Here is a 119,285-nt window from a genome sequence, read left to right as displayed (position 1 = left end):
TTCCTTCGGGTTCGAACAGCGTGAGGGAGCGCAATAATGACAGTATTTGAGCAGATTTCTTTTGGCCATAAAGCAATTGTTTACATCGCGAGACCTGATATCACGCGATACTTCCTGCCGCGGCTGCCGGCGGCCCGCCGTCTCAAAGTTGCAAGTGCGAATTTTCCGCTCACAGGCACCAGGGGGGTGCGAAACGACCACCATTCAACCCGAAATAAGTAATATAACCATTCCAATGACTCCGAAGCTGTTCAGTTAAGGTAAAAAAGTTACTTAGTTCACCTTTAATCGACCGGCTAAAGTTACAGGGCAGGCACGATATTTTTTTCCCAGGATGGTAGGGGAAGACTCATGAATATTTATTAGGGAAGTCACCCCTGATTGGTCTTAACCCCAGTGACGGGTAGGTTTAGGGGCGGGGTTATGCGTAGGTCATCAGACCCCCAGTGACGGTTAGGTTTAGGGGTGGGGTTAGGGGTAGGTCATCACACCAATCAGGGATGACTTCCCTAATGAATATTCATGAGTCTTCACCTACGGAAAAAATATCGCCAGGCGGGGGGGGGGGGGGGGGGGGAGTTGGGGGGCTGGGGCTGAAAATGTAGACGTGAAGGCAGACACTTTTTCCGATACAGTTCAGAAAATATTTCAGAATGCACAGAAACAGTTAAGGGTGTACGATATTCTTCTCAAATATATAAGAGATCCAAATTTGATTAGAAGGATATAGGTTTTTTTCCACCCTCTAATAATTTAACTGTTCCTTTCGTTCATCGAGGCTTCACACTCCATCCCAGTAGGTGGCGGAAATGAACCTCAAGCTGGTTTGCCAACCACCAAAAAACACAAAAGAAGAAGACACTTTGACGTGTGTGTCTGGATTATTTCGGCCGCGTCCGAAAAAGTATCTGCTGACTTGTTGTCTCGCTGTCCCCGGACAGGCTTCTGAGGCATCGTAACGGTTTAACAATCTGTTCTACAGCAAAATAGAGCGAGCTTTGGTGAAAACAAGGGGATTTTTTAATGACTACAATTGCAATTTCTCGCTAGAAACAAATGACATAAGTGGAAAACGTTGTTCAAAAATGCACAAACTGACGACCAGCCGCAACTTTTAGATGCCATCTTTATTTTTGAATGGAAAGCACAGGATTGTGGAATATCAAAAGGCAGCAAAAGATACATATGTGCTGCCTTAAAAATATGATCAGATAATGGTATCTCAGGAGACAGGAAGTGAAACTAGCATTGCATTCGGACGTGCCTTGATGTCTTCCGACCTTTTTAATCATTCAGCATTTAAAAGTTTTCAGACGCCGCAGCCCTCTTCTTCTTCTTGGTTTCTTCTTCAACGGCGACAGTGGCAACCAGCGTATTATGTACATTTCCGCCACCTTCCGCTCCGGAGTGTGGAACAGAGTTTTATATTCTATGTTTCAGCCCTGTCTCCCTAATAATACAATCAAAAAATGCTTTACTATTTATTTCACTTGATCATTTTATTAAAACCGTAAAATGTAATTTTTGAATTCCATTTTTCTTCATTTCTCCTGTCATATTGTTCGATCCTTTCTTGGTCACTTGATACATTCAAGAATCGCATGAAGTATAGTTTCTTCAATATGTCATGTTCACATAACAAATTTGGATGTTTCCCTATTATTTTGAGTGTGCTATTTAAATTGGAATGCCCTAACATTATTCTATTATACATAACCTCTTATTTCCTTGATTTACCTATCTCTTTTATTAATTAAGCTATGAATTTACCCTTTTTTCCATTATTCCAATTTACTTGCTATTCTTATATTGGTTTATTCCAGATTAAAGCCTTTATTTCTGACTTGCTGCTATATGGAGCTTGTATATTGTTTCTCTCTATTTTGTTCTCTATTCTTTCTCTGTATTTGTTAATTTATCAACATCCTCATTTCTCTTTACTCCTATGCTGGAACCCGAATAAAACTGACTATATCATTTTGAACAATTCCTGAATGTATTTGTAATATACTAAAGAGAATTTCTTGGCGGCTAGATTTAAAAGATCTCAAGCTCTTTAAAACTGAAACTGAGTCGGAACAAATTAAAACATTTCCAGGTTTATGTTGCTCTACCCACTGTAATCATTATTTAATGACTGAAATAAATAGTTAACTCAATTGTTGGGTTACTTTTAACCCAATGCATTGGGTTAAAAATAACCCACAGTTGGGAAGGTGCAACACCACCCCATAGTTGGGTTATTTTTAACCCAACATTATTAAGTGAGTGGTTCTAGCATGTCAAATTTTTTTTTTTTACTTTAAATAATAAACTATTGTTATAGATTTGCTTAAACTGATAGGCTACATGCCTTGCTTGATACTTGTTTATTTACATTTATGAATGTCATTGTATTTTGCTCATTATGTGAATAGAGAAAGAAAACATGCACTACGCTGAATATTCATGACCAAGAGAACGTCATGGAAACTTTGCATATTCAACCAATCAGCAGCGATTCCTGTTCTCAGGAGTAACCAAGGTAAAATATGCAGAAATGTAGGATCCGAGCCTGTACTTCTCACACCTCCCTAGTATACTGTTACTGTAGCCTACATGTGTTTTCATACTGTTTACATTCACTAAAGACATTACCGACTATGTTCATGTTCTCACATCGTTAGAATTCATAAAAATGTTACTGGCCAACTGGTGAATCCTATTGAGAGGACTATGCTGCTTTACAAAACAAACAGTTTTAAACCAGCAATGAGAGGACAGGTTTTACTAGTCAGATGACTTTATCAAACACACAGGCTGATGCAATGAATTCACTGCAAAGCATATTAATGCCACTTATCAATGGCAAAACTGAATGCAAGTTATATTTTTTGTGTGTCTGCAATGCTACTCCTAAAAGCCACTTTTCATGCTACCACTAAACAGTCAAATTAACTGAAAATAATTGTCAAAGCTCAACTGTATTTTTATATTATTGCAAAAATATTTATTCAAACAACTAACATCAAATGGAATGATGTGTCTACAGCACTGTTAATCATTTCCATCATTACTAAAATTTGGTATTCCAATTCCTCCATGAGAATATAATATTGTATTTGATGCAGCAGCTTTTTTGAGCATTTTGCTGGGATTTATTGAATTTTATAAGCAATTAAGGTTTAATAAAGATATCTTTCCCTGAAACATTTTGATATAAGTATTTCTGAAATAACCATTTTGAGAATATAAATTGGAAATTAAATTGGACTTATAATAACAAATACAGTGTTAATAATACATTTTGTGAAATTTAAATCCTACATATAATTTATCCAACTAACCTGTTCCTAAAGAGATATAAAACTCATCTCTCTGAAAATTGTGTATTTTGTAAAAAGGATGTTGAGACTGTATTACATTTTTTTTTCGAATGCATGTGTAAAAAAAAAAATGGATTGATTTTGAATGTTCATTTAATATGCTAAATTTATCTAAAATGTAGGCTATATAGAGAAAAGGGATGTTATTTTTTATTATGAAAAAAAAAATGTAATCATAATAAATTGATTAAATGTATTAATTTAACCCCCCTAGGGGGGCAGGGGTCGAAATTCGGCACAACCGTTTATATATGGGCACACCACCTGTTAGCAACCGGAACCATGAACACATTTAAAGAACTGAACTCCTCTTTTACTTCGATTATAGGCTACCCTTCTTGTTCTCAGTTTGCCTATTTATATAAGTTATGTAGGCATACATGGTATGATTCCTATTTATCTTGTTCATATTTTTGATATGTTTAATGTTCAACATAGCCTATAAAAAAAAACAAAAAAAACATTTTTGCCCGGTCAGTGCGTTATGTCAGCATGACATTCGGAACAAGTCGGAGCACATTTCTAACCAGTTCCTTCCTGGAAATCGGGTATCCATCAACTTCCAGTTACCAGTGAAAGTGCAGTTCTAACTCTCTGCCCATTCAAGATAGGAGCCTGGTCTTGGTCCGAAATAGCTGCCGGGAGGCGTTGCCAAGATGGCGGCCGAGTGGCACGACTTGCCTAAAAGGGTGGCGACACTGACTGACTGAGGTCAAATATACTGAAGTGCAGCAGCAGGTGTTTCATCAGCCGGAGTGCACTGAAGAAGAACTGCTTCTTCTCACAGACTCACAACTCTTCTGAGATACACCAAATCAAGCACACTTTACAGGTAGCTACACGTTGTATCTGACTGAATGATTTTTAAAGAATTGATTACACTTAATATGCTAAAAATGTGATTATAACATGTTGGCATTCTCCAGCTTGGTACATTTTTGTAATGTTAAACCACAGCTTTTCCTGTCATACCTGTAAAAGTTTTTTTTTTTCAGCCCTGGAATTATAAACTAAATAAATGAATGATAAATGAGAATAGCCTGTAGGCTATCTTGCAGTTCTGACGTTTTGTTTCCCAGAGGTGTCAAAAGTAGGCTATTTACATTCATTACTCAGGTAGAAGTATAGGATACTAGGGTTTAAAAAGACTTCTGTAGATGTTGAAGTATCAACTCAAGCTTTTTACTCAAGTAAAAGCTTTTTACTCAAAACTACTTAAAGTAAAAGTAATGTAAGGTAAAAACAATTTTTAAAATGTAAGGAGTAGAAAGTAACAGATAATTGCGTCAAAATGTAAGGAGTAGAAGTAAAAAGTCGTCTGAAAAATAATTACTCCAGTAAAGTATACCAAATTTCTACTTAAGTAAAGTAACGAAGTATACTTCGTTACTTGACACCTCTGTTGTTTCCACAACTGCAAGTTTTATCCTCACAACTGCCAGATCTAAACTCAATTGCGAGAAGTAATGTCATGATTGCGTTATTGCGAGACTGAGAAAACTGTGCAATTGTGAGAAAAAAAGCCAATATTGCGAGATTATAATTACGCAATTCCGACTTCTTTTCACACTTCCACAACGCTATGAGAGTTATAGGAGGCGAATGAAGAGACTCCCTTATACTTTTTTAAACATTGTATTTATTATAGTCTAAACTGGTACGTACATTGCTTGATACTTGTTTATTTTCATTATGAATGCCATTATATAGCCTAAATGTACATTTTGCTTATTATGTTAAATAAATAAAAAAAAAACACAAGAACACTTTTTTTAACACAAGAAACACAGAATGACAATGATATATTACATGCCAGGGAGCAAGAAAATATATAGCCTAGGCTACCTTTTGAAAAGATTCACAGTTTTTATATGAAGATTTATTAACTAGTTCGGGAGGAGCACGTTCAGATAATTAACACGAGTGGATAGCACTCAGCAATCAATGACAAGAGGGTATATATAGACTCAGCAGTCTTACCTCGATCCATTGACGTTTGCAGCATCCCCCCACCACCCCTTCTCCACACTTCTAGTTCTAAACACTTACATTATATGTTTTCACTCACATAACACTCAAAATTATATGTAGCCTAAGTTTGAACTCGTGAAAGCTTATTGGAAGAGTTAGAGATCATATACATATACAGTTTTAAATTTCTTTCTCAATGCCACACACTACCACTGATCTATATCAGTGCACATTACACTGAATAGTCATGGCATCTTTGCACATTCAACCAACTGGTGCATAGATACTACAGTGAGATGATTATGTTGATATAAACTACTAAACTATTTGTATACAGTTCAACCATAAGAGGACAGGTTTTACTTGCTCAGTTGGAAGTTTCCCTGCTTTGTACATTTTCACGTTTAACCACAGCAGTCTTTCCTGTCAAACCTATACAAGAAGCTTGTTTCCGCAAAGGAATAAACTTTTTTTTTTAATCTCACAGTTTTTGACTTTATGACATGGAATTGTGAGTTTATCATGCAATTCTGTGAATAAAAAGTCAGAATTGTGAGGTGTAAATTTGCAGTTAGATTTACCAAAACTGGTGCTGATACCACAAAAAGTACTAATGTCAGTACAACAGTAAAAAAAGAACAATAATCAGGGCCTAAATTTCATTTTGGAAAACTGTTTTGAGCTTTTAAGATTATGTTCAATCGTGTGTCTATCACAATCGTGTCAATTTGTCTAATACATTTATTTAAACTTCAAAACCATACAAAACACAAAAACATACCAAATAACAAACGGCAATTTCACATTACACCTTCTTACAAAAAAATCTGAGAAAGAAGTAATCCTCCTAACTAAAATGCAGTAAACAACAGATATCTAAACAAAATAGTTTGACCCTATCAACTATAATGTATGTAAATTAATAAGCACATAAAACAAGAACAACTCAACCAAGGAAATATAAGTAAAAAATAAATAAGCAAACTTAAGAACAATTCAAATTTCCTAACATTGGGGTTTACATCAACCGATATTCTGATATAAGTGAGAAGAAGTTAATAGCAGGGACTGTATTAATTTTCTTTAAGCATTTACAAAATAAAGAAAAGTAATTTTTTAATGCATTCACATTTGGAAGAGATTTTGTGAAACGACATTTGAGTATATAGAATTTAACAAACAGTATAATATTATTTATCAAATATTCAACTTTTTTTATCCTTCATTAAAAGTCCATATTTGATCCCATTCCAGGAAAATAAAATCCATTTGAATAGACATAGAAATCAGCCAGTTATGTATTTCCTTCCACAAATTATGTACAATCTCACACTCAAAAAAAAGATGCTCTGTTGATTCCGACAATGATTTACAAAAATAACAATTCTCCGTTTCAAATTTTAATATTTTTTGAATAAATTCTTGTGAAGGATAAATTTCATTTACCATTTTAAAATGGAAGTGGAAGGCAGAGAATTTCACGGGTAACTTTGAAACCCCAAAATCACATGTCAATAGGAAATCTATACCGCCTAATTTTTTAAACACAAACTTAGGTAAAGAGAACCACATGTCTTTACTACAATTCAAAAACGACTGGAGCCATTTTAGTTTAAGTACACCATCCATGGTCTTAAAATCAATTGCATTTATTCCTCCCTCCTCACATTTTTTAATCATGTCTGCTTTTCTAATATAATGGTGTTTATTTTTCCAAATAAAGTTAAAGATGAGAGTGTTTATTTCTTTTAGGTTTTTAATGGAAAGCGGTAATGAGTACGCTGGGTATATTAGTCTGGAGATAAGTTCAGTTTTTGTCAATAATGATCTTTCAAATAATGTTAGGTCTCTCTGACTGCAACCAATTATTTAATATTTTTCTGGATTTTTCAATAGGCTTCTGGATGTTCTTGTTACTGGTTCTAGAGTCTTTGGAAACCCATATACCTAAATAACGAACCTCCTTTTTCACTGGGATGTTATACAACATAGTTTCTGAACTGTCATGAATACTTAAAAGTTCGCATTTATTAAGATTAAGTGTTAGGCCTGAAGCCTGGGAGAATAATCTCATCCTCTGAAGAACGACAGGTATTTGACCCTTATTTTTTAAAAACAGTGTCGTGTCATCCGCTAATTGACTGATAAGTATTTGTTTTCCGTCTATAATAATGCCTTCAATTTCAGAGTTTTTTTAACCAGATGGACAATAACTCAGCAACTATAATAAACAACAGTGGAGATAAACTACACCCTTGTCTTATCCCTCTACCAATGTTGAATCTTGGGGTTGTACCCTCAGGGAGGGAAACACAGCTACTAATATCTGTATGTAACATTTTAATTATATCCAAAAAATATTCTCCAAATCCAAAGTATTCTAAATCGTGATAAATAAAAGAATGTTCAACCGAATCGAAAGCTTTTTGAAAGTCAAGAAATAAAATATAAGCATCATCTTCCACCAAATCATTGTAATCTATTAGATCTAAGGCCAATCTGATATTATTATGAATTAATCTACCTTTCATGAATCCTGATTGCGAGTTGCTTATGATTTTTGAGAGACCTACTTTTAATCTAAATGCCAATGCCATGGTAAGGAGTTTATAGTCTGTATTGAGAAGAGTGATAGGCCTTAAATTATTTAATATTTGTTTGTCTTTCTCCAGTTTGGGTATTAGTTTAATTAACCCCTGTTTCATCGTTGTCATCAATTCTTTTTTATCAATACTCTCTATAATTGCATCAAATAGTAATCCTTTTATTTCTTCCCAAAAATGTTTATAGAAATTAGCGGTTAATCCATCTGGACCAGGCGAACGATCAGATGCTAATTTTTAATAACTTCATCTAATTCCCCTAATTTTAAACCTTCTTCACATAACTTTTTAAAGTGATCATCAATTTTTGGGATCTTATCCTCTATTGTTAGAAAAAAAATTGAATCCTGTTCATTGTAAGAAGGAGAGTAAATGTTACTATAAAAGTTATAAATTTCTCTCGCTATTAATTTTAATTCTGTGCAGTCTTACCCATTAATTAATAGACAAGAAATTGCGTTTTTTTCTTGTCTTCGTTTTTCAAGCCTATTAAAAAAGGCTGAATTTTTTTCCCCAACCTCTATCCACTATGCCCGTGATCTAACAAATGTCCCTTGGGCTTTGTTAAGGTAAAACTGGCCTAATTGAGTCTGTATATTTGAAATTTCTATTTTATCCTATTCTGACCAATCCAATTTAGAGTAGTAATCGAGCAATGTTTTCACCAAATGGTTTTCCTTCTTTTTTTTCCAATTCTAGTCTTTTACTAAAAGCAATAGAGTGTTTTCTTATGGAAAATTAAAAAAATTCCCATTTTTGTGACAAAATGGTATCTTTGTTGATGTCTAAAATTAATTCTTTAATTTCACGACAGTAAACATCATTCTTTAGGAGGGATGAGTTAAACTTCCAATAATCCTTCCTACTCCTTGAAAGAGTCTTCAAGCTTATTACACAATGATCGCTGAGTGGGTTTACACAAATATTAGTAGATACTTTGAAATGCATTATGGGAGCAGAAACTAACCAGTAATCAATTCTTGATTTATTGTTTCCATTAGGTTTTAACCATGTAAATTGTCTTATGTTAGGGTTATTTGTTCTCCACATATACACAAGATAATTTTCGTTCATAAAATGACCAATAATGGGGTTTGGATGGCACTGAGTATATTTTGAGGGACACCGATCTATCCATTCATCTACAACAATATTAAAATCCTCACCTGCTCCTACAAGATCAGTAACATAGGTTGTTTTCAGCTCCTCTATAACATTTGTAATTTTGTAAAGCAAATTTTTGTTTCTAAGTTCGTTATTGTAACCATAAATATTGATCAAAATGAAAATGACTATTTTCAAAACACAAGCTGGCCAGTGACCTTCACTATCTGTCCTTTGTGCAACAACTTCACCATAAAACTTATAAAAACAAATAGCTACTCCTGCGGAGCGATTAGAACCATGACTAAATATCATCTTGTCTCCCCATTGCTGGCACCAAAATTTGACATCTGATTTATCAGAATGAGTTTCTTGAAAAAGGAAAATATTTTACCTTAGTCCCTTACAAAAAAGAAAGATCGCTTTTCTTTTGACAGAGTCTTTTAAACCCCTTGCATTAAACGATGAACAAGAAATGACACTTTGATGTGGCAACATTGAACACATAAAAAAAAAACATTTTTAGAAAAGTCTTTCCCCATAATGTCCCGTTTTCATACTCAGCCTGCTCCTTTAGGTGTCACCTCGATGCGCTTGCCATTGATGTATATGGACCTCGGAAACCTGCGGTTTTCCCCACAATCGTGTCAATTTGGCATTTTGTTGCAAGGTCCTGCCCATTTGAAAGATCGCCCAATCATGGAGGGATAAACATATTGATTGAAAATCCAACGTCTAATGGGCAATAAGATATTTTTTTCTGACGCAATAAGAGTGCTGCAGGGATGACTTTTCAAATTGTTTTTTAAAAAACTTTCCCTGACAGCTTGAGTTGGAATAGTTTGCAATATATAAACACAAGGCTGTAAAAGCGGACTACTGATCAGGCTAGTAGGCATTAGAGATGCACCGATTGATCGGCTGGTGACCGGAATTGGCCGATTTTTACTTGATCTGAAAAGAAAATCTGAAAAAGAATTAGTCTGAGTCTGACATATGCCGATTTTATGCCGGTCAAATGCACCCGGCATGGTTAACATCGCGCAACATCAGCATCACACATGCAAACAGAACGCATTAGGAAACCTTGTGAATCACGGCCGTTTCACACCGCAAGCGTGAGCGGCGCATGAGCAGCGCGTTTTTTTTTTTTAGTCGTAAATGTTTATTATTATGGCATGCCTAGAGGCTCAGAAATACGCCATATAATCGCGTTTAAAGCCAAAACCGTTTTTAAACCGTATTGGACGCGCAAAATACGTCAATGGCGACGTATTTGACGGCGTTTGAATGTGCATGGAAAGCGCCACTTTTTACGCCGTTCATCTCGCCATATGACACCGTAAAAAAACGCCTTTTTTATGCTTATAGTATAATGAGACACGCCCACTGATTTCCACAGCCAGTTAGTTTGAACTGTTCTCTCCCAATCAATGATGAACTGAGTCAGACCAGACGAATTCAGCACGGATCATTTATGGTAATCCAATTCGTATGCTCCCAAGGAATTATTGATTTTATGTAGGCTATTAAAATAATCCAAGCTAAATAATAAACTGAAATTAAATAAAATATTAAAGAACATTCAAATCAATAAAGCAAAATTAATAGGATTTTCACATTTTAAAAGGGTGTCACACAGGGCTTAATTTTAATCGATCGTTTCACTCAGGGGAAAAATGTCAAAAAGATCATTTAAGGCTGATCATTCTTAGTGGGCGTGTCTCATTATACTATAAGCAAAACGCCGTAAAATAGCGTGCGCTCTGTGCAACCAAAACGGCGTTTTTTACGGCGTCATATGGCAAGATGAACGGCGTAAAAAGCGCCGCTTTCCATGCACACTCAAACGCCGTCAAATACGGTGTCATTGACGTATTTCGCGCGTCTTTTACGGCGTTTGTAATTACAACGGCGTATTGTACGGCGTCCAATACGGTTTAAAACGCCGTATTTGACGGCGTTTGGCTTTAAAACGCGATTAATCTATGCCGTATTTCTGAGCCTCTTGGCTTGCCATATTTTATATCAATGAGTGCATTCACACTGCGAGCAGGAGCAGCTTGTGAGCAAGCAGGAGCGTCGCGTGAGCAGCAGTGAAGCGCGGGTTTCGGCGCCGAGTCTATTTTTGCTGCTGCTCACGCTCAATTAAAGTGAAAGCACACTTTTGATGGACAAAATAAGTACACAAAAAGTGCCCAAAATGCACAGAATTTTAATGTCTAGTGTGTTTTAACAAGAACTGGAGTATAATGTCAGAAAATAATATTTATAGAAAATTTACCCATTTAAACTTGTTATTATTCAGTTTGGGTAAAAGTATATGGTGTTTTATATATATATAAAAAAAAAGAGTTAACTAGTCAGAATATATACGCTTTCTTTTAGTTTAATCGTAATTAACTTTTAATTTCCCACACCAGGAGTAATTTATATAGTTAAATTTTAAAGCGATTTTCTGTTCAAAAAATGTTCTATGTTCTATGCAAAATGTTCTATTAAAGACAAGATAGAAAATAAATATTTGTGTGTGCTGTAAAGTGGTTAGAAAAAATGAAATCGGAATCGGTTAAAATCGTTATCGGCAGGTCAAACTCAATGAAAAATTGGAAATCAGAATTGGCCAATAAAATTGTAATCGGTGCATCTCTAGTAGGCATGTGACCATATCATGTTCTATATCACAATAAATGCTTTTTTTCATTGTGTACGGTATTACATTTTTCTCGATTGCTTAAATACATTTCTTAAAACTATGCCTCGTATTCTCAAAACTATAAACACAAATCCATAACATCTCACCCAATTCCCCAAACATCCTATTTTCAGGTCAAAATGAAGCTCTACACTCAAAACCATTCACTCTTGCTGAAAAACCAAACTTTGCCCTCAGACGGGACACACAAGCCCTCAAAATCACACACACTACAACATAGTCTACTGGTGCAATAAATTCAAAACAGCATTTCCAAAACTGGTAAGTTATCGTGGTTCCTGCCAGGGCTGGGCGATATCGCATTCACTACAAAGAGCCGTAGTTAACTGACAAGCTGAGCCATATCGCATTAATATCGTGGACGTATCACATGCAATAATTAATGCAATATGGCTCAGCTTGTCAGTTACAGTTTTTCTCGATTGTTTACACACATTTTCTGAAAGCATGCCTCATATTCTCAGAACTCTACACACAAACCCCAAAAAACACACACAATGGGCAAAACCCCTCAATTCTCCTGCAAAATGAAACTTTACATTCAAAACAATGTTATTTCTTCTCAAAATGGTATTTTGTTTTCAAATGACACACACAAACCATTATATTAATAGACATTTATCAGAACCAGTTGAACACTGATGTGCTCAATGTAAAACACTATGATGAATGCAAAACACTTCTTCTCCATTCATCATAATGACTTCCTGTTTTTTTTTTGTTTTTTTTACTCTCTCCTCTAATTTTTTTTTTTTTATATTTACTTACACTAAGATGTGTGTGACCAACATAGGACAGTAAAAGAGCACACACAAACCATATTCTAATATGGAATTCGAATTGTATTGGAATGGTAAAGAGTGTTGGGACATAACAGGAGGGCTTCCACTCAAGGATACAATATGATGGACATGTCTAAGAATGTTCCACATATGGTTGAAATGCCTAGAAAGATAACATTCTGGGAGTCAAGACTATAAAGGAGAAAGGATGCCCTCCCTTCACTGTCACACTCTGCAGCCACTCTGTGTGACTGCTGGCCTTTTCTTGCAAGAAAATACACCTCATCAAAGACTATTGGAAATGTTTGTCTCTTATTCAGTGATAGAATTTTGTTTGCCACCACACCTCCCTGAAGGTTCTCGAGGCGACGGTAGAGCGACTCAAATTTGGCCTTACTCGTAGCCGAGCCTCCCTCATAGTCATAACATTGATAAAGACATGGGCAACTAGAGTGGCTTGAATTTCATCTGACACTGCTTGTCTTCTTGCCCTTGCCCTTCCTCCTCCTCATTCTTATCCCTCTTCCTTCATGTCTTTCTGGATCCATTGTTCCAAAACGCAATAAACTGATTTGGGCCCTTTTATCTATCTATTGAAGGATCTGATTGATGTGTGTTAAATTTTGACTCTTAGTGTTTTCACCTGGGTAATTGTGTGCTAACTGAGCTGAAGCTGTGCTGACTTGAGTGAACAATTTTGAATGCTAGTGCTTTCTAAATGACAACATGTTCTAAGCAATGAGAAATGAGGGGATTTGTGTGTAGAGTTTGCAGTGACAGTTCAACAAATCTGACTCATGTGTCAAAACAGGGAATAGTGTTTATAGTTTAGTGAAATGGGTGTGCTTTTTGATAAATGGGATTATGGTTTTGAAATTTTAGTTCAAAAACCTGGTTATAGTGTTTAAGCAATCGAGAAAAACTGTATTGTTATAGTATACTGCTGTGTATATAAGTTGCAACAACTTCTTAACACAATTGCAATTTTTTTTCCAGCATCAGAATGTGTGGTATATGGGCCTTGTTTGGTAGTGATGAGTGCCTCGCTGCTCAGTGCACCAATGCCATGAAGATCGCCCATCGTGGTCCAGATGCTTTCCGCTTCGAGAATGTCAATGGATTCACCAACTGCTGCTTTGGGTTTCACCGCCTTGCTATTGTGGACCAGCTGTATGGCATGCAGCCTCTGCGTGTCAAGAAGTTTCCCTACCTCTGGTTGTGTTACAACGGTGAGATCTACAACCACATCAGGGTAAGTAACATTCTTTGGCCTATTTCACTTTCACTTTATTTCACGAAAAAAGCACCATATAAAATGATATTATTAAATAATATATATTATGATTGTCATTAAAAACTTTTCTTCTACTAACAAAAGTTATTTTTTACTTTGTACTGATTTTCTCTTTCTTTTTCCTCTTCCTCCTTCTCCCCCTCCGCCTTTTTCTGCCTTAAAAGTGTATGGGTTAAAAAATAAATCAGAGACCCTCAAATTGGCAGGATAAACCCAAATTTGTGTATCGCTACTCAGGCACACAGACACTCGTTCTACAGTAGGTGGTGCTATAAGGCAATTTGTGTTTTGAATCATAACTTTAGAACCTCAAGGACTAGAAACAAAATAGTTTTTTCCTCCTTTCTTTTTTTTTATCAAAGCATTGCAAAGTTATAAGATGAAGTGCCCCTATTATGCTGCGGACCCTGGCTAGTCTGAGACACAACCATCTGTGTGTGCACGCACATGCGTGTGTGTGTGTGTGTGTGCTATAGCCATGTAAGATTTTCAAGGTATAATAAGTTTCAGAAAGTTTCACGGTATACAATATTAAACAATATATAAAATAATAATAATAATAATAACATATAAATTGTCTATACTAATAATAAATATAGCTGCAAGCAATTATTGGGGCCAAGCAAGAAGCAAACATGAAGCTAGCATCAGACCATCAGTAAAATATAGCATTTTATATATACTTTATTGTAGTTAGTGGCAATTTCATGTTTTGTTCAGTTATAGCGCCACCAAGAGGTGCAATCCTATCAGTTTTTCCTCAGAATGTGCCCATACATAGGTGTGTTAAATTTGGTGAAAATGAAAATATCACAATTCGTTTTGGAGTTAAAGACATTTATATGTATGAGCACATGAAAAATGACCCCCATCGAACTTTGATTGCATTTATTTTTTACACTTACAAGGACAATTTTCAACTTTCTATGTTTCCAAATTTCCTACCGTGGTTTCATCTCAGTCGGACTAAGGGTTTCAAATATATTCGCAAAAGTTGTTTTAACACTAAATTAAGCGTTAAAAAAAAAACACAAAGCAAAACCCATCATGTTTGGTATCGCTGGACTCGGCAAGGATTCAGGAATCCTAGGAGAGGATGCTCGTGAAAATAAGTCAACCACAACCAAAGTTATAAGCATGTAAATATCCGAAACTTCTCAGACTCCTTCAGGGCACCGTGCCGATGACCCATACTGAGTTTCGTTATAATAATAAATGAAAACATGGACAAATACCTTAAATAACATTTAAATAAATGATTATTATTATGAGAAGTACATACAATATGTACAACAGTGATATATTTCTGACTGTAATAATTTTTTTACTTCAACTTGACTTTATTTGTAAGGAGAGATTGTATTCTCGAATATGGGTGAACATGTTCGATTGTTTCGTCCTTTTACAGCCATGTTGCGTTTTTTTTGTTTTTTTTTTGCAAATTGGCTATCTATCTTCAAGAACAACAATGCATTTATTTTTTCGATATCGATACCCATATTTATTTTGGTGGGGGATAGAGATTAGCGATAGCAGCCTCTGTCTCTAACACTTTCTCTGCTGGATATGTATGGGTGGAGCAAGTCGAGAGTTAGAGAGTGAGCAGTCAAGTGGAAAGCAGTTTTTTCATACCTTTGATGTGCAAGATCGCATAATTGTACCCGTTCATCATACCGCCTAGTATATCGGTACAACCCTAGTGTGCAACCGTGGCATCTGCCACATTTATTGTTCCAGTATGACTCTCCACATCATCTCTCCAATTCCTTCATGGTTTAACATGCATCTAATGATCTGTCTTTTTCCTTATAGCTGAAGGAGCATTTTGAGTTTGATTATCAGACCAAGGTGGATGGAGAGATCCTTCTGCACCTGTACGATCGCTTTGGAATCGAGAAGATGCCAACTCTGCTTGATGGAGTGTTCGCATTCATCCTGTTGGACACTGCTAACAAAAAGGTTTTCTTGGGGAGGGACACGTACGGTGTGAGACCACTGTTCAGACTGCTTACCGACGATGGCTTTCTAGCTGTCAGTTCTGAGGCCAAAGGTATAATGAATAATGTAAAGGACTTTCTCTGGTAGGGCTGCACGAATAATTGAAACTAAATGAAATCCCACTAATTCCGAGTTCACACTGCACGATTTTATTCCCGATTTTCACTCACTGACATATTTTGCGAAATCGCCATCAATTACCTGAAATCGGAGGCAAATTGTTACTCGTTCATGCGAGTGACAATCAAGCAGTGTGCATTATCAAAGAGGTGATCTGAGAGAATCGCAGACGCATCACTGACGCCTGTGAGATATTTGGCATGCTAAATATTTGGACCTGTTTGCAATTCAAAATCCTGCTGTGTGAATGTGTTCTGACTGGAAATTACATTGGCAATGACCTACAGCCAATAGAAGAGCAGGATACTGGGCAGCGGGAAGTTTGAGGAGGAGTTATAGACCAGAACATCAGCAAACAAAGGCTCCTCCGTCTATTTGATCCCAAGAAATGGAGGAAAGTTTATTTTTCTAATTGCTTAAAATGAACGACTAGAGGTCAATCAGAAAAACCTTTAGTCGAGAGCAGCCCTAATGTTTGTGCTGCACGTTTCACTGTTCTTTTACGTACCTCAAGCTCATCATCTGGTGTTTTCAGTGTCTCAGAGTGGCTTGGTTCACAGTAAATGCTGCTCCACTCAAACTCATCTTTACATCTGCTCTGAGTTTGGGTTGCATTTAGGAACGCAACATGTGGCAACCATCTTCCCAAACTTGTGATGAGAAGTGCTTCTAATCCAAAAGAGAAGGCTCCCTGAGGTTTTCTGCCAAAATAAAATATTCATGGTTTACTTATTATTATTATTATTATTATTTTATTTTATTTATTTAATCACATTTTCATTTAAAATCGTGCAGCCCTATCTCCTGAGGCAATACCTTGAGCACACCTTTATTCCAGAATTTAATTTTAACAACATCACATTTTCACTGTGATTTAATCCAAACAGGTTTGACAGAGATCACACACTCCATGTCCACCCCTGCAGAGATCACCCCCTTCCCCCCAGGACACTTTGAGGAGTTTGACTTGAAGCCCAATGGAAAAGTCAAGTCTGTTCAGATGGAGCGCTTCCACTGCTGCACAGATGAACCTAAACATGCCTCCTATAACAACCTTCAGGGCCTTGGCACAGGTAGATGCCATATAGTGACGTAAAAGTAGTCCAGATTACTTGTGCATTTCTATTTCACATGTTCTGAAGCCATTTGATAGCTTTGTGTGACCCTCTTTCCAAGTATCATCAAAAATCATCCCAATCGCCTCTTGTTCTGTATACTCGTCCTTTGCCATGTTTTTGTTCGTTTCTTTTATTTTCTTCTGCAATCCAAAACTCCCTAACCTGTGTCTCTCCATTCAAATCCTTCCTTCTCGCTTTCCCAGAGAGCTGCTGTAATTTGCTGATGGAAATTACTGTTATGAGCCATATGTTGCCTAAAAGCGCATGTTGTCTACTGTCAGGAGCAATTTGAATGATTTTGATGGTGCTAACAGTTGAAGAGTTACGGTAACGTGAATACAGCTTGGTTTGTGACAGCGCCAACACAACCAGTTTAATAGAGTTAAATATCTATGGAACGGATAAACGTAAGAGTTACTTCTAGAACCTCCCTGTAATATACATCTGCTTACACCACCATTTACTGTACCATCAATCAAAACTATAGAGAAATGAATCTCTCCCTTGTCATCAGGGTTTGAATTGGAGACGGTCAAGAGCAACATTAGGATCCTGTTTGAAAATGCTGTAAAGAAACGCTTGATGGCTCACAGAAGAATCGGCTGCCTCCTCTCAGGTGCCTGTGCTGCTCTTTCTGTTATTTGCTTTAAGTGGGTTTGTTACTCTGACTTTTTATTACATTCACCCTATCCATGATGGTTTATTTCCAGGTGGTCTCGATTCCAGTCTGGTTGCCGCAACACTCGTGAAACTGGCCAAAGAAGAAGAGCTTCAGTATCCCATTCAGACGTTTGCCATTGGTGCAGATGACAGCCCAGATCTTCTTGCTGCCCGCAAGGTGACACTGTACATTCAGTTTATCATATGCACTTTATGCTTCTATAGCCTGAACATGTGTTGCACTTTCTATGGATAGTGCATTTCTATACACTTTGTGTTGACTTAAAAGCATTAGATGCTAGTGTTGTCATGATTGTGGAATTTCTAACCTCGATAAAATACCTTAGAAATATCGAAGGTTTAATACCATTCTTGGATTCTACAGGGAAAAATTTAGTTTCTGAAGAAAATTGTGTACATTTTTCAATCTGGTGCATTTTAAGAGCAAAAGTAAAAGCATTAACCTTTTACTTTTAGCTTTTTAATCTTTGCAATGGCTTTATGCCTGTACTCTAACGTGGACTCAAACCCTCCTGTTTTATTACTGATGGTTCACACCTCAGATTTGAAAAAAGCTCAAGAAATGGTTTGTAAAGCTGTGGAAAAGTGGGAGTGTAGCGGGTGAGAAGAGGGGAAACAACAACCAATAATACACAGATCTACAAGATGCTCATTATACAAACAAATGAATATTAATGAGCAGAGAAAAAAAAAGAGTAGGGGGCATCATTATGTATTTTAAAAATATAACCCTATGACAACAAACTCATAGGGTTTGTACTGTATCATTAGAGACTACTATCAACTATTATTAACAAATCAAAATAGGGTTTTAGAAATATCAACAAATCAGCATTATAACTTTCTAGAGCTATTGGTCTCAATGAAAAATGAGGAAGAACATTAAAAATGTCTAATACATTTATGTGCACTACAATCTCAATGTAATTTTAAAGGCATAATTTTTTTGTCATTCTTCACATTTTTGGTCAACGTCATTGTCTTTTGTGTAATAATTCACTGTATCATTGTTCATCATCAGATGTACCGCTGTGTCAGTGTGCTTATTTGGACATTTCATTTGAAGAAGACACGATGAAATATGTGCCCATATTCAGTACTGGTTTATGTTTGGATAAAAGTTCCATGGTTAAAAGGGCCATGAAAGTCTAAAACACATTTTTTGAGATGCTTCCAGTAACATATATGAACCGGTTGCACATCAATGGTCTCATTTTTATTATAGAGGCAAAAGAGGATCATCGTTTTTTGGATAGTTTTGTTCTTCCAGTTCAAATATCAGTTGAATCACATGCCATATGTGGTTTTGAGTATTTAGTAGCAGATCATGTTGGTTTTAACTGGTGTTGTGTGGCAGGTGGCAGCCTACATTGGCAGCGAACACCATGAGGTGAACTTCACGCCTGAGGAGGGTATCCGCGCGGTGGACGAAGTCATCTTTCACTTGGAGAGTTTTGACATCACCACTGTGCGTGCCTCTGTTGGTGAGTACAGGAGCTCACACTAATTATAGGAGTAGTAGGAACTAGGGCTACTCACCAGTAATGATTTTGTTTTTTTCTAGTCGACTAATAGTTCATTTAATCAATTAGTTGACTGATTGCATTTTAAAGCTGCACTATGTAACATTTGTTTTCAAAAATGTACAAAATGTATATACTGAGCGAGTACATCATGAATCCATTTTCCAAACCGTGTTTTTGTCTTATCCTGAATAATAAATGTTTATATTTGGACTATTGTAGTCCAGTATCTGCGTGACATAGACATAGTATCTCATAGACATAAACGGAGAGAAGTCGCTCTAACTACAATGTTCTTCCACAAAATGCAGTTTTGTTTATTATCCGCTAGGCTAGAGTGCCAGAAGTTACATATTGCATCTTTAAATTTAATTACATCATTAAACTGTAATGATGATTTATATGGTATAAATCAATAATGATCCTTTAATTGCCTATATATAATAGTGTAATCAGCAATCGTGCACACACACTCGTGCTTGCCGTAGCACAACGATTAAGAATGAGTTATAAAAAACAGCAAGGAGACTGTCTGAACATTTTAATAATTTATTGATAAAATTGTGTTTTCGGATGCAGAGATTTATTTCAACAATGCTGACTCATCTCAGTAGTGGTTGTCTGTTGATTACATAATCTGAGAATATTTGCTTTCCATTTGAATTGGTTCATTTAAAAGTAGACATTTCAAGCTTTCTATAGATGCATTTCTCATGTCTGTGAGGTAAGTATACACTGAGTTTCGGTTTATTTCGACAAGCTGAGACTGAGATGGCAGAAAGAGCATCCTGTTTGTTTTCATTATTTTACAAAGTTTGACATTTTATTGTTATTGCGAGTGCACACAATTACAAATACAAATGAAGTATTACTCTTTTGAATAATGTATTATCTGTATGACCAAAAATATATTTATATTTTTTGCATCATTTGCTTCAGCAATATGAATTTCTTTACTCAGCTTATAGCCACTAGGTGGCAACAGTGCTTTACAGAAAAAGTGTGTTCAGTGATTTTGTTTTTGTTTTTTTCTATGCAGGAATGTATCTGATATCAAAGTACATCCGTGACAAGACAGACAGCGTTGTGATTTTCTCAGGTGAAGGTTCTGATGAGCTGACACAAGGATACATCTACTTTCATAAGGTACATGTCATTTATGTTCTTAAGTTTACATTTACTGTCAACTCCAAATGTATAGAAAAAAAGCTACTTAAAAATGCTCAAATAAAACGGGTTCTGAGATGTAGGGTGTAGCAACATTTGTGTAGTTTTATAATGTAATTCAATGACATTCAGACATTTCACTATGGTCACTATGTGAGACATTAGTGTCTTGTCATGCATTGTTAGCTGTATCTTCAGACTTGGATTCTGCTGAATTTGTGATTTTGAATTAGGCGCCGACCCCTAAAGCGGGCGCTGAGGAGAGTGTACGTCTGCTGAAAGAGCTTTATCTGTTTGATGTGCTGAGAGCGGACAGAACCACGGCTGCACACGGGTAAGACAAAATACCCCTTCCTTCTCTTCCCTTCCCACTGTAACTTGATTTCCAATGTTTGTGACGTCAAACCTTTTCCACTAGACTGGAGCTGAGAGTGCCTTTCCTGGACCACAGATTCACCGCATACTACCTCTCTCTGCCTGCAGAGATGAGAGCACCAAAGGTGAGTCCTGACGCCTCACAATTCAGTGATTTATCCTTCCTCATGTCAGTCTAAAATGTGTCTGTTCCCACATCAGTTACGGTGCCTGGTCTGAAGTGTAATATAAAAACCAAAACCCCAAATATGAGCAATAATGATAGTGATGCTTAATTTATTGGTATTGCTTTTGTTTTTCAAATATCATATTAGTGTTTTTTGTAATCCGACTGAATAACTTGTTTGATTGGAGCAGAATGGTGTGGAGAAGCATCTCCTGAGGGAATCGTTTAAAGGGATGAATCTTATCCCAGATGAGATTCTCTGGAGAAGGAAAGAGGCCTTCAGTGATGGTATGACATCCTTGAAGAAATCCTGGTATGCAAGCCTGCAGGAGCACATCGAGTCTGAGGTACTACACATGCACACACAGACTATGATGTCATGGACAGTACACGGTGTGTATCCTTTAATCTATCTTTTCTCCTTCAGGTGAACGACTCTCAGTTGGAGAAGGCTGATAAGCTGTTCCCTTTCAACCCCCCCAAAACCAAAGAAGGCTTCTACATAAGGCAGGTCTTTGAGAAGAAGTACCCCGGCCGCAGCGACTGGACGCCACATTACTGGATGCCCCGCTGGATCAAGGCCACCGACCCCTCAGCCAGAACCCTGTCCATCTACAAGCCTGATAAAGACCAGTAATCGCATCATTCTTCAGACCCTGGCTAAAGATTACATTCTTTACAGCACACACATCTGCCTATGGAGCTGGTTCAGAATGCATGATGCTACCTTCTTCTATTAAATTAGCTAAATTTAAGTTTTTTTAGGTGGTTTGATTAGTCTTTTCTAAAGAGAACTTAATTTATAATACTGCAGGCCAGTTCTTCACAGAAGTATCTTTTAAAAATGAAGCCCTGTCCACTGCCTTGCTTAAGTTCAGTGCATTTATGTACAATATACTTAGTGCCATTCTCATCCATTTTATTTTATTATATACATTTTATTTTATAATAATAAGCTTTATTTTATTAAACAGAATAAAATAAAAGATTTGGGAGCTGTTTTGGTTAAAAGACTCCACTACAAAAATATATACAGAAACCTATTCTTGTTACTGCTTTAAAACTCAGAACTTAACATTAGCCAACATTGTCAACAAAAGAGTTTTATACAAAGATTCAGAAAGCTTGAAGGGGATCCATAAGATTTTAAGATCAGGGGTGCATTTTCCAAAGCCAACTATGATCACAATTTCTGTCGTTACCAATAGAGCTCAATGAACTTGCAAAGAAAGTTGACTAACGTTAATTTTGGGAAATGCACCCCTGGGCTGGAAAAGTTGTTGGTTTGATTCTTACAGACCATGAACTACTTCCATTTTGCACTTGTGCTAAGCACTTATGTTCCTTCAGTGGGACTGTCCCTTTGAGTGTTTTTGTATGTGTAGAGTTAGTTATTTTAAAGATTAGCAATTGATTGGGTAGTTAAACTGCTTTTAACCAGTGAAATTAAAGGGATGATCCATTAAAAAAACCTGTTCTAAACCTGTTAAATGTTGGTAACCAAACTGTTTTGGTGACCAGTGACTTCCACTGATTGGACAAAAACAGACTTTTTTCAAAAAGAAGAAAGAAAGAAGTAAGTTCTGAAAGCACCCTCACATGAGGGCGAGTAAATGTCAATTTTCATTTTTGGGTAAAATATCCCTTTAAAATGTATTTCTAAAACAGTTTGTAAATTTCTCAAAGTGAAATGCCTCACACTGGTTAAAGTAAGATTAACCATTTAGCCTTATGGGGAGTTGATATTTTAAATGTTTTTATTTGGTGCACCAACACTATAATCTGGCAAAATTAATAATAATAATTTTGGATTTCATTAATGAGATGGATGTGTATGTAACATGAGTGTATAAAGCATCCTCAGACTCCTTCACTGACTAATCAAAGACTTTTCAGTTACTTTCTAGACCTTGATGTGTGCATAAGTTATTGATTTGAAAGATCTGGTCATGATGTTAATAAAACTTTTCTTCAATATATCTTGATGTGTTTTAATTAATGTCAGTAAATAAAAGGATGTATAAATAAGCTATAACTACATAAAAGAAAGTAGATCTCAAGGTCCAGAGTTGATGACCCCTGATGTAGATGATAGAGTTCAAATAAGGTAGATAACTTTAATAACATAAAACAAACAAAAAGCGGTATGAAGTGGTAGATTTTCCCCTACGCACCTGACTTAAGTTTTGCCCAGGTGTCCCAGACACCCAAAAGTTTTATACTCTACTAGGCGTACTTCAATACCTAGGCAGACGACGTCTCATCCTTTTTTTTAACACTAGCACTCGGGAATAATATCAAGAGTGCTTCACTACAACACTATCACTTGTGAATAGAAGTAAGATCTCTAGTGTCTAGTCTGCTACACAGCAAAAATCAAACAGACTCCAGCAATTGCCTTTGAATATGCTTTAATCGGCTGGAGTTCTCGTATCAAACAGAGAATCTCAGCTCAAGAATACAAGTTTAAAAAGGATAGAAATACAGAGCACAGCAAAATAACATGACATACTACTCATGATCATTGTCATTCATTTTTCTCGTATTTGATTAGTTAAATTTGTGCAAAACAGTATCCACCCACACCCTCTGTTATACTGGCAAAGCAAATTTAGATGTTAGAATCATCAAAATCATAGGGTTGGTGGTTCATTGTTAGTTCATCGTTGAATACTCAATATATCATGGGACTATTACATTTAAAATAACTGTCTAGCCAGGATATCTTCAGTTTCTGAAACCACAACCTTTCTAAAAAATACTTCTGATACATGATTATTTTTTAAATGTTAAATGTTAGGCCTGTAAAGAGAAAGAAATGTTAGTTTATGATTAGTTTTTAAAATTCCTACAAGGTACAACGCAACAGTGCATGGACAACACCAGACAAAGAACTGAGGGGCTTTTATGCTCAAGATAATGAACTGAATACAAACAGGTAATCAAATCAATAAGTAACCAATGAGACAAAGTGGTGGGAAAAGAGAACAAAAGGAAATCTAACATAACTAAGGCAGGTAAAACAGGAACTGAAACACAATTAAAATGCAGTGGCAACAAGTTTAGAAAATTGGTAGTTTTAAAAGAAATGTTTAAAACTGATTTAAACTTTTCCAGGTTAACAAAAATTTCAAACATGAATGATCAAAGTAAGAAACAGATTTTGCTAAAGAATAATACTGCATAAAGAAATACAACTGACTTTTCACTGGATTAAAATTAATTGGTTATTTTACTTTTTTCAAGACCATTTTTAAAGCACATCTCACTAAATACTGCATAAAGACACTCTTTAGCTTCACTGCTATTACTATTGTAAATGCTATAAAAATACATTCACACTAAGTAGACAACACTGATAGGTGATACTGATAATACTGCTGCTCTCTGAGAAATGTGGAAATTGTAATGTTTTTAGACAAAGGCATGCTTAGATTTTTCAAAACATACAACAAAAACAGTATCTCACATTTAGGCAAAATGTGACAGACAGAAAAATGTTCCTCATTTAGATAAAAGCTTCTGCTAATTGAATAAATGTGAAAGTAATCATCCCCCCCCCATTCAAAGTTATTGATTTGAAATCAGTAGTTTTCAGCTAATTTTTTTAAACTACTTTTGGAAAAATGAGAAGCTGGACAGATGATAATGGCAGAAAGTGACAGCTAGCAGGACGGCCTCCTCAGGTTCTTGTCGGCAAAGCAAGCTCGATAAACTCGCCATTCTAGAGAACAGACAGAACAAACAACAATGTAAGCACATTTCTGCAGTTTTAAGTCAATGCAGGTGCGTCCCAATTCGCGTACTTGTACACTATTGTATGACGTTTTTATGTAGGCTATAAATAGTGTGAATTTTCACACAGAAAATTCCAAAAAGAAAAAGTGCACTTTAAATACCAGGATGACGCACTGAATTAACGGAAAAAACGAAGTGTGGAATGTTGGACACTTCATGCTCTCAACTGTCGCAGTTTTAAAAACGTAGCGTAGCGGAGCGTACCTACCAGACTCCAATGTTGAATGACAAAATAACCATGTAAAATTCATACACTGCATGTATGAGTACATAGTGTGTAGCAGGGGCGGACTAGGCTCAGGGATTTCTAGAGGTCTCCCACCCCCAAAATATATACAATATGCCGGAAATCAAGCAAGCAAAACCTGGTATTAAGATGCGTTTTCAGAGAAATGTGTATCTAAATGCATGTGTGTTATTGTAAGCAAGCATATATTTCATACCTGAGTTTGGCCCTAAGCAGCCTGTAGGAAGTCCTCAACCTCCGTACGTTTAAAGACTCTTGCCTGAAGGTGAGAGAGGTCAATTCATGAATGACTTCAGGAAGCATAACTTTATCAACACATCTTAACATCTATATTTGATATTTGCTGACATAGAAGACAAATTTGCATTAACAATAAGTCATTTTGGAAACACTTTTTCCAAAACAACGTACAAATGAGGAACAAGTAAATCCACTCATACAGCTATATAAATGACAAATAACTGCAGGCACTGGTTGTGTTGGGTTATGTACTTTTCCACACTGCACATCTCCATTAACTCACCACATCAATAGGAGTCTTTCCATCATAACCGCGCATGGCCATATCAACCCCAGCTAACTTCCAAATCTTCAATCCCTCCAAGTCACCACTTGCAGCAAGACTGTAAAACACACACCAGAATATCTACATGAGCCATCATGAACCCTGAAGCTACTGTTATTAGTTTTATACGTTGATCTGTTCAGGAGGAGACCTCAACCTTATGTCGGCAAGCCGGCAGCTTTAAATTGACACTCCTGATCTGTTCTAAATGGGGAGGTGATTTATCATTGCTAGTGAGAGGTGATATGAGTGGAGTTTAATCTTGTTTCATAAAACAGTACTGACTCTAAATTCTGACCAGATGAACCATGTTCAAATTCATTGAATTTAGTCAACAGAATCAACTGACACTGCTTGTCAGTTGTAAACAGCAGACTGTTTAGTAGGCTACTACCACTACATTCCATAGAGTAAGATTTTTTTTATGAAATTTTATGCTATTATCAATAATACAATTATAAATGTATAGGTCTTTGGTGACATTCACTGATTAAGGTCTGACATGCCACAAGAAACAAGATGATGCCATGCTTAGATCCAAATGCCAATAATACTGTATCCTTGCTGTGTCAATGCAATGAAAGTCCCTGCATGACTGGTTAGACCAGAATAAATGTTACAGAAAGGGTGAGAAGAAATGTGTGTGTGTGAGAGAGAGAGACCGGCACAGCTCTGTTCCAGTATCCTGCAATTCAATAGGGGAGAGGTGAGCTCCACACTTCCTCAGCAGCTCCACAACATCCTTATGCCTACAGACAGAGAAAAGTGACATGTCTTAAAGGGATAGTTCACCAAAAATGAAAATTATGATTTACTCAACATCAATGGCCTTTTATTAACCCCCTGGAGCCGTGTGGATTACTTTTATGATGGATGAAGCGGATCTAACATGCATCCCATTTTCTAATGGGTAATGGATATTACAATGTTGATATGTTTGGTCTTGGGGAAAAAGATCTGCTACTGTTATTGCTGCTGCTGCAGAGCAAGTACAGGACTTTCTTCTATCAATACATAAACAACACTCAGCTGTGAGCAATTAAGTCATGCTGCTGCTGTACAATATAGCGTACATGAATAACAGATCTATACAGGTGGAGCTGGGCAAGTTGGAGGGTTTTTGAAGAGCGTGCTGCACTGCTAAGGCAAATGCTACCAAATAATTTGATCCGAGGAAATTGTATAATTTTACACGGTAATGCACCTATGATCATTGTTTAAAGCAAGAATGGTTTAAATGGCTCTATAAATTAGGTGGACAAACTAAAACAGTAATAACATAAAAACCGAAACCTCTTTAAAATGACTTTATTGGTGTCAGTTTGTGTAAAGGGAAGAAATATGTTTCATGATAAAAGACCTGTTATCCAACATGCCCACACACATCTGCACACCCAACATTAGTTGTGGTGAAAACAGAGAAAAAACTTTAAGGTACAGCAAAACATTCAGTTATATTCACATTTATAAGCTCCCTTATGCATATAATGCAAATAGGTGTCAAGCTAAACCATCTGACCTTACTGGCCTGTCTTACCTGAGGTTAATGGCATTGCGAAAGGGTGTATCACCAAAGCGATCTTTGGCATAGACTGTGGCCCCTTTACTCAGCAGATACTGCACCACTTTCAGATGTCCCTCACATGCGGCGATGTGAAGGGGAGTTCGGCCATCATAATCCGCCATGCTCAAGTCAGTGCCCTATAAACAACAACAACAAAAACAAAAAAAGAAAGCATCATTTATTAGGTCTCTTTTTCCCCTATGCTATTTGGTACAATCAAGTATTTTTACTACATTACTGTACTTAAGTATAATTTTAAAGTATCTGTTCTGCAGTTTGGGAAACATTTACTTTTTCCTCATAAAAACATGTCATTCCTCAGAAGAAACAGAAGAAATCATCACCAGCTCAGTCATTAGCATTTGTTGGGTCGTGAAATGCACAAAGAGTTACAAATGCAAGTCATTGTAAAGGCACTTGCTGTTACAGCAAACACCCAAATGCTTACCATTACTCTTATGGCCTCTAAAGCCTCAGTATCTCCATTCTTAGCAGCAGCACAGGCCAGAGCGGGCGTTAGCGCATTTCGTATGGCTTCAAGCTCCTAAGGACATCAATAATGTTATAGTGGATTACAACAGTCAATCACAACTTCTTCTGGTCCTGAATATGCTTGTTCATTAGATTAGAAGCAAAAGGTCTGGCCTGCTCACCTCTTTGCAGCCAATGCTGAGGGACCTGGCGATGACCTGAATAAAGCGACTGTCGCTGAGAGAGAGCTTTGCACCCTGCAGGTCAGCGTTCATCTCGCCACGCAGGTTGTGGCTCATCATCTTATGAACAAATAACATGTTTTGAATCCATAAAGTAACATTACTAACACTGTACGGTGTAAACTGTCCTGGGAGATGCATTGTCATTTTCTGTTTTATACTTAGATACTGTACTTTTCACATTCATTGTTTTTTACCTTCTTCTTCTCTTCTTTACTGATGTCTTGTTTTGCCAGCACATAGGAGAGCTTTGAAAGAGCAGCTTCTGGAGTCATATCAAACCCAGCAACCACACCCGCCTTAGTCAGAGCCTGAGAGGGAATATTAAAGAAGTACACACCATTATTAAGGGAATATTAAAGTAGTACACACTCCTGGAGTAAACCAACATGAAGCCTTTCTCAAGCAAACTCCCATACCTGGCCAGTGGCGTATGCTGGTGTGACTGTGCCCCTGAGGCACTGAGTGCAGTTGACAATGATGAGTCCTCTCTCAGTCGCTTTACGGATCTCATCCAGCAAGTCTTGGCGGTTATCAGGGGCATTACCACTGCCGTAGGTCTCCAAAATGACACCCTCCATGGGAGCCATCAAAAAGGCCTTGACCTGATGTGAAAATAGACCTCATCTGAACATCTAAAAACTTGTCGAGATATATATATATATAATACATTAAATAATTAATTCATATCTCTTCCATGATGACCATGTTTTCATGTACGGCAATTATTCTTAATAACATACTTTGACCTTTTTGGCAAGGATAATAATTCATATACATACACACAGTGCAAATTCATTAGATCAGCACCCAATGTAAGGTTTGTGCTGCAGCTATCCTAATTGAACAGTATTGGTGTTTATATAATATATTGGTGTTTATAAGAACCTTTTAGAATATATAGAGTTTGCTAAGCCATAATGATAATGAGAAAAACACAAATTTTGGCATTATGACTATAAATTTACATGAAGAGGCAAAAAAAAAAAAAAAATCAAAAAAAAAAACTGAGGCATATGTGTTCATAAAAACCAAGATCATAAAAAAGGAAGAGAAAAAAAAGGGAAAAGAGCCAGACTAATGTAGTAGATACCTGCTCCTTCTCCCACACTGCTCTTAATAGAGGTGGTGTAAATGCTAATGCTAATGACTTTTTTAGGACATGCTCTGTCTGCACATACAGAACAAATAACAGAAAATCAACAGCAACTGACTTAATAATCCACTACAGCAAATCTAAGACGTGTTCAAAGCAGAACTTCTGCATGTGAGTTAAACTTTCATTATCAGAAACATATTTTCATTTACTACAAATGTTTTGTCACTCAACATTAAAGATGTTTGATCAAAATATGTGGCATATTTCCACACAGCCTTACTGTATCAGTAGTAATCCCTGGGAAGAGTCGCAGGAGACCCACATTTTGGTTCATTTGTGTGTTGACGGTGAATTTGGCAGTTATGCTTGGTCGCAACACAGTGTCCCAGTTAACTAAAGAATAAGAAATTATAATTTTTACCAAAATACAAATACAGACATTAGTGCAATTACATCAGTAGTGGAGAAGTTAACATGAAATTGCAAGCAGTGGCAACAGTGTCTTGTGACACAGTCTGTTAAGCTACTTGAAATCTACTACAGATTGCGAGTTACATTTACTGTATATATACTGTATGTATGTAGATGTACAGTATTGCCTATACGCAGTAAACGTATCACAGCATTCAAGTAGCCTAATATTTCAGATTTTTACAGTCATGAATGTTGGAAGAACTGGAATTACTGTTGATGTCAACTTCAGCATTGGCTAATGGCGAAAGATTTGGTGAGGCAAATGCTTTAAAGCTTTCAGAGTCCACCTTGGTGACACGATTGCCTCTGTACAGCTTATTGTGAAAATAGAGGCAAACCTGTGTAGAAATAAAGAGATAAAATGTTATTTTCTTGTCCCTTACTCATTTCAAACAGTTTTCAATCATTTTATATGTCCTTTTATTGTGCTTTATTGTGTGTCAGCCTTCACTGGAACACCTTATCATGGACCATCAAAGCATGTGCTGACTTATTTGACAGGTGATGTACAGATTCAGTGCTACTAGCGGAAGATTTTTGTGCATGGTGGCGGGCAGACGTGACTAATCAAAAAATTATTTATTTTCATTATTGATTATTATTGATTATTTTTTATTATTAGTTGTTGCAGCCCTAGTTCGGATGCAGACATTCACACTCTCATTCACACCTACTGACAATATTAGCTTCTCCAATTCACCTAAAGATGCAGTATGTTTTTGGAGTGTTGGGAAACCAGATCACCCAGAGGAAACATGGGGAGAATTACATGCAAACTCATAACATTTATTTTATATTCAGTAACACTATACAGACATTTTAACATCTGCAACATACTGCTTGCTCATACTTCTTTTGCAATGGATATAAAAGCATCTCTTAAAAGAAACATATCTCACCTCTGGAATGACAAATTGTCCTGCAATCAACAGCGCCCCCAAGAGGTTGTCCCTCCCATCACTCCTCAGCTCAAAGATGGGCACCTGCCACACATAAAATGGTTAGTTAAAGCAGTGGTTCTCAATTCTAGTCCTCGGTACCCCTTGCTCGGCACATTTTGTATGTCTCTCTTATCTGACACACTCAGTTCAGTTCATGGGGTCTCTCCTAATAAGCTGATGATCTGGTTCAGGTGTGTTAAATAAGGGAGACATACAAAATGTGCAGAGCAGCGGGTCCCAAAGACTGAAATTGAGAACCAATGAGTTAAAGGAATAGTTCATTTAAAATACCTTTAAACCTTGTTACCTGTGAGCCAGTGAGGACGACAGGCTTTCCCAGATTCTCACACATGAATGATAAGGCAGAGGTGGTGTAAGCCATGGTGTCAGTGCCATGCAGAACAACAAAGCCATCATAATCCTCATAGTATTTCTGTGAACGAGACAAAAAATTCTCAGCACTGACTGTCTAAAGTGGAAAAAAAAATATAGATGGTTAAAAATGCACCTCAATGTCTTTTCCAATAGTGACCCAGTCATTTGGAGTCATGTTGCTGGAGTCAAGCAGGGGAGAGTACTCCAAAAATGTATACACAACCCTCTTGTCCAGTTTGGATCGTCTGAGGTAAGCAAAAGACAAAATGAGGCTTGATTTAAAGGAGAACTCCGGTCAATTTTAACATTGAGCTCATTTTTTTGTACATTTGGAGTGCTGTCAATACAGAGAACAACGACAAAAATCGGTGTTGCCTACACCGAGTTATTCTATTTTTAAAATTTGCACCCTGTTGACTTCAATGGGGCAAGTATTAAACCTGCTTTTAGCCTCTTAACATCCTTGATGTGTCATTACAAGTGCACAGGTCATGTGAGTGATTCCTTCAGAGTGAACACGAGTGAATCTGACTGCAGTAGATGTGAAAGAAATGTATAAAAATGATGTTATTTAAGCCAGCGCAAATACCTGTGTTTACATCCTGTTTTCGGGTGAAGTCCAAAGTAGTCGATTGATTGAGGTTTAGTACTTGCCCCATTGAAGTCAACAGGGTGCAAATTTTAAAAATAGAATAACTCGGTGTAGGCAACACCGATTTTTGTCGTTGTTCTCTGTATTGACAGCACTCCAAATGTACAAAAAAATGAGCTCAATGTTAAAATTGACCGGAGTTCTCCTTTAAGTCAGCATACACTGGGCATGTACCATAATGACAACCAGCTTAAAAAAACAATCAATATCTCGTTTAGTAGCGTTAAAAAAAAAGAAAGAAAGAAAGCTGCAAGCAGCGATGAAACCACCACCCGGTGGCCTTAGGAAAACAGTAAACAATGGGTGATATGCTTTTAAGGGGTAAATATATAAATAATATAGCAAAGTAATTTTGATGTGTCACACTTCCTGTTGCCAGCAGCTGTCGCAATGACTATAACTGAATTTTTTGAGAAGTTTTGGGCAGATTGGACATTGTAGCCTATGCCTGAGTTACAAATAAATAAAAAAATACTTAAAATATTTAACTAGTAAACTATCAGCATACCTATGTAGGTTTACTTCTAGTATAGTTGCAGTACAAACTAAAAACATAGATGTAAACTAGTTGTGTACTCAGTACTAAGTTTACAACTGTTACTGTTTACTAATCGCACTTAATCGCAAGTATACAGGGTTCCCACGGGTCCTTGAAATCCTTGAAAGTTTGTGAATCTGAAAAAAAAAATTGAAGGCCCTGGAAAGTTTTAGAAAATAAACGTACATAGATACAGGTCCTTGAAAGTGCTTGAATTTATTTTGTGCAAGAAGTTTTCTGGAAAAAAGATTCATATATTCCCTCCGGTCCACTAACGTGTTATTTCACCAACACTTCGTGGCCTATGAATACTAGCTTGCTTGATTTACGTTAGTTATGCACATTTGCATGTTACGTTAAGTGTTTCCTGCGTGAGGTACTTTGTGTTGTACGTTGCCATGACGTTCACGCACGCACGAAACTACTACGATGGAACCTCAACGTTTGTTGTTGAACACAACAAATGTGTCCCCACATTAAGTCCTTGAATTTGAGGGTATTGGACCTGGAAAATCCTTGAAAGGTTCTTGAATTTGAAGTTAACCAAGGTGTGGGAACCCTGAGTATACTTAAAAGTATAATTTTATATACTAAAAAGTGGGCAAATTTAGTCCCAAGCAATATTGAAATAGTACACTTCAAAGTTGTGCTTCAAAACTGCTAGAACATAGATATTAGTATACTTACGTACTACATAAAGTATACTTAATAAAATTAACTTTTTCATAAGGGATATAAGCTCACAAAAAGTAAGAATTGCCAGAGATAAACGTGTCACGTGTCTTACTTAGAGTCATCTCTGCATATTAACCTAGGAGGAAGCATTTTAGTGGTTCTCAACTGGTGGGACAACACCCAAAAATGTATCACAAGACTGTTCTGATAGGATCTCAGAAAGTAAGGAAAAAACAATATATGTTGTTCTTGATATCAAAGGTTTGTGTTGTGGCTAATACTAATACAAAATAGTGTTGTTTTTAGGATTGTACACTGCTCAACCGCTGTTCTTTAAGCATATACAATTTTTCAGCAAATTGTCAGTGCTTAGCCTACATTTGGATATTGAACAGTTCATGGTAACTTTACAGTTGTTTTTTTTTTTTTTTTACTTGTGCATGATAAATTGATTTTGCTTCTCTGTGGCATCACCAAACAATTTACCATAAAACTCTGGGTCCTGATCAAATTCAACTGAGAGCCACCTCCTTAAATAACAAACTTGATTACATGTTTGCATGGGAACTTACGGCAGCACCAGTGTTTTGTCCTCAGGCTTGTAGCATTCATACAGCTTTGTCTGTTGTGCGTAAGGCTCATCATGCAGAATGGGGAGTGTGCGTAGAGTTTTAACAAGAGCATTTGGTTCTGGAGACAGAGCTGCAAATAGTATAGAAGAAAAGCATGTAAGAAAGTTGCATCTGACAACAAATTCACATACAACAGTAGGCTGCATGATTGAAAACCCCTGGCACAGTTGCTGCATCATGTTTTATCTGTTTAATTGACCAATTCGTGAGCGCTTGGAAGAAGCTGTACCAAACGACTATAGCGTATAGGTGTCATCTATGGCTATCCATATCCATAAATAACATTGGGAAGTTTTATTATAATTCACAGCATGTTATTATATAAACGAGCCCTATCCATGAGTTCATCCATCAGATATTTTAAACAACCAACAAGGACTTTAAATGCATAACCGAGTGCAGTGCATGTTTTTAAGCCGTGCATCTCGCAGTAGCGGTGAATCTACGAATGGATGCAAATCATTTCTCAATCTCCGTAAGTAAACCCGTCATGATTATACAGTTAAGTATTAAGTATGGGTCTCACATTATATAATGTGGCAGACAACTAGTTGTCCGTTGCAGTTCCGTTCATTCAGCAGGGGGCATTCGCATTGATATACATAAACACTGCGTGGAATACATTGGGAGGAGGAGCACGTTCAAGTGTTCTACACAATCAGCTTGAAAGGAGGCCTATAAGCATAGCTGACTCACCTACGTTTCTCTACAGTTTTCCACATCCCTCCACCACCCCATCTCCTCACTCATAGCTAGTTCCTATTCCCTGCTAGAGGTACAGGGGAAGTACTCTTCAGGCCAAATTCCGAGCTCGGAGCTCTCGGACAGCATGCCAAATACGCATATTTTTTTACAGTATTTGATCATTTGTAAGTGTGAACTCGTGAAAAGCAGAACTCTGTTCATTATTTTGATATACTGACTGTTTGCATGTTCCTACAATATTCAGGGGGCCATGAAACTTTTCATTGATTGCACACTGCATAGAGAATAAAGGTCTAACCTAATATTCATCATAAGTCATCATCATTTATATAGCGCTTTTAACAATGTAGATTAATCATAACAGCAACTCACACTAACAGATAGAAAGTACACTCCTTTGTAGTGTATCTGAGTTCTTTGGACCCAGATAAGATTTTATTAAAGATAAAAAGTGAAGTTTCTGAGCTTCCTGAAGCTGTGTTATTGTGCATGTGCAGCATTTAATGGTTTTATAGTAGGCTTGCAATAAGTGTAGAGCTCTGCCTGACATGGTAAAATAAGGCACAAGCCTGATAGAAACAAACTAAACAGTCCCAAAATATTGTCTTTGACAAATAATATATTTTTCTGTTAGTCTTCACTGTTACATCAAGTAGCCTATTTAGGCCTGCTATCTTCCTGACTGACTTTCCCACTGTCAAAGAATCTAAGGTTACTAACAGACTTTCCCTTTCACAGGTTTACTCATGCTGCATATAGCCATCACATTTGGGAACAATAATACCAAAACTCTTTTTTTAGGACTAATTGGAAGACAGAGGAAAGGGTTTGCTCAAGCAGATAAAACCTAGGATAAGGTGAATATACTGAGGTCTGGGTCGCAGCAAGACTTCAACCAGACCTGGGGCAAAGTCCATAGAAAAAGCCTGCATGTCCCCCCCATCCTCTTAAGAGAGGACAAAGCCACGAAAGGACCATAAGGATCAGAAGCCTGTCTGAATTTGTGCAGGGCGGAAAGGTCTAAGCTGCAGAAAACAGGAAACCAGAGGATACCAGAGGATGACACCCAACGGAAATGCTTCACATGCATGCCTCCCATCGAAACAATCATGCTTCTAATGAACATATATGTAAAAACAAACTTTAACATTATAAATCAAGTTTATGTAATGATATATTCGTTTTTGCTTTCGTCAGCTGTTTTCAAAGTGATTGTTATTTTAATTCATTTTTTTGCCATAATTGACACAAAAACACGATAGTCTATATCCTATAGCCTACTATCACAGCTAGGCCTATTCAGTGTTTTCAACCACATGCAGTAACATAGACTATATTTTAGGTTTCATACATTTAAAAACACATGCGTACAAACAAACAAAACAAAACAAAAAAACATGTAGAGTTTTTAAAAAAACATACGATCTAGGCTAGGCTATATCGTAATTTGCATTTAATTTCGATATCCATATTCATACCCAGAGGTGGGTAGTAACGAAGTAGGCCTACATTTACTTAGTTACAATTACTTGAGTATTTTTGGGTAAATTTGTACTTTTTTAAAGAGTAGATTTAAATGTGGGTACTTTTACTTTAACTCGAGTAGGCTACATTTCTAATGCAAAACTGTACTTTTACTTCGTTACGTTGGTTGACGTTCCTCGATCTCGTTACTTTATTTTAATGCAATGTTGTTAAATGCGTTTATACCAAGCGCGCTGTATCTTTTTTCTGGGCATGTGCGATACTCAATTCACAAATGAGTTCTGTCCAACGCGATTCTGTTCAAAGACTTCATCAAACAAGTTGGCAGATCTGTCTAAATGGGTTCGCGAATCAGTTTGAATGATCTGTTCAGTTTCCTGCACGCAATGAATCGTCTGAAGCGCTTTCAAATCACACTCGACTCGGAAGATTTATGAACATCAAGAGCATTAGATGAAGTGGCCGTGAACCTACAGTAGGCTACAGTCAAGTGAAAGCAAACCTGAAAATGCATCATCTTTTTGCCAGCGATGAAAATCTTTATTAATTGAACATCTTCGTCTGTGAATGAATGCTTCCACACGATAGGCCTACATTCGATTTCATTTCATTCAGGTAATACATTTTACAACTAAAAAAATTATTACGCCACGATAGCACTAAGTAGACTATGACATTACCCGTTTTTTGGACATAGGCCTACATTAATTTATACATTAAATAAGCTAGCATTGTCCACAGCTTATGAAATGAACACCCGCCATCCCGCGGTAATGTGTGCAGTAATGTGAATGCAAAACTCTGCAGAGTCTCTTTATTTCGACATTGTCTAATAATCCAAATTTGAATAATTTACTATTATACAAACCAAAGGACAGCAGGCAATGATTTTCGGGCTACAGATGGCAGAAATAATGCTTGTCTCTTCTGTTTTTGTTGCAAAGATAGCCTATCTAATTATGAATAAAAATAAATAATATCATGTTAGGCTATAGGCCTATATGATCCGAAGTAGGCCTAACTAGTTGCTACTTAAGTAGTTTTTTCATTGGATAGCATACTTTCTTACTCAAGTAACTATTAAGATTATTACTTTACTTTTACTTTGAGTAAATATTTCTATAAGTAGGCCTACTTGTACTTTTACTTGAGTAGCCTACAGTTTTTGGATACTCTACCCACCATCATACCCGAAAATGAGATCTAGCCTAAATGCCATTTACGCAGTCCCACTACATTGCTTAAAAGAAACAAAAGGAAAGGTCAGTTATGATTAGACTGTCTGTCTGCATAACCAATTCTTTTAAAGTTAGGCAACCTTAAATCCTTAATTTGATCATCTTAAACGGTTCCTCAGTTGAAGTCTCAGAGCTCCTTAAGATTCCTTAAAAAAGGAGAAAATAGGCCTTTCTCTTGCATGCATGGTTTCATTAGTGAACTGTTCTCAGTATTTTTTTTATACAACAACGAACCACAATTTCTGTAATAAAATATTGGCCTACACACTATTCAGTTAACAAATTAAATTACGAAATTATGTTTTTACAAAAAGCGGCTATTAAACGCATAGGCTAATTTGGAATACAGTCGCATGAAAAGATAAATAGGCGGGCGTATGCAAAGTGACAGCCTCTGTGAAATAGGCTATAGGCTAATGTGAGAGTGTTGCTTGCTTTTGGCCTGGGGTTTTGTTTTTATTTTTCCATCGAACAGTTATGTCAATGTGAAAGTGTAACTTTTTAAAATGTTTTTTTTTTTTTTTTTTTGGCTACTGATTAGCCTATAAAACAATAAAGTAATTCAGAAACAGTGCTCATTTTGTTTTAGATGTACATCATCAGAATATGGCATGCATTTTATCATTTTATATAATTATAATAATTATATTATTAGCCTATTAAATAGGCTAAGTAAAAATCAATAATAGACAATGATTTTTTTTTTTTATATAAAGTCTAGCTTTTTTGGTTGCAATTTTATGTGCAATGTATCTATCACGAATCATCATAATTCTATGAAAAACTGCCAGTGCTGTTCAATATTAGTTGTGTGCATGAACCCTCGTAGCAGTGTGAAAGCGCAGCTGATGGTTTACCTCCGTCACGCATGACCATTCCTATGGTTCCGCCGGTGTTTATGACCAGGACCCTCGCCTCGTCATCGATTTTCAGATCAGGAGAGCCCGAACTGTCGCAAGAGACTCTCCTCCGACCCGATACCACGGCGCTTCGGCAGAGAGACTTCTGCGACTGAAACACATCAGATTGATTTAACCTGTTACTCGATGTCATTCTTGCTAAAGCCCAAAACTAACCAACAATTTATTTGAGAAACAGTGCGTTGATTTTAAACATAGGCTGATCGCAACTAACGTACGTGCTACTAAATGAACTTATAGCTTTTACACTTTTATCAACACAAAAGTGGTCAATAGGCTAGGCACTATAGCCTACTAAAGGTCTATCAGAACATGTGAGTTTTACAATGAGTAATAAAAGAAACCTTTGTCTTATCAAATCGAGTATAAAAATAAAAATAAAAATCTTACCAGGAAATTCAAATCCATGTCTTTTTTTTTGTAAGGCTATGTGAATTCACGTAGGATGACTGTTGAAGATGCTCGTGCAATATTAACAATTTACTCTTTTATTTGTTGCAGACATGAAGTGAAACTTTGTTTAAGCCAATGAGGGCGCTGGACAACTGTCATGTGACTGCGAAATAAATAAATAGGAAAAAAAAACTTTTCTGCGAATTGCATAAGGTAAAATTACTTAGTAACTGCTGTTGCAATAACACGACCTTTAAAAATTACATGGTCATCATAATTAATTTATTTTTCGTTCCATTTAAAGTTGCTCAGATAACCCAGCAGGCTGAGTTAGATATTTCATAATATCTCACATTTATAAACACAAAGTAGATGACGTTTAAACATGCTGAGCTGTGATCACACTAAAATATTAGCCAAAATATTTTATTTTGTATTATTTTAATATAATATATTATATTATATAATATACCGGTAATATTTTAATATAAAATTGCAAATTCATATTCTCAGGAAGATCTTCTCAACTGCAATAAGCAGTGAGCATGTCAAATAATAGCCAGCAAGCACTTAATCGACTACTAATCATGAATTAAAATCCTTAAAATGTTGGGTTTACTCAAATTTATATAGCCTATATACAAATTTATATAGCCTATAGCCTATACATTCTGAATGTATGTGCATGTGCATGTGCAATATGCATGCATAACTTTAAATCAATTAAACAAATTATTTAAATAAAGTCAGGACAACTCAATTTTATTAGGCTTTGGAAAAGCTCAAGAGCTGAAAAAGGCTCATAATTCATATTCTCAGAATGCTCTTCACAAATGGAATAAGCAGTGTATTGAAGGCTGTAGTATACTGATACTGTTACGGTTCTAAATCACAAGGGTGCTTTCACATCTGTAGTTCGGTTCATTTGGTCCGGACCAAGGGCGAAAAATTATAGCCTACTTTGTAGCATTTTTAAGGCGTTTTGGTTCCTTTTCACACCACACTGATCGCTCTGGTCCGAATCAGTTTATGAGTTGATAAAACGAACCAAAATGCAGTCACGTGACCAACATCCACATCACTCGGAACACATTTCCATGACTGCACTTTGTTTGGTCAGAATTAACGTGGGCGAAAATTCCAACAGAACTCCCGGAAGTAAACAAAGAGGTGGAAAATCCGGCAGACAACACGCTGCTGTTTACTATGGAGAGACGACTGCGTGGGCTGATTGTATCCTTGGTCATATTTAATTATATAGTTTGTCTACACCACTTTAGACAAACAATTATATTTGAGAATGAACCGAGGATGCGGCTCTAAAATAATGTTAATAATAATTTCTATCAGGCTCCGCACCTCCTCACAATTCCAAGTTTGTCCGCGAGCTGCAAACTGTCTACAAACATTTCTCCTCATCATATAATGCACAGCGCAGCGGAGGTAAGTGATTCAAACACAGCTTTATTTACAGGTGATTTCAGGTGCAGATGCTGTGAAGATCACTGTTGGTTGACAACAGGTAATCCAGATAATTTCAAGAGTAGGGTAATTACTCCGTCTCAGTTCGCTAATCTTTTCTCTTCTCTCTTTTAGGTATGATCGGGACAACTGGATCAAATCGCGGGCATGGAAGCTCCTGAGAGCACAGGATCTCAGGAATCGGATGGTAGATCTGAAGACAGCAGAACAATATCACAAAGGTTAGTTTGAGTCAGGTAAGTATACAAAATTATCAGGCGGCTCAGCGATATCAGGGTTTTCAGGATACGGGAAGAATGGTCAGTTCCTGTCGGAGGCTTGACAAAGACTGAAATCACAGTGTGAGTTTATTGAGTTGGCTGATGAGGTAATTGATGATGAACAGGTGTGTGGGATTAATATTCTGGAGAGAGTGATATTTGAGTGGTGGATTGAAACGATCTTGATTGATCTCTGAAAGTTACAAGCATTTTTTTTCTGTGCGTTTCAAAAAAAAAAAAGGAAAAAGGAAAAACCATTAACATGCAACACAAGTAGGCTACGCACTGAAATCAATTACTCATCATTAAAGTTATTTTGGCTTCATACTTTTGGCATAAAGTTATTAAATATTTGTCATACCTGACCAGAAGATGTTCAAATAAATGTCACATTAGACAAGGAAGTTGTAGGTTGTGTTTGACTTACGTATCTTATTTAGGTTAACCGCAATTCTCATGTATGGATTGCTCGATGAAGAATGAGAGATGGCCCAATGGTTAGTTGAAATTTAAAAGGCTGATTTTCGCGCTTCAGGGCAGTGACAAGTACATATGTCGTCCAGTGGTTGTCCAGACACCCTAGGCACAACCTTTAAGGGACACCAGGCAAAGTTTTCGTGTTAATTAATCATCTTCGTAAGTCGGTATATGGTTAAATGACTCATTACAGGGCGAATGAATACTCTCTCGCCCGCTCCTACTGCCTGTAGGAAGAATATCCCGCTTGCAAGTTCGGTGTATCCTATCCGCCGCCCGCATCCTTCAGTCTCACAAAGTCTCAGACATAGCGAGAAGCAGGATCAGTTTATGGCAAGCATCCCCAGCACAGAGGCAGGATAACGAAACCCGGCTATATCAATTGTTGCAAACTTAGACAATAAACATGTTGCACATATCATGATCGAGCTAGAAAAAACGTTCTGATGTTTTCTTAGACAAGCAAAGGTAAACCGTCATTCTACCAGATGAACTTATAGACCTTGCTAATATAACTTTAGACAAATATTAGCCTCCGATATATAGGCAAGGCAAGGCAAGTTTATTTATATAGCACATTTCATACACAATGGCAATTCAAAGTGCTTTACATAGAAGAAATTAAAATAATAAAAAGAAATAAGAATAATTAAAACAGTTTAGAAAAATAAAAAATAAAATACAGTACAGTACAAACAGTCGGACGATCATTGGCACAGTGCTCATTCAGTAAATGCATAGCTAAACAGATGTGTTTTGAGTCTGGATTTGAATGTGACTACTGTAGGAGCAAGTCTGATCTCGCGGCTGGCATAATGGCTAAAAGCAGACTCGCCATGCTTAGAGTCAACCCTTGGTATTTCTAGCTGATATGATCCTAGTGATCTGAGTGATCTGTTGGGTTTATATTCAGTGAGCATATCTGCAATGTATTGAGGTCCAATGCCATTGAATGATTTATATACTAGTAATAATACTTTAAAATCAATCCTAAATTTAACTGGGAGCCAGTGTAAAGACTTGAGGACTGGTGTGATATGTTCATATTTTCTGGTTCTGCTCATAATCCTGGCGGCAGCGTTCTGTATGAGCTGCAATTGTCTTATGGTCTTTTTGGGAAGGCCAGTGAGGAGTCCATTACAATAATCCACCCTGCTGGTGATGAACGCATGAACAAGTTTCTCTAAGTCTTGTCTGGAAACAAAGCATCTTATTCTTGCAATACTTTTCAGATGATAGAATGCTGATTTAGTTATTGCTTTGACATGACTACTGAAACTAAGGTCTGACTCTAGTGTCACACCAAGATTCCTGACTTGATTTTTAGTTGTTAGACCCCTAGAGTGAAGGTATGCATTCACCTTGAGAACTTCATCTTTGTTTCCAAACGCAATGACTTCAGTTTTGTCTTTGTTTAACTGAAGAAAGTTTTGACACATCCAACTGTTGACTTCATCAATGCATTGGCACAGGGAGTCAATGGGGCTGTAATCGTTAGGCGATAGGGCTAAGTAGAGCTGTGTGTCGTCTGCATAGCTGTGGTAAGAGATTTGGTTCTTTCTCATTATTTGGCTCATTGGGAGCATATACAGGTTGAACAGGAGTGGCGCAAGAATTGAGCCTTGAGGGACTCCGCATGTCATGGATGTCCACTCAGACTTATGGTCTCCTATACTCACATAATAACCTCTCCCATCTAAGTATGACCTGAACCAATTTAGGACTATCCCAGAAAGCCCCACCCAGTTTTCCAGCCTGTCAAAAAGTATGTTATGATCGACAGTGTCAAATGCAGCACTGAGGTCGAGTAGTACCAGCACTGATAATTTGCCTGAATCAGTATTTAAGCGAATATCGTTTATTATCTTTATGAGCGCTGTCTCTGTGCTGTGGTGTGGTCGGAAACCAGATTGAAAACTGTCAAAGTGTCCATTCGAGCATAGGAATTTGTTCAGCTGATTGAAGACAACTTTTTCAATGATCTTGCCAATGAAAGGAAGATTTGAGATCGGTTTATAGTTGCTTAATATGGTCTTATCCAGATTGCTCTTTTTCAGGAGGGGCTTGACAACTGCAGTTTTCAGGGAGTTTGGAAAACTCCCAGAGAGAAGTGAGGCATTTACCACTTCTAGGAGATCTGCTTCTAAACTGTTAAACACACTTTTGAAAAATGATGTGGGAAGTGTGTCAAGAGTGCAGGTTGATGTTTTAAGGTGCTGTACGGTTTCTTCCAAAATTTTGCCATCATTTTCTTTGAAATCAGACATAGTAACTACTTTCTCAGGCAGTTTGATCTGTCTGACCCCAGGGGAACTCAAGGATGTGCTGATCACCTTTCTGATATTATTGATTTTCTCAGAGAAGAAAGAAGCAAACTCACTGCACTTGCTGTCTGAGAGCATTTCACTGGGAATCTGGCTTGGGGGGTTTGTCAGTCTCTCTACAGTAGCAAAAAGAGTGCGTTAAATGAGTGTTGTTTAAATTACTGTTTATAATATTTGAGAAGAAAGTCTGTCTAGCTTTGCCTAGTTCCATATTAAAAGCATGAAGGCTGTCTTTGTAGATGTTATAATGGACTACAAGTTTAGTCTTCCGCCACATCTGCTCTGCTTTTCTGCATTGTCTTTTCATATTTTGCACAGCTGTTGAGTTTCTCCAAGGTGCTTTTTGTCTGCCATTCTTCTTCCTGACTTTAACAGGAGCAATATCATCAATTACACTTTTAACTTTTGAGTTAAAAGAATCAAGGAGAAAATCAACAGAGTCTGCAGATATGCTTGGTGTTAAAGATATAGCCTTCATAAATAGTACACTAGTGTTCTCATTTAAGCATCTCTTCTTGACAGACACAGATCTAGCTTCAGTGGCAGGAGAGATCAATATATCAAAGAAAATACAGAAATGATCAGACAGTGCTACATCCTTAATAACAATCGATGAAATGTTTAGACCCTTACTGATGAGTAAATCTAGAGTGTGTCCACGGTTGTGTGTGGGTCCATGTACATGCTGAGTCAGATCAAAAGTTTTTAAAACACTTTTGATTTCTTTAGCCATGTTGTTTTCTGCACTATCGATGTGGATGTTAAAATCTCCAGCAATGGCAAAACAGTCAAACTCGGATGTAATTTTTGATTATAGTTCTGTAAAATCCTCAGCAAAGGCTGGAGAGTATTTTGGAGGCCTGTAAATAATGATAAGTAAAATGCGTGGAGCACCTTTTAACACAATACCCAGATATTCGAAAGACAAGTAATTCCCAAATGATATTTGCTTACATTGATAGATATCTTTAAAAAGAGCAGCTAGACCCCCACCTCTCTTAACAGCTCTGCAGACACTCATAAAAGCAAAGTTAGGAGGGGCTGCTTCATTGAGGATTGTTGCACTAAAGCTGTCTTCTAGCCAGGTTTCATTCAGAAGCATAAAATCCAGGGCCCGGTTTCCTGATAACGCTCACTCTTAGCCTGCTAAGAAGACTCGAAAGATATATCTTACCAAATTTGTTTATTTTCCTAAGTGTGTTCCCCGAACTATACCTTAGAAAGCTGCTTAAGATATACCTTCTTAAGTGCGACGTGACCCGGCGCTGTCCGTGGCCATGGTGCTGAATTGTTTGAAATCGATGGCTCGACAATCAATTATTCTCTCATGCAGGGGCTGTTTATGTGAAAAAGCTGTCATCTTTATAAAAGAAGCACTTCAGAAATAGTTGAAATTGCAATTTATTATGATTATTGGATATTATAAAAAATAATCCAAACTATAATAGCCTATAATAGCCTAACCTACATATTTTAAAATTGTAACATATAGCCTATTGCTGCCACAATTACCTTTTCAAAAATTTACGTGCCGCCTTTTCTTTCCCATTTTTGTTCGCTGAGGTGGAGCTGCGATGAAATATTGTTCTTGTGTAAATACTTTCCAGCATTTCAGTAATACAAGTTTACATCTTGCATACGGTGCTCGGCAGTGATCAAAAAGGATTCAAACCGTGAATTTTGAATCTCTTGTAAACTCGGAGATTTGGATTCAGACGGCAATTAAATTACCACACGACCTGTTTGTCAAAAAACAGAAGGTACTAATTTGGCCAGGGATTTTTCTGCGGATTGGGTGAGAAAAACACTGATATTATGGATTCGGACGGCACTAAAATCACCGACTTACCCCTGTAAATGTTTAAAATACCGGACGAGCCCATGAGAAACAATATTAGCGTCCGAATAGGACTTAACTGACAGTAGCCTTCACTGGCCTTTAAAAGAGCGTTTTAATTCAATTAATAATATTGTATAATAATATAATTAAAAATCTAACAACAATCAGTGTAATGACAATTTTATTCTTTGCATGAAAACACTTGTTTTATACTGTATTATAATTTTATACTGTCTGGGTGTATTAAAACTTCAGAATTATATTCATTTAGACCTGCAACAACGCTAAGAGAGAGCTACGAATGGTCCAGACCAACCTTACGAAAGTGTGACTTACAGAAGATATACTTAGCGTACGAACGTTTCTGGAACCATCCCATAAGGTTAAGAGAGAGGTTAAGCAATAGGTTAAGAACTACTTAGAGATAAGAACGCTTTGGGAAACCGGGCCCAGGTTGTTTGTGGTTATTAAGTCGTTGACTAGAAGTGATTTATTTTTAAGTGAGCGAATGTTAAAGAGTGCTAACTTAACAGACTTACTTTTCCCCACATCAATATTAGTTTGACGTGTAATAGGCACCAGATTAGTTAGGTTTGCTGTACGGCTATTGAAGGCCTTAGACTTTCTATCTTGTAATAAAACAGCAATAGAGAAAGATACAGGCACACTGGGTTCCCGCTTGTTCTGTAAACATTTGAGAAAGTTACTGTTATCAAAACGGGGCCCGACACATATCACTGAGAGCTGGTATCAGTTGTTTTTGTTTCACCTCGAGCAGATGGAGGAGGGTGTGGGCCCTGGTGTTGTGGCAGAGGCCGAAGAGCTCTCACAGGAGGGGGAGGGCGAGCTGGGCCCGCAGGCTTTGGTGCGGGTGGTAATGGTGCCTGTCGTTTTTTGGTTGGTATCTGGGGGCTTGCAGCAAAAGAGTGGGATAGGCTGGTTCCAGCATACACCAGTTCTTCCATTTTCTGTGAGAAGCACAGGAGTGGAGTTGCTGGGGAGAGGGAGAGAGTGTCTAGTGAAAGGGGCTGTTGCTCTGGTGTTATCGGAGGCTGTAATATGCTGTCCTGGCTTCCCTGGCTGTTTTCCAGGAAGTCGTCCTTGGGTGGTGAATCTTCAAGCAGTTCTGATATGTCTGTCTGTGGTGAGCTCTGTGGGCAGGGCTCAGCTGAGATTGTGTCCGTGAGCAGAGGTTGTTGTGGTGGAGTGGTGTTATCATTGTCCTTGTGTGATATGTCAACCGCATGTCCATTTTGCTGCTGAAGTGAAGTCCCGTGGTCATTCATACTGTGTCCAGGTGTGTGTGTGCCGTTCAGATTGAGTGGATTGGCACTGTTCTCAAGATGTATAGGCGGTGGTAGGAGACCAGTGTTTGCAATCCTTGTCAGAGCTGTATCTGGGGTAGAGGATGCTACTGCGGCAATATGTGATGCTCGTGACAATCTGATGTCTCGAGTGCCTTTGGGTCTCGCTCCCTGTTTGTGACATCGATTAGTAAGTCGATCGGCTTGTTTCTCTACCTGTCGAGGAGCACTAGTTTCATGGGACTCACCGGTATGCTGAGGGTGTCCATGACGAAGCTCTGTTGTGTGCTCCGTCTGGTTTGGTGGTCCCGTTAGTAACTTTGTTTCAAGAACTGCAATCCTTTGTAAAAGTCTGTGGCAGTTAGTGCAGCAAGTAGATTCCAGAAGAGGCATTTTCTCTTATCCTTGTAGGCAGTTGTGTTTTCCTTTCCCGGAATGTAAGCTGGTCGGGTAAAAGACTTCTCAGTTTTTGTAGTAATCCTAACTTTGTCGTATGAGCACTGTGCTGATTTGCTGAAGTTAAAATTAGTTGATAAAAGGAAATAAAATAAAGGAAATAAAATATAAAAAAAATAGGAGATAAAATGTAAAAGCGATAGAGCAAAGCTCGGAGCAGTAAGCAAGAGCGTCCGAACAGTAGCTGAGCAGGGTTCAGTATATAAATATATATTTTTTTATGCTTATGCCCACTCTCCCAAAAAAACAAAACACGAAAACAGTAGTTCGCCTCGTTCATATCGTCCGTTCCCGGTAAAAATATTAGTATGCATGCATGACAACACAATAAAAAATAAAAAACTTGCCATCAGTTGAAAAGAAAATATTACTTTACTTACCTTGGTAGACATAACTGGTTTTGAAATAGCCGGTTCCTCTGATCAGCTGGGTTGCTCGTGGCGAGGGGGGAGGGACAACAGTTCGTTTTTACGACAGTGTGTTTGAAAGCATTTACTACCAGACACTAGGGGGAGCTTCGTAGAGAAAAAACACTCAGGCTTGCCTGGTGTCCCTTTAAGCCAGGTCTGGCCAGCTTCGGTCCTGGAGGGCCAATGTTCTACAGAGTTTAGCTTCAACCCTAATCAAACACACCTGAACAAGCTAATCAAGGTCCTCAGGATTACTAGAAAATTACAGGCAGGTGATTTTTTCAGGGTTGGAGCTAAACTCTGTAGGACAGTGGCCCTCCAGGACCGAAGTTGCCCATCCCTGCTTTAAGCAATGGCCCTGAATGGTGGTTCACTGTCAACATTGTGACAACGCTGTAACAACCTTCACCACACAACGTAGTTATAGCAACCTTTTGGCCATGTTGTTAAAACATGGTTAGAAGGTTGGGTACGTTGTGCCAACGTTCTGTGTTTGCTGGGTTGCCATATCTCGCCGCTCTCGCCGTCCAAGAAGCGCCGCCCTCGCCGGTGTGGTGAACAAGAGATCTTCAACCGGAGTCGATTGTTCACCACACCAGAACTCGCATTGAAAAAAAATGACTTCCGGCCACTTTGACGCTCTCGCTGGCGGCGGTGTGAATGCACAGTTAGTGTTCTCGGCCCAGATGGCGTTGCCAGACGAGCACGAAAACACATTGTTTCATAAACAAAGTTTGGGAGGAGCACGTTCAATAATCAATCCATTTCAATCAATCAATCAATTTGTCATCAAACAATTACCATGTCTACCCTATCAGCATGAGAGGAAGCATATATTCACTCTGTCAACTCACCTAACATTCCTTGACAGTTTTCAGCATCCCTCCACCACCCCGACTCCTCACTCTTGGCTTCTTCTTATTCTTATCCGAATACGAGCCCGGAGCCCTCTCCTCGGACAGCACACCAGATACGCATTTATTCTATCTGACTTATTTGTAAGTGTGAAGTAGGCTTTGAGTCAACGTGCCACATAAAGTTTGGACCAGGATTGTGATACCAACTCCGGCAGAGTTTGTGTGCTCTACTATAGGCAACACCATGGTAATGCATGTCGGTATTGGCACCTGTAGAATTTCCTTTTGTTGAAAGCCCAAATAAAAGTAAAAAGCTACTATAGATCCATGTCCGAAGCAGTTCGACTTACGAACGCATTTATTTACACACACACACACACACACACACACACACACACACACACACACACACACACACACACACACACACACACACACACACATATACATATACATACATATGTCACGGGGTGACTATGTTCAGTGGGGGTGGAACCATGATGTAGACAGCGAGTGTCCCTGGGGGAACGTTTTGGCATAAACATAGCCAGCGACAAGATGGCCGGACTTCCGATTTTTTGGTAAACAAACCAGTCACGAGTAACTCGTAACGAGAAACGGGAACAGGTGTTCGGGTTAATCGATTTACGCTTGTGATTGATGACTATGCTGTTTGGAGTACTTTAAATACCCCGGGAATCAGCAGGACGGGGGGATTTGGGAAGGAAGACGGCAGCGCGGCGGGCATTGATAATCCGTTTGGAGTAAGGATGTCGTGGAGCTGGTGAGTCTGCGAAGCTAAGTGTCTGGACCATTCTGAGCAGAGACGAGACGAAGACGTATCGACATATGGCTAGACGTGGAGCCTGTGAACCGGACCTGTAGTGATCTGTCCTGTGGACGCCAGGAGGCTGAGAACGCGCACCCCCATCAGTTAAGTGTCCTACTGTATATATTGATGTGACTGCTAAGCTACGCTAGGAAGTTATTATTCCTCCGAACGTTTTATCTACACCCGGCTTGTCTTCTCTTTGCTCTCTGGCTCTCCCGGCTTGTGATTAAAGCTGCCCCTGTGTGACGGTCTGCTGGGATTCTCTATGTCTAGCTGGTTACTTTATGACACGACCTGTAACCTGCACAGTGCCGCCCTGTACCAGCAGAGTCTAGAGAGCCGCCGCTGCATCAAGCCCACCTGCCCATTGCTGCTTCACCCCAGCGGAGTCCGTTCGGCCTTCCTATTACATCGAGCTATCTGTCCATTGTTGTCCTGCATCAGCGGAGCCCAACGAACCGTCTACCCCATTAAGCCAACTTGCCTGTTGTTATTTCACCCCCCGGGGAGTCCAGTAGCCCGTCTGCGGTACCACTTCGACCGCGGCCGCTGTCCCACCCCTGCGGAACCCAAAGCCCCATTCGACCAGAGGCCGACCGCCCTTATTGCTCCGCCTTCCTTCAACTCCCCACAGACTTTTTTTAAGCAAAGTTATTTAATAAAGAAAATCTCATTGTTTTAAACGACATTCTTTTGCCTTGGTATTTGTTGGGTGAGTTACGTGTTGTTCCTCTGGGAAGAAGGAAGAGTCAGTGGTGAATAGCGCCCCCTGCCTGTGACACATACATACACACATCCTACATACAGAGAGAGAGAGAGACAGACCACATACAGAGAGAGAGAGAGACAGACCACACACAAAGAACTTCTACGGAAGACTAGTATCTTAATTTGGACTTTTTTCTCAAAATGTTACGACTTTATTCTTGAAATGTTTATACTTTAATCTCGAAATATTTCTACTATAATCTCAAAATATTTCGAGATTAATCTTGAAATGCTAGATTTTATTTGTATTTTTTTACGGATTTTTTTAATGTTGTGGTTCAGCCGTTCAGGGCTTCCGTAAGTATCAACTAGTAGTAGTATAGAAGTAGTAATCTATGCTTAGATAGATAGATAGATAGATAGATAGATAGATAGATAGATAGATAGATAGATAGATAGATAGATAGATAGATAGATATGATTCTTGATTGAAAATTTCTTCTAGAATGATCATTTTTATCAAGCTTGTATATTTAAGTTCAGTAATTTCACTTAAATGACAATTAATAGGTAATTTTAATTTCATTTAAGTGAAATTACTGAACTTAAATATACAAGCTTGATAAAAATTATCATTCTAGAAGAAAATTTCAGATGGCACTTAGAGGCTTTTGCATCTGAACTCTTTATATATATATATATGGATTACATGGAGGAATTTAAGAAAGATAAGCATAGATTACTACTACTACTACTACTAGTTGACCTACTAGGCCTATAGTGTTTATAAATATAGAGTTAATTCAAGATTGGTAGTCAATTAAGTTTCGTACTAGCTACTATTTGACATGTTTACTGCTTATTCTAGTTGTGAAGAGCATCCTGAGAATATGAATAATGAGTCTTTTTCAGCTCTTGAGCTTTTCAAAGCCTAATAAAATTGAGTTGTCCTGACTTTATTTTAATATTTGTTTAATTGATTTAAAGGTATGTTATACATTCAATATGTCTGAATTATACATTCAGAAATATTTATATAATATTATTGAGTAAACCCAACATCTTAAGGATTTTTTAAATCAAAATTAGTCATTTATTTAAGATATGCCAAATAACTGGCAGAATAATTCTTTAGAGTGTTGTGAAACTGTTATCTGTCAAGTAAGCATATATCTATGATAACCCATGATTGGTAACAGTTTTGCAATTATTCACAAATAATGAATAATGAGTCTTTTTCAGCTCTTGAGCTTTCCAAAGCCTAATAAATTTGAGTTGTCCTGACTTTATTTAATTTTTTTAAATTGATTTAAATTTATGCATGCATATTGCACAGAATTATACATTCATAAATATATAAATATATATATACTGTATATATGAGTAAACCCAACATCTCAAGGAATTTTTTAATCAAAATTAGTCATTTAAGATATGCCAACTAACTGGCAGAATAATCTTTAGAGTGTTGTGAAACTGTTATCTGTCAAGTAAGCACACACATTTATGGCATCCCATGATTGGTAACTATATGTTTTGCAACATTCACAAATTATGATGACCATGTAAATTTAATGGTCATATATAACCTTGCAACATCAAGTGACAATCATTTTAGGAACTTAAAATTCACAGAAAAGTTGCCTAATCCAATGTAAAAATGTTTTTGTTTATTTGCCTGATACACCATATAGGCACATGCAGTGCAGTCTTGGTCCTGATACCCAGACACTGCACATTTAGATGTCTCCCTAAGTTAATTCTGTTCATGTGTATAATGAGCTGATGAGTTGAATCAGTATTAGCGAGGCGATAAACATATGTCATGGTGGTAGATCTGCTGTTTTGGGGGGTGTTTGTCATCCTTTCTGTCTGTGTCATTCATTGTGCAGATATATGCATATCTGCCAATATAGCAGCCGTTTTCTCTCTCAACAGCATGTGTATATCGCTTGTATTGTCTGTTTTTCCACTACCCTGTGCAACTGTGTAGAGTGAAAAGTTGCTTTACAAATGTATAGCAATACTCTTCAATTTCCCCAGGGGTTTAGTTTTAGCCTGCATGTACAAATAGCAGCAATAGAATAGGGGAATTCATCATCATATTCACCTGTAGCGCTTCTGTGAAGAGAGAAAAAACAGGATAAAATCCATAACTCTTATGGATTAAAAAATAATGATCCTTGATGAATTCGTCTGTTCTGACTCAGTTCATCATTGATTGGGAGAGAACAGTTCAAACTTACTGGCTGTGGAAATCGGTGGGCGTGTCTCATTATACTATAGCCTAAGCAAAACGGCGTAAAAATAACCAACCGTGCAACCTAAACGTTTTTTTTTTACGACGTCATATGGCGAGATGAACACCGTAAGAAGCGGCGCTTTCCATGCACACTAAAACGCTGTCGAATACGGCGTCGTTGACAGATTTCACGCGTTTTTTACGGCGTTTGTAATTACAACAGCGTATTTTGCGCCGTCAAATGCGGTTTAAAACGCCGTATTTGACGACGTTTGGCTGTAAACGCGATTAATCTATGGCATAATTCTGAACCACATGGCTTGCCATCTTATCGCCGTTCAAGAAGCGCCGCGCCGCCCTGGCCGGTGTGGTGAACAATCGAGTGCGGCAAAAGAGTTGATCTCTTCAACCAGACTCGATTTTCCCCACACCGGAGCTCGCCGCCGACTCGCATGACTTCCGGCCACTTTGACGATCTGTGTGAACGCACAGTCAGTGTTCTCGGCCCAGATGGCGTTGACGAGCCAATAATATCTGTCTGCAGAGCCGCAGAGCCACAGTTTTACCCCAGCAGTTTTACCCGCGCATGCGCAGTTTCAGATTTCCTGAACTTCTAATCAAACACTTAATGACCAAACACTTTATGAACAAACTACTAATCTATAAAACACAATCGGTCTTCCGACCTTTTACTATATGCGCGACAGCGCGAGGGAGAGAGCAATACAGCGCTCGTGTTGTTTGTTTATATACTGTCTATGGTTGTTTGAAGGCAGTGTGCGGGCTGCGCGCGCGCGTCCAGGGCGCGATATTTTTTTTCCCAGGATGGTAGGGGAATACTCATGATATTCATTAGGAAAGTCATCCCTGATTGGTCTTAACCCCAGTGACGGGTAGGTTTAGGGGCGGGGTTGGGGTAGGTCATCACATAGACCCCAGTGATGGGTAGGTTTAGGGGTGGGGTTAGGGGTAATGAATATTCATGAGTCTTCCCCTACCATCCTGGGAAAAAAATATCCTCTCTCTGCTTGTTCTTTTATGCGCCCTGACTTATTTGTTCCCTCGTTTTAATAAATCGTGGACACGTTCAACTAATTCCCTCCCTCATTTTGATTTAACGAATTACAACGTGGCCACAATATAGTAAAACGGGGGAACAAATTAGTATAACCTGCTGAGGTATTATTAATTCGTGGCCACGGAATTCACCAATTCACAAAAATATAGGTCTTTTTTAATATATTTGAATATCAATATAAACCAAAACTGCGCATGAGCGGGGTAAAAATGCTGGGGTGAAACTGTGGCTCTGCGGCTCTGCAGTCAGACCCTTCTCAGACGAGCACGAAAACACGTTAGGCTATGTTTCATAAACAAAGTTCGGGAGGAGCACGTTCAAATAATCAATCCAATCAACTTGTCATCAAACAATTACCATGTGAAGAGTTCAGATGCAAAAGCCTCTAAGTGCCATCTGAAATTTTCTTCTAGAATGATCATTTTTATCATGCTTGTATATTTAAGTTCAATAATTTCACTTAAATGGCAATGCAAATTGCCTATTAATTGTCATTTAAGTGAAATTACTTAACTTAAATATACAAGCTTTATAAAAATGATCATTAGAGGAAAATTTCAGATGGCACTTAGAGGCTTTTGCATCTGAATTCTTCATGTCTACCCTATCAGCATGAGAGGAAGCATATATTCACTCTGTCAACTCACCTAACATTCCTTGACAGTTTCGGGCATCCCTCCACCACCCCGACTCCTCACTCTTGGCTTCTTCTTATTCTTATCCGAATACGAGCCCGGAGCCCTCTCCTCGGACAGCACACCAGATACGCATTTAGGCCTATTCTGTCTGTATTATTTGTAAGTGTGAAGTAGGCTTTGAGTCAACGTGCCACATAAAGTTTGGACCAGGATTGTGGTACCAACTCCGGCGGAGTCTGTGTGCTCGTCTATAACGCCATTGTAATGCATGTTATTGGCACCTGTAGAATTTCCTTTTGTTGAAAGCCCAAATAAAAGTAAAAAGCTACGATAGATCCATGTCCGAAGCAGTTCGACGAACGCATTTATACACACACACACACACACACACACACACATATATACATACAGACAGACATACATACATACATACAGATAGAGAGAAAGAGAGAGAGAGAGAGAGAGAGAGAGAGAGAGAGAGAGAGAGAGAGAGAGAGAGAGAGAGAGAGACAGACCACATACAGAGAGAGAGAGAAAGAGACAGACCACATACAAAGAACTTCTACGGAAGACTAGGCAATATCTTAATTTTGACTTTTCTCAAAATGTTACGACTTTATTCTTGTAATGTTTCTTTACATTGTTTTTTTTTTTTAATGTTGTGGTTCAGCCGTTCAGGGCTTCCGTAAGTATCAACTAGTAGTAGTATAGTAGTAGTAATCTATGCATAGATAGATAGATAGATAGATAGATAGATAGATAGATAGATAGATAGATAGATAGATAGATAGATAGATAGATAGATAGATAGATAGATAGATAGATAGATAGATAGATAGATAGATAGATAGATAGATAGATAGATGTGTGTAGCCTATATGAAGAGTTCAGATGCAAAAGCCTCTAAGTGCCATCTGAAATTTTCTGATAATTTTTATCAAGCTTGTATATTTAAGTTCAGTAATTTCACTTAAATGAAATGAAAATTATGAAAATTGTCATTTAAGTGAAATTAAAAATACAAGCTTGATAAAAATTATCAGAAAATTTCAGATGGCACTTAGAGGCTTTTGCATCTGAACTCTTCATATATTCACACACACATATATATATATATATATATGTATATATATATATATATATATATGTATTATATATATATATATATATATATATATATTATATATATATATATATATATATATATATATATGTATATATATATGTATATGTATATATATATATATATATATGTATATATATATGTATGATGTATATATATATGTATGTATATATGTATATATATGTATGTATATATATGTGTATATATGTATATATATATGTGTGTATATATACATATGTAATATATATATATATATATATATATATAATATATATATATATGTATATATATATATGTATATATATATATATATATATATATATATATATATATATATATGTATGTATATATATATATATATATATATATATATATATATACATATACATAGGCCTACACACACACACACACACACACACACACATATATATAGGAATTTAAGAAAGATAAGCATAGATTACTACTACTACTACTACTAGTTGACCTACTAGGCCTATACTGTTTATAAATATAGAGTTAATTCATGATTGGTAGTCAATTAAGTTTCGTACTAGCTACTATTTGACATGTTTACTGCTTATTCTAGTTGTGAAGAGCATCCTGAGAATATGAATAATGAGTCTTTTTCAGCTCTTGAGCTTTCCAAAGCCTAATAAAATTGAGTTGTCCTGACTTTATTTTAAAGGGTTAGTTCACCCAAAAATGAAAATTCTGTCAGTAATTACTCACCCTCATATTGTTCCAACCCCGTAAGACCTTCGTTCATCTTCGGAACACAAATTAAGATATTTTTGATGAAATCTGAGCCATGTCTGAATCCTCCATAGGCTGCTATGTGACCGAAACTTGCTGGCCCAGAAAAGTTATTAAAGAGATCGTTAATATAGTCCAAGTGACTCCAGTGGCTCAATCTTAAGTATATCAAGCGACGAGAATACTTTTTGTGCGCAAAAACAAACAAAAATAACGACTATCCACTATTCATTTCCTTCTCTCTGGACCTCTAGTTGGTTCGCGTAGTGTTTTTGCGCAGCGCGTCTGTGTTACACGTCACCACGTAGGCTCACTATTGGCCGACGCCGGTCATGTGGGTGATGCATGATGACGTACAACACAGACGCGCAGCGCAAAAACACTACGAGGCCCAGAGAGAAGGAAATGAAAAGTGGAATAAAGTCGTTATTTTTGTTTGTTTTTGCGCACAAAAAGTATTCTCGTCGCTTGATATACTTAAGATTGAGCCACTGGAGTCACTTGGACTATATTAACGATCTCTTTAATAACTTTTCTGGGCCAGCAAGTTTCGGTCACATAGCAGCCTATGGAGGATTCAGACAGCTCTCAGATTTCATCAAAAATATCTTAATTTGTGTTCCGAAGATGAACGAAGGTCTTACGCGGTTGGAACAATATGAGGGTGAGTAATTACTTACAGAATTTTCATTTTTGGGTGAACTAACCCTTTAATATTTGTTTAATTGATTTAAAGCTATGTTATACGTTCAATATTTCTGAATTATACATTCAGAAATATTTATATAATATTATTGAGTAAACCCAACATCTTAAGGATTTTTTAAATCAAAATTAGTCATTTATTTAAGATATGCCAAATAACTGGCAGAATAATTCTTTAGAGTGTTGTGAAACTGTTATCTGTCAAGTAAGCATATATCTATGATAACCCATGATTGGTAACAGTTTTGCAATTATTCACAAATTATGATGACCATGTAATTTTAATGGTCAAATATAACCTTGCAACATCATGTGACAACAATTTTAGGAACTTCAAATTCACGGAAAAGTTGCCTTATCCAATGTAAAAATGTTTTTGTTTATTTGCCTGATACACCATATAGGCACATGCAGTGCAGTCTTGGTCCTGATACCCAGACACTGCACATTTAGATGTCTCCCTAAGTTAATCCCGTTCATGTGTATAATGAGCTGATGAATTGAATCAGTATTAGCGAGGCGATAAACATATGTCATGGTGGTAGATGTGCTGTTTTGGGGGGTGTTTGTCATCCTTTCTGTCTGTGTCATTCATTGTGCAGATATATACATATCTGCCGATGTAGCAGCCGTTTTCTCTCTCAACAGCATGTGTATATCGCTTGTATTGTCTGTTTTTCCACTACCCTGTGCAACTGTGTAGAGTGAAAAGTTGCTTTACAAATGTATAGCAATACTCTTCTTTCCACCTGTCATTTAACATTTTTCCAGCTTACTTGACAGTTTTGCAACACTATTATGCCAGTTAGTAGGCATATCTTAAATAAATTAGTAATTTTGATTAAAAAAAGCATTAAGATGTTGGGTTAACTCAAATTTATAAAAACACAAAACAAAACCCACGAGGGGGAAAACAGAACTAAGTAAATACAAAAACAATAACAGACTATGAACACTCTGGAAGATCTTGGGGAACAGGAAACAAAAGACAACGTACCGACACAGACTGCAAACAAGAGGGAACAAATAAAGGGAAACTAATCAGAAGGAACAAGTGGATGAACTCAAACAATAATAACTCAAAAAGACAGGACAGGCATGTGACATTTCCCCCTCCCTACGGAGCGGCTACCAGACGCTCCATAAGACCCGGACGGGACGGGAGGGACAGACCAGGGCGGGATGGGAGGGACAGGCCAGGGCGGGGAGGGACAGACCAGGATGGGACGGGAGGGACAGACCAGGACGGGACGGGAGGGACAGACCAGGGCGGGACAGACCAGGGCGGGACGGGAGGGACAGACCAGGGCGAGACGGGAGAAACAAAATGTTTGGGACACCAGAGTGGCCCACAGGGTTCGGGAGGCTAGGACGGAGCAGGCTGTGCAGACGGCCAGAGTGGAGACGACAGTTCATCTGGCGGCCAGGGCGGAGACTCTCCCTCGGGCGGCCAAGGCGGAGACATTCCTTCGGGCGGCCAGGGCGGAACAGACAGTCCATCGGGCGGCCAGGGCGGAGACGACCCCTCGGGCGACCGGGCGGAGACGACCCCTCGGGCGGCCAGGGCGGAGACGACCCCTCGGGCGGCCAGGGCGGAGACGACCCCTCGGGCGGCCAGGGCACAGAAACAGGCACCACCGGCTCAGGAACAGACACCACCGGCTCAGGAACAAGAACAGACACTACCGGCTCAGGAACAGACACCACCGGCTCAGGAACAGACACCACCAGCTCAGGAACAGACACCACCGGCTCAGAAGCCACAGGTTCGGCGTCGGTCATCATCTCCAAAAGCACAGGCTCGGCAGACGTGACGTGAACAGGCTTTGCGGCGGCCATCTTGTCCGAAGACACAGGCTCGGCAGGCGTGACGTGGACAGGCTCGGTGGTGGCCCTATTGTCCGAAGACCCAGGCCCAAATGAAATCCTCCACCGTCGCCTCAAAACCGACTTGATCAAAAGCTCTACAGGTCAGCCAGTCCATCGGTTCATCCAGCGCATAATTAAACAGATCCCTGCAAGCCTCCTCGCCCAGGTTCAGCCCTTCAGCAGCGCGACGGAACCTCTGACCGAACACCCTCACCTCCATCCCCTGCTGACGGAGGGAGACCAACTCCTGAAACCGGAGAATCTGCTCCCATTGCGGACAGGAGACTGGTTGCGCCTCTCTTCTCCGCTGAGTCCTCATAATGGTCGGTACGTTCTGTCACGGCAGACTACAAACAAAAGGTGTGAGGACTCAAAAGCTGGAGAAGTATTTATTAATAAAAACACAAAACAAAACCCACGAGGGGGAAAACTAGTGATGTTACGTCTGACACTGACGCTCCGAAGCTTGCTTCGAACTCGAACGGTCCTTGCAATGAACCACTGCTTCGGAGCTTGTATCATTACGTCACTAGTCACGTGAAAATGACTTCTGAAGCAAACACACTGGTTCACTCCTGTAGTGAACCACCTGACTGCTTTGACAGCCCAATCCAGTGTTGACAGGTTTGAAACCTGGCGGCTGTATTTTTAAAGGTAAAAAGGTAAAAAAAAACCATAAAAAACCATTACAGAAATTCTATTGGATTTAATGGTTTTCATGGGAATTTTATTGGTTGAAATGGGAATTATAGTGGTCTCTGTGGGTCTATGATATGTGTTGGGTTGTATTGGTGGGGGCATTAAATCCTAATGGAATATGTCCCAAACACACAGTTACAAAAAATAATTATGTAGTGGTTTAAATGGTAAAAGCCAATGGTTCCTATTTTAATATAAACCCATTAGAATTTCTGTGATGGTTTCCAACTTTTTTTAAGCTGGTCTGATCTTCTGTCCTTGTCTAAAGAAATAATTACACACACACACATCATGCTTAATGTTTTATTATCAAGGTGAACACATGAAATTCATCAGTATCTGTAAAATTCACCTACATAAATGAGAAGCACTAACACTGTTTCAGCTTTGATCGCCTCGGTGAACACGTAATAAACGGGGCGTTACTTGCATTTTATGGTTGTCAGCTTTGTTGCATTACATTTACTTCACCAGGAGATGGTGCTGCAATTTCTATCTGAATGAAGCTTCAAGTAATGAACCATTTTCGACACAATTGTATCAAAGCAATAATGCTTCGGAACGCTTCATTTGGCCATCACTAGGGAAAACAGAACTAAGTAAATACAAAAACAATAACATATGAACACTCTGGAAGATCTCGGGGAACAGGAAACAAAAGACAACGTACCGACACAGACTGCAAACAAGAGGGAACTAATAAAGGGAAACTAATCAGGAGGGAACAAGTGGATGAACTCAAACAATAATAACTCAAAAAGAGACAGCAAGCCAACATTGAATAAACATTGTTTTTCCATCTGAATCATCATTATGGTTGATATCGAAATTTCAATGTAAAATAAATGTTGAATCACCATTACCATATCGATGAAAACCTGATGTTATTAATGTTGATGGCAACAATATTGGAACAACATTGATCTATAGTTATCTTTATGATTGATTAAGCATTGATATTTGGTTTACCGGGCGATCGCTGAATGTGTTGAAAAGTCATTGATTTATAGTTGACCGGGAAACGACGCATTGTTGAAAAGTCATCGACATATAGTTAGCCCCATACTTCATATAGAAACAATTAAAATACCTCGTTAATTTTATAGACATAGCCTATTTATTATTATTAGCCTGTTTTTGCCTGAGATTTGCGGTGAGATTTACGCATGTGCTCGGGCGTATGCTATATATTCCTGCATGCACCCAGTATTTAAAGAGAAATTAATATAAATGTGCAATTAGTCGACCGGAAAAATCTTTTGTCTGGTAACTCTAATCAATACATTTACTATTTACTTAGTTATAGCCTAAGTATCCAGTTATTTAGCCTATATTGAATTTGAATTTGTTCCAAGTGTTTAAAATATGTGTTCTGTTTAACTTGAATGCTAATTTTTTGCATTGTGATTTTATTTTCTGTTTTAGATGCTCTACTTAGCAGATGGGGACAGCCGCCGTCACCCACAGGCTGTGCAAAAGTGGCTGCGCTATGCGCCAGACCGGGCAGGAGGGACTGTACGACAAAATATTTGGCATCAGAGGACATTGAAGTGTAAATAAAGAGTACAAATAATTAAATAAAAAGGCTTATAAAAATGAATTTGTTTTAGTGTGGTGTGTTCAGTGTTTTATACGAGATTTCAAATGTTCTATGACTACTGGCTGTAGATAAAGCAGGCTATTTAAATTATGGCATTACATTTAAAATTAACATTTAAAAACGATTAAAATTCCATTGAAATCACGTTGATCCTTAGTTTAGTTGAAATTTCAACATTGTTTCAATATTCCTGATAATTGAAATACCATTGAAATTCCGTTGATCTATGGACAGGATTTCAACGTTGTTTCAATATTAAAACAGGGTGCAAAATGATGTAGAATCAACATCTGAGTTCGATGTTGATTCAATGACTTATTGTTGAAAAAGGAATGTTGATTTAACATAGTTTCAATGACTGTTTGCTGTCTGGGGCACATCTCTCCTCAAGCCGCGTGTGCACAAATGGAAGGATAAATAAAGTTTACATTACCTCCACAGTGGTTGCACGCGTCTTCGTCCACGGAATGGCATTTTTCTTCAACCGGCCCCGCTGTGTTGTGTCTGTGTAGTCATCTTTTTCAAAGTATTCGCTGCAAATGCGGTAATCTTTAGCGCGTAGTACTCTTATGGGAGTTTGCACATCAAGCTGAAGTACAACTAGCCATAACTGCAGAATATCGAGGTCATGGAAAGGAAGACGATGAAAATGTAAATTCTTGTATTTTCGCATTCTGTTGTCACAATTCGGAACGGCACAAACACGAACCATTTCTTCTTCACTTGTGAACAACTCCGATCATCACTCTTCACACACTCGACGCTCCTCCCACCTGCAGACTGTTGTTTGCCTTTTTCCGGCTACAAAGGGGTTCCCATGGGACTTCAGCGCGATACAGCTAGCCGTCTAAAACACTATTTAGGTGAATTTAAACAATGGCTAAGTTGCTAAACGCATCTTGTTGTCATGTAAGGGCCCTGTTCATGTTGGAAAGACATTTTAATTGCATTTTGTGTCTGTTAACAGGCACAAAGACACCCTTTATGTATATGCCCCCATAACTGCCGTTATAGCTGAGTGGGAGCTCTGGACATTAGCTGTAGTATCTCCGTGTTGCAAGCACCGATCCGGTTCGTTTTTTTTTTTTTTTCTATAGACAGGACTCACATAGGTCTAATGATCAAGATTAACTTAAAAATTGGCCGGAGTTCTACTTTAAGTAAAAATATAATAAATATGTAATATAGTGCACATATTTAGCAAAATACTAGCTATTTTTTTCTAGTCAACTAAGGTGCTATGGTTTTCCTGAGGTAAATGTAAAGTTCTGGGACATAATTGTTCTCCTGCTGTTTTAGTGACCTCTTTCCGTGATTGAAAAACACTGATTGATCGATATTACATATGAGGCATAAATACCTTTCGGTAAGTTGTACTGTATCTTTAAATAAAAAGTGACAGATGATCGGTTTACTTGACCTGAGGCACTACAGCGATCTGTCGCTTCACATTTACAAGCGCCAAAACGGTATTTATTGTCTGAATTTCATAATAAAATGGACAGAACCTGAGAGCTGAGCATTTTTATCATATCAAAAGTAACCTGCTCTGTCTACTCTGACGGTGTCACCCCGGATTTTCACCAACTGTGGAACGGCTGCGGATCGGCACCGCTGCGTGTCGGATCCGTGCTCCGCTGTCCTACAATACCCACCAGGTCCGGTGTGGTGAATAATCCTGTCACTTTGGTGTGATGAGTCCGGGCTTAGGACCCAAGCAATCCGATTGGTTCAAAGCACGTTTTAGGGGTAATCGCTTTAGTGCCTGGTTACAAATCATACAAAATCATTTTATTATAGAAGACCTTTGTACATTTGTACTACACTATAACAAGTCATTAATGTATTTAATGTATTTTAAATTATACGTTTCATATACTAGTATTTAACCGAAGCTATAGATTGTGAAATGAAACATTTCTCGTTGTTAGTGTGTTTTTTTAGTTACAGTAGCTTAGATAATAGCATAGCATACAGCTAACGTTATCCGATGATCGTGCTATGAGCTTTACCTGAGCTTATACTGCACTGATACTGCCTTACCGTATTCACAGCAGTTCGTAATGCAATCATAATTGTCATTATTTTTTATCGTAATAATCAGCGCAATATGTTTACAAGTACACTTTTATTTATTAAAAGAGCCATAAAATAATGTTTATTTGTGTTTATTACTATTTTTCTTATTAACAGATTAGACATTTAAATAAATGACAGAATGCTAGCTATGTTTTAGATCAGGCATACTACTCGGGTCCTAAGCCCGGACTCATCACACCAAAGTGACCAGATTTTTCACCACACCTGATTTGTTGCGGAACGGCTGGGGCCATGACTAACAGCTGAAGTCACGAGGACCCACGAGATCTCGCGAATTCACGTATGATTGCGTGATATAAGTGCTGAATTGCTGCGGAGCTCTCCGGCATCCGGCAAAAATAGAAGCTCTGCGAATCTGCTCCGGAGGGCTGCGGATCGCCGGATTTGGAACGCAGCCATTCCGCAGCCGTTCCGCAGTCAGTGAAAATACACACATTGACTTTAATGGAAACCTATTGTCTCCGCCAGCGTTCCGGAGCGGATCCGCAGCCGTTCCGCAGTTGGTGGAAATTAGGAGTCAGTGTCCTCTTTGTTCTGCGGTTTTTCTCTGCGTGAGAAAATGGATGTTTGGCATGAGAGCGTGTGAAAAGTGTAAATTGCGTGAGTCTCAGGCTGAATGCGTGAGAATTGGCAACCCTGTAACTAGTGTACCTGTGTTTAGTCAATCATCGTTGTAAAGGAGTTTTGACTAATGTGCTGATTAGGTGATTGTGCTCGCCTCAGGGTGTCAATCAAAACACATCACAGGATTCAGAATCTTCTCATCTATACTTTACTAGTGTGTATATGTGTGGTCTGAAATAAACAAATGAACAACATTACAATTGTGTAATTAAAACAAAGTATTACAACAAATTATAATAAAGTAATTACAGTATTTATACATAATAATAATAATGTACATGTCATTCTACATTCAATACAATTATCAGGGTTTGTACTGCACTACCGAAATTAACCGCTAGATGTTTCATGATGTCTCTGAGAAAACGCTGAGTAATCATCATATATCGGCAGGGTTACGGAAATACGACAAATACTATAAACTTCACAGTAATTAAATTAATCACAAGCAAGGAATAAAGCCAGTAATAACTTAAATAACAAATTACTTTCTATATATGTTATATTTGTGGCAGTCAGTACGAGGTAAATGCAGTGGACACTAAATAGATAAACAACTCGATAATTTACATTAATCAAACTGTAACATGACAGATAACTATACTAAAGAGCACAAATAAGTAAATAGACTTACATTTTGTCATGAACGCACACACAGAAGGTAAACTCTGAAGATTAAGATACAGGAAGATGGAAGATACAAGGCGTGTTCTTCTCTTAACTCTGCTTGCTAACTGTTCGGGAAGTTTCTATCTCGCCACCTAACGTCCTTTGCCGAAGTCACCAATAAGTTTGTCGCTGATTGGTTAGATCTCCTTAACATTGCCGCCCCCGAATATGCAGGGGCATATTTGTTCCTGCATCTAAGTTACTTAGTGTCAGTTATCTCTGGTAAAGGAATGAGACAGGCAACAGGTCGCGTATATAACCTGCCTTTAACGTTGATTTCTACAGACCTTACATGTCCATCCGCCCCAGTGAATGTCCTGACTACTCTTCCAATTAACCAGAGGGCACGGGGTAGCTGAGGGTCAACCAACATTGCAACAGATCCGACCGTAATGGGTTTAGTTATTGCATGCCATTTCTGTCGTAACTGGAGGTTAGGCAAGTAGTGCCTCATAAAGCTTGACCAGAAATGATCAGTGAGGACTTGACTCTGTCTCCATCTACGTCGTCCGATGAGCTCAGTAGCGGGGTACATCACATGAGGTAGTGAGGTAGAGAGCTGTCTGGCTGCCCCATGAGTAGGAGATTTGGGGTGACTGGATCCAGGTCAGCTACATTGGAGGAGACATATCCTAGGGGCTTGCTATTGAGAATTCCCTCAATAAGCACAGTTTGAAGCACTTCTTCTGTCACTGTTTGTGAACCTACTACTGTACGAAGGGCATTTTTGAGGGATCGGATTTCTCTCTCCCAGATGCCACCAAAGTGGGGAGCACTAGGAGGGCTGAAGAGGAAGGTGATTTTTTGTTTGGCAAGATGTTGTTGAAGCTCTGGGCTACAGTTTATTAAAGCTTCTCTTAATTCTCTCTCTCCACCCTGGAAATTGGTGCCCTGGTCAGAAAGCAGTTCAGGTGGGGTGCCTCGACATGCAATAAATCTCCTCAGAGACATAAGGAAGGAATCTGTGTCTATGGATGTCAGGAGCTCAATGTGTACACATCGAGTGGTCAAACACTTGAATATTATACCCCATCTTTTTTTACAGCGTCGTCCTACTTTTATTTGGAAGGGACCAAAACAGTCCATCCCAGTGCTGTAGAAAGAAGGTTTGTGAAGTCTTAGACGGGCTAGGGGTAGATCAGCCATTTTAGGGACCTCAGCTTTGGCCTTCCACTTGCGACATTCTATGCAGTTGTGCTGGAATTTGCGAATTGCTTCACGACCTCTCAGTATCCACACATTTCTACTCATTTCAGCAAATACTCGTTCTGTTCCTGGGTGACAGAGCTTACTGTATGAGCAGTTTGGTTGCTGGATGGGGAGAATCCAGAACTATTGGGTGAATTGCCTGGAGTTCTAGACCTTCAGCACGACGTAGACGTCCTCCAACTCGTATAAGCTGACTGATTCCATCAAACTCTGGTGATACAGTGAGTAAGCGGCTCGTAGTGGATACAGGCTTACCAGCTTTCAATCGTTCATATTCCTCTGAAAAGCTGTCACACTGGATATTCTGGAAGATGAAGCATTCTGCCTTCACGTAGTCTTTAGCCGTAGCTGGACTGAGTTGGTTTGGGTCACTTTGACTGTGCTGGACTGTGGCTTCAACAAGGTCCTTCCATGTACTGTACTCACTGGGGTTCAAGGGGTTTGATACTCTGGTGACACCGCAGAATACACTCTTTCTCTTCTCCATTTCATCCTCAGGAGGATTAAGAACTGGCATAGCTGGCCACTCTGATTCAGTCTGTAGTAAGAATGGTGGGCCTTGACTCCATCTATTTGGTGACGCAAGTTCTTTTAGGCTGCGACCCCTTGTGAGGTCATCTGCAGGGCTTCGGAGAGAATCTACGTATCGCCATTCATGCTGATCAACAAGGTCTTGGATTTTCTGAAATCCTAGTCCCTACGAAGACTTTAAAGCTACAAGACTCTGATTTCAACCAGGAAAGGACTGTGGTGGAATCAGACCACAAGACCACTTGGCTTATTTCTATTGTAAGTTCGGTTTCTAGCAGCTTTGCCAATTGAGCACCAATAAATGCTGCACACAGCTCTAGTCTAGGGATAGTTTGTTTCTGTTTGGGGGCAACTTTGGATCTGGCCATCAAGAATGCAAGCTGAATTCGGCCTTCTTTGTCCTCACTTCTCAGGTATATCTCAAGATATGAATTTGTCGTGTAACACTGGGTTGGTCCATAGCTGCTGAGACATAGCACCGTGGAATGGTAACCTCAGAAAGACAAGGGAGCTCATTCTCCCACCCGTTCCAGGCTTTCAATAGGTCTGTTGACAACATGGGGTCATCCCAATCTCTTTGTTTGTTCCACAGCTGTTGGATCAGGATTTTTGCACGGGTGGTGAAAGGGAGAATATATCCCAGAGGATCATAGGTTTCTGTCACCTTATAAATGTGGCGCATTGAGGGTGTGGTTTCTGGTACCGGGCGATGTTTATATGTCATAGTTTAGGATGTCTGAGTCATAGTTCCATCTCAATCCAAGAGTGGATTCTTGTGGTTCAACTTTGTCATGTGACAGCCAAAGCTCAGTGTTCAGGTCTGAACGAGCCTCTTTAGGTAGATGATCAATGACATTTGGCATGTTGGCAGCCCATTGACGGATCTCAAAGCCACCACTGGCAAGAAGTTCTCGTAACCCATCCACTAATTGCTTGGTCTCATCTGGGAACATTACGCTCTTTAGGCAGTTGTCTACGTAAAAGTTCCTATCGACTGCTGATCTGAGGGAGTCATTTAGCTTGGTGTTTTCTAAAGCATGATGCTGTAAGGCAGGGGTGGGGAACGTTGATCCTGGAGGGCCATTGTCCTGCAGAGTTTAGCTCCAACCCTGGAAAAAACATTCGGCTGCCTGCAACTTCAGTAATCCTGAAGACATTGATTAGCTTCAGGTGGGTTTGATTAGGGTTGGAGCTAAACTCTGCAGGACAATGGCCCTCCAGGATCAACGTTCCCCACCCCTGCTGTAAGGCATAGATAGCACAGCAAGGGCTGCAAGTTGTGCCAAAGGGAAGCACTTGCCACTCATAAATGCTGGGGGGGTTATTTGTTTCAAGATCACGCCAGACAAAGCAGAGTAGGTTTCTGTCTTCAGGCAGTAGGCGGACCTGATGAAACATACCTTTTATGTCTCCACTCCACTTTATGCAACAGTATGCTCCCTGAAACTCAACAGAACCCCCAAAAGGGAAGGGCCTAGTGCAGGTCCGGCAAGGAGGTGGTTGTTGAGGTTATGCCCCTTGTATTCAAAAGAGCAGTTGAACACCACTCTGTTTTTGCCGTTATGATGAACCATGTGATGGAGAATAAACCATGATTCTTCCTCATCAATCACAGAGTCTGTTTTAAGTTTAACCACATAATTGCTTTCCTCCAGCCTTTTGATATCTTCTTTGTATGCTGATGCCTTTACAGGGTCTTTAGTTAACCGCTGCTCTGTGTTTCTCAGGTTGGGCATGACAGAGTCTTTGGAGGCATTGAGGTGAGGCATGTCAGCCTTGCTCAATAGGGGTGTGGCATAGCGCATCACTCCATCTACTATCACTCTGGTGGTTTTAACTTGTAGCAAGTCCATTGCTTTCTAATCTTGTTTAGATCGTGTGACTAGTCTTTTATTTTTGTGGGGAATGGCATCTCCTTGCCAAAGTCTCTCAACATTCCGGAAAAGTTCTTCCATTTGAGGAGTGACGGAGAGGTGCAGGCATTGCTGAGGCTGAAACTGTTGCTGTAGAAGGCGGGTTGGTCCTTGTAACACCCAACCCAGTCTAGTTCTAATTGCCGCTGGACCTCCAGGTGGGCCAAGGCGAACCGGCTCAATAGGGGTAATCAGATGAGGATGATCTGCACCTATTAGAAGGAGAGGATGCGCTTTGAGAATGGGCTGCAACGGGATGCCTTAGTGCCAGTATTTCTGCTGGAGCATTTTAGTGGGGTAAGAGTGCTCGGCCAAACGTACGTGCTCAGAGGTAAATGCGTTCTGGATCTGGTAGCTCTTTTCTGGCTGTGACATTGAGCGTACACTAAAGGAAACGGAGGCCCCATGAAGTTTCTTGACATCATGTCGAATTGTTCTTAATGCAAGGTCCTCAGTCTGTCCCTTAAGCCCTAGTTTCTGAGCTGCAGCTGGAAGTAGCATGGTTCTTTCAGATCCATCGTCAAGTACTGCATAGGTGTTTAGGGTTTGATTCTTGTGTTGTAAGACAACAGGAACCACTTTCAGCAGAACATGTTTGGAACTTTCAGGCCTGTCCAGGTACAGGGACTCATTTGTGGAACTCACTAGGCAGGTACCCTCTCTGTCTGAGACCGGTCGTTACCTTCGTGAAGGATTTAAATGTGTTTCCCATTACACAGACGGCAGGGTTTTCTCAGGGAGCAATTTTTTGCTAAATGTGACGTCCACATTTTCAGCAACGGTTGTTGTCTTTAATCCATTTTATCATCTCCTCTTTACTGAATTTCTGGAAGATGGGACACTGGCTTAGGAAATGCTCTGTACTGTCACAGTATGGGCACAACACTTTGCTTTGTTCAGGTCTCTGTGCTGTCTTGGTTGGCTTGAAGGATGACAGTACCTGTGTAGCTGTGTTAGGGGTTTGATCAGCTCCATGAAGAACAGTGGCAAATCTGGACTTAACTACAGAGCCTGATCTTTGCTGCGCCGTTTTACGTCTTTGCTCCTATCTTGAATTTCAGAAATTCAGAAAATCATCACAGTCTTGGCACAAGGATTCAAACTTGAGCCACTCAGCCAGGTCCAGTAAAGTGTAGACTACACCAGATTGATAAGGCATGTATCGTCTGAATGATGCTCGTAAATCTGGAGGGAGTTTAGTGAGCAGACGGACTACATGTGACCCACACTGTAACTCCACATTACCTTCAGGACCCAATGTCCTCAGGAGACCCACAAGAGCTTGGATTTGAAGGGCAAACCTATCGAAACTGGCCAAATCTCCAGGCTGAACATCAGGGGCATCCATGACTGCTGCTATCTTAGTTAGGGCCAACTGGTGAGGTCTTCCAAATCTGTCAGTAAGTGCAGTCATAGTGTCTGTGTATGGCCAATAGGGCTGCAACAAACGATTATTTTGATAATCGATTAATCTAACGATTATTAGAACGATTAATCGACTAATCGTCGATTATTTCGCCGACTGATCAGTAAGTTTGGAACGATTATTCAGCCTTTTCAATTAGTTAAAACACTGAGTTATACATATTCTAACTATAATATAAAAAAAGAAAATCACTTCAGCTTTTGAAATGGTTGGTTTAATGAACTTTGAGCCAACTAAACAAATGCAAAAAGCATTGGTTAAATATTCGGTTCTCTTTCAATAGAAAAAAATAAACAAAAAAAATGATCAGCTGCATTACAGACAAACTTAAACTGCAAACAATTATTATAAGAACACAATTTAAAAAAAAATAATTGACAGCTGAGCTGACAGAGACATTCTCATTCACCTTTTAATTTACAGTATAAAAAATCAACAGACATGATATTCTTCATAACATCTCTTTTTGTAAGTCTTCATGAATATGGAACAAAATACAGGCAAGTGATAAGACTGTAATAACTAATAGTTACAATAATAAAAACAGCCCTGACTCCTAAGCTCGATCAAGCTTTATTCTATGCAAAAATAATCATCACATTGCTGTAATTATATTATTATTGTTAATATTATTGCTATTATTAGTAGGCTAGTAGTTATTTACGTTAGCTCCAGCTGGAGAACATTCACCTCTCACCGGCTCATCTCGTGCCGGGTTTTTCCTCTTTAAGTGCTTTAACATGCATGTTGTGCTCCCGTGAAAAGCAAGTTACGCCTTGCATGTATTGCACACGACAGCATTCTTGGTTTGAAGTTTTGTGAAACTTTCACACACTTAAGTTAGCTAGTTCGGATTCGTTTGCACTCCGTCATAATTCGCACTGTTTTCTTCTACCGCAATAGCATTTGTAACGGCTGCATTACACTCTAGCGCTACAGCGCCGTAGCGGTCAAATCGCGATATTGCAGGCCCTTACATTAAGTCACGTGGGATCAAACGACTACTCGACAACAAAGATATTTGTCGACAATTTTTTATTGTCGACGTTGTCGACAATGTCGACTAATCGTTTCAGCCCTAATGGCCAAGGGGAATTGAGGAATGAGTCAGCAATTAGGCGTGCTTCTTCAAACTTCAAGTGGTCTATAGAAGGACTTAAAACTTAAAGAGCTCAGTCGCATCATTGGGAAGCAGATTGTCAAGGGCTAGCTTTAAACGAGCAAACTCGCTATGGTCACGACGTGTGAAACATGGAATTGTCGGTTGTGGGCCCCTGTAGGATGTCTCTGGACATATAGTGCTAAGAGGCCGCCCGTGGGAGAAGAATATGGCAGATTATGAACAGTGATAGGCCGTGGACTTGATTTAGCACCAGGCTTAAAGGGACTCCCTCTGGGTTGTACTTGAACTCTGCGTGGAGTAGGTTGTGGAGTGCGGGGAGCTGGAGTCGGTGCTTCTATCTGAGGTGGTCTATGTATGGTTCTGGGTAATGGCACTGGAGTCTGGTTTCATGGGCGTCGGAACCATTGTATATGGGTAGGACAGGACCCACCCACTTTTTAAGATCAATAATATTGGACCCACTCACTTTTACCGTCTCTAATTCAGCGCATTTGTCTGTTCGCTTTTCAGACCGCCGTCAGTCAAATACATTCCACTTGAGGAATTAAAATAAATAATTTTTTTAATTAAAATTAATAAATTAAACTCCATTTCCGCTGATACGCTACATTATATTTCTTAACGAGCCGCAACTGAAGAAAGTAACCGCCCGTTGTACCTTTCCAGTCAAATATTGCGTTGCAAACATCAATAATAACAGCTTTAAATTGTCATTGCTGGAAGATGACCATATTTGGGGGATAATCCACGGATAGCTGTGCATTTAATGCACGACGTGGAGGCAAAGAACTGCCTGACGTTAAGTGGAGTTTAGTTTACTTGTTTAATTAAAAGGCACCAGAATGAAATGGTATTTACTCCAGTAACATTTTTCTGGGGGAGGACCCACCCACTTTTTTTTCTCTTCCGACGCCAATGTCTGGTTTGTATGCTGTGGTGGTTGTGGAGTTATTGAAGCTGACTGCTGCTGTATAATTAAATCTCGCATATCTTTGTGAAGATTTTGTAACTGCAGAATTTCCTCTTTAACCCTTTCGCACGTAATCACACCGGTGTGATCAGTCTTGGCTGGTCCCTGGAGCGTATGATCACACACTGGTGTGATTAACACACACTGACCTCCTCGAGCTTTTATTTAGGCACTTCCGGTTACCGGCATTTTGAATATTTAGTTTCACCCGAAAGATTTAAATTCAACATTTAGATTTAGATTTAACATTTAGATTTAACATTTAGATTTAATATTTAGATTTAGATTTAACATTTAGATTTAACATTTAGATTTAATATTTAGATTTAACATTTAGATTTAGATTTAGAATTAACATTTAGGTTTAACATTTAGATTTAGATTTAACATTTAGATGGAAACTCCGATATTTTGAATTTGGACTGCAGTACCTATTTCGACCACTAGCTGTCATTCTTACAGTAGGCTAGCCGCTACAGCACCTTTAAATGATTTACAGATTAATTTGATGGGCTATAGCCAGGCCTATGTAAAACTAGAACACTTAAACATTTGTTTTTAATAAATCTTATCAATTTAGCATTTATTATGTTAATTTGTGAAAGATTATAATAATTTAGAAATTTTACAGTGATATTCTCTTTAGTTCAGGAAATTAAAGAAAATAAAACGCTCCGATTTTATCCACTTATTATTAGTTTATCTGAGATTTTATCTAGGCTATACTTATTATTAGTTATTTGTTGTAGATATTTACAAACGTGCAACATTGCAAGACCAAAATCTGTCCTCATAAAAAAGGCAATAATATATATATATATATATATATATATATATATATAATTCCATGGATCGCAAAAGCGGGGGTGCGCTTAACTTTACAGTTGAGGTCTGTTAGGCTACAAAAATGACATACAAAAATACATAAAGGCTAGCTTGTATGCACGAATAATCATTAAAAAAAAATAGGTTGCAAACATCAAATAATAATGAAAGTACTGGGGTAAAAGTTTAAGTCCGGATAAAGCCTACGTTGTCTTGTTAATCTTGTTTATTTTCATTTAAAAGCAACGGAATTTAGATTACATTCAGGGGTGCGTTCTCCGATAACGTTGTCTCTTAGCGCGCTACGAAGACTCTTAAGGTTTAACTTAACTGAAGGTATTTCCCGAACCATACCTTAAAGTCCCCGTGAACCGGAAGTTGCAAACGACTTTTCTCCAGTGTTATGACGTATTTCCAAGTGAAACGGAATATTGAACAGAGGGCAGGGTTTTACTCTAGCGCTCCTCCTCTCCATCTCTGCTCATAGCAGACGAACGGTTTGAGGGGAGTGGTTACGCGTTGCCCAAACCAATTCCTCAAACCTACGTCATCGGAGAAGGTCCTCCAATGCAGAGGGGAGGGGCATTTTCAGATTTTGATTAAAGATTACCATGGTAAAAAAATTTTTTTTTAAATATTTTCTTGCACGGATTAATTGTTCACCACAAGACTAGTAATATGCGCTAACAAAGTAAATAGGGTCAATTTTGATTTCATGGGGACTTTAAGAAGCTGCTTAAGATATACCTTCTTACGTGCGACGTTACCCGGCGCTGTCCGTGGCGATGGTGCTGAATTGGTTGAAATCGATGGCTCGAGAATCAATTATTCTCTCGTGCAGGGGCTGTTTCACTGCATTAAGCTAGAAAGTGGTGTTCTTTATAAAATAATCACTTCAGAAATAGTTTAATTGCATTTATTAGGACTCATGGGATATTTTAAAAAATAATCCAAACTATACTAGCCTACTTGCCTACATATTTAAAAATTATAGGCTATCATATATTGCTGCCATAATAACCATTTTAATTTTTTATGTGCTTTCTTCTCTTTCCCATTTTTGTTCGCTGAGGTGGAGCTGCGATGAAATATTGTTCTTGAAATTACTTTCCAGCATTTCAGTAAATAAAAGTGTACGTCACGTACGGTGCTCGGCAGTGATCAAAAAGGATTTAAAGGATTTTGAATCTCTTTTTGTAAACTCAGACGGCAATTAAATTACCACACGACCTGTTTGTCAAAAACAGTAGGTACTAATTTGGACAGGGATTTTTACACAGGTTGGGTGAGAAAAAACACTGATATGGATTCGGACGGCACTAAAATAACCGACTTCCCTGTAAATGTTTAAAATACCGTACGAGCCCATGAGAAACAATATTAGCGTCCGAATAGGACTTAACAGTAGCCTATGCTTTCACTGGCCTAAAAGCGCTCTTTAATTAAAATACATTTATAAAATTGTATTATATAATAATACAATTAAAATTCTAACAACAATCATTGTAATGACAATTTTATTCTTTGCATGAAAACAATTGAATTAGCCTAACTGAACACTGTCTGGGTGTATTAAAACTTCAGAATTATATTCATATAGACCTGCAACAGTGATAAGGTAAAGCTAAGAGTGGTCCAGAGCAGACCAACCTTACGAACGTATGACTTACAGAAGGTATACTTAACTAAGAAGGTTTCGGAAACCACGTATTAACGAAAAGGTACTTCTTAAGGTAGGCTACAACTTAAGAACGACGTAGCGTTAAGGTAGTTTCGGAGAACGCATCCCAGTTTATTAGCAGCAAAGCATGGGCGGGAATCACGCGATGTTCGACTTTGATCACGCAGGGCCCCTCCGAGAATAATGTCCATGGTTGCACTCATAAGTTGCACTCTTTCTTTTACTGTCTATATGGTTGGTTGCACTGTTGCACATTTTCCACATTGCCGCCTACTTTCGTTTACTTTTAAGGCGAGGCTTATTTGCGTCATCTTGCGAATGTACCAATCCCCAGCTGCAGCGACAACAGAAAGGTTCGCGCTTTTGCGCATGCGTCCCCACTCCGTAGAAGCTCGTGAGACGTGCGCCGGTGGTGAGTAGCGACAGGAAGAGAGACGGACCATCCAACGCCGAGCCGGACAAAACTCATCTGAGGTCTAAAGAGCAAAATATGGCGGACGAGGGTGTCGGTCAGATGTCGATCAGTGGGTTTGATGATGATGGAGATGAAGATGCTTCTGCATTTTGTCTGTAGTGTTGCGTCAGATTATGCACTCTATACCATGCTGTATTTTATCTATGCATACTCCAGTGCACACTATACTATACTGCAGCTGTATATTATGTACTATAGCCTGGTAGGGATGTGTCCGAAGCCGAATACCATGTTCGGAAAGGACTGTAGAGCCTCTAAAGGGAATACGAAAAAATATATCTATTTCAGTGCTTTCTCTCGCAAATTATATAGTTGGGTAATAATACTGTATATAATTTGCAGGCATCTGGGAACCGCTATTAGAAAGCAGAGTAGGCCTATTGAAATCGCTTTTTACTTTCACTTTAACTTTAGAGATTCGCTATCACTACTCCGTGTAGGGAGCGGCAGTAAGATTAGATATTCATCAATGGCGCTTGGGATCTGACAATCATTCACCATTGTCCAGTCTGCCAAATCTCCTTACTTTCTTCATGTGTTGTGGTCTGGTCAGTCAGGGGTGTCCAAACTTTTCGCAGGGGGCCGGATTCAATTCTGTGTACACACGAGGGCGCCTAACTTGTATGTTCACCAAGGCTACATTTATTTAATCAAAAATACAGTAAAAACAGTAATATTGTGAAATTTTATTACAATTCTTTAAGTAATAGTTCAATTTAAAGTAAGAGTGATTTTTTTTTTATATTAAATGCTGTAAAAATACAGTAACAAACCGTTATATTGTGAATTTTTACAAATCAAACTAATACAAATGTGAATGTATTTTCAAATTAAATGTATTCATTTATTGTGGTTTATTTGAAATGTGACAATTTAAATAGAGTGGTGCAGGTATGACTTCACTTTGTAGGCCAATAACAGTTCGCATCACACTGGATTTAGGCTTCTGGCACACCCCTAGTATATACGATAGGTGCTTCTCAAGCGGAAGGCTGTGTCCTTCCTAGTCCAGTCCTTCAGAGGCTTGTAGGTTGTTGTCCTCCTCAGCATTAAACACTAGAATGAGACAGTCTAGTAAGTGAATGAGCAAGGATGCATCACACATGTTCCCACCGTTACAGCAGGGAAATACTATTAAAACTTCATTTTTGGAAATACTTTGAACAGAACATGCTTTATAATGAAGATAAATCTCTCATCTATACACTCATGATATATTTAGTCATAAAGTGACAAGATCTGTCAAGTCTAACAGGTTCAGTGTGGTACACGTGCAATAACCTGTTGCTTTTAAATATAAATGCTTTACAATTTTGTAAATAAAAACGTATATGTTGATTAATCAAAAATAATCGGACTAATCGAATAATAGTTTTAATCCTAGTGTCAGGGGTGGGTGGTGTCTGTTTTAGTTTGATAGCGATACTTTTGGTTACAAATTTAAAAATACCGATATCTTTTTTTTTCCTTAAATGTGTATGTGATTTTTTTTTAGAAGAACACATCTATATGACATAATGGCTGTTTCAAAAGTTAATATTAGCACTATTAAAAATGTTTGTAACAACAATAGGTATAAAAACAATATCGTGATTAAATAATTGATTATAAGTAACAATATAAACATGAATAAAGTTCAAATTAAATCAAACTAAAATACCAACAACATAAAACAAGCTCATTTGCACTTTCTTGAAATATATTCTTTTTCTTCTTAAAAAGGCCATAATAGCTGTTTAGGCCTAATGATTTTTGAAACCGAATCGATGGTAAATAAGTAGCTTGTGAATATCGATATATCGAGATATATATATATATACATATATACATATATATATATATATATATATATATATATATATATATATATATATATTAGTACTGCAAAATCGATGTGTCCATCCCTACCTAGTGCCCTAAGTGGCACACTAAAGCTACAGACGTTGGAGAACCAGTAAAGTCTGCTGTGAATCTGCTTTGAAACTGGTGAATGTTAAATCTGCTGTTGTTTGGTCCTGCAGAAGAACTGTACGTGTCTGAAAAACATGGCAGTGATGCGGATGGAGATGGATCGGAGCAGAAACCCTTTAAAACCCCACTCAAGGTGCTGTGAGTTTTCTCTGCAATGATATATGATGCCATTTTCTGTGTTTTGTTTCAGACTTTTCTCATATTTCCTACTTGTTTTCAGGCACTGTTGTTTGTGGGAAAAGAACCTTTTCCAGTTATCTATGTGGATTCGCAGAAGGAAGGAGAGGTGTGTAAATCTGCAGTTAACAACTAACTAACCGTAACAAAAATAATCATATAAATCTCATAAATATAATTATATAAACATAAATGAATATTGATTTAACAGTTTGGTTCATGACATACACATACACTCTGCCCAGCAACTACAGTCTGTTACTACTTCCAAACTGACAGTTTTACAGTTGTAACCAAGCCTTACTAATTAGCCGTTACTAATTCTAAAATGTCACCTCAGAACTAGTAACGAAGAAATGTTGAGTCGCTCCAGTGAAGCTCAATGTATTATTCTGAGTATTATAGAGAGAGAGAGAGAGAGAGAGAGAGAGAGAGAGAGATTGCCTGAGTGAGTATTCATTCTTCAGGTGGATATCCATAATATTATATTCATTCTAAAAACAATCAGTTTCAACATCCACTGAGGTTGTTAATTTGTCCTTTTAATGGTTGAGGGGATTTCCCATGACAGCTGAAACAACTTCCTTTGTTTAAATTCAGTCCCTTTCAATTTAGAAGTCTTTTGCAACTGACTTACTCATAAAGTCTTTGTTGCCATCTAATGGTGTAATAATGTAACTTTCACAGAAGTCCACATCACTACCACTAATGAGCAATTTCTCAATACCAAATACAGCATATCATTTATGTAAAAGTAATATTTATTGAACAACAATATTTAAATGAACAACAATGGACATTTTAAAAGACAATAGGAAATAAACACAAGTTTAACAATTGCAAAAGCAGTGCTCTAGGACAAGATTTAATTTAAATATAGCTTGAATCTAAAATTAGTAAAGTTAACAGCCCTTAACCCAATTTCATTTGCCCAGGAACAAGTAATATATTAATAAGAGCAAAGATTGCCCATTTCATACATCCAGAATTAATTATATCTCATGTTTAACCACTGTAAGAGCCAGCGGTAAATTCTTGAAAGACTGGCCAAAATTGAAAAAAAGTGTAGGGGTCTGAATACTTTCTGATTGCACTGTATATAGATAGTATTATACTATAGTATAGTCTATAGATAGTATTATGAAATATAAAATAAGGAAAGGTTATATTAGCTATAAAGTATCTGTTTTGATTATTTGACATTTTAACAAGATGAAGGAAACTACAATGAATCTTAAGTCTAACATTGTCACACATGCATTTTTGTTGTCATTTGCTGAATTCAAAGTTAGTGTATATTTAATTAATATTTAAATAACTTGGCTAAGTTTTGTAGGAATAGCAATTAACCTGTAGCATATTGGCTTAATAGTTTGACATTATGGTGTGTTTGTGTTGTCAGCGTTGGGCCGTCATCTCTAAGACTCAAATGAAGAGCACAAAGAAGCTCTTTAATCGAGACCAAATGAAGAGTGATAACAAAGACAAGAAGGAGGTACCTGGAACATTCTGTGATTATAGACCAGTAATTCCTGTTGTATGTATCATGGTTTTTTTTTTTACCTCTGCTTGTTTGATGTCATGATTGACAGACTGAAGATGCTGAACGCAGAGAGAAGAATCTGGAAGAAGCTAAAAAGATCATCATCAAGAATGACCCCAGCCTTCCTGAACCCAAAACTGTGAGTGTTTTCTGCATACTTACAGAATGTAATATTGATTATATAATGGCTCTGAGTTACAGTCTCTGGTGGTTTTAGGAGCAGTGATGAGTGTAATTAATAATCAGCTGGAAGTTTGCATCTCTGTAAACTTTAACTTTGAAACTTATTTTTTCCCCCTCAGAATTCCAAATTTACTTCTCAGAGGTTTGACTTTGACTTTTTTCCTTGGAATTCTGAGGTTATACACTGCCTGACTGTTTGGATTTTAATAGGCATATTAAATAGGTTAATAGGTTTAGTACGCGCATAGGTTTAGTTACCTATGATCACGCGCGTGAACTCGGCAATCGACTACTTTGGACTTCACCCGAAAACAGGATGTAAACACAGTTATTTGCGCTGGCTTAAATAACATCATTTTTATACATTTCTTTCACATCTACTGCAGTCAGATTCACTCGTGTTCACTCTGAAGGAATCACTCACATTTTCTGTGCACTTGTAATGACACATCAAGGATGTTAAGAGGCTAAAAGCAGGTTTAGTACTTGCCCCATTGAAGGCAACAGGGTGCAAATTTTAAAAATAGAATAACTTGGTGTAGGCAACACCGATTTTTGTCGTTGTTCTCTGTATTGACAGCACTCCAAATGTACAAAAAATTTAGCTCAATGTTAAAACTGACCGGAGTTCTCTAACAAGAGCACTGCAATAATTTCCCCACACATTGCGCTTATGTTGTCTGCGCATCACTTTATTCTTTCTTCTGTCCGCGACCGTGTACGCACACAGCTTTGAGGGAATATTGGTCTGAACGCAGCAGACAACAGGAACATTTAAAATAGTGGGTGCATTTTTATTACTCGCTTTTGTGTTCCCCTTGACAGACTAGGCTATAATCGATTATGGTTTATTACTGCATCGATGCAAATTCGCCCACGTCCGCATCGCGATGCATAGTAGAAACGATTAATTTCGACACCCCTAATTTTAACGTAGGCAGTGAAGTCAATATGGAAATAAAAGTCTGCCTTATAGAGATTTTCTGGTTTGTTTTCTGTCACTCTCAGGTGAAGATTAATAAACTGGAGCCGCTCAGAGAAAAGAGGGTGAAGGTGTTTGGTTGGGTCCATCGGTTACGTAGACAAGGTGAGCAGATTTGGTGTGTTTGTTCATTCAGAATCGATTCTGTCTTTCTCAGCTTTCTGATTGAATGGCTTCTGTCTGAATCTCTTTCTTTGAGAACTTTGCATATTTTTAAAGCTGAGCTTCAACAAAAATACACAGTATACATTCCATTTAAAATGTATTTGCTAATGTTTTCTCAGGAAAGAACCTTCTGTTTATTGTGCTACGTGATGGAACAGGCTTTCTGCAGTGTGTTCTTACGGACAAACTGGTACTGTGTGTGTGTTTGTCGATATTTTACACAATTATAAATGTGTAAATTAGTCCTATTTACTCTGTTAGTTATCAGTGCTTTTAGTTATTAGGATTAAGGCTAGACGATACCCTAAATTAAAGACAATAAAGCAAAAATTATATCAAAATTACATAAAATAAAATGATGTATTATATAGTGTACATTAGAGGTCAAAGTTTGGGTTCGAAAAGATTTTGTTTTAAAAGTCTCTTCTGGACATCAAGCATTCATTGAATACAGTAACATTTTTGAAATATTATTAGAATTTAAAATAGCTGTTTTCTTTGTGAATAACATTTGTAAAATGAAATCTTTTGTAACATTGTATGTCTTTACTGTCACTTTAGATCAATTTAATTCGTCCTTGATGAATAAACATTTTATTTAAAAAAAGGAAAAACTTTTGACCGGTAGTGTATTATAAATATTTTTTTTTTTTATAATTGTAACGATATTTGATGCATGTTTTAAATCATGCCAGCAACAAGAAAAATAATCTTAATTCATGCTATAGCAACATGTTAAAACATGCTAATGTGGTAAACATGATAGCAACATGATGATTGATGTTAGCAACTTGTCAATTCAAGTTAACAGCGGGTTATCAACATGTTAAAACTTGCTAGCAAAATGCTAAAACATGTTAGCAATTTTAAAAATCATGTTATAACATGTTAGCTACATGGTAAATCATACTAGCAACATGCTTGCAGTGTGTTAATTCATGTTAAAAATAAGCAATTCGTTAAATCATGCTAAAACATCATTTTGTTAACAATGTGTACAACATCAACATTAACAATGTGTTAAAATATTCTATCAACTTGCTTGAACATAGCATTTTATTGACTTAGAGGCTTTGTCAAGCCTACATCAACTTTGTTCACCTAATCATCTAGTTGGAATTTGTATTTGCTCTGAAATGGGTTTATATTCAGTTATCTACAACAGCTGTGTTTGATGATATTGAATGTAAGAAGTGAAATACAGTAAAAGTGTAGCTCAGATAGTTTCTGAGATGATGGATGTGTGTGTTGTATGCAGTGTCAGTGTTATAATGGACTGGTGTTGTCTACGGAGAGTACCGTCGCTCTGTACGGAACTGTGAAACCTGTTCCTGAGGGCAAACAGGTGAGAAATTACCCTGATTAATTCATGACCATCAGTGTTGGGGAAGCTACTCTGAAACTGTATCTCGACAAGCTACTCGTAATTTAAAGCAGTTAAGTTGCATTTAAGCTACCCTTCTGAAAAAGTAGTTCGCTACACTACAAGTTACAATCAAAAAGTAGCTAGCTACATTGAAACTACTTTTCTTTTTTTCTTCTTTTTTTACAATGACATTGTTACAAATAACTGAATAATTGTTAATGAAGAATGTTATAAGTAAAATATTTGGGGTTTAAAACAACATGTTGTAATGCAGTTATGATTTCAGAGAGTAGGGTAAATTCAGGTTGACTGGGACACTTTTTCCCAGTCATTTTAATGGCAAAAGTGTCCCCATCATTTGATTTTGTAACCTATCCGATCCACACGATAATAAAATATAGCCTATATCTCAAACTGACTGTCAAAGTGCAAAATTGCTACAAATGTAACATCAATGCAAGAACAAAATGTATGCAATTTAAATTGGAAACACAGGAGAAGGAAAATATGCAGGTTTAACTCGCAGCATATTCAATATTTATTGTGAACGCCAATGATGAGCAGCTCACAGTGCGCTTTGCTTGAAATCCTGCTGCAACCAGCCTTTGCCATGTGATAAGCGCTCTGCTATATCACGATTTTATTTTCTGTTCGATTGGTGATCTTTTAAGTTTATTTCAAAACTTTGGTGGGACAGATTAAACTGGCAGTTCATCATTGTAATTAAATCAGAAATAGAGCTGACATTTGATATAGAGTGCAATAAAACAGGAAAATTAATCAGTTTGTGATCTAGTTAGTAGAAGACTCTACTCTTACAGGCTTGCGACTCTTCAGAACGCAATGTAGCTTTTGGTTGTGCTAAACACGCTACTTGCTGGAAAAAGTAGTTAGCTACTGGAAAAGCTACACTGTTTTAAAAGCAGTGCCACTACTGTAACGCTACTTGCAGCTAGCTAATCCCCAACACTGTTTAACATTAATATGATTTTAATATAATATAATTAATATTAACTACCTTTTTTAACAGTTTATCAAGATGAAAGTTTGCTCAACCTTTAAGTCTTTCCCATACTTATTTGAATTCCAAAACAGAAAAAGAGTGTGTTTCTTTGGTCCTTCATGCATTTTCTTTTCTTGTTTTGAAAGGCTCCGGGCGGCCATGAGCTGCATTGTGATTTCTGGGAGCTGATCGGTCTGGCTCCGGCGGGAGGTGCTGATAACCTGCTTAACGAGGAGTCTGACGTGGACGTGCAGCTGAACAACAGGCACATGATGATCCGCGGGGAAAACATCTCCAAGATCCTGAGAGTCCGATCCACTGTCATGCAGTGTTTTCGGGATCATTTCTTCAGCCGTGGTTACTGCGAGGTCATTCCCGAAGCCATGCACATGCACACATTAAGCACAGGCTCCTTGATAGTTCACCCCAAAATGAAAATGATCCCAAAATTGACTTCCTTCTTTCAGCTGAACACAATCAGAGTTATATTAAATAATATCCTGGCTCTTCCCAGCTTCAAAATGGTTTCTGAAGCTCTAAAAAGTGCACCTTTTATTCATAAAAGTAATCCATACGACTCCAGTGTGTTAATAAATGCCTTCTGAAGCCAAGCGATGGGTTTCTGTAAGAAAAATATCTATATATAAAAATGTATAAACTATAATCTCTGGCTTCTGGCAACAGCCGCACACGCGTCTACGAGAGAGTCAAGTTCCAGCAGAAGGGTGACCTCTGACGCCAAGTCTTAAAAAGTCTTAAGACTGATTTTTTTTTTGAAGTCCTATATTTGGGGCACAGACCACAAAATTCCAGCTTAATTTGTTATAAATCTTTTTTAAGTACAGATTTAAGAGATGTTATTAAATGTGGAGGTGTGTTTGTTGTGGTCCTCAGATAACTCCGCCCACTCTGGTGCAGACGCAGGTGGAGGGCGGTTCCACCCTCTTCAGTCTCGATTACTTCGGTGAGAACGCGTACCTGACGCAGTCGTCCCAGCTCTACCTGGAGACCTGCATCCCTGCGCTGGGCGACACCTTCTGCATCGCCCAGTCGTACCGCGCCGAGCAGTCGCGCACCCGCAGGCACCTGTCCGAGTGAGTCTGGAGCCATTTACTGAAACAGACAGAAGTGGGGCAGTGTAATGGAGTTTGGGATGATTATGAATTTTTGTTTTAGAAAGAAACCTCTTCTGATCACCAAGGCTGCATTTTACTTGATCAAAAATACAGTAAAAGTTGTGAAATGTTATTACTATTTAAAATAGCTGTTTTCTATGTTAATATATGTTTAAAAAGTAATTAGAGATACACCGATTGGAATCAGACGGTTGTTCACATGATCGGCCCGGACTGGTGACCGTCTGGTCAGTCTCATCCGTTCTGTCGCCATCGGCACAGGCAATAATGTACGGAACAGTGCACATGACATGCATGAAAAAAACTCCCTCATTTTACTAAATCATATGCAAAACATTTGCTTGTTTGTATGATGAATAGTTTTACAACGCATATACTGTAGTAAACATGGACATTCAAATGCATGTGTGATGCACGAGAACAACATGAGAGCAAGTAAATGGACAAAGAATTACAATTTTTGGATGAACTAAATTTAAAGTTAGGCAATAGTCATTTTGACACACTTTGCGATTAGAACTGTGTTTGCATTGATCATCTGAAGTGCATACGGGCCGGATTGGCGCTCCTCAAAAGCATTTAAATCACCATATCGCATTTATTTTTAGCAGTATGATTATTCAAAGCATTTTAGATGGTTTATTCTTATCATTGCATTATTAGTCACCCCTTATTTATAATCACCCCTAATTAAGATTAGAATCACCCCTAATTTAGTCTATATAGTTGCAATCAAAATTATTCACCTCTTTCCAGTCACAGAGCACTTTATTTTGAGAAAATACTGTAACTTGGTGCAGTTTGTGGGGAAATTGTATTGTTTGATATTTTATTTTAGTCCCCATAAACCATAAAAACCAACACGTGTGTGTTCTCAGGTACACCCACATTGAGGCTGAGTGTCCCTTCATGACTTATGAAGACCTTCTGAACCGGTTGGAGGATCTGGTGTGTGACGTGGTCGACAGGGTTTTAAAGTCTCCTGCTGCGCAACTGCTCTACGACATCAACCCAGTACGACCCCGACCTCACACAACGCCATTATATGTGTCTGAGTATCAGTAAAATATTATACAGAGGTTCTGGATGTTACTCAGGCCTGGAAAATTCATGAAATTGATACATTTTAAAAAGCACTGTGAATATTCTTCTAAATATTTGTACAATATGGATCTTAAAATGTCAAAAGTATGGAGAGATTGGAATCTGTACATTACATCTATTTTTGATTTTTCCTCTTGCAGGGCTTCAAGCCTCCAAAACGTCCTTTCAAGAGGATGAACTACCCTGACGCCATTGTGTGGCTGAGAGAGCACAACATCAAGAAGGATGATGGGACATTTTATGAGTTTGGAGAGGTTTGTTATGATGAGTCTCATACATTGTTGCTCAACTATGAAGAAAAGATGGCTGAAACACTTGAATTCTAATGATATTTGACTTTGTGTGTCATTTCTACAGGATATCCCAGAAGCCCCTGAGCGTCTGATGACTGACACCATTAATGAGACCATCCTGCTGTGTCGATTCCCGGCTGAGATCAAATCCTTCTACATGCAGCGCTGCCCTGAGGACCGTCGCCTCACTGAATCGGTCAGGACCAGACTTATTAACCTGTCATAACCAGCGCAAAACTAAAAAATCCAGTTATAAATTAGTTTTTCCCATATTTAAGTTATCATAATTCAATAAGCTCAAACACTCAAAATTCATTATGTGAAAACCATTATAAAAATTGGACATTGCGTTACCATGGAAATTGTACTTTAAAACCTCTTAAAACTAAATTTTTGTTGTCTTAACTATATTTGGTTAGATGTACGGCTAAGATTTTCTTGCAAATCTATCAATTTTCAAGTCCAATCTATTTTTGTAAAATATGCGTTTTTGTGTAAAATATAAATGTTAAAGTGCCGCTCTTATGCTTTTTTTGCATGTTATTCCTTTTCATTCAGTGTGTAATAGTGCTGCAACTAATGATTATTTTAATTTAGAATCGTTTTTTTTTTTGATTAATCAGATAAAAGGCCCAATTTTTTTATTTATTGACAAAACACACTACTCCACATCCTGCCCAATGCTGTCCTTCAAACAAATGTGTCAGCTGAGTGCTATGAAAACATACATAGTGAATATATCTACCCTTACAAAAAATTAACCATGGTTTTACAATGAATAAAAAAGAATAATAATAAACAAATAAATAAATAAAACAGGGTTGCTGTAGTTATGCCACCATAAATTAATCGTGGTTTTGCTTCAAATCCATAGTTTAATTATGGTATTTGTGTGGTTAATCAAATGGTAATCAATAAACCAAAAAACATGGTTTTACTATAATAATGGTGAGGTTTAGAGAGACTGAATCCTTAAGCGAACTATTTCAGACACAGTTGATGCTGCAGTGGATATTATTTTATGACAAAATTTGTGTTTTATAGACCTTGAATGCATGTAAACCTTTTGTAGGAGACACAACTTTCCGTAAATGAGTCTGTTGGAGAGCAGTATTCAGCTGAATTGTGTTTGTTTATGGCTGATGTGTTTGTGTTTATGTCAGGTGGATGTGCTGATGCCCAACGTCGGGGAGATCGTGGGAGGCTCCATGCGTATCTGGGACTCTGAGGAACTCCTGGAAGGGTATAAGAGAGAGAAAATCGACCCCACACCCTACTATTGGTACACTGACCAGGTAACAGCCTTCTGCCAGCAGACCAGAGGCCTCAGCAAACTTGGAAAGATTAAAATGATCTAAAATAATACAAAATTAGTTAAAAATAGACAAAGCAAACATTAAAACGAGCAACTTCAGAACAAAAACAAGATATTTCTTATCATTTAGTTGTCAACATTAAAATATTTAGTAGAAATTCTGAGTGTGGAGGGGTGGTGGGGGGTGAGTAATTTTATTCATCAAGGAAGCATTGAACTAGTCAAGAGTGACTAGTCTTGATTGATTTCTGAAGGATCATGTGACACTGAAGACTGGAGTAATGATGCTAAAATTCAGCTTTGATCACAGGAAAAAATTACAGTTTACAATATATTCACATAGAAGACAGGTATTTTAAATTGTAATTATATTTCGCAATTTTTACAGTATTTTTCAGCAAATAAATGCAGCCTTGATGAACAGAAGAGACTTCTTTAAAAAAAAAAAAGCATAAAAAATCTTACCGACCACAAACTTTTATAAAGGTGTACATCTTAATATTTTTGTCATCTAAATAGTGGATTTTTTTGTTTCGAAATATCCATTGCTGGCAAGTAGATTAACAATGTTTCATGTAAAATCAAAATCTAGTCAATAATTGTAATGATATAATAACTAAGCCTGGTTTGCAGGAAGAATGTGAAATCATTTTCATTTACATGCAGCAGTATAATACATAATAATAAACAGCAATATTTGCCTGTATATACAATATTTTAATATATGAGTGACAGTTTTTGTCAGATTTATTTATTGAAATTGTTTGATCACAATAATGCAATTGAACTTGACAAAAATTCCACCAAAATCATCTTGAATATTCAATGTATCAGCCAGCCCTTTGTGATACCATATTGATTGAAATATTCACCTCTAAGTGTGTAACATTGTGTGTTGCAGAGAAAGTTCGGCACGTGTCCTCACGGTGGATACGGTCTGGGATTGGAGCGGTTCCTCACCTGGCTCCTGAACCGCCACCACATCCGTGACGTCTGCCTGTATCCGCGCTTCATTCAGCGCTGCCGGCCTTAAGCGCATCCACACACACACACTGCAAGAGACCAACTAGGAGATCCCATCACTCACACTTATTGCTGGAGACCATATATAAATAAATATATTTCTAATGTTTTAAGATCTAATCAAAAGATGGTTTGAAAGATGATTCAGTGGTGCATTATTTTACTGTCTGTGAAATTCATCTGCACTGCTGATTACTTAAATACACATTACTTTTTTTAATAGATAACAAATACAAAATGACAGTATATTAAGCAATAAAAGTAACATACCTTTTGATTTTCATTAACTTTCTTATTAGAGAAATCAGATATATATAGAGTTTTAAGACTTTAATAAAAAGGTTAAAGAAAGGCTTACTCTTACTAAATTTACTTTTTGTCTATAAAAATTCACATTTCTGATCAATCAATGGGTCCGTGTTATTCCATAACATAAAATGCTTGTCTTCATAATGATATTCAGATTCATATTCAAATTTCACATTACAGAAATAAAGGGTTGTGAGATTTTAATGTGGTATTAAGTGTTCTGATCTCATATTTGCTAGCAATAGACAGTTGAGGCAGTGAAACAATCCTTTTGATAATAATGTGGCCAAAAATTCTTACCTAAACATTCTGTCATCAAACAAGGATAGAGATTTTATGTTAATGAGAAACTGACAACAACAACAATAAACAATAAAAAATAAAAAAAACTTATAAGAATGAATTGTCAAGATTTGTTGATTTGGTGACATGAAAGAACACTTCAGGGAAGTAACACTTTAGGGATGTGTTGTGGTCGTGTCAATTAGGAAAGAAAATCCCCTCCTTTAGCCTCCTATACTGTATATATCATTACTAAAAGTAGTAATTGATATTATGGACATTAAATATGAAGGCCCTAACCTGCAACAAATACAGGAAATAATAAAGGGGAAAAAAGAACATACAAAAATAAATTTAGGACTAAGTGTGTGTGTGTGTGTGTGTGCGCGTGCTAAATGTCTCTCTGCATCAGAGAACCTTTCAATAAACAATTTTCTAGCTTTGCATAACAGAAACGGCTCTTGATCAAACATATCAGAGATGATTACAGTAAAAAATACATAATGATTCAGTGCAAAGTGATTTCACACAGGAGGAATGCTACCCTCATATCAGGCTGGAGAATGCTATAGAACCCTTGCCAGAGATTCACTTCCCTCTATAAACCATTGATTCCAGCCACAGCACAGGGTTGGTATCACAGCCGAATGGTATCACACAGGAGTGACTATGGGGGTGATCTCACACCGGAAGGTTGTCTCGACAGACGCTTCCAACCTAGGTTGGGAGCGCTCTTCGAGGGCAGACCGGTCTATGGCCGCTGGTCAGACCAGGAGAATCTCCTACACATAAATTGTCTAGAGATGCTCGCGGTCGTGAAAGTGCAACACTTCCTCCCATTCCTCCTAGGTCACCATGTTCTAGTCCGCATGGACAATACATCGGTAGTGGCCTATGTGAATCGCCAGGGCGGTGTGAGATCAAAGACGCTCTGCACCCTGGCGGAACGCCTCCTCGTGTGAGCTCAGCACTCTCTGCGCTCGCTGAGAGCCGCGCATGTGCCTGGCCACCTGAACGAGGGGCCCGACAGACTGTCCAGGGACAACGTTCCCCCTGGGGAGTGGTCTCTACACCCCCAAACAGTCCAGTCACTGTTGCGCCGTTTCGGCAAAGCGAAAGTCGACCTTTTTGCGTCAAAAGACAACACTCACTGCCCAGATTTCTTTACGAAGAACGAGGACGCGCTGGCCCAGCGGCCCGCTATATGCTTTTCCCACGGTCTCTCTGCTGCCTCAGGTCATCAGGAGAGTCAGGGAAGCACGCCACACATTGCTCCTCATAGCTCCATACTGGGAGAACCAAGCTTGGTTCCCGGAACCGATACAGCTGGCAGACACAGTCCCCTGGCCGATACCGGTGAGGAGAGACCTTCTCTCTCAAGCCCGCGGCTCGATCTGGCATCCCCATCCAGAGCGCTGGTCTCTGCATGCATGGAGCCTCAACAGTTACCGTTTATTGGCCAAAATGGGTTATGAACACGATCATACAATCTAGAGCCCCCTCTACGAGGCGGCTCTACACGTCAAAATGGTCTGTGTTTAGCAAATGGTGCACTGCCAAGGGGCTCGATCCACAGACATGTGGGGTATCGCAAGTATTGTGTTTCCTTCAAGAGCTGCTGGATGAGGGCAGGTCCCCCTCCACGCTCAAAGTCTATGTTGTGGCCATTTCAGCTTTCACTGTCTCAGAGCTGGGCCGCGCATTAGGAAGGAACGAGTTTGTCATCCGCTTCCTTAGAGGAGCCAGGAGGATGAACCCCCCGCGACCCCCCTCGGTTCCTATGTGGGATCTTTCACTTGTCTTGGAGGCCCTGAAAACGCATCCCTTTGAACTCTTGGAAACTGTGGATATGAAATACCTCACGCTCAAAACCGTTTTTCTGATAGCTCTGTCTTCAGTTAAACGTGTGGGAGACCTTCACGCGTTATCTATTAACGCCGCGTGCCTTGAGTTCGGACCTAACGACTTTAAAGTTATTCTCAGACCGAGGCATGGTTACGTTCCCAAAATATTGGGCACTCCCTTCAGAGCGCAGGTCATTTCCTTCTCGACCCTGCCAACTACCGGCAGCGAGGCCGATAGTAATCTCCTCTGCCCGGTCAGGGCGCTGAGAAACTACATCACGCGCTCCGCCGCTTTCAGGCGCTCGGAGCAGCTTTTTGTTTCGTTTGGAGGGCGCACCAAGGGTCTCGCCGCCTCGAAACACAGCCTGTCCAGATGGATAGTGGATGCTATCGCAACTGCTTATGCGTCTAAAGACCTGCAGTGCCCACTGGGCATTCAAGCTCACTCCACCAGAGGCATGGCCTCATCGTGGGCGTGGTCCAGCGGGATTTCCATTCATGACATTTGTGCAGCGGCAGGCTGGGCCTCCCCCTCTACATTTGTTAGGTTTTACAACCTGGAAGTTCCCGCCTTGCAGGCGAAAATTTTATCAGTCTAAGTCTCGCGTAGACCGGCCCACTATCAGTGCGCGGGCTACGTTGGTTGATTTAGCTCTACTGGTTGAGCTGCACTGTGCAGGGAATTGTCAGTTCGGACCGGCTGTGCCGCTCTGTGCTCCCTAGTAGGGGGTGGTTGTTGTTCGGTTCTGATTCAGATAAAAGCCCGCCCGCACTTACAATTGATTGGTTGGGTCCTTACATGCGCTTCGTGAGGCACACTAGCACACACGCAAGGTCTCTCGCTCCCTCTCTCTACACGTTCTTTCCCCGGTAGACGTAGAATCCACAGCTAGATCAATGAGAAGCCCTATTACAACGACCATCATTTGAAATGTCACACAGTTCTGAAATTATCGTACATTATAGGATTTTTTCCATTATTGATCGTACATCGTACATAGAGGTCAAAATTATCGTACAACACTGGTTCTCTCTAAAAGAGGGAACGAGTATTGCGTAACCCGCCGTGCTCGCGCCACGAGCTCACTCGCTTCAGCGACAGAAACCAGTGAAACAGCCTCTGAGCCTCGCTTATATACGCTAAGCCACGCCCCTTTTGGCGGGCTGTGACGCGTGAAGCGCGCCAAGCGCGCTCATTGGACGGCTCAGCGATAGGCTGCTGCAGTTGCCGCAGGCAGCCAATGGGTACGCGAGTCAGCCTGCCCTAGGTCTGCATGCTGCCGCACTGCGTTGACAAGATTATTAAAAATTAAGGATAATTTTTGGCTTCAGTATCTCGAGAAAGAAGACTTTCCCGCAGCGTAAGCTACTTACGCAATACTCGTTCCCTCTTCTAGAGAGAACAGAGGTTACGTTTAGTAACCGATTACATTTCATGACAACTCTCTCTGGGTCAGCAGCAGCGCCAACACAGGTTTGAATGTTGCGATATGATTTTGTCAAAAGTTTAATAGACAGACGAAATGGAAGAAGATCGCGTGGGTGTTTGAATCGAGATCACAGTCTTTTATAGATGCATCATGCAGCTCTGTAACGACACATTTCATCCTCTATTGAAACGAAAGTGGATAACTTGTCAACCTTATCTATAAGCAAGGGCAAAAATAAAGCAATTTAATTTGAAATTCTGTAAAAAAAAATGTTTTAAATTGCGATACCTAGGTGAATTGATTTTTTTTCTCCCAGTCTTAATGAATATGTTTCATGTTGCTATTTGAAATAATTGAAAGTGGGTTATTTTTTATGTCCATATATCCACTCAATGCTTTTATGTAGCTTACTTAATGCTTTTGTTCCAAGTGACTTTTAATGACAATAAACAGACTAATTGATAGCCTAAATTGATCGCATTATTTTCCGTAACATAAGTTTATAGTTTAATAGTAGCCTAGAATAGTCTGACTGAGGTCAGTGTAGCCTAGTTTTGCGTTCATTTGATTGAATGTTGTTTCTAAAATCGGATAGGCTAAGTTGAAAAATGGGTAATTTTAAAGCTTGTTAATTATTTCAATGTGTTTTTAACGAGAAACAAGCCACAAAAAAATTGGGCGGTTTTTTGTGCATTCTCGCGGTTTTTGACGAGGTTTTGGGCTGGAAAACCTTGCTGGCACCTGGCAACCCTGTCCAGCCATTACATTCAGACCCAGTGTTGCCAGATGTACCATAATTATCGTATTTGTACGATAATTTTGACCTCTGTACGATGTACGATCAATAATGGAAAAAATCCTATAATGTACGATAATTTCAGAACTGTGTGTCACTTCAAATGATGGTCATTGTAATAGGACTTCTCACTGATCTAGCCGTGGATTCTACGTCTACCGGGGGAAGAACGTGTAGAGAGAGGGAGCGAGAGACTTTGCGTGTGTGTGCTAGTGTGCCTTACGAAGCGCATGTAAGGACCCAACCAATCAATTGTAAGTGCGGGCGGGCTATATCTATACTCCCGAATCAGAACCGAACTCAATCATATTAACCATTTTTGTTCTGTCGCCCAATAAACAATAGGCGATAAGCCTATGCGCATTTTGTAATCTTTCTAATAGGCTATTTTGACGAAGACAGACAAATCCGTTTACAATTCATTTTCTTACATTTCTTTCCAGATGAAGTGATCTTTAACAGACATCTTGCAGACGTACGTGTGCTATCTAGTTGAATAACCTGTTATTATGAAGAATACGAGGTCATCCAGAAGATGATAAATTACATTTATTGAAGATTTAAGATAGGACAATCGATGATTACTAAAGAGATATCATGTGTTGCGTAATTGAAAATGAATTTGCATTAAAAGAAACACAAGTCTAGGAACAGTATGTATCTATGAACAGAATAGGCTATGACCAGGTTAAACTGGCAGGAGGCGTGGTTGGGACGGTTGAAACCTGTTTCAACCGTCCCGACCGCGCCTCCTGTCATTTAAACCTCTTTTGCCCTTAAACCATACAAACTATGCAAGTTGGGTGTCTGTCCACATCAGGGACATGACGTCTTTGCCCAGCACCATCAAGGATGGGTTGGAAAAGCATTCACACTGTGTTCTCTCAAAGACATACAACAAGTTCTCTGCAATCAGGGCTGGCGCTAGCTATAGGCAGAGCAGGCGATTGCCTAGGGCCTCAAGCTTTGAGGAGGGGCCTCTATAACCGTAACATCCCCTAGGCTATATAGTCCACTAGTCAAGACGGGCAGAAATACTCGCCTCATTGTTCATTGGATATTGTTGAATTGTCACTCATCTGCAGTTAAACCAATTAATGTTTCCGTTTCAAAGCGGGTGCCGGCTTCTTAATGGGGCATTCCACCCATTTGAACATTGTTTTTTATTTAAAGTGGGTCATATATGTAGTCGAAATGTAAAATAAATTTTGAATTTGGTGCCTTCGTGACCGAGGAAAGACAAAAAATAACTTCAGGACGCATTTGTATGAAAGACAACAACTCCCACAATGCACCACATTGCACAGCTCCGCAAGCCACTCCCAGAAAGCGCATATCTGCCTATAAAAGAAATCACTCTTCCGTCTACAAGGCTAGCTAGCTACCACCAGAGCTTGAAATTCATTTCACACAAAATGTCTAGTTAGTTGGGGAACTCATTAGTGCATTACTCCTCGTTTGTATTTCTTTCGAAAAGGTGAATTATTGCATGGTACCTGGATGTTCAGTCAGAACATATGCGGTGCAAAACTAGGATAGTTCACAACACAAACTTTCGTGTCCTCGTCTGATTCAGAGATTTCGTCCAGGAGAAATTGTCATCGTTGAAATTCTTTGCCGCAGACGGACTCTATCTCTGTGTTCGTAGCAGTTCGTAGTTGCATAGTGAGATCACCGGCGCCACCAGTCCGCCCTAACTCGAGCCAGTCCGGGCTCCTCGTCCGCGGCAGGCAGGTCTTCTGCCTCGGCTGCTCTTTGCTATAATGCGGCTTGTAAAGCTAGCCACAAACACCTGATTCAAGCATCAGACTTCTGAAATCCTCTTCTTCTATATCATATTGAGCACTCTCCTCCGCTATTGTCATAACTTTACATCTGTCTCCACAGCGCCTGTTAGCTTAGCTTCAAACAAGATGGAGGATATTGCTTTCAGTTTCAGAGAGTAAAGTCCCACCCACTGGTCTCTAATAGGTCTGTAGCGTGAGCGGGTCCCGCCCCCTGGGAAAGATGAGGAACGAGTGTCTGTAGTCTCAACAGAAATCCCCCCCTCTTACACTTCCTCCTACAATGATGCAAAATGCCGATTTTTGCGTCATTGTAGGAGGAAGTGTAAGAGATAAATAACGGATTTCTCCCGTCTCAGGGGAAAATGAGAGAGTGTTGCACGACCATTCAATAGTATGACTGGGTTTCTAACAATGCAAAGCTTAATGCAAATGGGTGGAGTGTCCCTTTAAGTATAACGAACGCATCCATCAGGTGCTGCAAAACAAAAGCCTAAATAGGCACGCAAAGAAGCACAGCTCGTAATACGGGTGTGTACGGTGACCGGGAGGGGACATGTTCGGTTCACTTATTTTTGTCGTGGCCACAACATATAAACTCGTGGGAACGTGATATTAAGTCGTGGGAACGTCATAATATCTCGTGGGAACGTCATATTAAGTCGTGGCCACAAGATCATTTTGTTGAGGTAACGACATCATTATGTCGTGGCCACGCGATGGAAAGTCGTGGCCTCAAGATCATATGTTGAGGGAACGATATATTTTTCTCGTGGCCACGAGATCATTTTGTTGAGGTAACGACATCATTATGTCGTGGCCACGCGTTGAGGGAGCCACAGCGGCCAATACTGTAACCGTACCATAGACTGGGCTACAGCAGAGATGGAGATGACAGAAGAAATAACATTTTACTTTAAATTAGGAATGTCATATAAAGATATAGTGCGGTCTTTGGCATTAAGACATGGGTACGTTATAAAGATAAGCGCATTCTTAGACTTTTTTTGTCGCACGCATATTTAGGGACCGTCTCAAAATTACATGCGACATTGGCATAAACGTTTCTAACTTCAATAGCATTTGAAGACAATTACTTACAGTCATAAAACCAATTGTACATTGTTCACCCAGGTCTCATGTATGATGCACACCTTTTAGATTTTTGATATTTATGACAATAAACTGCTGAATCATATGCAAATATTGTAGGCCTATTTCACATCTCTACTGTATGGGATCATACACAAAATATGACAATATTTAAAGCTCAATATCATTTGAAGACAATGACTCATAAAACCAACTGTATATTGTTCATATAGGTCTCATGTATGATGCACACCTTTAATATTTTTGATATTTATGACATAAACTGCTAAATCATATGCAAATATTGCTATGTATTTCACTACTGTATGGGATCATATACAGAATATGACAATATTTAAAGCTCAATAGCATTTGAAGACAGTGACTTACAGTCATAAAACCAACTGTACATTGTTCATATAGGTCTCATGTATGATGCACACCTTTAATATTTTTTATATGTATGACAGTAAACTGCTAAATCATATGCAAATAATGCTATGTATTTCACTACTGTGTGGGATCATATACAGAATATGACCACATTTAAAGCTCAATAGCATTTGAAGACAATGACTTACAGTCATAAAACCAACTGTAGCCTACATTGTTCATCTAGGTGTCAGGTATGTGGCAGTAGTGAAATAGGCCTACAATATTTGCATATGATTTAGCAGTTTATTGTCATAAATATCAAAAATCTAAAAGGTGTGCATCATACATGAGACCTGGGTGAACAGTGTACAGTTGGTTTTATGACTGTAAGTCAATGTCTTCAAATGCTATTGAAGTTAGAAATGTTTATGCCAATGTCGCATGTAATTTTGAGACGGTCCCTAAATATGCGTGCGACAAAGTCTAAGAATGCGCTTCATGTGTCTTTCACTTATAACGTACGCATGTCTTAATGCCAAAGACCGCACTATATCTTTATATGACATTCCTAATTTAAAGTAAAATGTTATTTCTTCTGTCATCTCCATCTCTGCTGTAGCCCAGTCTATGGTACGGTTACAGTATTGGCCGCTGTGGCTCCCTCAACGCGTGGCCACGACATAATGATGTCGTTACCTCAACAAAATGATCTCGTGGCCACGAGAAAAATATATCGTTCCCTCAACATATGATCTCGAGGCCACGACTTTGCATCGCGTGGCCACGACATAATGATGTCGTTACCTCAACAAAATGATCTCGTGGCCACGACTTAATATGACGTTCCCACGAGATATTATGACGTTCCCACGAGATATTATGACGTTCCCACGACTTAATATCACGTTCCCACGAGTTTATATGTTGTGGCCACAACAAAAATAAGTGAACCGAACATGTCCCCTCCCGGTCACCGTAGGTGTGTGAGTTGTCGTCATCTATTTTGGAGTGATTGCAATGTATTCTAAATATAAACTTGTAGTGTAGATCAGCGTCATTTCTGGAAAAATCATTCACCGCTTTATTACGAGTTTAAAACAGCGCGAGCGTCATTAACGTGCACAGACGCGACGCTTTGAATTTGCGCATACAATGAATAACATCACGTCGGGAGCTGACTAATGAAAAAGCTACAAAAGTAAAAGACAAGACGTTCGTATTCAAAGTCAAAAAGCCAACACACTACAACATTTTTAAATGTTTCAAACAAAGGATCTCATATCTATGGGTCTATCTCTTCTACATTCTGCTGCTGATTAGATTACCCTGACATAGCTTACTTACGCCAATAATATCAGTTTAGAATTTTTTTCTTTTTCTGCTCAGTAGCGATCGTGTCTTTCTCTTCCACTTGATTTGTGTATATCACAGTTAAGGCAACAATGCAATACATAATATAATATTACTGATATTAATAATACGACAATATCTGCAGTCAATATTGATTAAATGGGAGATATTCAGCAAGGATGTGTTAACTAAAAAGTGATAGTGAATTTTTTTTTTTTTTAAAAAACAACTTTTTAATAATCAAAAAATCCTGAAAAAAAAAGAATCACAGGTTATAAAATAAATATTAAGCACCATTTCTAACATTTGATAATAAATCAGAATAGTATAACGTTTTTTTTGAAGGATCACGACACTAATTTCAGCTTTGCACGTAAAATAGAAAGCCACAGTAAAATAGAAAGCCATTATTTTAAATTTTAATAATATTTCACTATATTATTTTTCTGTATTTTTGATCAAATAAATCCAGGCTTGATGAGCATAAGAGACTTCTTTCAAAAACATTAAAAATAGTAATGTGTCCAAACGTATGTACTGCATGTTTAAGTAAAAATATACTAAATTTAAAATAAAATGTTGTATAAATAAAAAGGTTAGGAATTATATTTGTTAAGTGTTTTTTATTGGGGGTGGGGGGCCTCCAACATGAATTTTGCCTAGGGCCTCCTAATGTCTAGAACCGGCCCTGTCTGCAATACCTTTCGACCAAGCTCATGAACAATAGAATAAGATTGTGAAAGGTTGCGGTGGTGCAGTTGGTCTCACAGAAAACCCAAATGCTTTCAGACGATGGATGATCTCTGGACCAGAGTTGGGAAGATTGCTGAAAGAATTTGAAGAGGACTTTCTATCATTATCAATGAAATATGCTTATAAACACAGAGATGTTCAAGTTCCTGCACAAGATAAAGTATTCAAATGAATGTTTATTTATGTTTTACTAAGCTTCAATACATGTTAAAGTATTAGCAATATGATCTTTATTGACCCTGTAATTGATAATTATGAGTCGTTACTGTTGCATTTGATTCCTTGATTCCCTGATTCCTTGGTCCATCCATAGTCCCTTGGAGAAGGAATACCTTGCTGTGAGAGTGTGCTGGTCGTCCAGATTCCAGTCTGATAAACTGCTCGTCTGATGTGCTGCTGTAGAGTATCTTGGGTGGGTGGCAGTTTCTCCATTTCCTACTCCTATAGCAGAAGAGTTCTTTCCTCTTCTGGACAATGGAGCTTGAAGGACTCGACTTGTCATTCAAGATGACAGTCAGTCTCTCAAGCTTTTGGAACTGCCATGAAGCAGCATCTAATTTTTGGAATGGATTTCTGGCAAGGGAAGCAAATACTTCAGTGACTTTATCATAGGCTTGCCAGGCCCGCCAAACTGACTTCTTACCCTTCCCAGTGAAAGCAGATGTTGTATCACACCCTGAATAGGCATGGAACATCAACAGTGCTTGAAACTTGTCCTTACCCTTTTACATCTGTACTTTTTGCCCATGCCAAAAGCCACCCAGATGTCAGTCAAAGATTGAATCACAAGTAAATCATGGAATAGACCTTCAAGAATCACAATGACATCAGTGTCCACAGTACGCACATGGACAGTTTTTGCTCCTTTCTCCAGGGCATGCTGTACAGGTGCTGGTCATAAAATTAGAATATCATCAAAAAGTTGATTTATTTCAAGAATTCAACTTAACAGTTGAAACTAATATATTATATAGACTCATTACATGCAAAGTGAGATATTTCAAGCCTTTATTTGTTATAATTTTGATGATTATAGCTTACATCTTATGAGACCCACAAAATCAAAATCCCAGAAAATTAGAATATTACATGAAATCACACAGTAATTACACAGTGATACCATGGTCATTGAACCAGGTTTTGGTTATTTTTGGCAAATTGGCAGTGTGGGCAGGTGCAAATCCTGCTGGAAAATGAAGCATGAAGTGCTCTGAAAATGTCCTGGTATAGACGGCTGTGTTGTAAAGCACAGTGGACCAAAGTCCTCTTTTCTGATGAGAGCAAATTTTGCATCTCATTTGGAAACCAAGGTCCCAGAGTCTGGAGGAAGAATGGAGAGGCACACAATCCAAGATGCTTGAAGTCCAGTGTGAAGTTTCCACAGTCTGTATTGGTTTGGGGAGCCATGTCATCGGCTGGTGTTGGTCCACTGTCCTGTCCACTCAACGCAGCCGTCTACCAGGACATTTCCAGAGCACTTCATGCTTCTTTCAGCAGACAAGCTTTATGGAGATGCTGACTTCATTTTCCAGCAGGATTTGCACCTGCCCACACTGCCAAAAGAACCAAAATCTGGTTCAATGACCATGGTATTACTGTGTAATTACTGTGAGATTTCATGTAATATATTAATTTTCTGATGTAAGCTGATGTAGATGTAAGCTATAATCATCTACAAGGAAGATGACTTGACTTGACTTGGTGCAAGTTAGGTGTGCTGCTTTCAGAAATGAGTCAGCCTTTCCAGAAGATGCTACTTCTGCTTCAGTGAATGCTGTTGTCCAACCAGAGCATCGTCCAACCAGAGCACTCTAAGAGGTCGCCAAGTGTATTCCTTAGTTGGACATTAAGCATAAAAGAATGAACGAATTCTGACCTGCAACACATCTACAATAAGCAACCAAAATAACTTAAAGTACATCTATGTACTGTCACACACAAATAGGATTCAATGTGATGTGATGCAGCCTAACATAAAACTAATGACCAAACTATGAACTCAGTAGATAGCTATATGAATGACCTAGTTGAATTGAAAAATAAAAGAGAAAACCAAGATCTCTTAACATTTAAGCATTTTTGCTGCCTTTTTTAATAATTCCGCCTATATACAGGGCTTTTTGATTTTTTTTTTTTTTGTCTTGGCACTCTGTTTTACACTTATAATTTGGAAGATCTACTGGTCTGAGCACAAATTAACAAAAGGAAGCTTATTCAGTGGTCTTAAAAGGCCATTAACCTAAAAGTTTTACTTGAGAGAGAAATTTTTTTTTTTCCATGAATATTGTTTTTTAAGTGATTTGACACTAAATGTCAATATTTCAGCTGGGCTTCCAGGCTGCAATCATTTAGGAGGTCCTAAAGAAGCTTCATTTAAAATTTGGTGCTTTTATATTTATTTAATATGTGCACTACCCAACTGGACTATACCTATTAAAGGTAATTTGAGCCAGTGGGGTCCTAACAGACACCTGTTCAAGGGGTGCCTCGATTTGTCATCCGGCACGCAGTGATCACCATTTTAATATCCTCAAAAAAACAACAACAACAACAAAATCAAGACAATCGCAAGCAAGTTGAAGCAAGTCTTAATGCTGCTGGGAACCAAACTATTCAGTAATTACGTCATGACAATGTTGCAAAATCGACCAATCAGCAGCGCCTGGTTCTTGGGCGGCACTGACTTACTGAGGTCAAATATACCTATGCTGAAATGTAGCAGCAGGTGTTTTATTTTTTATCAGCAGGACTGCACTGAAGAAGAGCTGGTTCTTCTCACAGACTTCCGAGATACAACAAATCAACCATATTTACAGGTAGCTACACGTTTTATCTAACTGATTGATTTATTAAGAATTGATTACACTTAATATGCTAAAAATGTGATTATAACATGTTGCCATTCTCCAGCTTGGTACATTTTTGTAATGTTAAACCACAGCTTTTCCTGTCATACCTGTAAAAGATTTTTTTTTTTCTGCCACGGAATTATAAATTATATAGGCCTAAATAAATGAATGATAATTGAGAATAGCCTATACACAATTCACAATTCAGACGCATTGTTTCCACAACTGCGAGTTTTATCACAATTGCCAGATCTAAACTCAATTGCGAGAAATAATATCAGAATTGCAAGGCTGAGAAAACGATGCAATTGTCAGAAAAAAAGCCCGTACTGCGAGATTAAATCACGCAATTCCGACTTCTTTTCATACTTCCACCACCACGCTATGAGAGTTATTAGAAGGCAAATGAAGAGGTATTATTGTTATAGCCAGTATAAGTTGCAAACACTTCTTAACACTGTAATATCCTCCCGAGACCCAGTCATAGCATATTGTCTATAGTGGACATTATGTTTCAGTGAATTTCTCTGAAACCGTAGGCTATGTGTCACAGTTTCAAGTTTTTCAGAGATACCAAATGTTTAGAGGTTTCAACATGACAACTCTGTCTCCTTGGTCTTTAAATATGACTGGCACTGACTGAATGATCAAATTTTGCACAAATTTTAATCAATATCTTAGGAAATTGGTACGAAACAGGACATCTATTTCAAATGTCCATTGTGGATATCAGGACTTACAACATGTAAATCAGTCAAGTGAATAGGGAAAGATATTATATATCAATATTCTTATGACATATTATATTCTAATGAAAACGATTTACTACTCCCATTATTAAACTTCTTTTTTCGTTATTAACACATTAATATGCAAATTAGATACATTGCATAGAATGGGACTATCCATTTAAGGCCATTTTACACATATATTGCGCAAAGTAAAATATCAAATCATTCTGTTGTATCTTTCATAACAGTTAAGAATGATCTGTATACAATGTTTGGTTAAAGAAAATACTGAAACCTACTAATTGATTGGTGAATGAAAAAGAAAAATTCAATGGTTTTGCCTATAAATATCTTTTCATGTCTTTTTATTTTTTGAACAACTGAGTCCTGATGATCACTACAGTGGACATAGCGTAACAATAATATTATTTCCAAATGCTTTTTTCTCATTGGCTCTTGTGCTCCAAACAATGTTATGACAAGAAAAAAAAGAAGAAAAAAAATCACAAAACTTCTCAGGAGAATAAAGCTCTGGATAAAATTGCATGTGAGCCTCATATTCTCACTGTATCATACTATATGAGCCATAAAGCATGATGTATCAAATATAACAGAAAACGTAAAACTAAATACAAACTAAAAAAAAGATTGTAATTCCTTTCTTTTCTGTCATAACACTGTCAGAAACAGTAAATAGTGCAACCTCTTTTGTCCTTTGTGTTTCTGTTGAAACCACTGTATTACTGCTGTTCCATAAGTGCCACCTTCTGAATTTGCATTTTAATTCAGTCTGTCTTGTCAAGTCAAGTCATCTTCATTTATATAGTGCTTTTAACAATGTAGATTGTCTCAAAGCAGCTTTACAGAGATAAGCGTATAATTTAAGGTAACAGAGATTGTTTCGGCTTTACAGCAGAGTTAAGTTATTTCCATCTAAAGTTAGTTTTGATTGATTTGCTTCCGTCGCAACGATCAAGCAATGTAGCCGCTAAGACGACACCATTCCCTTTACACAGACTTTAAACGCGAACCTGTGAGAAACGCTGATGGCGTTCACATGCGCATTTAGAATTGGTTCTATAGTTATGTGCGTTTGAATATACGCAGGTTAGGAATTCCCTACAAGCCAAGCCTAAACAAAGTACTTGTTTTTCCTTATAAATTTTGATAAAGAATTTTATTTTATTTTGTTGCTTTGGGGTAGGAACACGAAACGAATTTTCCCGACAACGCCTTATCTGTATAGTGGTAGAGGGATCCTCCATAGGGAGAGACTAGTTGGCACTTCACCACTGCGTTGTCATCGGTCCAGGCGAAGGTCCTTCGTCAGATCTGGATACGGCCTGGATCCGGTAGGCTGCAGGAAAACCTTGGGATAAACACAGACACTAAAATTAGCGTAGATGCCATTCTTCTCATGATGTAACGAGTACATCAGGATTTTTGGGAAGTGTTCCAGGTTCCGGCTGACCTAATATATGCAGCCTAACATTAAATTATAGAAGTCTATAATGTATTATGTATTATGTGAAAGCTAGGTCAAAGAGATGTGTCTTTTGAACTGACAGAGTGTGTCTGCTTCCCGGACAATGGTAGGAAGACTGTTTCAGAGTTTTGGTGCTAAATAGGAAAAGGATCTACCGCCAGCAGTCGATTTTGATATTCTAGGTATTAGTAACTGGCCGGAATTTTGAGATCGCAATAGACGTGACGGACTATAATGCGTTAAGAGCTCGCTCAAGTACTGCGGAGCTAAACCATTTAGTGCTTTGTAAGTGATCAGCAATATTTTAAAATTTATGCGATGATTAATAGGGAGCCAATGCAGTTTTGACAGAACCGGGCTAATATGGTCATACTTCCTGGTTCTAGTAAGAACTCGAGCTGCTGCGTTTTGGACCAGCTGTAGTTTGTTTATTAAGCGTGCAGGGCAACCACCCAGTAGAGCATTACAATAATCTAGCCTTGAGGTCATGAACGCATGAACTAATTGTTCCACATTTGTCAATGAGAGCATATGGCGAAATTTAGATATATTTTTAAGATGGAAAAATGCAGTTTTACAGATACTAGACACGTGACTTTCAAATGAAAGATTGGTATCAAAGAGCACACCCAGGTTCCTAACCGACGACGAAGACTTAACAGAGCAGCCATCAAGTGTTAGACAGTATTCTAGGTTATTACGTGAGGAAGTTTTTTGTCCAATAATTAGAAACTCTGTTTTTTCAGAATTTAGAAGTAGGAAATTACGAGTCATCCAATTTTTTATATCCGCTATGCATTCCGTTAATTTTGTGAATTGATAAGTTTCGTTAGGTTTTGAAGAAATATAGAGCTGAGTCTTGTCTACTTTTTTGTTGGGGTTGTTTACATCAGAGTGTGAACATCTCTTTGACGAATTTTTGTGTACCGTTTCAATGGTAATTTTGTGTGTTTGTGTATTCAACAGTTTTGAATTCTTGTGTTAAAATGTTCAGATAGCATTACTAATTTGACTTCCTTCTAGTTTTAATGCAATTTTTTCCCATCAGAATGTGTGGTATATGGGCCTTGTTTGGTAGTGATGAGTGCCTCGCTGCTCAGTGCACCAATGCCATGAAGATCGCCCATCGTGGTCCAGATGCTTTCCGCTTTGAGAATGTCAATGGATTCACCAACTGCTGCTTTGGGTTTCACCACCTTGCTATTGTGGACCAGCTGTATGGCATGCAGCCTCTGCGTGTCAAGAAGTTTCCCTACCTCTGGTTGTGTTACAACGGTGAGATCTACAACCACATCAGGGTAAGTTGGCCTACTTCACTTTCACCTTATTTCACAAAAAAAAGCACAATTTCAAATTATATTATTATATATATTATATAATATATATTATGATTGTCATTAAAAACATTTCTTCCACTAACAAAAGTTATTTTTTACTTTGTACTGATTTTCTCTTTCTTCTTCCTCTTCCTCCTTCTCCCCCTCCTCCTTTTTCTGCCTTAAAAGTGTATGGGTTTCAGAGAAAATAAATCATAGAGACCCCCATAATTGGCAGGATGAACCCAAATTTGTGTAACGCTCAGGCACACAGACACACCTGTTCTACAGTAGGTGGTGCTATAAGGCAATTTGTGTTTTGAATCATAACTTTAGAACCTTAAGGACTAGAAACAAATTCTTTTTTTTCCTCCTTTCTTTTTCTTTTTTCATCGAAGCATTGCAAAGTTATAAGATGAAGTGCCTCTATTATTCTACGGACCCCTCATGGCCAGTCTGAGACACAGTCTTCTGTGTGTGTGCACGCACGTGCTTGTGTGTGTGCAATTGTGTTGTAAGATTTTCACAGTATGATAAGTTTCAGAGAGTTTCACAGTATACAGTGTTAAACAATATAATAATAATAATAATTATTATATATATATATATATATATATATATATATATATATATATTTTTTTTTTTTTTTTTTTTTTTACACTTATAAGCACATTTTTCAACTTGCTATGTTTCCAAATTTCCTACCATGGTTTCGTCTCAGTCGGACTGAGGGTTTCAAATTTATTCGCAAAAGCTGTTTTAACACTGAATTACAAGTGTTAAAAAAAACACAAAGCAAAACCCTTCATGTTTGGTATCGCTGGACTCGGCAAGGATTCAGGAATCCTAGGAGAGGATGCTCGTGAAAATAAGTCAACCACAACCAAAGTTATAAGCATGTAAATATCCGAAACTTCTCAGACTCCTTCAGGGCACCGTGCCGATGACTATAAATGATTATTATTATTAGAAGTACATACAAGGACAACAATGAAATATCTTCAAGGACAACAATGCATTTATTTCTTCGATATCTAAAGTGTTCCCATATTTTTTTTGGTGGGGGATAGAGATTAGCGATAACAGCCTCTGTCTCTATCATTTTCTCTACTATATATGTGTGGGTGGAGCAAGTCGAGAGTTATAGAGTGAGCAGTCAAGTGGAAAGAAGTTGCGTACACGCTGGTGGGACGCTCCATCTGGATTTGTTCTTTTTTTCAAATACCTTTGATGTGCAAGATTGCATGATTGTACACGTTCATAACACCATAGTATATCGGTACAACCCTAGTGCGCAACCGTGGCATCTGCCACATTTATTGTGCCAGTATGACTCTCCACATCATCTCTCCAATTCTTTCATGGATTAACAAGCATCTAATGATCTGTCTTTTTCCTTGTAGCTGAAGGAGCATTTTGAGTTTGATTATCTGACCAAAGTGGATGGAGAGATCCTTCTGCACCTGTACGATCGCTTTGGAATCGAGAAGATGCCAACTCTGCTTGATGGAGTGTTCGCATTCATCCTGTTGGACACTGCTAACAAAAAGGTTTTCTTAGGCAGGGACACGTACGGTGTGAGACCACTGTTCAGACTGCTTACCGACGATGGCTTTCTAGCAGTCTGTTCTGAGGCCAAAGGTATAATGAATAATGTAAAGCACCTTCTCTGGTAGGGCTGCACGAATAATTGAAACTAAATCAAATCCCACTAATGCTGAGTTCACACTGCACGATTTTATCCCAGATTTTCACTCACTGACATATTTTGCAAAATCGGCAACAAATAGCTGAAATCGGAGGCAAATTGTTACTTGTTCATGCGAGTGACAATCACGCAGTGTGCATTATCAGAGAGGTGATCTGAGAGAATCGCAGACGCATCACTGACGCCTGTGAGATATTTGGCATGCTAAATATTTGGACCTGTTTGCAATTCAAAATCCTGCTGTGTGAATGTGTTCTGACTGGAAATTACATTGGCAATGACCTACAGCCAATAGAAGAGCAGGATACTGGGCAGCGGGAAGTTTGAGGAGGAGTTATAGACCAGAACATCAGCAAGCAAAGGCTCCTCCGTCTATTTGATCCCAAGAAATGGAGGAAAGTTTTTTTTTTTAATTGCTTAAAATGAACGACTACAGGTCAATCAGAAAAACATTTAGTCGAGAGCAGCCCTAATGTTTGTGCTGCACGTTTCTGTCACGGCAGACTAAGAACAAAAGGTGTGAGGACTCAAAACGCTGGAGAAAAATAAGTATTTATTAACAAAAACACAAAACAAAACCCACGATGGGGAAAACAGAACTAAGAAGTACAACAATAATAACAGAACAAGAACACTTCTGGAAGATCACGGGAACAGGAAACAAAAGACAATGAACCGACACAGACTGCAAACAAGAGGGGATTTATAAAGGGAACTAATCAAGAGGGAACAGGTGGGAGAACTCAAACAATAATCAGATAACAAGTGGGAGGGATCAGACAATGACATGAGCACATGGCCCAAAATAACAAAACACCCATGTGCAGCACAAGACAGGACAGACATGTGACATTACCCCCTCCCTACGGAGCGGCTACCAGACGCTCCATCAGACCAGGGCGGGACGGGAGGGACAGACCGCGGGACAGACCAGGGCGGGACGGGAGGGAGAGACCAGGGCGGGACGGGAGGGAGAGACCAGGGCGGGACGGGAGGGAGAGACCAGGGCGGGACGGGAGGGACAGACCAGGGCGGGACGGGAGGGACAGACCAGGGCGGGACGGGAGGGACAGACCAGGGCGGGACGGGAGGGACAGACCAGGGAGGGACAGACCAGGGCGGGACGGGAGGGACAGACCAGGGCGGGACGGGAGGGACAGACCAGGGTGGAGACTTTCCCTCGGGCGGCCACGGCGGAGACGACCCCTCAGGCGGCCACGGCACTGGAACAGACACCGGCTCAGGAACTGGAACCGACACCAACGGCTCAGGAACTGGAACAGACCCCACCAGCTCGGGAACAGACACCACCGGCTCGGGAACAGACACCACCGGCTCAGGAACAGTCAACACCAGTTCAGGAACAGACACCACCGGCTCAGACACCACCGGCTCAGGAACAGACACCACCGGCTCAGACACCACCGGCTCAGACACCACCGGCTCAGACACCACCGGCTCAGACACCACCGGCTCAGACACCACCGGCTCAGACACCACCGGCTCAGACACCACCGGCTCAGACACCACCGGCTCAGACACCACCGGCTCAGGCACCACCGGCTCAGGCACCACCGGCTCAGGCACCACCGGCTCAGGAACAGACACCACCGGCTCAGGAACAGACACCACCGGCTCAGGAACAGACACCACCGGCTCAGGAACAGACACCACCGGCTCAGGAACAGACACCACCGGCTCAGGAACAGACACCACCGGCTCAGGAACAGACACCACCGGCACCGGCTCAGGCTCTGGAACAGACACCACCGGCACCGGCTCAGGCTCTGGAACAGACACCACCGGCACCGGCTCCGGCTCAGGAACAGACACGGGCTCCGGCTCAGGAACAGACACGGGCTCCGGCTCAGGAACAGACACGGGCTCCGGCTCAGGAACAGACACGGGCTCCGGCTCAGGAACAGACACGGGCTCCGGCTCAGGAACAGACACGGGCTCCGGCTCAGGAACAGACACGGGCTCCGGCTCAGGAACAGACACGGGCTCCGGCTCAGGAACAGACACGGGCTCCGGCTCAGGAACAGACACGGGCTCCGGCTCAGGAACAGACACGGGCTCCGGCTCAGGAACAGACACGGGCTCCGGCTCAGGAACAGACACGGGCTCCGGCTCAGGAACAGACACGGGCTCCGGCTCAGGAACAGACACTGGCACCACCGGCTCAGGCACTGGAACTGGCACCACCGGCTCAGGAACAGACACTGGCACCACCGGCTCAGGAACAGACACTGGCACCACCGGCTCAGGCACTGGAACTGGCACCACCGGCTCAGGAACAGACACTGGCACCACCGGCTCAGGCACTGGAACTGGCACCACCGGCTCAGGCACTGGAACTGGCACCAACGGCTCAGGCACTGGAACTGGCACCAACGGCTCAGGCACTGGAACTGGCACCACCGGAACTGGCACCACCGGCTCAGGCACTGGAACTGGCACCACCGGCTCAGGCACTGGAACTGGCACCAACGGCTCAGGCACTGGAACTGGCACCAACGGCTCAGGCACTGGAACTGGCACCACCGGAACTGGCACCACCGGCTCAGGCACTGGAACTGGCACCACCGGCTCAGGCTCAGGAACAGACACAGGCTCGACGGCGGCCATCTTGTCAGGGGACACAGGCTCGGCAGGCGTGACGTGAACAGGCTCGGCGGCGGCCATCTTGTCCGAAGACACAGGCTCGGCAGGCGTGACGTGAACAGGCTCGGCGGTGGCCATCTTGTCCAAAGACACAGGCTCGGCAGGCGTGACGTGAACAGGCTCAGCGGCGGCCATCTTGTCCGAAGACACAGGCTCGGCAAACATGGCGTGAACACTCTCGGCGGCGGGCCATCTTGTCCGAAGACCCAGGCTTGGCAGGCGTGACGTGAACAGTCTCTGGATCAGAAGAAGTGATGGATCGCTGGGGTGGCGCAGGCAGTGCGAGTCGCTCGGGCGGGGCCGGCAGAGCAGGAAACCTGGTTGGCGCGGGCAGAGCAAGACGCCTGGGCAGTGCGTCAGGGGCGGTAGTAACCTCCGGGATGGTCTTCGTGTTATGAGCCATCGGACTCAGGACCACCGGAACTGGGACCACCGGAACTGGGACCACTGGAACTGGGACCACCGGAACTGGGTCCACCGGAATAGCCACGGAGGGGTTCTTCCTTCTCTTCCTCCGTTTCGGAACCACTGGAACTGGGACCACCGGAACTGGGTCCACCGGAACTGGGATCACCGGAACAGCAACAGAGACCATTCCCCTGGCAATCCTCTCCTGATGGCGAATGAAACCCTCCACCATCGCCTCAAAACTGACGTGATCAAAAGCTCTACAGATCAGCCAGTCCATCGGTTCATCCAGCGCATAATTAAAGAGATCCCTGCAAGCCTCCTCGCCCAGGTTCAGCCCTTCATCAGCGCGACGGAACCTCTGCCCGAACTCCCTCACCTCCATCCCCTGCTGACGGAGGGAGACTAACTCCTGAAACTGGAGAATCCGCTCCCATTGCGGACAGGAGACTGGTTGCGCCTCTCTTCTCCGCTGAGTCCTCCTAGTGGGTCGGTTCATTCTGTCACGGCAGACTAAGAACAAAAGGTGTGAGGACTCAAACGCTGGAGAAAAATAAGTATTTATTAACAAAAACACAAAACAAAACCCACGATGGGGAAAACAGAACTAAGAAGTACAACAATAATAACAGAACAAGAACACTTCTGGAAGATCACGGGAACAGGAAACAAAAGACAATGAACCGACACAGACTGCAAACAAGAGGGGATTTATAAAGGGAACTAATCAAGAGGGAACAGGTGGGAGAACTCAAACAATAATCAGATAACAAGTGGGAGGGATCAGACAATGACATGAGCACATGGCCCAAAATAACAAAACACCCATGTGCAGCACAAGACAGGACAGACATGTGACAGTTTCACTGTTCTTTTACGTACCTCAAGCTCATCATCTGGTGTTTTCAGTGTCTCAGAGTGGCTTGGTTCACAGTAAATGCTGCTCCACTCAAACTCATCTTTACATCTGCTCTGAGTTTGGGTTGCATTTAGGAACGCAACATGTGGCAACCATCTTCCCAAACTTGTGATGAGAAGTGCTTCTAATCCAAAAGAGAAGGCTCCCTGAGGTTTTCTGCCAAAATAAAATATTCATGGTTTACTTATTATTATCATTATTATTATTATTTTATTTTATTTATTTATTCACATTTTCATTTAAAATCGTGCAGCCCTATCTCCTGATGCAATACCTTGAGCACACCTTCATTCCAGAATTTAATTTTAACAACATCACATTTTCACTGTGATTTAATCCAAACAGGTTTGACAGAGATCACACACTCCATGTCCACCCCTGCAGAGATCACCCCCTTCCCCCCAGGACACTTTGAGGAGTTTGACTTGAAGCCCAATGGAAAAGTCAAGTCTGTTCAGATGGAGCGCTTCCACTGCTGCACAGATGAACCTAAACATGCCTCCTATAACAACCTTCAGGGCCTTGGCACAGGTAGATGTCATATAGTGACGTAAAAGTAGTCCAGATTACTTGTGCATTTCTATTTCACATATTCTGAAGCCATTTGATAGCTTTGTGTGACACTGAAACTGAGTTTTTGTGTGACCCTCTTTCCAAGTATCATAAAAAATCATCCCAATCGCCTCTTGTTCTGTATACTCGTCCTTTGCCATGTTTTTGTTCGTTTCTTTTATTTTCTTCTGCAATTCAAAACTCCCTAACCTGTCTCTCCATTCAAATCCTTCCTTCTCGCTTTCCCAGAGAGCTGCTGTAATTTGCTGATGGAAATGACTGTAATGAGCCATATGTTGCCTAAAAGCACATGTTGTCTACTGTCAGGAGCAATTTGAATGATTTTGATGGTGCTAACAGTTGAAGAGTTACGGTAACGTGAATACAGCTTGGTTTGTGACGGCGCCAACACAACCAGTTTAATAGAGTTAAATATCTATGGAACAGATGAATGTAAGAGTTACTTCTAGAACCTCCCAGTAATATACATCTGCTTACACCACCATTTACTGTACCATCAATCAAAACTATAGAGAAATGATTCTCTCCCTTGTCATCAGGCTTTGAATTGGAGACGGTCAAGAGAAACATTAGGATCCTGTTTGAAAATGCTGTAAAGAAACGCTTGATGGCTCACAGAAGAATCGGCTGCCTCCTCTCAGGTGCCTGTGCTGCTCTTTCTGTTATTTGCTTTAAGTGGGTTTGTTACTCTGACTTTTTTATTACATTCACCCTATCCATGATGGTTTATTTCCAGGTGGTCTCGATTCCAGTCTGGTAGCCGCAACACTCGTGAAACTGGCCAAAGAAGAAGAGCTTCAGTATCCCATTCAGACGTTTGCCATTGGTGCAGATGACAGCCCAGATCTTCTTGCTGCCCGCAAGGTAAATGAGACTGTACATTCAGCATATCATATGCACTTTATGCTTCTATAGCCTGAACATGTGTTGCACTCTCTATGGAAAGTTTAAATATCCAGTTTAAATATCAGTTGAATCACATGCCATATGTGGTTTTGAGTATTTAGTAGCAGATCATGTTGGTTTTAACTGGTGTTGTGTGGCAGGTGGCAGCCTACATTGGCAGCGAACACCATGAGGTGAACTTCACGCCTGAGGAGGGTATCCGCGCGGTGGACGAAGTCATCTTTCACTTGGAGAGTTTTGACATCACCACTGTGCGTGCCTCTGTTGGTGAGTACAGGAGCTCACACTAATTATAGGAGTAGTAGGAACTAGGGCTACTCGCGAATAATGATTTGTATGATATATATTATATATATATATATATATATATATATATATATATATATATAAATGTTTATATTTGGACTATTGTAGCCCAGTATCTGTGTGACTCATCATAGACATAAACGGAGAGAAGTCGCTCTGACTATGTTCTTCCACAAGATGCAGTTTTGTTTATTATCCGCTAGAATGCCAGAAGTTACATGAATTAAACTGTAATGATGATTTATATGGTATAAATCAATAATGATCCTTTAATTGCCTATATATAATAGTGTAATCAATAATTGTGCACACACACTCGTGCTTGCCGTAGCACAACGATTAAGAATGAGTTATAAAAAACAGCAAGGAGACTGTCTGAACATTTTAATAATTTATTGAAACAATTGTGTTTTTGGATGCAGAGATTTAAGTCAACGATGCTGACTCTTCTCAGTAGGCTAGTGGTTGTCTATATGCATTTTTCATATAGATTACATAATCTGCGAATATTTTCTTTCCATTTGAAATGGTTCATTTAAAAGTAGACATTTCAAGATTTCTGTAGATGCATTTCTCATGTCTGTAAGGTAAGTATACACTGAGTTTCGGTTTATTTCGACATGCTGAGACTGAGATGGCAGAAAGAAAATCCTGTTTGTTTTCATTATTTTACAAAAGTTTGACGTTTTATTGTTATTTTCGAGTGCACACAATTACAATTTCAAATGATGTATTACCAGAGCCCATCTACGGAGAGCCTGGCCACTCCCTATTAAGTCCTATTGTACCGAATTTTGGTTGTAGTTCCACCAGAGTTCCACTGGGGGCAATCGCCCATGAGTGCAAAATGAATGGGAGTCTATGGAGCTAGACGGCTAAGTTTTCTCTTTCACCCGATTGCTGTTGAGAAATCTCAGATTTGATTGTAGGTTTTGCAAGTTCAACATGGGTTATAGGTCGAAAGTTGAATGAACGAGTACTCATGTCCTTTCGATTTCTTACAGGTTGAGTTGTTGTTGCCCATAACACGCTAGCATTCTGCTAATGGACTGATTACGACCAGAGATACCGCTTGATGGCATTGTGTGTGTGTGTGTGTGTGTATTTTCGGTGTGGTCTTTTAAAACAACAAAACAAAAACTCTTCTAGCACGTGTATTTGCCTGTGTCAGCTGTGTTGTCGATGCCTCGAGAGAAAAGAAAGTGCAGAGCGACGAAAGCACCAAAGTGACTGAAGGATTGCCGTAAAGTAGTATCTCTGGTCGTACGATGTGTGTGACGTCATTGACATTTTAAAAGATTTTTTAAAGCAAATAAGTGACTCTAAAAAATCTAACACCCAGCAATGTGTAATGTCTTTGCATCTCCTTTTGAATACAACATTCAAATTACTAGACAAAAAATTATATCCTGAGAAAAGTGGATTTTGAGGGGTATAGCGCCATAGACCTCCATTCATTCTGCACTCGTCCTGTGAGCGCCCTCATATGGAACCAGAGTGGAACTGCAACCAGTTCAGAAGCCGGAAGTTTACTGAGAGTGGAAGTTCTCCTCTTATTAGACATTCTCTGGTATTACTCTTTTGAATAATGTATTATCTGTATGACCAAAAATATATTTATATTTTTTGCATCATTTGCTTCAGCAATATGAATTTCCTAGCTCAGCTTATAGCCACTAGGTGGCAACAGTGCTTTTCAGAAAAAGATTTGTATTCAGTGATGTTTTTGTTTTTTCTATGCAGGGATGTATCTGATATCAAAGTACATCCATGAGAAGACAGACAGCGTTGTGATTTTCTCAGGTGAAGGTTCTGATGAGCTGACACAAGGATACATCTACTTTCATAAGGTACATGTCATTTATGATCATAAGGTACGTGTCAACTCCAAATATATATATATAAAAAAACGCTGCACTTAAAAATGCTCAAATAAAACGGGTTCTGAGATGTAGGGTGTAGTAACATTTTTGTAGTTTTATAATGTAATTCAATGACATTCAGACATGTTAAGAGGGACTTCACTATGGTCACTATGTGAGACATTGTCATGCATTGTTAGCTGTATCTTCAGACTTGGATTCTGCTGAATTTGTGATTTTGAATTAGGCGCCGACCCCTAAAGCGGGCGCTGAGGAGAGTGTACGTCTGCTGAAAGAGCTTTATCTGTTTGATGTGCTGAGAGCGGACAGAACCACGGCTGCACACGGGTAAGACAAAATACCCCTTCCTTCTCTTCCCTTCCCACTGTAACTTGATTTCCACTGTTTGTGACGTCAAACCTTTTCCACTAGACTGGAGCTGAGAGTGCCTTTCCTAGACCACAGATTCACCGCATACTACCTCTCTCTGCCTGCAGAGATGAGAGCACCGAAGGTGAGTCCTGACGCCTCACAATTCAGTGATTTATCCTTCCTCATGTCAGTCTAAAATGTGTCTGTTCCCACATCAGTTACGGTGCCTAGTCTGAAGTGTAATATAAAAACCAAAACCCCAAATATGAGCAATAATGATAGTGATGCTTAATTTATTGGTATTGCTTTTGCTTTTCAAATATCATATTAGTGTTTTTTGTAATCCGACTGAATAACTTGTTTGATTGGAGCAGAATGGTGTGGAGAAGCATCTCCTGAGGGAATCGTTTAAAGGGATGAATCTTATCCCAGATGAGATTCTCTGGAGAAGGAAAGAGGCCTTCAGTGATGGTATGACATCCTTGAAGAAATCCTGGTATGCAAGCCTGCAGGAGCACATCGAGTCTGAGGTACTACACATGCACACACAGACTATGATGTCATGGACAGTACACGGTGTGTATCCTTTAATCTATCTTTTCTCCTTCAGGTGAACGACTCTCAGTTGGAGAAGGCTGATAAGCTGTTCCCTTTCAACCCCCCCAAAACCAAAGAAGGCTTCTACATAAGGCAGGTCTTTGAGAAGAAGTACCCCGGCCGCAGCGACTGGACGCCACATTACTGGATGCCCCGCTGGATCAAGGCCACCGACCCCTCAGCCAGAACCCTGTCCATCTACAAGCCTGATAAAGACCAGTAATCGCATCATTCTTCAGACCTCTAAAGATTACATTCTTTACAGCACACACATCTGCCTATGGAGCTGGTTCAGAATGCATGATGCTACCTTCCTCTGTTAAATGAGCGAGTTGAGTTTTTTTTAAATGAGTTTTTTTAGGTGGTTTGATTAGTCTTTTCTAAAGAGAACTGAATGTTTAATACTGCAGGCCAGTTCTTTACAGAAGTATCTTTTAAAAATGAAGCACTGTCCACTGCCTTGCTTAAGTTCAGTGCATTTTTATAAAATATACTGGGTGCCATTCTCATCCATTTTATTTCTTCTCTTCAGATTCCTTCATTAAGCTTTATTTTATTAAACAGAATCTAAAAAGATTTTGGAACCGAATTGGTTAAAGAATATATACAGAAACCTATAAATATTTTTGTTGCTGCTTTAAAACTCTTTAGAACTTAACATTAGCCAACATTGTCAACAAAAGAGTTTTATACAAAGATTCAGAAAGCTTGAAGGGTAATCCTTTAGATTTTAAGATCAGGGGTGCATTTCCCAAAGCCAACTATGGTCACAATTTCTGTTGCTACCAATAGAGCTCAATGGAAATTGCAAAAAAATTTGACTAACGTTAATTTTTGGAAATGCACCCCTGGGCTGGAAAAGTTGTTGGTTTGATTCTTACAGACCATGAACTACTTCCATTTTGCACTTGTGCTAAGCACTTATGTTCCTTCAGTGGGACTGTCCCTTTGAGTGTTTTTGTATGTGTAGAATTAGTTATTTGACAGATTAGCAATTGATTGGCTAGTTCAACTGCTTTTAACCAGTGAAATTAAAGGGATGGTCCACTAAAAAAAATAAATGTTGGTAACCAAACTGTTTTGGTGACCAGTGACTTCCACTGATTGGACAAAAACAGACTTTTTTCAAATTATTTTTTGTGTTCCACAGAAGAAAGTTCTGAAAGCACCCTCACATGAGGGCGAGTAAATGTCAATTTTCATTTTTGGGTAAAATATCCCTTTAAAATGTATTTCTAAAACAGTTTGTACATTTCTCAAAGTGAAATGCCTCACACTGGTTAAAGTAAGATTAACCATTTAGCCTTATGGGGAGTTGATATTTTAAATGTTTTTATTTGGTGCACCAACACTATAATCTTGCAAAATTAATAATAATAATTTTGGATTTCATTAATGAGATGGATGTGTATGTAACACTCCTTCACTGACTAATAAAATACTATTCAGTTACTTTCTAGACCTTGATGTGTGCATAAGTTATTGATTTGAAAGATCTGGTCATGGTGTTAATAAAACTTTTCTTCAATATATTTTGATGTGTTTTAATTAATGTCAGTAAATAAAATAATGTATAAATAAGCTATAACTACATAAATATACAAAGAAAGTAGATCTCAAGGTCCAGAGTTGATGACCCCTGATGTAGACGATAGAGTTCAAATAAGGTAGATAACTTTAATAACATAAAACAAACAAAAAGGGGTATGAAGTGGTAGATTTTCCCCTACGCACCTGACTTAAGTTTTGCCCAGGTGTCCCAGACACCCAAAAGTTTTATATTCTACTAAGCGTAGGCCTACTTCAATACCTGTTCTAGTCAGATGACGTCTCATCCTTTTTTTAACACTAGCACTCGGTAATAAGATCAATGGTGCTTCACTACAACACTATCACTTGTGAATAGAAGTAAGATCTCTACGTGTCTAGTCTGCTGCGTAGTATGCTTTAATCGGCCAGGAGTTCTCGTAACAATCACAGAGAATCTCAGCTGAAGAATACAACAGTCAGTGGTTGTGGGCAATATTAGCCGTTAGAGTGCGCATCGATCTGCACTTCGGATTCTCACCGGAAAGAGGTGACCACCCCCCTATGAGACCACCCGGGTATCTTTGGAACACTCATTTTAACATAGGCCTACTACGATTTGGGATGTACTAATTCTATTTTCGAAAACTATTAAGGACGGATAGTAGCCTAGGCTATGCGAATTGGGACGCACCGCCTGTTTCTGTTCAGTTTGTCCTGCCTCATAAATGCATTGTGGATGTTTAACATGTGTTCTTGTTACCTGACGGTTAATATTAAAGACATTTGATCCTTCATCTTCATGTACAAACAGTGAGAAAAGATTTTGTGTGTGGGTGTGACCTAAATGTCTCTCCGCAATAGAGAACCTTTCAATAAACTTTCCATAACAGAAACATGGCTATTGATCAAACATATCAGAGATGATTAGGTTACAGTAAAAATACATAGCCTATTGATTCAGTGCAAAGTGATTTCACACAGGAGGAATGCTACCCTCATATCAGGCTGGAGAATGATAGCACCCTTGCCAGAGATTCACTTCCCTCTATAAACCATTGATTCCAGCCATTACATTCAGGCCTTTAGATCCAAATCCCACCACACACCAGATCTGGCACCAGTAAAGCTAAGTCAGTAAATCCAGCACAGGTGGGAGATTGTTTTGGTTATTTACGACGAGATACGGGTTGGAACATAAGCATGCTATGAAATGGTTTAAGTAAATTATAGTTTCTGCTTGGATATCTATAGGCCTAGCCTACTATTTAATGCAATACTATTCATATTAGGCAACATACACCTCTTAAAAACGTATAGGCCTACTTTTTAGATATTGGCAGAAAGGTTATTTCACAGAATTCAACTGCGGCTTGTTTTCATGGCGTCGACAGACTTCCTCACCTAGCCTACTATATTTCTTTAGGAAATTGAGTAAAAATGCTTCAAACAATAAATAGTGGGCACAACAAAGATACTCGTAAAGTAGAAACCCTTTTCGTGATTTATGTGAAAGTTTCTGTCTGTTTCTGGGGTTTTTGAATAAACTCAAAAAAATGAGAGAAAAACTTATATATAATATCAATATTGCTAAATATTTGTCGTTATCATTATTTAGACTAGAGCTTATCTTTAACTTTTAGCCTTTTTTTTTTTTTTGGTCACCGCCGTTGCACTGAGGGCAAGATTGTGAGCATTGAGGGTTTTCAGATAGATACATTGAGTTGATTTAGGTTGATTAAAATTCGTGAATAATTATAATGGATAAAACTTGTTAAAATAAGCTTGTGGTTGTGAACAGCTTGGAGTTTTTGAACGATTCTTCTGAGGGAATCAACTTTTTTAAGACGTTCACTCGTCGCCACCTGCTGGCTTAAAGGGATAGTTCACTCAAAAATGTTAATTCTATCATCATTTATTCACCCTCAGGTTGTTCTAGGCCGGTATAAGTTTCTTTGTTTTGCTAAACACGAAGATTTTTTGAAGAATGTTTGTAACCAAATGGTTGTGGGGTACCATTGCCTTCCATAGTATGAAGAAAAAGAAAAAAAAAAACTATGGAAGTCAATGTTGCCCCACAACTGTTTGGGTACAAACATTCATCAAAATATCTTCTTTTGTTTTCAGCTGAAGAAAGAAATCCAAACAAGTTTGGAACAATTTGAGGGTGAGTAAATGATCACAGAATTTTCCTTTTTGCGTGAACTATCCTTTTAACTGTGCAAGTCTTTAGGTAAACAGTCAAAGATTCAAGTCCCTGGATCAAATTCCACTACTGTTCTTCTGGGATGTGTAACAGTTTGGTAATTGAGGTAATGGACAGTTATGCTCGGACATGTCAGGCCCTTCAGTTTAGGCAATTCCATCGAACTCCAATGCCTCGAAATCGATGAATCAATTACTGTATTTTTGGAATCGAATCTCACCTTGCAGCCATCCACAGCATCATTGTGGCACCATGCATTCATGACTCACATTTTGCTCAGTAAAACGTACTCGGTTACTAACGTAACCTCGGTTCTCTCTAGAAGAGGGAACGAGTACTGCGTTTTATCAAAACGCTACGGGAAAAGTCTCTTTTCACGAAACACTGAAGCAAAAATTATCCTTTAATTTTCATATATGTAAAACGCGTTGCGGCAGCAGCAGACAGCTATGGCGAGACGGCTTGCTCGCTCATTGGCTGCTCTGCGGCAACTGCTTAAGCCTATCGAGCGAGGCCTGAGATGACATCAGGCCAATGAGGGCGCTTCGCGCCCTCCTCGCCACTTCCCGCCGAAACGGGCGTGGCTTACCTCTATAAAAGGAGCTCGAGAAGGCTGACTCACTTGATTTTGATCGCCGAAGCGAACCAGAGTGAACCGTACGCACGGCAGAGAACGCAGTACTCGTTCCCTCTTCTAGAGAGAACCGAGGTTACGTTAGTAACCGAGTACGTTCTCTTACGAGAGTCCTCTCGTACTGCGTTTTATCAAAACGCTACGGGAACCCCTTGCAAAACGCCGTGCGTGCTGGGATAAAAACACTGATCACCGGAAGCTATTTCAGGCATACAGTGCATAATCACCAGATTGACTCACACAGAGTCAGGGAATAAGGGCGGGAGCCTTGATTCCCTAAATTGTAGCGTCGTAGAATAGACATGTCCACAGACGCAAGTATAACATCACATAGACAGGGTAGGGAGCCTGAACTAATGTGGAAATGTGGGTCTTACACAGTTCTGCCCAAGATAGTCGGTAGCGCATAGCGCGTGAGTTTCAGCGGTCTGACTAGACGGCTGAACGGATTACACCGACAAAAGCTTAGCCTGCAAGGCGGGAACCTCTAGGTTATAAAACCTGATAAATGTAGACGGCGAGGCCCAGCCTGCCGCCGTACATATATCCTGTAGGGAAATCCCGCTGGACCAAGCCCACGAAGAAGCCACGCTTCTCGTGGAGTGCGCTCTGACTCCCAACGGGCATGGAATGCCCTTGGCAGTATAAGCCAGCGCTATGGCGTCAACTATCCATCTGGATAGACTTTGTTTCGAAACAGCCATTCCTTTGGAACGTCCACTGAACGAGACAAAGAGCTGCTCTGTCTGTCTGAAGACAGCAGAGCGGGACATATAAGCTCTTAAAGCCCTAACAGGGCAAAGAAAACTCGAGTCCCCTTCCTCACTTGATGCCGGCAGGGCAGCCAGGGAAATGACCTGAGCCCGAAAAGGCGTGTTGAGGGATTTCGGCACATAGCCGTGCTTAGGTTTGAGTATGACTTTAGAGTCATTAGGACCAAACTCCAAGCACGCCTGGCTCACAGAGAGCGCGTGCAGGTCGCCTATGCGCTTCACTGAAGCGAGAGCCATCAAAAACACTGTTTTGAAAGACAAATGTTTGAGGCTAATAGACTGGATAGGCTCGAAAGGGGCATCTTTCATGGCCGCTAGGACCGTAGAAAGGTCCCACAAAGGAACTGAAGGAGGTCTAGGCGGATTCAGTCTCCTAGCTCCCCTGAGGAAGCGGATGACTAAATCATTCCTTCCCAGCGACTGACCCAGCGTTGAACCAAAGAACGCTGAAATAGCCGCCACATACACTTTGAGCGTGGAAGGGGATCTGCCCTTATCCAACAGCTCTTGTAGGAAGGAGAGAACCTCCGTTACCTCACACTCGAGGGGTGAAATGCTCCGAGCTGTACACCAGCCGGAGAAAACCGACCACTTCGAAGCATAAAGCCGCCGTGTCGACGGCGCTCTAGCCTGAGTGATGGTATTCACGACTCCCTCTGTGAGACCAACGGGTATCCGTTGAGCACCCACACATGAAGGGACCACAGTTCCGGGTGTGGGTGCCAAATCGAGCCCCCGGCCTGCGAGAGGAGATCTCTCCTCAACGGCAGTGGCCATGGATCGATATCTGTCAACTGCATAAGAACTGGGAACCATATCTGGTTCTCCCAGAACGGAGCTACAAGCAGGACTGGGCATTTCGTTTCCCTGACCCGTTCCAGCACCTGTGGCAGGAGGGAGACGGGGGGAAAAGCGTATAACGGGCAGCGCGGCCACCTTCGGGACAGCGCGCTGTCGGTTTTTGAAAAGAATGCGGGGCAGTGCGCGTTTTCGCGGGACGCGAAAAGGTCCACCTCCGCTCTGCCGAATCTCTCCCACAACAGCCGGACTGTTTGTGGGTGTAGAGACCATTCGCCCGGGGGAACATTGTTCCTGGACAGTCTGTCTGGGCCCACATTCTGAAGCCCAGGTACATGCACTGCTCTCAGCGAGCGTAAGTTGTGCTGAGCCCATAATAGGAGGCGTTTTGCCAGCCTGTACAGGGATATGGATTTCAGACCGCCCTGGCGATTTATGTAGGACACCACAGCCATGTTGTCCGAGCGGACTATGACGTGTTCGTCCTTGATGCGGGGACAAAAACGCGTCATCGCGTTGTGCACTGCCAGCATTTCTAGGCAGTTTATGTGTTGGAGCTTTTCTCGTTCCGACCACAGGCCGAAGAACGGTCTGCCCTCGAGCAGAGCTCCCCATCCCGAGGTGGATGCGTCTGTAGACACCATCCTCACTCTCGAGGAAGTCCCCAGGCTTACACCTGATTGGTACCAGTCGTCCGCCATCCAAGGCGTCAGGGCTGAAACACAGCTGTGATCGACCTTGAGGCGTAATCGACCGGTCGCCCACGCTCTGCGCGGTACCCGCGCTTTCAACCAGAACTGCAGCGGGCGCATGCGGAGCAGGCCCAGCCGGAGAACTGACGATGCTGAGGCCATGAGACCCAGCATCTTTTGAAACTTCCTGAGCGGGGTGACAGCGCCGCGGCGAAAAGACCTCGCCGCGCGCTGAATGGCCAGCGCGCGCTGTGGTGACAGCCGCGCTGTCATAGACTGTGAGTCCAGAACGACACCCAGAAACGAAATCGTTTGACTGGGGTTCAATGAACTCTTCGTCCAGTTGACTGTGATACCAAGATTCTCGAGGTGATCGAGTAAAATGGTTCTGTGCTCCACGAGCTGTGATCGTGATTGAGCTAGGATCAGCCAGTCGTCCAAATAGTTCAGCACTCGCATGCCTCTGAGTCTGAGAGGAGCGA

At 39.4% G+C, this 119,285-nt stretch overlaps 4 protein-coding genes across 5 annotated transcripts; 3 read left to right on the top strand and 1 right to left on the bottom strand.

Annotated features, from left to right (window-relative positions):
* The first annotated feature begins 3,640 nt into the window (after positions 1-3,640).
* LOC308682728 (asparagine synthetase [glutamine-hydrolyzing]-like) lies at positions 3,641-22,962 on the top strand. The gene is made up of 12 exons (XM_081352616.1): positions 3,641-4,197; positions 13,538-13,793; positions 15,648-15,885; positions 16,841-17,026; positions 17,586-17,687; positions 17,782-17,909; positions 19,110-19,236; positions 20,315-20,421; positions 20,676-20,776; positions 20,861-20,942; positions 21,175-21,330; positions 21,411-22,962. Exons 2-12 carry the CDS (start codon positions 13,545-13,547, stop codon positions 21,618-21,620), a joined length of 1,686 nt encoding a protein of 561 aa, XP_081208742.1. The 5' UTR covers positions 3,641-4,197; positions 13,538-13,544; the 3' UTR covers positions 21,621-22,962.
* Positions 22,963-23,379: 417 nt separating this feature from the next.
* Positions 23,380-60,413, bottom strand: LOC308683165 (60 kDa lysophospholipase-like). 2 transcript variants are annotated; one of them, XM_081353477.1, is made up of 17 exons: positions 60,088-60,413; positions 37,542-37,695; positions 33,197-33,326; positions 30,893-31,004; positions 30,692-30,817; positions 30,343-30,426; positions 29,655-29,781; positions 29,250-29,362; positions 28,290-28,475; positions 28,068-28,181; positions 27,811-27,930; positions 27,606-27,701; positions 27,131-27,294; positions 26,256-26,342; positions 25,552-25,651; positions 25,225-25,287; positions 23,380-24,707 (listed from the first exon to the last, which is right to left on the bottom strand). In XM_081353477.1, the coding sequence occupies exons 1-16, from the start codon at positions 60,364-60,366 to the stop codon at positions 25,237-25,239; spliced, it is 2,043 nt and encodes a 680-aa protein (XP_081209603.1). In that variant the 5' UTR covers positions 60,367-60,413; the 3' UTR covers positions 23,380-24,707; positions 25,225-25,236. The 2 variants fall into 2 exon arrangements, with proteins under 2 accessions (XP_081209603.1, XP_081209604.1); XM_081353478.1 differs by lacking the exon at positions 60,088-60,413 and adding an exon at positions 37,995-38,101.
* Positions 60,414-73,061: 12,648 nt separating this feature from the next.
* On the top strand, positions 73,062-86,499 carry LOC308683010 (asparagine--tRNA ligase, cytoplasmic-like). The gene is made up of 15 exons (XM_081353121.1): positions 73,062-73,249; positions 75,222-75,304; positions 75,392-75,457; positions 76,751-76,843; positions 76,941-77,030; positions 78,083-78,161; positions 78,341-78,411; positions 79,480-79,566; positions 80,737-80,958; positions 81,485-81,684; positions 82,605-82,740; positions 82,971-83,084; positions 83,188-83,319; positions 84,287-84,418; positions 85,340-86,499. Exons 1-15 carry the CDS (start codon positions 73,216-73,218, stop codon positions 85,469-85,471), a joined length of 1,671 nt encoding a protein of 556 aa, XP_081209247.1. The 5' UTR covers positions 73,062-73,215; the 3' UTR covers positions 85,472-86,499.
* Positions 86,500-101,591: 15,092 nt separating this feature from the next.
* LOC308682619 (asparagine synthetase [glutamine-hydrolyzing]-like) lies at positions 101,592-112,409 on the top strand (the record flags this gene model as incomplete). Its single annotated transcript, XM_081352452.1, has 11 exons — positions 101,592-101,840; positions 103,262-103,499; positions 107,903-108,088; positions 108,670-108,771; positions 108,867-108,994; positions 109,177-109,303; positions 111,086-111,192; positions 111,452-111,552; positions 111,637-111,718; positions 111,951-112,106; positions 112,187-112,409. 11 exons carry the CDS (start codon positions 101,592-101,594, stop codon positions 112,394-112,396), a joined length of 1,686 nt encoding a protein of 561 aa, XP_081208578.1. The 3' UTR covers positions 112,397-112,409.
* Between the last annotated feature and the right edge of the window lie 6,876 nt (positions 112,410-119,285).

This window comes from Scardinius erythrophthalmus (genome assembly GCF_964197995.2).
Source record: "Scardinius erythrophthalmus genome assembly, chromosome: 22".
Lineage (NCBI taxonomy): Eukaryota > Metazoa > Chordata > Actinopteri > Cypriniformes > Leuciscidae > Scardinius > Scardinius erythrophthalmus.
Note: the sequence above shows the minus strand (reverse complement) of the source record. Positions and strands in the feature narration are given on the sequence as shown.

Coding starts and splice junctions, on each gene's coding strand:
- LOC308682728 (XM_081352616.1), top strand. CDS start 13,545: ATGTGTGGTATATGGGCCTTGTTTGGTAGTGATGAGTGCCTCGCTGCT. Junction 17,688..17,781: donor AATCGGCTGCCTCCTCTCAG/GTGCCTGTGCTG, acceptor GTTTATTTCCAG/GTGGTCTCGATTCCAGTCTG. Junction 21,331..21,410: donor AGGAGCACATCGAGTCTGAG/GTACTACACATG, acceptor TTTCTCCTTCAG/GTGAACGACTCTCAGTTGGA.
- LOC308683165 (XM_081353477.1), bottom strand. CDS start 60,366: ATGGTTCGTGTTTGTGCCGTTCCGAATTGTGACAACAGAATGCGAAAA. Junction 37,696..60,087: donor CGCGTGCAACCACTGTGGAG/GTAATGTAAACT, acceptor GATGTGTTTCAG/TCGCAGAAGTCTCTCTGCCG. Junction 30,427..30,691: donor TCGTCCTCACTGGCTCACAG/GTAACAAGGTTT, acceptor TATGTGTGGCAG/GTGCCCATCTTTGAGCTGAG.
- LOC308683010 (XM_081353121.1), top strand. CDS start 73,216: ATGGCGGACGAGGGTGTCGGTCAGATGTCGATCA. Junction 75,458..76,750: donor ATTCGCAGAAGGAAGGAGAG/GTGTGTAAATCT, acceptor TTGTGTTGTCAG/CGTTGGGCCGTCATCTCTAA. Junction 78,412..79,479: donor GTGTTCTTACGGACAAACTG/GTACTGTGTGTG, acceptor TGTTGTATGCAG/TGTCAGTGTTATAATGGACT.